At 36.2% G+C, this 112,707-nt stretch overlaps 1 protein-coding gene across 14 annotated transcripts; it reads right to left on the bottom strand.

The window, feature by feature from the left end:
• Positions 1-8,648: 8,648 nt before the first annotated feature.
• On the bottom strand, positions 8,649-109,577 carry PIAS2 (protein inhibitor of activated STAT 2). 14 transcript variants are annotated; one of them, XR_014018283.1, is made up of 16 exons: positions 109,374-109,577; positions 93,370-93,477; positions 82,403-82,877; positions 72,764-72,848; positions 64,065-64,115; positions 63,837-63,927; positions 56,593-56,727; positions 54,870-54,975; positions 52,262-52,335; positions 45,596-45,756; positions 39,324-39,457; positions 37,854-38,025; positions 28,997-29,136; positions 24,020-24,057; positions 16,623-16,704; positions 12,729-13,923 (listed from the first exon to the last, which is right to left on the bottom strand). XR_014018283.1 is itself a non-coding variant. In XM_081263084.1 (15 exons), the coding sequence occupies exons 1-15, from the start codon at positions 109,395-109,397 to the stop codon at positions 8,905-8,907; spliced, it is 1,884 nt and encodes a 627-aa protein (XP_081119210.1). In that variant the 5' UTR covers positions 109,398-109,577; the 3' UTR covers positions 8,649-8,904. The 14 variants fall into 14 exon arrangements, 11 of the variants coding, with proteins under 11 accessions (XP_081119210.1, XP_081119214.1, XP_081119206.1 ...); XR_014018284.1 differs by lacking the exon at positions 12,729-13,923 and adding an exon at positions 26,910-27,083 and having other exon boundaries at positions 15,227-16,704; XR_014018285.1 differs by lacking the exons at positions 12,729-13,923; positions 16,623-16,704 and adding exons at positions 21,458-21,558; positions 26,910-27,083.
• Between the last annotated feature and the right edge of the window lie 3,130 nt (positions 109,578-112,707).

The raw sequence follows: 112,707 nt of genomic DNA on the forward strand, positions 1-112,707 counted from the left end.
TTTTTTAATATTTATTTTTTAGTTCTGGGCGGACACAACATCTTTGTTGGTATGTGGTGCTGAGGATCGAACCCGGGCCGCACGCATGCCAGGCGAGCGCGCTACCGCTTGAGCCACATCCCCAGCCCTGTTGTTCTAAATTATGAAATGATTGTTTACAGGGAGACAAATGAGAAATCTCCCAAAATCTTGGAAGACGGAGGATCTGAATGGGGTCTTTACTTTCTCTCCTTCTACCTATGGTTTTGGTTTTCCCTGAGATGGAATAAGATGTACTTGTATTCAGGTAATTTGGGGCTGCTGGAGAGCAGTCAGAGTTCCTGCTTCTTTTGGCCTCTGTTCCCCACAAAGCTCCAGGACATGCCCCTAGCCTGGTTCTCAGGCCTCAGGCTCTGCATCCCTTTCCCTGTGGCCAGCTGTTCCTGGGCAGAAAGGCAGATGCTCTCCAGAGACCAAAGGCCCTTTCCACCTTCCCCCAGGTCAAGACTCAGCTGCATATTAAAGCAGAAGCAATGGCAGGAAGTATCCCTGCAGCGCAGCCTGAGCCCGAGGGTTCCTCCAGTCTCCTCCTCCCCCCAGCAAATCAGGGAAGTGCTGTTTTTGAACAGCCGTCCACTCCATTCCTGTCTCTTTATGTTAAAAATGCCATTTAGCTGTTCACATTGCCTTGTAAATCATCTGTTATAATTATTTTTTGTAGCCAACTTTGTGACATATCATATTTTTCTACACATTGTATATAGCTTTTTAAATACTAAACATGATTTATTTAAAATTATAAGAACTTTACACTTATTTTTCTTCATAAGGTCACTTTTTTTTAGTTAGCTTTATCATAATAGTTGTCTTAAGTACCCATAATTTGTTTCACTACCCATTATAAAAATAGAATAGACCTCCACTGTTCAATTGCATACTTTATAAATCTCAATCTTGCTTAGTAAATAATTTCTGTTAAAAAGTATCACATGTGGAGAAGTAGGAATTTATATTTGAATTTCACAAAATTCAGTCTACTAATAGTAAGGTTCCTGATTTGTTCTTTCTTCAGTTATCTGCCAATGTACCCTCTGTTTTAGTTGGCTTTTTCGTCGTTGTGACCAAAAGATCTTATAAGAACAACGTAGAGGAGGAAAAGTTTATTTTGGCTCACGGTTTCAGAGGCTCAGTCCACATCGGCCAACTCCATATCTCTGGGCCCAAAGTGAGACAGAACATCATGGCAGACGGGTGTAGTAAGAAAGCTGTTCAGAACATGGCAACCAGGAAGCAGAGGGAGAGAGAGAGCTCCGCTCACCAGGGACAAAATATAACCCCCTCAAATCCCACTCCAGTGACCCAACTCCTCCAGTCATGCCTTACCTGCCCACAATTACCATCCACTTAATCCATTTGTGGACTAATCCATTGATCAGGTCACAAATTTTATAATCTAATCGCTTCACTCCTGAATAATCTTGCATTATCTCAGCTTTGGGGAGATTCCTCATTTCTAAACCAGAACACCCTCTGATTCTAAGTGACCCTTAAAGGGTAATAGCTAAATCTGAAGAGTTAGTCTCGGGTTAATGGGAAAGGCTTACAGACCTTCTAAATTCTCCCAGAGCCTGGAAGTCCATTTTAAGATTGTGCATAAGTGCCAAATTTGTGTAGCTTTAAGTTTTCTTTCTCTCTGATGGGATAATGTATGCTTAGGGACTCCCACGAAAACTCAGACCAGTAATGGTACAAAAGATTAAGCCAGTAAGTCTTGACTCAGGAGCCATTACCAGAAGTTGAATATATTTAAGTTCCTGGGCCCCTGCAGAAGTCCTAGGAGGACTCCAGGAATGTGTTCTCATGGGCATATGTATACAAACACAGACATTTGTGGACAATGAAGTATATTCAATTTTAAATGCACCAGTATCTTTTTTTAAAAAAATAATGGGAATTGTGAAAAAACAGAATTTATCAGAATTCCTATTTTTAGCGACAAATCTTAGCAATACTAAAAATTACATGTTAATGAAGTTGCATAATTTTTGCATCTCTACTACTAGCAATAAACAAATCCATTCACTTTTCTAGAACACTGACTTATCTTTCTGTTCTTTCTGTAGAAAACACAATCAACAATAAAAAAGCAATCAGGTCATAAGCAGTTATGTAGGGAAATGTTTAATAGAGGTTTGCCAAGCAGTCCATTGAACAAATTTTTCTCTGTGCCTTGTGGAGTATTTGTCAGGGTGCTTTGAAGGGTTAACTGAACAGGCTCAGGCTGTTCAAGCCCAGCACATTTCAAAGGGAGAAGTGGCCCTTGTCAACTCCTGGGAGATGGCTTCTGAGCCTTAGAATCTCCTAGCATGTTTTTGCAGGCCTGAGTCCCTGTATCAGTTTGATCCCTGGCAGGACTGAGACTGGTGGCCAAGGTCAGTCACTGAGATGCCACTTACCTTGATAACTGGTCCTCAACTGTGTGAAATCCTGGACACCGAGGCTCAGGTGAGCTTCCCAGATGGGCTACACTTCACGTGTTGCCACACATCAGAGCTGAGAGAATTCAGTGTTGTCCACGCAATCTGCTGGGAGCCCGGGGAGCCCCACTCACCCTTCCCCCTCGCTGATCTTTGCTTTCGTTGCACTCAAACATAATCACAAGCATAACAGCATTTCTGAGCCTGAGGGTGGTCTTGGAGACCCCTGAAATAGCTTTAAAGTTTGTGAATTGCCATGATCTATCCTTCTTTCTTTTCTCCTCCCCCTCCCTCCCTCCCTCCCTTCCTTCCTTCCTTCCTTCCTTTCTTCTTTCTCTCTTTTCTTAGGGGTACCACATCCCCAGCCCTTTATTTTCTCTCCTCCTCCTCCTCCCCCTCCTTCCCCCCTCCTCCCCTCCTCCCCTCCTCTCCTCCTTTCCTCCTCTTCCTACTCCTCCTCCTCCGCCTCCCCCCCTCCTCCCAGTTTTGACCTTATGATCCTCCCGCCTCAGCCTCCTGAGCTGCTGGGATTACAGGCACACACCACCACACCTAGCATCTTTCTCATATTTAATACATTTACTATCATACCTAATCTTGTATTCTTGATATTGGATTTCTTAAAAAGAGGCCCCCAAATTACACAATTTCCAAGTTCCTCCCTGTCTTGCACATGTTCTCACGTCTTGAGCCTTCACACATGGTAACACACCTCCACCTGGAATGAGTCTGCAGAGCTGACCCCAGAGGCAGTTCTTTTCTTCCCTTGATTCTCTGCCAGGACTCTGCCCTCTCTCCTCCAAGGCAGAGCAGCTCTGTGTTCCCCGCTGCCCATAACACTTGATACAGAACCGTTTTGGCAATTATCTCAGTATAATGCAATTATCTTACCCTACAGATGCATGGCTCTGTCATCCGGATTCCCTCAGGAAGGGAGGGAGGTAGATGAAGGCAACATGGAAGATTAGGAAGAATTTGCTTAGCTGGGTGCAGTGGCACACGCCCATAATCCCAGCAGCTTGGGAGGCTGAGGTAGGAGGATCAAGAGTTCAAAGCCAGCCTCAGCAACTTAGTGAGACCCTAAGCAATTCAATGACACTATGTCTCCCAATACAATACAAAAAAGGGCTGGGGATGTGGCTGGGTGGTTAAGCACCCATTGGGTTTAATCCCTGGCACACACAAAAGGAAGAATTTGCTTATCAGAAGACAGAACTGATGAGTCCACCATTCACTAGCTGAGATGTTGGGGCAAGGGTGTTCAGTTTTTTTGTTGCAAAGTGGCTAACCACTTGCCTTACAGGATGAGAAAATGTCAGTGGAAAGATCTAGTCACCAGTTTGGGCAGAAGCTGAGAGGCACCCTGAATTTGAATCTCGTTTTCCTCAGCTGCTCCTATGTGACCATGGGAAAGTTATTTCAGCTATCTTCTTTAATTTCTCTACTGTGTAATGGAGATGACAGCACCAACTTCACAGGGCCATTGTCAGGATTAAATGAACCAACCAGTGCTTGGCCCGCAGTCAATAAATACTAGCTGGCATTAGACATTCAGTGGAGGTTAATTGCTTTGCGGCACATGTAGCCAGCAAGAATCTGTTCATAGACTCAGCCTTCTGTGTTTATTTCCTGGTAAATATCTTTAAATAAATATCTTCCTGCCTGTACCTTTACCCTAGACCCAAAGCCAAAGCAAGCAGAATATTCAGTCTGGCATGGGGAGAGTATCCTTCCCCAACCACCGCACCGAGGAGGAACTGGGGCAGGTCCCAGGTATTGGTCAACAGCTTCAGTGGTCACTCGGGGTGGAAGTGGGGTTCTGGGTGGCTGTTTAAAATCTACTGCCCTCCTAGGCTTGGAAGACTGTCTTGTTCTGGGTGGGGACAACCATCCCTCTCTCTCAGACTGTACAGGAGCTCCAGCAATAGTCCCTCAAAGGGGACAAAGGTAGGCCTGGGGCACCTGGGAGTGCCAGGGACCTTTCTAACAGTAAGAATTCCTGGGCCTGGCACCCACTCCATGCATGGAGCCAGACCGGGGTGGGAGAGGATGATAGAGGAGTGGGGAGGATAGGAAAAGGCAAGGGAGCATCAACGTATATTTCTCCTGCTACCCCTATTTTTAACTCAAAGGCTTTCCACTGTGGCTGGGATTCTCTCCCATAGAAGGGAGCCTCTGGAATCAGCGACCCTTTGGGGGCAGCAGTAACAAAGCTGAGACTTCCTCCTGTCATACAGATTCATTCCTCTACCTGTTCATTCCAGATTATTTATCAAAAGCAAGCATATGGTTCTTAGCCCTGACTGGACCTTGGAACCCCTAGAGGAGCTTTTTAAAAGTGCCCAGGCCTGCGACCTCCTCCTGCAGAAGTAGATTCATTAGCCTGAAGTGTGGCCCAGCCACATATTAATTTCAAAAGCTCCTTGGATGACTGGTATGCAGTCTGCGATGGAAACCACAGGTTACTTAAATGGGTATGGATGACATGGGTGAATGATAGAGGGATCTCCCACTGTCCTGGGAGCCCACCAACTGCCTGTGGGGTCAGCTCTGCAGACTCATTCCAGGTGGAAGTGTGTTACCATGTGTGAAGGCTCAAGACGTGAGAACATGTGCAAGATAGGGTGGAACTTGGAAATTATGTAATTTGGGGGTCTCTCTTTAAGAAATCCAATATCAAGAATACAGGATTAGGTATGAAAGTAAATGTGTATTAAATATGAGAAAGATGCTAAGTGTGGTGGTGTGTGCCTCTAATCCCAGCAGCTCAGGAGGCTGAGGCAGGAGGATCATAAAGTCAAAGCCAGCCTCAGCAATACAGCAAGGCCACCTCCCAAGCCTTACATGGTTTGGTTACTGCTCCTCCTGGACATGGCAAGGCCTGATGAGAGACATCTTGGATGGGAAGTTAGTTGGCAATTGTCTGACTTGGTGAACAGTATGTGACTTGTTTTCTCTTTAGAAGGGGGAAGGATCTCTGTCCTATGTTCCTCGTGGGATAATGGGAAATAGCTTTGGGGAAAGAAAAAGTTAGCTAAAAGATTTCTTCCTTTCTTTTTTTGGAGGGGGATATGAGGGATTGAACTCAGAGGCAAAGGTTTTTTCTTAATATCTCTAGTATTCAGCACCCTATTACAAGCAATTTGTGTGTGTGTGTGTGTGTGTGTGTGTGTGTGTGTGTGGGTGGTACTGGGATCAAACCCAGGGCCTCGTGTGTTAGGTGAGCTCTCTACCACTGAGCCATGTCCCTGGCAGCAATGTGCTCTAACATCTTTCTTTCAGAGCTTATAGCACTTTCCCTCTAAGGTCTGAAGGGTAGAAATTCAAGAAAAAGAAACAGGTAGGGGTATTGTCAAATTATTAAGATTAATTAAAATGTGACCTGGTACTAGTTACAAAATTAGTAAAATATAATAAGTTTATTAAATGCAAAATATATCCAATTAGAAAGTATACTAATGAGCAGTTTAAAATCAGATTGATTGGAGTCAAACTGAGCGAAATCTGTGAACTCATACCAGTAAACACCTTGACGCCCTTGGTCGAATCATCTTAACATCATCTTGCGATGTTTCGCTACTTAATTTTTTGGGTCTGTGGCATTCACAGTCCTTGTGTAAGGGGGAAAATCGTATTTGGGTTTAATTGGTGGCTTAGCAAATGTGAGCCAGGAGACTTAACCATCAGTTAACTTCTGACCATTTCCATAAATTGAAAGAGAGGGGAATAATAGCACTTAATAAATGCTGGTTACTGTTCTGATAGCTTTACATGTATTTTAATCCTAAAAAAAAAAAAGAAAAGAAAGAAAAGAAAAAGAAAAACCTCAAAGGAAAGTAATCTTATTAACCTCATTTTACACAAGAAGAAACTGGATCATGGCATAATTAAGTAACTTTGCCAAGATCACAGGTGGTGGAGGAGGCAGAATTTTAATCCAGACAGTGTGGCCACCAAATCCACACCTTGACCATGGCCATTCTCTCCTGCCACTCTCTTGCTCAGGGCAACTTAATCTCAATCCAAGTGAAGGGAACATCTGATTCAGCTTCGACTATGTGTGTAGACAGCTGTCTGTTCTGGGCAGCAGGATATTTGCTACAGAGGAGAGAAGCACAGGGTGTTAGAAGAGACCCTGGGGGACGGCGACGGATAGATGAGACAGTGTTCCTGGTAGGTGCTCTTACCCCTGACTACATATTAGAAACACTTGGAGAGATTTTTTTTTGGGGGGGGTACCCGGGATTGAACTCAAGGGGACTTGACCACTGAGCCACATCCCCAGCCCTATTTTGTATTTTATTTAGAGACAGGGCCTCCCTGAGTTGCTTAATGCCTGGTTTTGGCTGACGCTGGCTTTGAACTTGCGATCCTCCTGCCTCAGCCCCCTGAGCTGCTGGGATTACAGGCATGCACCATCACACCTGGCAACTTGGAGAGATTTTAAAAGAACACCAAGCCCAGGCCAAACATCAGACTAATTAAATTAGAATCTCTTGGACATTTCCTTCAAGCCCCTACAGCAGTGGTCACTACTAGAGCAGTGGGCCCTGAGAAACTTGTGAGAAGGCCCTCCCAGCTATACTAAGTCAGCCACCTAAGAGATTCTGATCAAACTCAAGTTTGCACAGTGACTCTCAAATAGGCATTAGAATACTCTGAGGGCTGCAGAAAATACAGCCAGACTGGAATCTGAACGGCAGGAGTTAGCAAGCAGAAGGGTGTGAGGAATGGGTACAAGCCCTTACACAGTAGATGACACTTGAGTGCCAGCTATGTGCCAGGTGCCATTTCAAGTACTAGGGATTTGGGAGGAAGCACAGTGAAGTCCCTCTCGTGGGGGCTGGCCTTCTGTGTGAGGCAGGACGGCACCTCAAGACAGTAAACAAGCAGGCACTGTCTGAGAGTGACATAGACAATGAAGAAAAATGAAGCTATGTGAGACGGAGAGGGGTGTGTGGGGGTGGCCTTTCAGACAGGGTCCTAGCCAGGGAAGGGCTCTCTGAGAAGACAGCCATGGGCAAGATGGATGCTTGTCCCACAGTATCCCTTCTTCCCATCTTACAAGCAGAATGTTAGCAGGGTATACACAATTCAGAATAAAGACTGCATTCCCCAGCCTCACTTGCAGCTATTGAAGTCATTCAGAACAACACCAGGACAAAGGGACATGCCCTGGGAATGGCAGAGCTACAGCCAAAAGGAACTTGGGTCCCATGAAACCATGGTGCAGAGATCGTATACCAGTCCTGGGTAGCAAAGGTCTGGAGAAATACATGAAATCTTGATATTTGGTTAAGGTGGTTAGCTGAATCTAATACTAATTCAATGAGGCTTTTTTGGGGGGGAGGAAGGGGGCATTGTTTGGTACTGAGGATTGAATACCAGGCGTTTTACCACTGAGCTACATCCCCAGCCCTTTTTGAGACAGGGTCTAAGTTGCTGCTGAGGCTGACCTTGAACTTGCAAACCTCCTGTATCAGCCTCCAGAACTGCTAGGATTACAGGTATGGGCCACCATGCTTAACTAATTCAGTGACTTTTAATTAAAGCTTTAAAAGGAGGAAGCAAATCACGTAGGAATCTGGAGGCAAAAGCACCCCAACAGGAAAAAATAGCAACGGTGAATGCCCCAGAAGTGGGGTCATGCTCAGAGCATCCGAGGAACAGCAAGGAAGCTGGGGTGACTGGAGTGGGAGGAGAATTTGAAAAAAGGGTGGTACTGTTGGGGAGGGGGCGTATTCAGAACATAAAAGTTTCTGTTTGAAATTGTGGTAAAAAAAAAATTGTATGTACAGAAATGTGTATAAACACATCCATTTTAAAGAATAAGGCAAACATCTGTGTACCCGCAGTATACCTTCTTCCCATTTTACAAGCTCCCTAGGCCTGTGGGCATCCTTTCCCGCCCCACAGCTACTGTTGATTTTTTGATAACCTCTCCCTAGTGTTGTTTTAGGGATGTGTCATGTACATATGCTTCCCTGAGTAAGACTGGCTGCTAATTAATTCTCCTATAGTCAAAGTTCCCTTTGCTTCACATTCTCAGCACTTTGAATGGACTGTGTCCTTCAAAATGGTTAAGGTGGTAAATTCTGTGTATTTTATAATCTATACAAAAAGGCAAGTAATGGCATCCAATTATTCCTTTATTCTGTATTGCCCTGAACACCAAGAATAAATACCTTTCCTTTATGGGACTTTTAGATACCTCTTTTGTGAGTTACCATTCAGTCTTTCACCCATTTAATATTTTGGTTCTTTTGTTTTTGTTGTTCTGGGGATTGAACCCAGGGGTACTATGCCACACAGAGTTACATTCCCAGTCCTTTTTGAGATTGTCTTATTAAGTTGACAAGGTTGGCCTTGAACTTGCGATCTTCTTGCCTTAGCCGCCCCAGTAACTGGTATTACAGACATGTGTCACCACACCTGGATGGTCCGTTTCTTAACTTACAGGAAAGATTTGTATTTTCTTATGTAGTCCTTTGAGTTGCATGAAGTATCTCCTTGGTGTCTTTTCACTCTCTGGGATCATCTGTGGATGGACACTTTTAACTTCAATGTAGACAATTTATCTTTATTGGGCCAGAGACCCAATAAAGTCCATTTCTAGTTAAACAGATGGTGAGTTTTAAATTTTATCATCTATTGAGATAATGGTAGTGTTACCCTCCTTTACCCTGACAATGGAATGTGAATTCACTCTTTTTCTACTATTAAAACTTTCACTGAATTCCAACTAACTCATGATTTTTTCCTTTTTAAACATTCCAATTTACCAACTTTTCATTTAAAATTCTTACTTCTGTGACTGCATGCTATCCTTGTTGAGTTTGGCATGAAGATTACAAGAACATCTTAAAATGAGCTGGGGGGGGGTGGTGTTTTCTTCCCCCTGTATTCAGGAATGGTGTATGTAAAATTGAGGGTTTTTTTTTTTTTAATTTTTAGTAAAAGCTCACTGAATTCAACTGAGCCTGGAGGTTTCTTGTAGGAAGAAATAGCTACTCAATTTGACTATTTAAATTTAGGTTTTCAATCCCTTCTTGAGTAAATTTAGGGCTATTTATACCTATTTTCACTGCAACTACAATTTCAAGTTTATTAGGATAAAACTACACATATCTTTGGTAGATGTCTATCTCATACTGATTTTAATATTTGTTCCTTTTTAATCAGTTCAACTGTACTAGTCTTTTCAGAGCCATTTCCAAACACTGGCTTCTTTATTGTTTTTTTTTTTTTAATTTCTTTCCTTATTTTTTCCTTTAAAAAACAAATTTTGGGTTGCTTTACCACCAACCTATATCTCCAGTCCTTTTTATAATCTTATATATGTGTGTGTGCGTATATATAATTTTTTTCTTTTGAGATGGAGTCTAAGTTGCTTAGGGCCTTAGTTGCTGAGGTTGGCTTTGAACCTGCGATCCTCCTGCCTCAGCTTCCCAAGTTGCAGGCATGTGTCACTGAGCCCAGCTGATACTTAATATGGATGTTTGTCTTATTTTCTGCCTAGTTTTCTAACACCACTGAGGTTATAAACTTCCAATACCTTAACTGCTTCCCTGTGCCTTTTGCTATGTTTTTAATTTCAACGTTTCTGCACTTTCTTGTTTTAGATGTCTTTTGTACACAGCATGTTCTTTGATATCTGATAATCTCTGTCGTATGATTGGAGCATTTAGTCCATTTTCACTTGGTGTAAAAGTGAACAACATGCAACAATACATGGGTAATGAAGGCAGAGAAAGAAACCCTAAGAAAGAATAACAGAAATGAAGATGGATGGGTTCATCTGTGGAGTGGTCACAGCTGAGGCAAGAACCATGGGTTTGAATATAAACAGTAAAAACTATCAAAACTTAAATGCAAAAAGGAAAAAGCCAGGATATCATCTGAGAACAGTTATAAAAGGTTAACATACAAATAATGGAAAAACAGGGAGAAGGCAGAAAAATATTTTAAATAATGACAATCACTCAAAATTAATGACAGACACCAAACCACAGATTCAAGAAGCTCTCAGAATGCAATTAATTCCACTAACAACAAAACTTCATTAGGCATAGCATATTCAAACTACAGAAAGTCCAAAGCAGAAGAGAAAACTGTTAAAAGAATTTAGAGGAACAAAATACCTATAGAGCAGTAAATATAAGAATAATATTGTACTTCTCTTCAGAAACCATGCAAGCAATAAGCGAGAGGAATGAAACATTTACACATCATACTGGAAGCCCTAGCTAATGAAGTTAAGAAAAAGTATATATATTGGAAAGAGAAAAAAAAACAAACAAACAAACTGTCTTTGCTTGCAAATGATATGATAATGTATGATAATGGACAAAAACCTCCTGGAACTAATAAGTGATTACAGCAAGTCTGCAGGATATGGTTGATAAGAAAATAATGGGTTTTATTTATCAGCATGAACAACTGGGATCTGAAATAAACAGATAAAAAAAATAATACTTAGGCATAAGTGTAACAAAGTGTGCTACAAGACCTATATAAGAAAAATCACAAGACTCCAATGAAAACAACCAAAGAAGGCTGGGGAAGTGGCTCAAGCGGTAGCATGTTCGCCTGGCATGCGTGTGGCCCAGGTTTGATCCTCAGCACCACATACAAACAAAGATGTTGCATCCGCCGAAAACTAAAAAATAAATATTAAAATTCTCTCTCTTTGTCTTAAAAAAAGAAAAGAAAACAATCAAAGAAGAAGAATATGAACGAAGAGATACTCCATGTTCATGGACTGCAAAAGACCATTTTTGCCAACTTGATCTGTAAAATCAACACAACTCTAACCAAAATTCAGGAAGTTATTTTGTGGCTATCAACAAACTAACTTTGTGTAAAGGCAGAGACTCAGAATAGTCAATACAAAAATGAAGAAAAAAAAGTCTAAATTCAACATTTACTATAAAATGACAGTAATCAAAAGAGTATGGTATTGGTAAAAGAACAGACCAAGAGGTCAACCAAATAGAATAGGGGGTCCAGAAATAGACCAATATAAATGCAATCAACTGATCTTTGACTGTGGAACAAAGGCAATATAGCAGAAAATAGACCTTTCAACAAATAGTACTGTTACAAGTGGACAGGCACATGCCAAAAGAAAGAAAAAAGAATCTAGGTATAGATCTTACAACTTTCATAAAAGTTAACTAGAAGTGGATTATATATCAAAATGTAAAATGCTATAAAACTCCTAGAAGACAGGTGAAAATTCAAAGGACTTTCAGTATAGCAATGAATGTTTAGGCCACTGAGGATACAACCCATGAAAGAAATAACTGATGAATTGGACATCATTAAAATTAAAAACTTCTGATAAAAATAATAATAATTAAAAAAAATTAAAAACTTCTGCTCTGCAAAGGAGACCATCATGAGTATAAGATGAGCCATAGACCGGGAAAAAAGTATTTGCTAAACACATACCTGATAAAGGACTATGAACAAACATTACAAAGAACTACCGAAACTCAGTAAGAAAACAAACTGAAAACAGCAAAAAGATCTGAATAGACACCACAGAGAAGATATACAATTGGAAAATAAGCATATGAACAGATGTTCAACATCATGTCATCACAGAATTGTGAATCAAAACAATAATACCACATGATTCAAGACAGCCAAAACCCAAAACATGAACACCATAAAATAGTGGAGAGGATGTAGAATAGAGAGAGCTCTCTTTACCAGTGGTAGAAATGCAAAATGATATATCCACTTTGGAAGATGGTTTAGCACTATTACCATATGATAGAGGAAACTTAAATGCATACTACTAATTGGAAGAAGCCAATCTGAAAATGCTACATACTGTATGAATCAATACCCTGACATTCTAGAAAAGGCAGAACTATGAAGATAACCAAAAGAACAGAGGTTTCCAGGGGTTCAGGAAGGGGAAGGATGAAAAAGTAGAACACAGGAGTCTTAGGGCAGTGACTCATCTTTGTTGTAATACGGTAATGGGTATATAAGTCTGTGAAATCCACAGAATGTACACAAGAGTGAACCCCAATGTTAAACTACAGACTTTAGTAGATAATGTGTCAATGTTGACTCATCAATTATAACAAATATGCTATATTGATACAGTATACTGTCGGTGGGAGAGGATGGCAGGGTGAAATGGGAACATGTGAAAACTCTCTGTGTTCTGTTTAATGTTGCCATGAATTTAAAAGTACTCTAAAAAAATAAAGTCTGCTACTTTTTTTAAAAAAATCAATTGTATTTTTACAAATCCAAAATGAAAGATACAATTCCATTTACAACAGCATCAAAAATAATAAAATATGTATAAATATATTTCAACAAAAGAAGCATAAACTTACACGGTAAAAACTACAAAATGTCATTAAAAGAAATTAAAGATGTAAATAACTGGGAAAACATCTTATGTTCATAAGAAGAACTATATTGCCAAAGTGAAAGTAGTTCCCAAACTGATCTACACTTGCAAAGCAATCTTCATCAGAATACCTACCAGCTTCCTCCTAGACATTTATGATTCTAAAACTCATGTGGAATTATCAGGATCTCTGAATAGCCAAAACAACCTTGAAAAGGAATAAACTTGATTTACACCTTCCAATTTCAAAACATATTACAAAGCAATGGTAATCAAGGCAGTGTGGTGCTAGCATAGGATAAATGCACAAATCAATAGAACAGAAAGGAAAGTTATGTGTTTACAGACAACTGATTTTTAACCGGGGTACAGCCAAAGCCATTTGATAGGGAAAGAACAGACTTTTCAACAATTAATACTGAGACAACTGGATAGCCACATAGAAAGGATTGAAAATGAATCATTATGCCATTTAAAGAATTTGGATCCAACTCCTAAATGTGAATTAAAACTATTAATATTCTTGGAAGAAGAAATATGGGTAAATCTTCATGATCTTAGACTTGACAATGGATTCTTAGGTAAAAACAAAATCATAAGCAACACAGGAAAGAAATGAGGCTGCATCAAAATTTAAAATGTTTGTGCTTTAAGGGACATATCAAGAAAGTGAAAAGATAATCCAGAGAAAATATTTGCCAAGCATATATCTTCAAAAGGACTTGTATCTTATTATAAAAATATTTACAATTCAATAATAAAAAGACAAATAACCTCAAAACATAAGGAAAGAATATAAATAACAGTTATTTCTTCAAAGAAAATATGCAAGTGACCAATAAGCACATAAAAAAGATGGTTAGGATCTATTAATCATCAGATATGCAAATCAAAACCTTTATCAGTTCACATTTCCAACCTATTAAAATGGTTATAGTAAATAACAGTAACAAATATTGATGAGTATTTGAAGAAATTGGAACCCTGACACATTGATGGTACAGCAACCTTGGAAAAGTCTGGAAGTTCCTCAAAATGTTAAATATGGAGTTAGCATATGACCCAGCAGTTCCCATCCTAGGTATATACCTAAAAGAAACCAAAAAATCATGTCCACACAAACACACGCACATGAATGACCACAGCAGCATCATTCAAAACAGCCAAAAGACGGGAACCACCCAAATATTTGTGCACTGCTGAATGGATGAACAAAGAATGACATATCCATACCATATCATTATTTGGCCATAAAAAGGAATAAAGGAGGCTCAGCATGGATTAACTTTGAAGCCCCAGGTCAAATGAAAGTAAATGGTGACAAAAACCATATAGGACATGATTCAATGTAATGAAATGCTCAGAAAGGCACAAGTGTAAAATATATCATGGTTACCTAGAACTGGGAGGTGCAGATGGGGGAATGGGAAGTGATTGCTTATGGGAGGGGGGTTCTTTTTATGGCGTTATAGTACTTGTTTGTAGTTCATACAACAGCATGTGGGAATGGATTCCAGTGACATCAGGTTAACCAATTCTTGTTTCAGTTACAATGCATCAAATCCAATATTTGGGTCAGGTTACTAGCATCAAGAGATTGAGATAAATACAATTTTTTTTTTGGCGTGGGGAGGGGGCAAACACTGGGGATTAAACAGAGGTGCTTGACCACTGAATGACATCCCTACTCCTTTTTTTTACTCAAGATAGGATCTTCCTAAGATCCTGAGGCAAGTCTTCAATTTGCAATCCTCCTGCCTCATCCTTTGGAGTCACTAGGATTATAAGCATGTGCCACCACATTCTGCTTCTGGCTTCAACAATTATACTCTGTAACTGAGCATGGTGTACCTGATGCAGATGAGGTGGTTCTCAATACATAATCTAGACTACATGCAGAATTTCTCCAGCCTTATATACATAGTAGGTTGGGTCCACTTAAGACTCTCAGGTTTACTAAAACATCTACTTGTACATGATCTGCACTGTGTACCCTGCACTTACTAACTGCTCTTTGCCCCTGTAAGCTGCAACAGCCTAGAAAGTGAAGGTGCTGCTTTCTTTGACTCTTCAGCACCTCTACTATCTACCCCAAATATGCACCTTCTCTCAAGCTTTCCTGTCTTGGTGAATATCTGCTGCTTGGGTATTCTGTTTTCAACATATATCAAATTTCCACAGGGAACATAAGTCAAATGCAAATGGGTATCCATTATTTCTTCATTCACAAATATTTATTGAGCATCTACTACGCACCATTTACCACATTAGAATCTGGGGTGCAATGAAATATCACCTCTGCCCTCATGGAGCTTACAATCTAACAGAGACAATATTGGTGAACCAATACATAAAATCGCAGGTGTGATAAATCCCATACAGTATATAAACAGGGTGATATGATAGAAAATATCTAAGAAACACCTACTTTTAAAATAAAATAATTAAAAGCTGGGGGTATGGCCCAGTGGTAGATTACATGCTTAGCATGTGCAATGCACCAGGTTCAATCCCCATCACTAAAACAACCAACAATAAAATAAAAATAAAATCATTAGGAAGGGCCTGGGAAGGTGGTTAAAACTGGGTCTGAAACTTGATTCCCCACTTAGCAGTTGGCCTTAGACAAATCCTTTACCCTCTTAGAATCTGTTTCCACATTTGTAAACTGGAAATAATTCCAACAAATTCTCATTACTTCTCATTTCCACAGGGTAATGAGAGCAAATCTGTCATGGCAAGGCAGTGAAGAGAATGAAAGGAAAGGCTGAGACAGAGCTAAGCAGGGAGGAAGGAGCCAACAGGCAACCGAAAGGGACAAGAGCATGCACAGCCCAGAGGAGAGCGAAGGTGAGATGGAGGACAAGGAAGGGCTGAACTTCTGGAAAGTCTGTACAAAACCCAGGGATGAGCTCCACAGGTGATCTAAGAAACTCATCACTGTCTCCTCTAAAGGACTAACCACAACTGCCTCCCAGCTGGTAAACAGCACTATTATCCTTCAACCTGTAACAGGATAAAAGCATAACAGCCCCCTTATCTCCAGGGGACGCAGCACTTATTCCTGCAGGTATTCAGTGAATTCTGGAACTTGAGTCCACTTGTTCCTAACTACTTTGGCCAGGATCTGAAAACCAGTTTCGTCTAGATTTCCATGAGTTTCCTAAAAACCATAGCTAATTAATGTCACTTCAGCTTAGTCAAAGGGCTTCTGAGGTAGGTTTGGGCCAGAATCTCAAGCCCACTACTCACTCACTATGATGTTGGTGAACTTAGTAAATCTGTTTGTCCATTTGTAAAGTGAAAAGCTATTATAAGGAATGAGACACCCTGTAGTAAAGTTAGCACACAAAACCTAATACTAGGTAAGAATTCTTGTTTTTTAAAAACTAGATAAGCCCTTTGAAGGCTTCAATTAGATCTTTTATAATTACTTTATCCCAGACATAAGAAAAACATTAAACATCTGTTGAATAGTTTGATGAAGGCCAAAATAAGAAACATATTCCATTTTGAAACAACATGCTCCTTAATTTAGGATAGTTAAGCTTCTAGAACACAGAATAAAGGAAGCTTTATAAACCATTCAGAAATGAAAAGCATTTGGGGAAATAATGAACGTACTATGCCAGTTGAGAAAATGCTACTTACACCTCTAACATGAACATAGCAATCTATTTTCTTTCTCCATAGCCACCCTTAAACACCAAGAATAAGAACTGATTGGCAACATAAAAGAATGCAAAGTGAAACGGGCAGAGCTTGGCCCTGTTTAGTTTTAGCCTTACCACTTTTCCAGTTTGGGTTGGACTGCCTTTGTCTCAGCAGATCCTACTGGCTTTAGGGAGATCAGAAAGGCCACAATGGAGCCTACAAGAGGAAAAAGAAAGCTGCTACTAAGGGCTGGCCCTAGGCACAAATTGTTTAAAAAAAAAAACAAAAAAAAACAAAGTGTAGTCTGACCAATATTTTTGCTACTGCACAGTGCAAGTAAAACTATGTGAAAAATCAGTTGGATATACATATGGAGATGTTTCTAGAACTTGTCAGATAAATTCAGTTAACCTTCCATACCCATAGGACCTGCATCAGTGGATTCAACTACACATTTGGGGGAAGCAGGACTGCATCTGTACTGAGCACATACAGGCTTTTTCTTATTATTATTTTAAAAGAAAGCATAGCTATTTATACAGCTTTTATATTACATTAGGTATTATAAATAATCTAGAGATGATTTAAAGTGTATGGGTGGATGTACACAGATTATATTAGTACAATGTCCTCTTATATAAGAGGTAACATCTGTGCTTGTTAGTACTGGGTGGGGCAGCTCTGGAAGCAGTCTTCCCAGATAATTGGGACAACTGTATATTTAAAACTGAGAAATCCTGGGAAAGTATCTTCCAATTATCCTTAGCCCAGTTCACCAGGCTCAGAAAAGCTGAGGATCTGAGTGCAGATGGCTGCATAAAGATAAATGTGTTCTTGGAAAATACACTATGCAGCCCTTCTCACACCTCCTGGTGGAGTATAAATGACAACAACTGTCTGGAAAGGTGGCATGAATCAAGAACCACAAAAATGTTCATATCCTTGACCCAGAAATCACACCTCTAGGAATTTATCCTAAGAAATAATTTATGCACAAATCTAAAATGTCCCATGGGGAAAGATTTTATGAATTGTGATAGAGCCACACAATGGAATATCATGGACTTAATAATGGTTGACAGAGTTTTTAATGACAAGGAAGAATGCCTATAGATTGAGGGAAAAAACAAGGTACAAATTATATATAAAAATGCAGAAGCAGCAAAGAGTCTGGCAAGAAATATGCAAAAATATTTAATGTGAATCTCTTCTCTCTGGTGATGGACTTAGGGGCAACTTTTGTTGTTCTTTTCTGTACCGTCTACATTTCTACAATGAGCATATACCACTGACATAAACAAGAATAAAAAATCAGTGAACCAGACAATCATTAAAGAAGAATGGGCAAATATTTTAATAAAACTTTATTTGTTTTTTCTAGAAATTGCAGTGTGGTTCCTAACAAAAAAAGGGGGGGGGAGGGAAAGTGGGAGTCATACAAACCAGTCATTTATTTGATAGGAGGCATGAGACTCTTAAAAAGCAGAATTCTTAAATTCTTTTCTATAAGTTTCATTGTACCCATGTAGAACTGTAGCAGAACAGATGGGAATTAGGTGGAACCATCAATCACCCATTAAAATGACACTACCAAGCTCTCACATCACATGAACCCAGTGCCACTAAGTCCAATGTCACCCTTAAGTTATAATGGGGTACTACTTTACATTTTCTAAGGTGAAAACAACTAGGAAAAAAATTCATTATTATATTCCAAAGAACTAGAAATAATTGGAAACAATTACTTTTTACCCAATGAAGGCTGGGGAGAAAAGAATACCTGACAACTAAACCAATGCTCTGTAAAAACCTTAATAGTTAAAAGCACAAATGTAACTTTTCTGGCAAAAGAAGAAAGGAGGTTATTAGACGGTGAGTGTCTAGGATTGGTTTGAAGGTATATCAAAGTCAAAATAGTTTCTGTTCAACTTTATTTAAAATTCAAAATCTTACCTTTCTTATTTCTTAATACTATCCTAAAGAACCTTGCTTTAAACCAGGAGTTATGGATCAACTGAATTACACTTGCTATCTGCTATCTCTTACCTACATATTGTATTTTTATCCTGGAACATGTTATCAGATAGATGCCACATAACCTGAATTCATCACAACTGTTTCATTTGGCCTTTACATTTATTGTAGAACAGATGCCAAGTATTTATAACTTCAGGGCAGAAATGGAATAAGATCCTAAAATGGATCCCCTAGGGGTGAGAAAGTGGGTGAGTGTAAGTGGCTCTAGGCGAGCAGCTACAGTCAGCACCAGATATTCTGCAGGACGTACCAAAGCAAGAGAAGCCTTTCCTATTTCTAAGTGAAGAAAGGTAAAAATACAAGTTGGTTAAAAGACTATAAAAGTAGTAATTACAGCTCCTTTCCTTAAACAAGATACTCCAAATAATGACTGACTGGCTGACTTCTAAGTAACAGCTTTTTATTCCATTATACTTTGTTAAGAAGAATCTGGGTTAGCAAAATACACTGCTATCAGGATCTTTGTAAAAATAATTAAAGTGACCATATTAAATCAAGGGTAATAGCTTAGAAACCATGTTGTTGTCATAGTGCCAAAAGCACACCGAAAAGTATCTTCAAAGACATCTACAAAAGGTAAGCCCAACATTAAAAACTTAAAAGTATATTTTTAAAAGTGTTAGTTGCCTGAGGTAAAATAAAAATTTATACATAAGTTCAGTGTAAAGCACCAAAAATGAACACTAAAACTGTTCACATAAAACAGTAACAAGGAAACATCACGACTACAAAAGGAGAGGTTATCAGTTACAAGAACCAAGTAAAGTAACTAATTTCTATTAATATTTTCATTACTTTATAAAACTTTGCTGATTCAACTGGGAGAAAAGGAGTCTCCGAGAATCTAAAGGGTCACAAAATGATAACAAATATGCATTATTTCTTTGTTAACAAATTATACCACACAAATCAAGTTACTTTTTCTGATTACAGAGTTAACAGAAATTGCATCTGTACTTACAGCAGCAACACGAAATCCTACCAAGAAGTAGTTCTCTGTATATGGACCAAAAATAAGACTGTAGTCTGGACTGAAATCTAACAGTTAAAAGATCAAACTGGCAACTATGGTGCAACTAGTGCTCCAAGAGTCAGGGCTGACTTTGCTTTTCCATGTCTTTAACATGCAGCCCACACAAAAGGGATACTACATTAAATAAGTGGATGACGGAGCCAAAGAAGGTATAATGTGGAAAATCACACATTACAGAACACGAAAAGGGGCAACAAATGCCATGAAAACTTGAGAGAGCATCAAAACCCAAGCAGGGAGCTCCCTGGAGTCGCACCAATTCTGAAGCAAGGTGTCCTCGTTAAACTGCAAGTGGACAGCCCTCCTCTGGGCACCTCTGCTTGAGAAGGAGACTCGTCAGACTAGCTATGAAAAGTGAACACAGCCTAGGAGAGAAAACTCAACGTAAGAAAATGCTAGCTTCTAGATAATTTAAGAAGCCAAATGAAATAAAGTATAAAACTTGGATAAAAATGTTTCTCTACAAGGAAAACCCAGTTTATGAGTGGTTTAAAATCAAACAAATGATAGGGGAGTGGTTTGCAAAGTGGACCCAGTAAAGCTAGAGGGGTGGAGTGTTTCTGGGTACCATGGAGTGAGACATGAAGTGGGCTTCATGCCCCTCTCCCAAACCCTTCCTCACTGTTCAGTTCAAACATTTCTCATTTTGTTTCATCTTTGTGGTTTAAAGAAAGACTGAAAAAAAGGAAAAAGAAATTAATAATGTCCCCTTTCCTTGCTATTGTCTTTTCCTTTTGAAAATCATTCCATGAGACAGAAATTACACTGGCAAAAAATATGACTGAAGACCTAAAACAACTTCTATGTCACTGCCCCTAAAATGTGAACAGTTTCAACAGTGATTTGTATATTTTACTATAAAATCAATGAGCAAATTAAATTCTTAGAGAGAGACTAAATTTTGTTCTTTCCACCTTCCCTAAATCTGTCCTTCCACTCCTATCAACATTTCTAGACATTGGAAAGAAAATTTGAACAAACTTCCTAGCCACACCTTACCTCAAAAATACTTCATTCAAAGGCTGCATAGAATTTTTTAAGAAGGCAAGCCTTAAATTTATAGAAAACTCTAGAATGAGAATGTACAGTTACCAAAAACAACACATCATGTCAGGGCAGAATCTGCATAGTGTTCTTAGACATAATCACTAATAAAGAGCAGCCAAATCCTAGAACTTCCTCTGCATTCATGAGCAAACAGTATCAAAATATAAATGACAACCAGGGAAAAAAGAACACCACAAAGGCCATTTTTCTTTGATGGAATCATGAAGAGTGAAAGAATAGAGAAACTCAAGCTTTGGCCACTTATCAAAATTTCATTACTGCAACAAAAAAATAAATCTCCATGGAAAAGACTCATTTAGCAAACATGACTTCTTTCCATATATTTTTTCTTTCACATTGGATTAAACAGAAGTTGCTGTGATTTTAGAATCAGTGATTACATCTTTTTTAATTAGAAAGGTTTAAATATTTACATAATTTTTATTGCTGTTTATTATACTCGCCCCCCCCCCCAAAAAAAACACCTTAAAACTGCCTTGTAGAATCCATCCAGTAATGTATGAATTTGAAATCCACTGCTCAAGAAGACACTGTTATGGCTGAAATGTATCTGATGCTCAACATGAATACGAAAAGTCCTTGTGTGTCATTTGGTTCTTGCTTCAGTCATCTGGGTTCATCTCTCAGAAAGCAAAAGAATCCATTTGACGTTTCAATAAATATCAAATTGCCAAAAAAATAGCATCCATGGACCAGAGATCCAAGAAAGAGCAGTTTTGATGAATGATTCCCAGAATCAAATGAGTCCGCCTTTAGTCCAATGAGATGATGTCAGGAATGTTACTTCCACTGCTGGTTATGACCCCTGTCTCACTTCTGCTGCTGGATGAACTAACATGAGTACTGCTTTCATGGGGGCTGGTGGTGGTGACGGACGTACTGCTTGCTGTTAAGGGTGAGGTGAGACTATCCAAAAACATAGGAGGACAGTACTGCTTGAAACAAACAATGATGCCGATGAGGAAGAGGCTACATTGGTTTTAAATAAAGAGACTAGAAACTGTTAGATATGCACAAGTGATAGTCACATATTTAAATTGCCCTTGAATTTAAAGATACCTTTAAACTTCACATCTTTGGGTGGAAGATGGCCTGAATTTAGCTAGCTAGTTTACATTCTTCAGTGAATGCATCATATTCCTGATTCTCTCAAATCAAGAACATGTGAAACGTGTTTGTTGACCGAATACAGAGGTAAAAGAACAAGTAATGTCAACAATAACTGAAATCACTTAGTATTAAATATTGGCCCCACAATTATGATTCATTCTTAATTGGTCACTAAGTATATTTAGACAAGGTTTAAACCACAATATAAAAGGCTGATAAGCACTTATTTTTCAAGCAAAAGTGCTAATAAAAAGCTCAACCATTTTCCAAAATTCAGTATCAAACAGACCCTTTATGAGTAAGAGTGAATATTAAGAGTGAGCAGCAGAATGATGGGGCTGGACTCCTCTGTACATACACATAGAACACTACTTGTGTAATAAAAATGCCAACATTCATTCTAAAATGGAGACTACAAGGAATGCTCAGGCAGGAAATCATATAATCACAAAACTTTGGAATGCATCTTAATGAAGATCTAATCTAATCTTAAAATGCTTGCTTGACATTCCTCACCAGTGTTCATATTTCAAGTCACCTTACCATACAGGCTGCTAATTACCCCCAAAGACAAATCTAAAGTGTGAAAGTCTATAATACTGACCAAGAGGAATGGAGAGAAACAAGGGATAAACATTTAAATGATCATAGTAGAATATGTTATAAGAGAAACAACCATAGTGACTTTAACAAAATAATTAGCAACTCACTGTCCTAAGTGGGTCTGGATACAGACTGAAAAGTTAGTAAGGATATCTGATTGGTATTATATATTCTATATATCATTCAATTCATTCTTAGAACCACTAACTTATGAAATGGTCATTTAAAACTGAAATTGTTTAGACTCCATGACCTTCAAAGCCCATAAATAAAATGGGAATAACAGCACCAAGTTTAGGCTGTCTTTCAACAGAGAAAGTTATTTAATGTTTTGGATGGAAAATTCTTGATATATTAATAAAGTGAATGCCACACACAAAGAGATTCAAGGGACGTTATAAGGGGGAGAAAGTAATTGTACTCCCTCGCCTTGAATTTTTATACTCCAATTGTAACCATTTTACTTCTAACCCTTATCTATATATCTACATAAAGACAATAGATAGTAAGGGGCAATATGGAACTAAAGCAGGAAAACCTAAGGATTCTATAGTAAATGGAAGGCACAATCTCATTCATCTACCAACTTATGTAATCAGCCTGACACTCACCAAGGCAAACAGAACTATGAAATAATAATCTCAGGCTCTAATATAATTTTTTCTAAAGGACTTCACAAAAATTGGTAACCTTTAAGTCTGAAAAATCCATATCCTAGAAAAATAGATATCCTTGCTATAGAATCTATTAAATCAACTAAAGATGATAAGAAATTCCTCAGTCTGTTCATTATTTGGGGTCCAAGTTTCCAGTGCTGTTTGTGTTTAGATTAATAAATGATAGGAGGCTCGTAACAGACCTGCAGTTAGTTGATGCTGAGCAACCCATGAAGTAGGGGTCTATGGTTCATCCTTTGCCCCACTACTCATTATACCTGCTCTCAAAGTCTCTTTCTGGCTGTTTTCTTTCCCTATTTTTCCTCTGCTAGAGCTCTAAGCATGTGAATGGAATCCATGCTCACTGCACAGTCTGACAGAAATGCTTATCTTTAAGAGAAAATAGGCAATCACACCTTTTCACTGAGGTATTCCTAATGTCTGATGGTTTTCCTTCAAACAATGGAGAATTAAGTTGGCAAGTCAAGTCTATTTAACAAGCTTTAGCTGTTATTTATGTATATAGTAAGTTTCTGTTTTGGGGAACTGGAGACTGAACCCTGGGGCACTTTTACCATTTAGCCACATCCTAGCCTGTTTTCTTATTTAAGGACAGGGTCTAAGTTGCTGAGGCTGACTTTCGTCCTGCCTCAGCCTCCCAAGCCGCTGGGATTACAGGTGTGTGCCACCGCACCAAGCAAGATTAAGTTTTTATTGATAAAATTTTACCTTTAAAACCTTAATACCCAGCCACCTGGCACTGCTTCCACTCAATCTAATCAAATACTGATTAATCTCAATAAAGTATGATTAAAAGCTTAGGTATTAAAGACAAAAAATTATAAATTGAAAAATAGTAACTTTATTTCTCCAAATAAAACCGTGAAATATTTATACAGTACTTTCTTCCCTTTAATGTAAATAACTGATAGTTGACTGTCCTGATTTTATGCAACTGGTCATTTTTAGTTAGTATGGCATAACAATCAAATACAAATTAGTTGCTTAAATTCAGGATACATACCTGGGGATCAACTGGAATAAGGGAAAGAAAATCCAAACCTAAAACAAAAATGCTTTGTTAATAGTTGACTCATATTTTGGAGACTAGAATTATTTTCCAAAATGATTTTGTATTTATCATAAATCACAAAACTACTGGGTTAAATGCTTACCATTTTGCCATAGGAAGTTCTGTACCATATCACTTATCAGTGACACATCAGTGATATTTGATGCATATAAAAACCTGACAAAGTAACTGGAAAAACCACCTCCCAGCATCTCAAAGGAAGCAGTCCAAAAATTTTCAGAAGTAGGACTAATCATACATTTTTCCTTTGTCATTTAACAGAATGAGAGGCAATCAAAACAATGAGATAATGATCTTCAGATTAAAAAGAAAAACATACTTAGGTTCTTAAAGATAATTCACATTTATTTTTCAGAAATACACATTGAGGTTCATCTAAAATATTACTTCTTAAACAGATGTCTCTTTCATTGATACCTCTCTGACCCTTGCTGCCAATGAAGAGTAGTACACAGTCCCACACTCCGAACAAAGCAAGCAGTTGGTAACTGTTGCTCACTAACAAGCAAAAGTTAATACAAGTTTCCTAAGCTCTAAACCAATGACCTGGGATTCTCCACTTATGTTTTAGAAATAGGAATGTAGAAAAGGTTGCCCAGGAATATCATTTAAGAGGGTTAAAGTAACAGAATAATAAAACTTCAGATCTGAAAAACCAAGCAATGAACTTCGAAGTCAGTTCCCCGAGACCTCCTTGGGTAACTGAATTCTTTTCAATTATTTCAAAATAAAAAAGGAATCATAGTAGGCCTAGCCATTAAGACAGGTCAGGGTCTATCAATAACATGGCTTTTTATATGCAGGCATTCAATGTCACCCCAAATGCAACTACAGAGTCAAAGTATGATGTTATATACACTATTACTTGAAACAGAGACTATCAGTGAGGATTGTTCTTAAAATATTTAATATCCCCTATGAATAATTTGAGTCAAAAATTTTAAAGTGTATTTACTCCCTTATAATCTCAAAATCTGTTGTAAGCATATCAAGTGATATAAACTATAGCACCAGTTATCTAAAATAAAACAATTCCTAAAGCATTTTTAAAATGTTGCTATAGTTTTTCATTTTATACACTGGTTACCAGCTATATAATACAGCAGTTTGAGACTATGATGGACAAAGGAAATTACAATGAATCTTTCCAATGACTTCCTCCATTAAACTGAAATCATATTTCTAAGCAGAGAGTTTCTTTTCACATTAATGATATTGTTCAGTAAATCCTGCTTCTGTACAGTAATTCAAATTTAGCCTAAAGTTACATACCTTCTCAGAGCTTTATATAGTAAAATTTCTATTGCTGTCACAAAAAGTTTATTGGAATATAATTGGCCTCATTTTATTAAATTTTTGTTTTGCTTCAAATGGTATAACATTTTCCAAATTTTTTAAAAGTTTCTACGTTTTAATAGTTTTTTAGTTTACATGTTTAAGTGATTTATTTGTAAATTGTGTCTATGCTATTGCTAAATAACTTGAGCCACTTCAATAAACTGAAAAGTTCACTATCTTTTCAGGATTAGTTTTTAATTCACTTAATGTTTATTACTCAATCCATTTTAACTTTTTTAAAAATAAAGCTAAAGAAAGTATTGACATCTCTGATGGAATACTGTGTACTGAAACCAAATCACTCAGAAATATTCATTTTCTAAATGTTCAACTTCTTCCATTTCATAATTTCAACTTACATAAATTCACAGTCTTGATATAATATTCCGCTTCTGCAGCTCTATTGCCACTAAAGGATGCAGAGACCCAAAGATTCTACCTATTTTCATTATTTCAATACCCAGCTTATCTCTTCGGGGATTTTTTTGTGTGCCAATAAATATCAAGTCAATTAGAAAATAGTTAAAAAGATTTACTTGATCTGTATCTTTTGATACTCCATCCAAACATAACTGAAATATGGTGACTTATACAATGCCATATTAAAATATCTAGACTTTTTTTAAAAAATTGGGGTGAAACCCTAGATTGTCTTCTAAGCATTATATAGGTGCTATTAATACAAAATCCAATAGGGTTTTAAAGTAAATATTTCTTAATGAAACTCAGTCTTAAGCACTTAACAGTGAAATGTGATAAAATGTGATGTTTTATGTTACTCCTTCTAATAAGAAGCTAAACATCCATCAAAATCTTGCATTTTTTCCAGGTATAGCTGCACACACCTGTAATCCCAGCAACTTAGGAGGTTGAGGCAGAAAGCTCCCAAGTTCGAGGGCAGCTTGGGCAACACAATGACATAATCTCCAAAAAGAAAAAAGACTGGGGAATGTAGGTCTGAGGTAGAGCACTTAGCACACGCCTAGCATGCACAAGGCCCTGGGTTCAATCCACCACATACCAAGAGTCTTGTATTTTTACATTTTAAGTAGATTAAAACTCATGAATTAATAGTTTTATCAATAGTGATGAAAATTTTACTACCTTGTTGTATAAATTTAGCAAAATGTTATTCCTTATTTCATGTCAATTGTAACATATAATACTGATATATTTTTTGCCCTTCTAAGTATTTCATAGTTGAAAATGATCTATTATTTTAACTAAAAAGTATTATGAAAAATTCTGATGATACATTCTAAATGTTTCTGCTTTATTAACACTGATAAAATTCTCATTTTTGAACTTTAAATGCTTCACTAAGTGAAACTGACTCATTAGTTTTTTTCCCTCATTGATGACAACACACTTTTCCTTAACTTGCGCCATAAACTTTCACAAAACATGATTGCTACAAGATTAAAAATGTAAAGGTTTAGCACTTTCAAATTTTAATGATACAACTGTTGAGCACCATTCGCACCTGACAATATGGCACTAGCAATAATAAGGCAGTCATTATTTTTTTCTTGTAATAATCAAGCTGTTTTCCATTCCATAAATACAAATTATGTTTAATTTTGTATTCACTGTTGCACAGTATCAGAAGATGTTCCAAGCTGCAGTTCATTATTAATATCATTTCTTCTTTGTATTCCTGCAGATTCAGAAGATTCATATTTATGATGTTTAAAAAGAATGTTAAGAAATGTATTAAAATTTTCTTATCCTTTCATTCTTGGTGTTCTATTTAATATTTTATTATAAAATTATTAAATTTATCAATACCCAAATTCTACATTATGACTAATGACATAAAAATCATGCACAAGAATAAAACAAAAGTGACTACTGGTTATAAAGAGCAAGTTAACATAAAAACAAAATTTAAACTATTTGGACGTAATAACTGCTTCATAACTCACACTCGACAATAAACTAGTCATTCTTCTAAAGGATAATTGAAACTATTCTATTTAGTTTATCAACTGCTAAGAAAGTTTCTCAACCTTTTAGCAACCAGATATTGGTTTTTACTGGTTAAACATCAGTCCCATATATTAGTATTGTATCCTCAATACCAGCTTGGAATGCATTTTCCCAAATACACAGATTAGACTAATTTTACACAACATTTTTCTCATAACCACACATTTTTTTAAAGATGTAAAATATCACTTTATAATATCACATTCTGAAATAATGTAAATTCTCCCAACTTAAAAAAATTCATCCAGACCCAAATCATTTGAAAACTACCAGGGCAAGTGATTTATTTGTAAATTGTGTCTATGCTATTGCTAAATAACCTGAGCCACTTCAATAAACTGAAAAGTTCACTATCTTTTCAGGATTAGTTTTTAATTCAAGATCTTAAGGAAATAAATTCTTCGGGGATGCTTATTTATAACATATACTAAGACAATACATGGAAGACTCTTCAACACAGCAAAGGTAAAGCAACATAGACCATTAGGAATTAGAAATATTTGAGTTTCCATCTTTGTCATGGTCCATAAACCCTCAACATATCTCAGCATCAGCCTTTATATACAACAAATACTTTTTAACTGGTACAAATATATACCTGGTACAAATTAAATATCCGGTAAACATATTTTAGAAGCAAAAAGTAGTTTTTTTCTTTAAAGCTCCTTTTGATGGGTACTATTTTAATTTATTCTTTACCACTAAATTTTATTCAAATAATCTAATTTCAAGTGGCAAAATTATATTGGGCTAGATAACACAGCTATCAACTGTTTCAATAGCACAAATTTTGACCAACAAAATAAGCATTGTGCCTAAAACAAAGGGTAAAAAGAAAAATAAACCACATCAAAATCAATTTTACAATTCCATAAAAGAAAACTGATAACAGAAGAAGGAAGTATATAGGGCCTTCAGAGAAAAGTGAAGCCATGAATAGAAGAGGCACTGATTCTATCTTGCTTTTAACTGACAAAAATTTAAGCAAAAACAATGGCTATGGAGAGAAGGAAGAAGAGTAAAGGGAGAAGACTTTAAATTTTATAATATGCCCTTGATTGCATATTCTAATACTATGGTAATCTCCAAATATTAAGATCTAGAGAAACACATGATAGATCCTATCCTTTTGGGAGGAAATCCACCGGGTACAGCTAGCAGGCAAAACTGGCCCCCCAAAACATCAGTATACTGGGGAGTTCTGATAGTCTACTGAGAAAGAACAGACTACCAAGAAGAGTATGAGAAAATACTCTCCCTAAACTGTGAAGCTTCTATGATAAATAAACCAAGAAGTCTAAGCACAAATTCTCTATAAGGGAGAATACAGTCTATAAAATTTTCCTTCTATTATCCTATATTCCCTACCATCAGAAATCTATAGATTTCTTAGTAGTTACAATAACAACAACTGAATATGATGCAAAATAGATATTACTTTTACATGAGGACTTCAAATTTCTTTACCACTTTTATTTAAAATTTTGAAATTTATTTGCTCCACTGATTAAGATTTTTAAAAACATGATAAAATTTGATTAAAAAAAAATAAAAGAAAACCAACAAAAACTCTCCACATACCTGGCAAGTCTGATGACATGCTTGATATTGGCGTGTGGTGGAATGGTACTGAGTAGTCTGTTAATGAAGGCGGAATAGCAGCAGGATCAACCGAAGTCACACTGGGCACCCTTACAGAAGATGGCTGATACATGAGAACCCTGTTTTAAATAGCATGGGAAATTACAAACAATCTGGCTGTTAGTTCACAGGAGAGAAGAGCTGAACCACTGGGCATTCTCAGATGTACGTTCACTAAGTCTTAGCACAATTATATGGCAACTACTCACTACACAGTACTCCACACTCTTACTCTCCTCTTTCATAACAGTCTTCATTTTAGCATGAATGTATCCTGGCTCTTAACAGCAGCTATGATGTAAGAGCAAGCTGGCATTAAAAACATGATGCACTGCTGGGGTAAGATATATAACACTTTCATTCCACAAAAAGAAATGTGTTTGACATATGCTTTTATTAATGTAAATGTAACATGCATGTGGCTATTAGTAATTTATCTCTAAAAAATTTAAAAATAAAACAGAGAACTCATAAGATTTGACTTTAATCAGGACACTTTTATGAGCAAAGCAACTCACAGTAGCTCAACCAGAATTTCTTCAATTCTAACTTGTATTAATGTATTCAAATATTATCTGGGAATGCTCCGAGCAAAGCTGATCAACCAGATAGCAGTAGGGCAAAATCCAACATCAGGATAAGAGGAGCAGTATTCAGGATTTAGGATATGATATTCAGAAATAAAAAAGCCGACTATCATGATGTTACCTATTTTTCTATAAGAATTTTTGACTTTTAAAGTAGCTGTTCATGCTACTAAAAAACATAAAAATATTTTATAACTTAGAATTATAAATATACACTATATAATTAAAGCTTTGTAATTTCAAGAAACAATATAATTAAAAATTAAACATATTTCTGAAAAAGTTCAGACTTGAAGAAAGATGACTGTACTTTTCTATTTAACCTGCATTTTCTCTTTCTCTTAACCCAGGGTAAACAACTAGAACTGCCTAAGAAAAACATTTTGAATGTTTATGAGAAGCTAAGCAACATTACTGACCCTGTTGGCCATCTCGCCAACAAATAATAAGATACAAGAATGGTGCAAAACATTTAAGGTGAGCATCCCAAAGCATTGCTGGTTAACTTCATGAGTGAGGCTGAAAGAAACCATTATAAAGATGAATAAAGCGCAATTTTCTTAGAAACTAAAAGTAGGACCATGGTGACAAAGCTGGCAGGGATGAAAACTTGGGACCTCTAGATGTCCATTCTCTAGATTAAAATATTTTCTGTTATCATTCAGATTATTAAGTGCTGGTAATGAGAACCACCTATTTGCATGATATTTTTCATACTCTGGTAAATAAATCATGTTAGGAAATAGTTTAACCACTTCAATAATCAGAATCTACTTAGAGTCCTTCTAAGACTGGTTTGTGTTATACCATAAGGACCTTGTCTAGCTCTTACTCCATATTACTTGTTGAAAACACAAACTGAAAATGTGGAAAACAAAGTCATTTTGAGAGTACATATATATAGTTGTGTTGGCAACTACATTATTCTCAGAAAAATCAACAAACAAAAGTCGTAGTTCAGAAACTTTAGATTATAAATTGATCGATTCAAGGGGCATATGGAATATAATATGCTTGACATGAAAACATAAGCCTGGTACTTCAAAACACATTTTCCAAAGATAATCTGCCTTAGGAAAGAATCAAGAAGTTCCTTAGTCTCCAACAGAACCTGAAGCTCTAGAGCCACACAGGATATGAATGATATTATAAAAGAATCTAGAGGAATAAATGAAAAACTTGGTAATAAATAAGAGAAAATAACCAAAAGTGTTTTCATACACGAGCCTACCCACTCCACCACCAGGAGTGCAAATTAGAAGGAAGAACAGAGAAGGTTAAGAAAGAGGAAGAGACCAGATATGCCTTAGTGATGAGGAGGAATCTTTAAAAAAAAAACAAACAAAAAAGGTTCTGATTATTATGGTTGCCTCTCAGTATTAATATCTCGATCCTACTTTTTCTCAAAATATAAGAGAAAACTTTCAATGACAAAAAAAAAAACCAACCAAAAAACTTCCCACTTAAAGGAACATTGAACCTATTATCTTTTCTCTGCCCCTGAAGGAAACTAAAAGGAGAATTTCAAGGGCTACTACAGTTCTATGGTAAAGCTCCAGCTTAGAATATGCAAGGTTCCAGGTTAAATCCTCAGTAGCACACACACACACACAAAAAGAATTTTAGGTTGATAAGAAAAAGATAATGCCTTTCTTCCTACCACTTACCCTTTTCTTCCATTGAGATTTTCTTTTGTCTTGATCCTATATTACAGATATCAGCAACCCAACTCTTTCCTTCCCCAACCACTGATTTTATATCTAAAGAGCAGACAAGTAAGCATCCCTGTGCTCTATCATCACAGGAACACTAATTATTGCACATATCCCATTTACATAACAAGAAACCTTAAATAATTAAATAACTATTCATGCTTCTGCCATAACAAAATATTGACTGTCAAACATGAAAATGCAAAATCTAATGGAAGTAAAAACTATTAAATCAACTTCTAAAACCATATAAAAAGTTAAAACATTTTAGTGTTGACTAATTCCTATTACATGAACTTTGTAAGCATTAACACAAATTCAACTTTATATAAAATGGGTGTAAATAGACATTAGGGTATCAAATTAGAGACTGGTAGTACATCTTGCTTTCATCAAATCTTCACCATGACTATAATCAGAAACATAAAATGATTCTAAAACCTATGTGAAAAATACATGTATTTATAGATATAAATAACAGGTTCCATAGAGATATGTAAATGGCTGTTTTTATGAAATTATGGGTATACAAATGTGACACCATGAAGTAACAGACTTTTAAACAGTCTTTAAAATTTGCTATGGTCCAGTATGGGGATTCTTTGGAAAACTTGGAATGGAATCACCAATTGACCCAGCTATCCCACTCCTCAGTTTACACCCAAAGGACTTAAAACAGCATACTACAGGGACACAGCCATATCAATGTTTATAAAGCAGCACAATTCATAATAGCTAAATTGTGGAACCAACCCAGATGCCCTTCAGTAGATGAATGAAGAGGGAAACTTTAGAATATATATACAATGGAACATTACTCAGCATTAAGAGAGAATAAAACATGGCATTTGCAGGTAAATGGATGGAACTGGAGAATATAATGCCAAGTGAAGTAAGCCAATACCCCAAAACCAAAGGCAGAATGATTTCTTTGATATGAGGATGCTGACTCATAATGGCAATGGGGGGGGGGGGGGACGGTGGGAGAGCATGGGAAGATTGGAGGAACTCAGAATAGGGCAAAGGGTAAGGAGGGGAAGGGAGGGAACAAGGGGGTAGGAATGATGGTGAATTTTGAGTTAGACATCATTACCCTAAGTACATGTAATGTAGTTATTTGTGTACAATCAGTGACTTGAGAAATTGTGCTCTATATATGTAAAATGAAATAAACTGCATTCTGCCATTGTGTGTAATAAATTAGAATAAATAAGTTTTAAAAAATTTGCTATGGACACTTTTTGGGTAGGCAATGACACATTAGGCACAGTATGTATTATGCAAGTGTACATATTCATTTAAAATTTTTTAAACTTTATCCACAATACCAAAACACAAAAGTAAACTGCTAGGCTGCTGTTAGATAGTAAATCCTAGCATTCTGGATCATGCATTACATACATGAAATTCATACCTGTCTCAGACACAGATATCTGAAAATGAGTTTTCTGGGTTTTTTTTTCCTTTTTTTTGTGCGGGGGTGGTGGTGGTACAGGGTTGAACCCAGGGGTGCTTACCTATGAGCAACATCCCCAGCCCTTTTTACTTATTTTCAGACAGGGTCTCACTAAGTTGCAAAGCTTGGCATCAAACTTGGGATACTCCTGCCTATCCTCCCAAGGGCTGGAATTACAGGTATGCACCACCATGCCTGGCTGAGTTGATTTTTATTCATATACCTGAAGCTCACCATGCACTCCCACTTTATGATCATAAAGGAATAAAGATTTAAATTTGCTACCAATTCTTAATACTTCTTAATACACATTTTATTCCTATTATTACATACACATTTGATTCCTATTATTTCCTGTCTCCTTATTAAAACCAAGCCAACTATTCAATTTCGGAGGGACAGGAGCATCAAATGCAAAATATCTCAATATAGAAGAACTTAAGTTTTCTAAATGTTTTATATGGTACCAGTTTCTTCCAACAAGAATTATAAAACTACATTTAAAACTCTGTGGTGGGGTATGCCTGTAATCCCAGCAGCTCGGGAGGCTGAAGCAGGAGGATTGCAAGTTCAAAGCCAGCCTCAGCAACTTAGCAAGGCCCTAAGCAATAAGGTCCTGTCTCAAAAACAAAACAAAACAGCCTGTGGATGAACTTGGTGATTAAATGTCCCTGGGTTCAATCCCTGATAAAAATCAATCAATCAATCAATCTCCATTAGGTAAGCAAAGAAAAAGGATGTCAGCAAAATGATAACAGAGGTTCTTTCTACATGACAGACCTTTTACTTTCTTCTCAGTGCTCTATAAAATTGTTTATAAGAATTAATTTTTCTGTATATGGGGTAAAAATGGGAGTTCATAACCCACTTGAATCAAAGTGTAAAATATGGTATGTCAAGAACTATGTAATGTTTTGAACAACCAACAATAAAAAAAAAAGAATTAATTTTACTAAAACAATATGCTTTTTAAAAAACAGTTCATATAATTTCTGGACTATAAGTCAAAATTAAGTTTTCTGCATCTCTCATCTACTCTTTCATTTGCTTACTGTCATTGGTTATGAGGTTCATTCATTCAAGGATAAACTTTCACAACTGAGGAAAACCACCAAAATTCTCAATGGAGACATAAGGAAAGATATGAAAAGAATGATGAGAAACAAAACCCCCAAAGCCCAAGAGTAGGAAAGGATTACAGAGAGGATATAACCATAGTATTAAGCCTACACTCTGATATTTTGATAGATGGTGTGCACTATGTCTTAACACAGGAAAATGTGATAGCACAAAACATCAACTATTTGTGTTCAGAAAGTTCCAATACAAAGTTTTTCCATGCATCTCTCATTTGACCTAAATCCACTGAATGTTATAACAAAGAGTAAAAATTAAGTTAGTGAATAGTTCCCTTTTAAGAACTAGGAGGTGGCTGTAACATAGACTCTTCTCCTGGCTTAATACCTTCATCTACTGTGTTCCAGGTTCCATCACCCACACCTTCCTTCCTATTCATCCTGCCTGGCTGCCTTCATTTCTTAATACACTTCTTGATGATCATCTCTAAAATTGTCTTAAATAGAGCTGCATAACCTAAAATGGAACAAAACTGCTATAGTACATATTCTGGACACTATTTTTATTAGTGCCATCTAAAAACAAAGAACAAATCAGCTTAAGCAGTAAGTTCTTTAAACCATTAAGTGAATTCTGACATTAAAAAAAAATAGCGGGGCTGGGAATGTGGCTCAAGCGGTAGCGCGCTCGCCTGGCATGCGTGCGGCCTGGGTTCGATCCTCAGCACCACATACCAACAAAGATGTTGTGTCCGCCGAGAACTAAAAAATAAATAGTAAAAATTCTCTCTCTCTCTCTCCTCTCTCACTCTCTCTTAAAAAAAAAAAAAAAAAAAAAAAAGACTATATAGCTGTCCTAATGACAAAATTCACTTTATTATTTCCTAATATTAAAGCACTCCTAGAATAAGCTCTACTTGGTCATAATGGATGTCATTTTAATACATAATTATAAGACTTCCTAAAATTAAGTTCAGAATTTTCACTTATCTTTCCATGTGAACCTATTCTTCTATATGGTGATAACCTAATTTGGGTATTGAGGGTTATGCTGATTTCATGGAAGGAGCTGGGTAGCTGAAATACACACAAAATTCTTAAAACTAAACTGCCATATGTTGATTTAATCATATACTTTCACCTTACACTAACCAGAGTTAGTTATGACCTTCTTTTCAACTTAGATGAGGGGGTCTTAATATTTATCTCTATAGTAGCTGACCACAGGTACAAACTACCTTTATTCCTTTGCATTTTGTGGTCACTTCAGATTTTGCTACCCAATGTATATGTCATTCCTCCAGTGTCATGTCCCTATCAAGTACTGATAAAATGTGGTACAGAATACTCAAAGGATTAGACCCTTGTGGCATGCCACCAGCAACTCTCTACAATCATATTACCTCATGAGCCAGCATCAATGCATATCTTTTAAAATATGCATTTATGCATTCATTCAAGGAATAAATCCAACTTAAACTGCATTTGCAACTCATCTTTCCAGCATATTCTAAATGATATCATGAGAAAGTAATATGTAGAAATACCATACCTAAGCATTCATTTTTTCTGATTCTACACCCCAGTAAACACTTCAAAATTATATTTTCACTTTTTGTCATTCAAATTATAGAAATGCCAAACAAAATCCCTCAAGGGAGCAATAAGTGATCAGCATGGCAGAAGAAGTCCAGATCAATTACTTTCATCTTTTTCTATTCCACTAAAAAAAAGCATTCTAAAAATACAAGCCCTTAGATATATAAATCATATCTGAAAATTTAAGTATTTTACAAGGAAGAACAAAAGTTTAGTTCTTAAAAGTAACTTTAAAAAGTAGTCAGAATGTAAGTTTTTAAAAAGTTACAAAAAAGAATGCTGTTAAAGTGTACTGAGTGTAATTCCATTTATAAAAAAATATGTATAAAACAGGTAAATTAGGAGATAAAAATGGTTACCTAATTCTGGAGTGTGTATAGGAATAACGTGCAAAGGAATATGATGTTTTTTGGGTGTTGGAAATATTCTGCAACTGACTTGTGATGATGGTTATAGAACTGTATGAATTTAATAAAAAGGAATGAATTGTGCTATTCTATACTTAGGATGAGTGGACTTTATGGCATGTAAAAAAAAATCAGAAAAAAATAAACAGACTGAGAAGCCAGCAATAATGAGATTAGCACTTCCAAGTTTGAAAAAAATGTGTGATGGAATGGTGAAGAGAATCCATTACACCTTCCAAAATCTCTGAGAAGCATCTATCATTAAACACTCAGACCCATTTTTCCTTCAAATTGGAATGGTTTCTGCCAGATGAGTCACAGAAAGTGCATGAAAAATGCACTATTTGCCCTCATTTTACCCTGGAGTGGGAGAAAAGGTAAGGGAATAAATTCTCATTGAGTAACTATTATGTGCCTGACAACAAAAGCAAGTACCAGAATTGATATTTGTTTTTAGAAGATTTCCAATTCCACACTCTATTACACCAGGCTTCCTCACAATGGCCTGAGACATGAAAAAACGGTTCCTCACAAAAAAGATTTAAGAAATGACTTTCTCAATAGAACCCCTAAAGCTCAGGAAGTAATGTCATGAGTTAACAAGTGGAATGGCATCAAGTTAAAAAGCTTATGCACAGTTAAAGAAATAATTAGGAATGTGAAGACAGAACCAACAGAAAGGCAGATAATCTTGCTATTCTTCTGACAGAGCATTATTATCTAGAATATATAAAAAACTCAAAAAAATTTATACACACAAAAAAATCAAATAACCCAATTAATAAATAGGCAAATGAACTAAACAGACACTTCTCAAAAAAAAAAAAAGAAAAAAAAAGAAAGAAACACAAATGGCCAACAAATATAGGAGGAAATGTTCAACATCATTAGCAATTGGGAAAATGCAAATCAAAACTACAGTAGAGATTTCATTTCACACCAGTCAGAATGACAGGTCATCAAGAATACAAATGAATAATGAATAATGAATACCGGAGAGGATGTGGACAAAAGGGAACACTTTTAAACTGTTGCTGGGGCTGTATATTGGTACAATAGCTATGGAGGACCAATATGGAGGTTCCTCAAAAGGCAAAAAATGGAACCATCACAGGACCCAGCTACACCACTCCTCAGCCCTTATCCTAGAGAATTAAAGTCATCATACTATGGTAATACATGCTTACCCATGTTTATAGCTGCACAAGTCACAACAGCCAAACTATGGTATCAGTCTAGGTGCCCATCAACGAATGGCCAGATTAAAAAAAAAAAAATGTGGTATATACACATAATGGAGTTTTATTTCTTATTTCATAAATTAAAACGAAATAAGTTTCTGTAGAAAAATGGATGGAACTCACAACCATTATGTTAAGTGAAAAAAGCCAAAGTGGGAAGGTCATGGGTTGTACGTTTTATCATATGTGGAAGGTCAAGAGGAAAAAGAAAAAGATGAGCATGAGGTGGGGGGCAGTGAACTTATGAAAATCAAAGAGAGATGAATAGAAGAAAGGGGAAAAAAGGGACCACTGGGTAGGAGGGAGGGAAAGGAGGAGGAAGTGCTTGGGAGTGATACTGTATAAATTATATTGTTATACCAAGTGTGCATGTACGAATATGTAACAATAAAAGCCACCATTACATATAACTATAATGCACCAATTTAAAAAAATGAGAGAAAAAAATTTGTAGTAAAAAAAACTTCAATAAAATAACAAAGGGTATCATATATGAAATAAATACCTCAGTCTCACTTCTCAGATATGTGAATATTTTCTTCAACAAAATTTGCTTTCCTATAAACAATATGTTTTCTTGAAAATAATTCAACCAAACAAAAGCAAATTAAAATTGCCTTCTACGGTTATGCAACTTCCCAAAGAGATATTTACAAAACTATCCTAAGAACAATTAGTGGCAAGGGTAATGAACAATAGTGAACTATAAATTAACAAACCCTTTGGTTGGGCTGCTTTGTGTTTCTGACATAAAGATGCATTTCCTTTTGGCAGGAGGTTCTTCATCTTCATCAGAAGAGCTTTCTATTGTTAGGTCAATAACATCCACTTTCTTCTTGCTTGCCTCACTGGCTACAGTCACTGAACAAGGCTTACTGAGTACACTTGAAGCTGAATGCAGAAAAAGAGAAGGAAAATAAAAACATCAATGGTATAACACAAACTCTATCCGTGACAGTCTTAACTATATAGTAAAGGATGATAACACACAGCCAGGGAAGCTACATACTCTATCCAACTGACGGAGTTCAGTTCCCTAACTCCAGATATCTGTGAAATAACTGTTAACCTGGAGAGGCAACATGAGCATTACTCTTTGACAGAGCTCAAAGAGGTAACTGGACTCCTGCTACTGCTCATGTGGTATTCCCAGGTAAGCAGTCATAGTACAGAGAGACTCAGAGGTTAGGAAACTGTTCAAAGGATAAGAGTATATGTTTCACCAGTTGCATATTCACAGATTTCGTGGCCCAGTTAAGTCAGAATCGGGTATTTCCATTCAAGCAATCATGTTCATACTAAACAATTTATAGACTCATCATGAGCCAAAAACTTGATAAAAATTGTCAACTTGATAAACAGAAAAAAAAATCCCAAACTTGTCCGAGTGATTTAGACATTTAAAATTTTCTTATGAATCCTTTATTAATCATCAAGGTTCTTTTGGCCCATTAGTATAGTCTAATACATTATATATCAACTCATTCTAATATAAAAGTATTATTCTTAAACTCTGTTTAGTAAAAAATGAATGTTAGTTTATAAAGGGAAAAGCAGCAGTAACTATCAATTAAATCACTCCCATTCTTCTCAAAGATAAGGGAAACCTTGGCCATTGCACTCTTCCAACTGCAGGGAAATAACTAATATTAGTAAAACTCCTTTAGTTTTTCTTCTCTTTTTACTCTGATGCAATCCCTTAATTCCACCTGAGGTTTTACCTACAGAAACTCTCAAAAGAATTCTAAAAAATTGTATGTCATTTTCTAACTTTTCATTCTATAGCTAACATTTTATAATTTATTAAAATTATTAGTGACCTTATTTATTTTGCATATGAAAACTACACAATGAAAAGATGGTATTAAACCTTCTGCATATTTCATAAGAAATTACATGTGATAGATGATCAAAAGATAAAACTTAGGGCTGGGTTGTAGTTCAGTAGTAGAACGCTTGCCTGGTATGTATGAGGCACTGGGTTCAATTCTCAGCACTGCATATAAATAAATTAACAAAATAAAGGTATTGTGTCCAACTACAACTAAAAAAAATAAAATAAAATAAAAAATAAAAGATAAAACTTAGTGAACTGAAATCCAAAAATAGGTCTAGCAGTCAAGGTTCATTAAAAAGATAATGTTGTACAAATCTCCTGGCTTTGCTCTCTGATGGCATTGTGCACATACTTTCTATTTTTGTACATGGCTGGCTGGAAACTTTCATAGCTTCTTTCTTCGGTCTCATTGGACACCAAGAACCATCTTCTTGGAATTTTATTTCATCCACATCAGAACAGTCATTGAGAATTTCCATAAAAAGCCTGAAAACCAATTAAGAAGTACATATATGTCAATGGCTCTGTTCAAATATTAAGTAAATAGTGTACAAAAGAAGCTCTGCCTATTAAAGATTTTGGATTTATAGTTAAATATTTCAATACTTAACACTTCATAGCAACTATATGCCCTCTTCCTCCAAGGACTGATTATTTACTTATTTTTTAAGTATTTGTTTATTAATTCATTTATTTTTATGTTACTGGGGATTCAACCTAGAACCTCATACTTGCTGGGCAAGTGTTCTACCACTGAGCTAATCATGAGCCAAGTTTTAGGTGTGTAATAGGCAATGAGTATTGCCTAATGATCTAAAATATCAATGATCTAAAATATCAGTGACTAAAACAGAAATAGACATCTAGAGTCTCCTAGCTATAAGTGGCCTTAAAGAACAACCTCAAATATAGCATATAAAACAAACATGAGTAGACAAAGGCTATTATACAATAAAATAATTTATAAGCTTTAATATCAAGAAAAAAAGAAAACAGGTGAGAAGAGGAAGAAAGGCAATAAAGTCTTAATAAATATCAAATAATTCAAAGCATACATTATTTTATGTGACTAAAATGGAAATAAAATTGAAGTCAGAATTAGAAAAATATCTGGAAAATTCTCAATATTTATAAACTAAATGCTCTGTAAGATATGAAAAATAAAAATAAAAATTGTAAAGTATTATGAACAGAATGAAAATACAATAAAATTTGTGAATTATAGCTACAGCAGTAATAAACAGAAAATAGCACTTATACCCCCCTTTTTAGAAATGGTTTCAGTCCAAAAACTTTATTTGATAAACAGAAAATTATAGTTAAGCAAAAATAAATATTTCAAAAGGGAAATAAAAAACAGAGATGAAATAAATAAAATAGAAAAAACAATCAATGAAACCAAAGGCTGATTTTCTGAACAGATCAGTAAAACTCACAAACTTCTATCAGATTTATTTAAATTCACTCAACAAGAAATAGTAATCTCAGAAGCTCTGCCTATTAAGGATTTTAGATTTGTAGTTAAAAATCTTATCACAAAGAAGATTCTAGACACAAAAGTAAGAAGCACAACTGTCTTGTAGAAAATCCAATGTAGGGGCTGGGCTTGTGCCTCAGTGGTAGAGTGCTTGTCTAGCATGCACGAGGCACAGGGTTCCATCCTCAGCATCACATAAATGCAAAATAAAGATATTGTATATCCACCTAAAACTTAAGAATAAATATAGAAAAAAGAAAGAAAGAAAATCCAATGTAAACTTCAATAAAGTTCTTGGAACTATTGAGTTCAAGATATGAAAGCAATATAAAGAAATCAATTATGTTTCTAATATTAGGAATAAATAGAATTAAAAAAAAACAGAAGCCTGTGTCAACAATATAAAATATTTAGGGATAAATTTGATAAAAGATGTAGAAGATAGACTGAAAACTACATTACTGAAAAATAGATCTATCACGTTCATGTATCAGAAGCCTCAATATTGTTGATCAGGACAATACAAATCAAAATCCCAGGTTTTTTCCAGGAAAAAAAAAAAAGTTGGAAAATTCATACTACCTAATTTCCAGAGTGTAGTACTAATACAAATATAGAAAAATAAATCAACAGAACAGAGTCCAAGATAGATTCACACACATATGATCAACTGATTTTTGAGGAAGACATTTAAATTAAAAAAAAAAAAAAAAAAAAACTATGACGGGAGAACAATCATATGGCTATACACCAAAAAGTAGTAATAATAAATCTCGATCTTTTTCTTAAATTCATGTAGATAGATCTAAATATAAAAGTAAGTTTAAAAATTCTTGAGAAAGCATTAGACAAAATTTTTGTGGCCTTCAGTTAGAGGGAAATGTGATATCAAAAGTATAATCCATAAAAGAAAAACTTGTTAAATTGGCCTTCCTAGAAGTTAAGAACTTCTGCTAGTTAAAAAGATGAAAAAATGGTAGAAAATAGTTGCGAACAGATTTGCATCCAGAATTTATAAAGAATCATCAAAACTTAGTAATATGAAAACAATCAATTCAAAAAATAGGCAAAATTAAAACAGTCACTTCAAGGAAAGTGTCAGATGGAGAATTAATACACAAATAGATCTAGCAATAGAAAATGCAAATTAAATTCACAATGGGATACCACTATATATGGCTACAGGCTACAGCAAAAATCAAAGATTAGTCATACCAATGTTGGTGAGAATGTGAATCAACTACAATTCTCACATAGTGCTAATCAGAATATAAAATATGACAATCATTTTAGAAAACAGTTCAGCAGTTTCTTAGACATATGCCTAGAATGCAACCAGGTATTTCATTCCTAAGCATTTATCCAAGATAAATGAAAATATTCATCTACACAAAGACTTGGGAATGAATATTCACAGACGCTGTATTTGCCATAACTCAAAACCAGAAACAACTCCAAAACATGTGAAAAGTTAAACTATGATATCCCTATACTACAAATGGAATGCAATTCAGTGAACTATGTACTAAAGGTGAACTGCTGTCAGGCGTGGTAGTGCATGCTTGTAATCCCAAAGGCTCGGGAGGCTGAGGTAAGAGGATTGAGTTCAAGGCCAGTCTTAGCAACTTGGTGAGGCCCTAAGCAAAACCTTCCCTGTAAATAAGATATAAAAAGGGACTGGGGATGTGGATCAGTGGTTAAGTGCCTCTGGGTTCAATTCCTGGTACCCACCCTCCCCAAATATCAACTGTTGGTACACACAGAAAAGTAGATGAATTTCAAATAAGTATGCTGAGTAAAAGAAGCGGAACAAAGGAAACTACTGTACAGAAACAGAAACAGCATATCATGTCTGCCTGAGGACTGAATAAAAGGGAAAGATCACAAAGATATATAGTGTGATGGATATATTCATTATCTTAATTGGAGTGAAGAGTTTACATACATATAGGTCAAAATTTAGCAAACTGTATATGTTATATATATGTAGTTCTTATACCTCAATACAGCTGATATAAATGGGGGAGAAAAGAATGCCTCCTTCATGAGCCATTTATTTGCCTTAATCATACTGAACTATAAGAATGGAGTGACGATGCTGATAGTAACTACCACAAAAGTACAAGGAAGAGCTAACTGCTGTTCAATAAATGTCGAAACTATTAACAATGAGTGGCAGGATGGTAGGATACTTAACCCTAATAGCATCACCTACTCTCTACCATAAACTGCACTCTACCATAAAAGTTTCTTCCCGGCTGGGCACGGTGGCACAAGCCTGTAATCCCAGTGGCTCAGGAGGCTGAAGCAAGAGTATTGCAAGTGCAAAGCCAGCCTCAGCAATGGCAAGGCACTAAGCAATTCAGTGAGACCCTGTTTTTAAATAAAAATACAATAATAGGACCGGGGATGTGACTCACTAGTTGAGTGTCCCTGAGTTCAATCCCTACTACCCCCCAAAAAAAGAAAAAAAATATATCATCTTCCCCATTCCAATATTCCTGACACAGTACAGTTCTTTGTCTCCATAGCATTTAATATGCAACATCTACAGATAATAGGTATTTGGTAAATATGCTTAATAAATTCTTGAAGGAATACACAACAAAATGAAGAACTGCAAGACTGAAAAACAATCATAAATGTATCTGATGAAAAACAAGTGAATGATTAATTTAAAATCTCTAGGACTTCTTAAATGCATGAAGGACAGAAATTCAAAAGGAACATCCTTGATGAAACAAAAATGTGAAACTTCTAAATGAAAAATAATTATAATAAGTACAATTAAAAGGTAAACAGACTAGGAAAACACATTTGGCACATATAAACAATGAAATACTCTTACTATATAATGACCACTTACAAATCAGTAAGAAAAAAGATGAACAGTCCTAGAAAAGAAAGGAAACCCTAGCAGGTTATTCACAAAAGATATTATAATGATCAACATACGGAATAAAAAAAGAAAGGAAACCCTAGCAGGTTATTCACAAAAGATATTATAATGATCAACATACGGAATAAAAATAGGTATCTAATAATTCTAATAATACAAGATGTAGAAATCAAAACAATGAGACATGATTTTCAATCAGGAAATTGGTAGGCATTTTAAAAATAAGATTTAATATGTAAGACTGATAAGAGGGACTAAGAAGTAGGCGATATACCTGCTGGCAAGAGACTAAAATGATTTTACTACTAGTGTAAACAGCTTACTATGAGAGGCATCATAATAATGCTGTCTTAAAGCCATTCACTTTTTGAATCAAGATTTCTGTTTTAGAAATCTTAAGAACTCCATAAACATACACAAAATGTCACCTTCCAAAATGATTATATCACAAGGCAATTTAAAACAGAAAAGTAGAAACAAATAATATCCTAAAATATTAAAGTGCAAAAAGACAGGAACATGAAACTCTCAGATGGTTCAAAACAAATCTACAAATAGTAATAATTCTTAGTGTGTGTATCCATTCATGCAACACACCAAAAATGTATATACATACATATATATGAACGGAATGTGAAGAAACAATTGCGGCAGAAGGTTAACAACTGATGCATCTGGGTCAAATCTGATACTGGAGGTTGCACTACTGTTTCCACTTCTTTACTATTATCTTAAATTCTTTCAAAATAAGCTGAAATTACCGCAAAAATATCCAGCAAAAAGGAAGTTTAGAGGGAAGGGTGAAAATCATTTTCTCTCACAAGTGCCCCATTATTCTCGAAAGTAAAACATTCTGAAAAGTTTTCACTATATACTGAGTGAAAACCATGTAAGTAAAGTAGGATTTAACTATTTCAATATAAATTACAAAGTCAACACCACAGGATGAGATTACTGGTTATTTTAATAACTTCATTAATTGTATTTTCTAAATCTTACAGTGGTACATAGATGATGTATTAATTTTTTAAAAAGGTCATTCAAAAATAAAAAGAATACCTCACTTATTCAAATTATTTCCTATAATTTTCCATATTCTGACATGCAATATAAGAAATAATGTTTAGAATTTGGGCTCCAGAATCAGAATAACCTGAGTGTGAATTCCAGTATGAATCTACCACCTCTGTGACTATCTATCCTGCCACTCTATGGTTTATTTCAAAGACCCTAATTGCTATTATAAGAGATTTTAGGTAAACAAAATGATTTCACTAAGCAGATTTCCCTCTTACCTACAGGCTTTTATAAAAAGATCTTGGGAGGCAAAGACAAAAGGAAACTGTATACCTACTTTCCCCAATACAAATTATATTACAGGTTTGGCATCCCTGATCAAAACTCTGAAACTATTCTGAGGACTAAAAGGACAATGAAAAACTTTCAGTTTTTGGAGCATTTTCGATTTGGGATATTTAGATTAGGAGTGCTCAACTGGAAAAATCCATCCAAGTATTCCCAAGTCTGAAATACTCTAAACTGTAAAACGCTTTGGTCTCAGGCATTTCAGTTAGTGGATACTCAACCTGTAAAAGGAAAACATAAAGAGAGGGGGCTTAGGGGTAGGAAAGATGGTGGAATGAGAGGGACATCATTACCCTAAGAACATGTATGAAGACACAAATGGTGTGAGTCTACTTTGTGTACAACCAGAGACATGAAAAATTGTGCTGTATATATGTACTATGATTGAAATGCATTTTGCTGTCATGTATAACAAACTAGAACAAATAAATTAATCAAAAAAAAACCTATAAAGCACCAATAACCTGCTTAAAAAGAAGCTATGTGTAATTAAATGTAAAATAGAAAATGCACAAACATCTGAATTTTATGCTAGAGTAGAATTTATAAGGCCATACTAAAGGAAGCCACAGCCAATAGCTATTAAAAGAGATACAGTGAGCTGGGGGATATAGATCAGTGGTAGAGCTTGTGCATAGCATTCAAGAGGCCATAGGTTGGATCCCTAAGCACCAAAAAAGGGAGTACCAGCCAGGCCACAATGGCTTACACCTATAATCCCAGCAGCTTGGGAGGCTGAAGCAGGATTGTGAGGTCCTAAGCAACTTGGTGAGACTCTGACTCTAAATAAAAATACAAAATAGGGCTGGAGATATGGCTCAGTGGCTGAGTGCCCCTGAATTCAATCGCCAGTACCCTCTAAAATGGGAGGGCATATACTTACCCATCTAGAATTAGACTTTCATAGGCAGCTTTTTTGTCACACACAGGACAAATCCAGGTGGGCTTCTTCTCATTCATTTGTAGATAAAGGGCAGCATCAAAGCACTGTAGATGTGTACAAGTCACTGCACGGCATGGGATTGTCAGCCTCATTTTTCCTAACTATAGGACAGGGGATACAACATGGAAAGTAGTTCAAAAAAGAGGACAAAACCTCAAAGGGAACAGAGAAAAAAGTCTCAAGAAGCATCAAAATGAAATACAAACCTAAATTTATTACTATTTTTTTTTAATTCTCTTTTTTTTTTTTTAAGAGAGAGAGAGAGAGAGAGAGAGAGAATCTTAATATTTATTTTTTAGTTACCGGCAGACACAACATCTTTGTTTGTATGTGGTGCTGAGGATCGAACCTGGGCCGCACGCATGCCAGGCAAGCGCGCTACCACTTGAGCCACATCCCCAGCCCAATTTATTACTATTAAATTACTATTTTTTTTTATTCACAAACTGCTTTGTGGTTTTTGAAAAACCATTTCACTTTTTCAAAATAAGCAATGTATAAATGCACTGGTAGAAAAAGATACAATGAAAACAGTACTTCTCAACTGGTCCTCAGTTTTCCTATTTAAGGAAACCACTGTATCCATTTCTTACATGTTTTTTCATAGATGTCCTATGCATAAAATAAGTGGATATTTAAGGAAAGTATTTTTCCACAAATGGTGGCATATTTTACACCCACTTCTGCAACTTACCCTGTCACATAATTTGGTGACTATTATACACAAGTCAGTATATATAAAACTACCATTACACAAAGGCATAATTTATTTAATAAGTACACTTGTGATGGACACTTAAATTGTTTCCAATCTTTGTAGTGAGAAAAGCTAAGTATCTAGGAATTAAATTTTGAGGTCAAAGGGAAAGAAAAGGACAGGGAATACAGTTCAGTTGATAGAGTGCTTGCCTCACATGCACAAAGGCCCTGGGTTCAATCCTCTGCACAACCAAAAAAAAAAAAAGGGAGGGGGAGAACATGTATGATCTCAGTCCCAATAACAAACCACCTTCCACAGAGATACCTACTCACTTATGCACACGTTAAATGTTGTTGGTTCCACGTAACCTTGCCAATACAGTGTTTTGTAATTCTTTGATTTTTATGAAATAAGAAATATTCCAAAAGAGTTGTGAACTGCATTTCTGTTAATTATAAGACGTTGTAGAGCCTCCTCTTCTACTTCTAAGAGTCACCTGTGTTTCTAATAACTATTTATTCATATAAAACCTTTCCTCATTTTTCATTTGGTCATTAATGTTGATCATATATTTGTAGGATTTATTTACATGAGACAGATCAGCCTTGTATGTTTGATATAAGCTAAGCATACTTTTTATGAAAGTTTAACTATTATATAATCATGTCAATTTTCAATGTACTTTTCTATAATTACATTTTGTTCAACTGCTATTGCAATTGGTTTAGCTCTACTGCACCAACATATACATAATACTCAGATGAGATCAGATTATATTTTTCTATGTAACTCTTAATCTCCCCATATATTTTCTTTACCAAAAGTATCTCCATTTTTAGTCAGCTCTGGTAATTTGATTCAAAGTGTTTCTCCCACTACAGAGCTCCCACAAGGCCAAGGCCTACATCTATTGCCCACTGTAATTTCACTGTCCAAGCACAATACTACCTCATAGTAAGTGCTCAGTATTTGCTTATCAGGCAGTAGAATGAATAATTGGAAAGTGGCAAAGAGATATTAAAAAAAAGAAAAAACTTCTTTATACGCACTACAAAGTTTGAAAAAATTCAGAAACAAAATCAGAACATTCTTAATATTGCTTGGGTGGTAGAATTTTTAGAATATTCCCTCCTTTCTACTTCATCTATAATTGTCTAAGTGTTCATAAATTTTGTAATTTAAAAATGAAACAATTAGCTAAATCAACATGGCAATAACTAATGCTTACAGAACTTGCCTATGTGCAAGTTACTTTTCACTAATTCCAATAACACTTTTACTTACTATCATTTATTTATGTACTGGGGATTGAATCCAGGGCTTCACACATGCTAGGGAACTCTACCACAGAGCTACATCCCCAATGCTTCTTTCTTCCCTTGAGTTTTATTTTGAGACAGGATCTAAGTTGCTTAGGTTGGCCTTGAATGTGCAATCCCCCTGCTTCTGTGTAGTTGTTTACAAGTGTGCGCCACTGCATCCAGCCACACTTTTACATTTAAACAATCATACCTTTTACATCTTTAAATATAAAACATTCCCCATTTTATTAATGAGAAAAAACAAAGGCACAAGGAATCAATTTAATATTACATGAAGTTAGAAATAAGGCAGAGCTAAGGTCTGGGCTTGTTACAAGCCATCCTTGTTACTGTGCTATACTGCCTCTAGCTATGCATCTAACTAGAATTCTAAAAGGAATCTTAGAAGTTAAATGTTTAAGCAAGCATGCAGTACACTATAACTAATCATTGAGAAAAGAAAACAGAATAAAACCTGAGGAAACTTCTCCTCTTACTCTACATACTTCCATATTTTTTTTCTTTTAAAACAGATTATTCCTTAAGTTACCTAGAATCTTCCAATATGCTAAGAGTTTTTATAGAAACCTCCTATAATCCTCATAATCCTATGACCCAGAGAATTGGCATCTCTATTTTTAATTTGTGTCGAAGATGCAGATGCTCAAGAAGCTAAAATAACTTACCCGCTGAGACACAGCTGATATTACAACACAAATCCTAATGCTCCTCACTGCCTTGAGATGTCCCTAGCTTTATAACATTACACATGTTTGGGGGTTTAACCATCAATTTTTCCTATTTTGCTAAGCTTTTGATGTATTAGCAATAGATGCTAACTATCTGACATTCTATGAGATGATCATGGGCTTTTAAAAAAAATTCCTTTCAATTATAAGATGAATAGTTTTAACAGATTTTTCTAAACCCAAACTATCTCTGCATTCCTAGTAGACATCCTTTTGTTATCTCCTATTATTTAAATAGTGTTCGCATAAATATTTTATTTAGGAATTTTCAATCAATTCTTAAATAAAATATTTAGGAATCAATATAAGCAAATAGTCACCAGAACAGGTTGAATAAGTTACACTACCCCATTCAACAAAATGCCTATAATGATCTATACATACTAACGTATTTAGGATATACTATTAATTTTAAAATAGCTCAATTGGTAGAGTACTTATTTTCCATGCACAAGGCCCTGGGTTCAATCCCTAGCAACACCACCACCAAAAAAAAAAAAGACAAGCTGCACAGTATATATAAAACATTTTTTTTCTAACATGCATATGATTATGAACACAATAGCTAAATCTAGAAAAAAAATCACATTCCATCAGTAATATTACTTCAAATAGTAGACCTTGACCATTTAAATTTTTCATTTCTTTACTCTTCCTGTCCCAATTAAATAATTCTATGATTTAAAAATCTCAAGAGGTAAAAAAATCAAATCCATCTTTCTTATCCCCCAGCGACCCAGCACACCTACTCTGCAGGACACACTGAAAATCACTAACTGATATCACAAGGTAAAACTCCTATATAAAAGTCACATATTATTTCCACAAATAAAATTATACATGCTCAATCAGATCCCTCTTCAATAATACTGTGAACCTACCTCCTGCAGGTCCCTAGGACAGAGGTCTTGAGACTTGTTCCCATTTCCCAGACTCACATCTACTCTAAATAACTTCACAAGCTTCTTATGAAAGAAACATTTCTTCCATCACTCTGAGCTATCATTTTCTCTTGTTTTCCCAAATAAACCCAGGGTTCATTCTTTATCCTTCTGAGTAACTAGGACCTTTTTTTTCCTTCTTTATTTCCCATTACTGTACCAAATCCCATGTTATTTCCATAGTTTGCTGGCTGGGTCTCCATTCTGCTTTCTCTAACTGATGCTAGAACTGCTTCTTCTTCCAAAACTACTTTAATCTGCTAACATCTGTCAGTTAACTACCCATTAAATCTTACCAAGACATCTGCATTTGATTTTGATTTATACCATATATTACAGTTAAACTACCCAATCTATTTTAATATCACTATGGTCTAAAGAGTACTATCTACTCTTATAAAGCTCTTGAGAACATCAAGAAAGATAAATTCTGAGGAAATGTAGCTCAGAAATAGACCTGTTGTCACTTATAAACAGAGAAAAGGAAACATTTTATTTTTATTTATTTTTTTTTAAGAGAGAGAAAGAATTTTTAATATTTATTGTTTAGTTTTCAGCGGGCACAACATCTTTGTTTGTATGTGGTGCTGAGGATCGAACCCGGGCCGCACGCATGCCAGGCGAGCACGCTACCGCTTGAGCCACATCCCCAGCCCAAAAGGAAACATTTAATGAACACACAGGATGGGGCCATGGGTGTAGGTCAGAGTACATGCTTACCATGAGTGAAGGCTTGTGTTCAATCTCCAGCACCACAAAAATAAATAAAATGCTATATGATTTGACTTCTTCAAATAATTGAAAAGTTAATTTTCTTAAAATTGCCAACTTTATTAAAGTTGACATATTTAAAATGAACTGCTCCCTATTTTTATATAAAAAGAATACTAACAACTCTTATATACTACTTCTGCTATTATTAAAAGTCTGAGAATCCTTCAGTATGTTTGCCATTGTGTTTTGGTTGTTCTTATGTAGAATTGGCAGTCTGTTTAAAGGAGGGTTAAGGTTCTAAGAAAATAAGACTTATTAGAGAAAATAGCATTGTAACACTCTAGAACTCCTTAGGGAAACTGTATAGCAGTACTTACTTTCTGGTAAAACAGCTTGATACACTAAAACATATAGGTTATATATGAGTTCCCTCTCCATACCATGACTGAACTCCTAGAGAGTCTGCAATTAATGCCTGCTAAATATAGTGGGGTCATTAAAAACCATTTTAAAAACTGTCAAAATGCAACTATTTTTAACCAAAAAATAGTAATTTCATTTGTTTTAATCTGGTATCAATTTTAATATTAGAAGGAACAAAAAGGTAATGTGGAGATTCTCAAACCCATGTCAGAAGCTTGTGTCAAGCTTATAAAAAGAGGAAGTTAGGGTCCAAGCCACTGTCCACTAGAACCTCTGCCACTACCTCAGGTATCATCCTGCTTTGCTGGGAGTGCACAACTTCTGAGTTTGATAGCCACAGAGGGTACCAATTTCTCATCAATCCCCATTTCACTAAATTCTACATTTTTTCAATAAAAGGAAATTATTTTAAATTAATGATGATAATAAAATTTCAGGAAAGAAGACAACTGCAAATATCATTTTCCAGGTTAACAGAAGGTACATTTATAATTAGGACATGTATATTTTAGCCTAATTTGGCAGCAGTTATTGGAAAAAAAACTAGAATAACATTCAAAATTTTTATTTTTGTTCTACTACTAAATGTGTGATTTGGGTTGACCAGCCTGTATCTGTCTTGGTTTTCTCATCTACAAAAATCACTGAAACTGAGTTGGGGATGTACCTCAGTGGCAGAGTGCTTGCTTAGCATGTGTGAGGCCTTGGGTTCAATTTCCCCACCACCACATACACACACACACACAAAGTCAGGACAACTATTCAATATAGGCTTGCTAAAACAGTTAAATAAGAAGCACCAAGTAGGATCTCACTTCTGACACAACTTAATGTCCATTAAAAAAAAAAAAAACACATACTTTTCTCACAATGGTGGGGAGTCATCAAATGTCCCCAAAACTACATTATAGATTCCTTATTCTATAAATTTTATCCTAAAATCTTATTGAAAGGTTTTTCTTCCACTAACTTTATAGAGAAACCTTCATCCACCATCCCTGTCCTTTCCTATCTCTTCATATCTGATAAATACAATCTGATGTTTTATCACGGGAGTTGGTTTTCTCTCTCAAACTAGTATTAACTTTCCAACAACTCATGGCAAGTCCTCAGCACTTTCATGCTGAATTAGTTCAGTTGGAAACTCATGGGAGGATCTTGGGATCATTGAGTGATTTCTCACCTAAATTTCTACATGAGGATACACAAAATTATGTAATTCAAAGTACCTTATAAAGATATGCTAACTTAATAATCCAAGATCATCAATTAGCATTTATTAGGCCCTTGTTATTTTATTAGTATTTTTTCAATACCACGTGTATTCTCACAAAAGGAGCCACCTTTTATGACATGTTTTTTTGTTGTTTGTTGTAGTTTTAGATAGATACCATCCCTTTATTTTATTTTGCTTATTTTGTTAGGCGGTGCTAAGGATCAAGCATAGTACCTCACATGTAAATGCTCTGCCACTGAGTCCCAGCCCTACTATAAGTTTTTTAGCAGCTATGGATTGTCTACAGTATTAACCATGACAGATTATTCTGAGTCTAATGTTATCTTTCTTCTTTGATATAATGGCCTTTAAATTTCTCCTCTATCACTACCTGAAGACTACAAAGAATTATAATGCTTAATCATGTAGATTTCCAAATGGTAAAAAAACGGAAGTTCAGACTTCTGTCAAATTACATCATTCATTCCCACAATTATTTTATAAGGAAATTAATCATTTCTACAAAGTAAAATTACCTAGAATGTTTTGCCAGTTTACTTACAGGGCACATTAAGGATACCCGAAGACTAGTTGTAGCAATTTCACTATCTGGATCTGCAGTAAGTTTTTCTTTAACTAAAAAAAAAAGAAAAAGAAGAGTGAAATACAATGAAAAGTTTCTAAATAATAGTGAAAATGAGCTGAAATATAAAAATATTTTACTTTAATAATTTCCCAAACACTTCAAATAGGTCAAGAAACACAAAATGTTAAATATTAATGTATTAAATATATAGCCAGACTTCTGGTATTAGGTTAAAGAATTATAAACATGCAAACTTAAGATCAAATGTTTAAGTGAGGTTTTAAGATTTCTTTTTAAAACTAAGACTGATGGTAAAGAAGAGTTACAAAATAGAAAGTTGTTTTTTAAGACTTAAGAACAAAACAACAACTAGCAGAGGAACCTCAAATGCAGCAGTACCCTGAGCGTCAATGCTTTTCTAACAAATTTGTTTTATTTCTTTCTAATAAATTTGTATTAAGCTACGCTGATTATTTCTAACAATTACTAAATTTGTAAAGACATAAACAGTCTTATATCTTCTTGTTGAAAAACCTCTACAATGAAAACTAAAGAACACTGAAGAAAGAAACTGAAATAGACCTCAGAAGATGAAAAGACCTCCCATGTTCATTGATAGGCAGAGTTAATAGTTGGCCCTACTACCAAAAGCAGTGTAGAGATCTAATGCAATCCCCATCAAACTACCAATAAAATGCTTCACAGTACTAGAAAACACAGTTCTAAAATTTGGAATAAAACCCAGAATAACAAAGCAACTCTAAGCCAAAAAAGCAATGCTGGAATCATCCCAATACCTATTTCAAATTATTCTACAGAGCTATAATAACAAAAACTGCATGGGACTGGCATAAAAACAGACACAGACTCCCAATTGTACAGAATAAAAGACAGAGACAAACACACCCATTTACAGTCAACTGATCCTTGACAAAAGTGCCAAAAATATACAGTGGGGGTTGGGAGAAACAAATGATGCTCAGAAAACTAGTTATATCCACATGCAGAAGAATAAAGATAGACCCTTATCTCTCACCCCACACAAAAGTCAACTCAAAAGGAAACAAAGACCTAAGAAACCAGAAATTATGCAGCTTCTAGAAGAAAATGTAGGGTCAACATGCCAGCTTTTAGACATAAGCAAGGACTTTCTCAATAGGATCTGTAAAGCTCAGGAAATAATGCTAAGAGTTAATAAACGGGATGGCATCAAATTAAAAAGCTTCTGCACAGCCACACATGGCGGTGCACGCCTATAATCCCTGCAGCTTAGAAGGCTGAGGGAGGAGGATTTCAAGTTCAAAGCCAGCCTCAGCAAAAGCTGAGGTGCTAAGCAACTCAGAGAGACCCCGTCTCCAAATAAAATACAAAGTAGGTCTGGGGATGTGGTTCAGTGGTTGAGTGCCCCCCGAGTTCAACAACCCCTAGCACATAAAATACCCCAAAGAAAAAGCTTCTGCATAGCAAAGGAAACAATTAGGAAGAGAGAACCTACAGAATGAGAGAAAATCTTGCCACTCTTCTGAGAGAGCATTAACAGCTAGAAAATATAAAGAATAACCTCAAAATCAAATAACCCAGTTAATTAATGGGCTAATGAGTAGACACTTATCAAAAGAAATACAAATGGCCAACAAATGTATGAAATGTTCAACATCATGAGTAATTAGGGAAATGCAAATAAAAACTACAGAGGTTCAATCTCACACCAGTCAGAATGGCAGTCATCAAGAATACAAATAATAATAAATGCTGGAGAAGATGTGGAGAAAAAGAAAGACTTTATACTGTTGGTGGGACTGTAAATTGGTACAACCACTATAAAGCACCAGTTCCTCAAAAGGCTAAGAATGGAACCACCATAGGACCCAGCTATACCATTTCTCAGCGTTTATCCTGAAGAATTAAAGTCATCACACTATAGTGATACATGATTACCCATGTTTATAGCTGCACAAGTCACAACAGTCAAACTATGGAACCAGCCTAGGTGGCCATCAATGAATGGACACATAAAGAAAATGTGATATTACACATAACAAAGTTTTATTCAGCCATAAAGAAAAATGAAATGTCATTTACAGGAAAAAGGATAGAACTTGAGACCATTATACTATGCAAAACAAGTCAAAATCAGAAGGTCAAGGGTCATTATGTTTTCTCCTATGTGGAAGCTAGAGGAAAAAGGAAAAGGTGGCAGGGATTCTCATAAAAATCCGAGGGAGATGAGTAGAGAAAAAGGACTAGAGTGTGGGAGAATGGGTGGGAAGAGGGAAGTGCTAGGGAGTGATACTGGCCAAATTGTTATACTGTGTGCATATATGAATATGTAACAACAAATCCCATTATTATATACAACTATTATGTTCCAATAATAAATACGAAAAAAACTATCTCATCTGACAACTGAAAATTATTATCTGAGGTAACATGTTTGATTTCTTCCATGAGGTAATATATACAATTTACCATATATAAGCTAATAAATACACAAATATTATAAATATAGATGCATATGTAAGTTTATTGTTTTTAATCACATTACAGTATCTCATATGCTTGGTCTTTCACAAGCATTACTTACTTAGTGCTCTGGAATGATCAGGGTTTCTAATACCTTTCATTTTTAATCTCTGTAGTAACATGGCTGACGTAAGCTGTCGTACAAGATACACAGACATGGAGTAATTCTACAAAGAAAGATAATCTGTATTACGGACTAGAGATGATATTCTCTTTATTTACATAAAATGCTTATCTAAGAAACTGGTTTCTAAAAATAACATTCAAAATAACTTCTAAAAAAAAGTCAGTTACTGGGAAGAGGGCAAAATCAACAAGGCTACTCGAGGGAAAATAATGGCTCACTCATTCTAAATATATTTCTCTTATCACTTTATAATATCCATGGGTTGGTATGGTATGGTAAATAGCTTCAATTTAGTGGTTTCAAACTGTTTACAGAGACCACTATGCAAATGTACCTTCCCATAATTACTTACAATTAGAATCCTTTTGTTTTCATCTACTTATATAATGAGGCTCTCATATTTTCATTTAAAAATGCAGAAGCAAAGTTCGAATAGTGGTATGAATTAACACTTCACACCCAGAGTTCCAAAGTTTTATTTCTAACAAGAGAAACCACTGGTCAAATGGCCTTGAGCACAGCCCTCAGATAAAGTTAGTATTGGCTTTCTTCTGAGAAAAGCAGTCATTTACAAAAGACACATGAAAAAATAATGAAATTCAAAAGGTGAGGCCAGAAAATAATAGTATAAATCTGTCACAAAGCAACTTTCTCAATTATCTATACAGCTTTGAAAGATGACATATAATTTTACCAAATGTTCAGAAATTCTACGTTAATATTTTAACACATATACACATGTTCATTCATTCCACAATAAACAAAATACTTTTGATAGTTGCCAAACCAAATATTTTAAATACATTTAGTGTTCTTTTAAATATCTAATACTATGCAAATTTTAGGTCCTTGTATCATTTTAACTACAAAGAATGAATATCAATCCCATTATATGGCAAATCTATAGTCTTCAATGTCAATAATAATTTATTCAAAATCCTAAAGTTATTTCCAGTTCTGCAACTACTCTAGTGGTGAAATAAAATTCCTGCTATAAACATATGCCTCAACTTTTTCATCCACAACAAAATATTACACTTTATTTCCATGAAACAGGAACTAAAGTTGATACTCAGATATTAAATCTTTCTCCATATTTGTTAACAAGTGCTTCTAAAATGTATATTCCCTGTTGTATTAGTCAGTATCTTATTGATATAATTCATTTTGAGACAAAATCAGCAGAAAGCCAGGTTCATCAACCTGAAGGTGTAGAGAAAATAATTTTATGGTTGTGTTATCTGAACAATTAGCTGTTTATGTAAAGGCAGGAACAGATTATTTCTGATCACATGAGTACATTCAACTGTTTCCTCCAAAGACTGATAACATTCTGTCCTTTGCTCCTCTTCATAGATACTAATCATCCAAAACTTCCAGGTTTTTAAGATACACTACAAACACAAACACACACACACACACACACACACACACACACACACACTCACACACAGTGTTTAAATCATTACCTTAAGGAATATAAACATATACATTTCTTACCCAGAAAACAGACATGATACTTAAGAAACCTCAGAGTTAAAGGTATTAACCTTCAAAATATCTATACTTACAACCCTTGAATTGAAAAGGGGTGGAGCCAGTTTAGCCTAAGAAAAAACAAAAAACACCAACTTCCAGTGGACAAGAGAATATTTACCTTTCCAATTTCAGATGCCCAAGAAATAGAAATCTGGTTTGGCACAGCTGAAGACAACCTAACTAAAGATGTAATATTCAAGGGGCGCCCAGGGCGCTTCTGCTCAATCCCATTTTTCGGTGGTGGTGCGTACCCCTGTAACCATAAGAAATTTATCTTAAATTCTCTGTAAGACATTAAACATTTTACCCAAAATAGATGCAGGATACTGTCTAATTTCAGTTACAGTCACATGATCCAGAAAAATACAAGAAATAATAAAAATCAATGTTTCCTCATTAACATTAAACAGGCTAACTAACATCTTGCCATTTTGGCTATGAATCTTCTTCCCCTTCACAAGAAACCAAATTTTACAGATGAAATCCCATCTCTTCAAAATGAGTCACTTAGGAGACCCCATTCAAAATATTTTAACATACTGGGGTGGAAAACAGGGAGAACAAACTTTGGAAACTTAAATCAGGTCAAGTGCACACCTGTGATCCCAGCTACTTGAGAGGCTGAGGCAGGAAGATCATCAAGTTGTTGCCCTGTGAGAGCGACTTTAACCCATCTCAAAAATAAAAAGGGCTGGACATGTAAATCAGTAGTATGGAAAACATAAGGCCCTGGGTTGAATCCCCAGCACCACAAAATCAAAAACGGAGGAAAAAAGGAAGAAGAAAAAAAAACAAAACATCAAGCCAATGAAAAAAATTCATCACTATTTCAGTTGGCATTAGATTTTCTTTTAAATAGTAAACATACTCATCTTTCTTGTGTTTTAATGGCAATAGAAGCTGAACCTAGGGGTGCTCTATCACTAAGTTATATCCCCTGAGGTGTTAGCAACATGAAAAACAGTATTAAGAGATTGCTTTATCTCTAAAGCTCTTGTTCACATATAAGAATATCATTTGGAAAAACTTTTAATTTTGGAATAGGGTCTAAGTTTTGGAGGCTGGCCTCAAACTTGTGATCCTCCTGCCTCAGCCTCCTGAGTAGCTAGATATAGAGGCATGCACCACCATGTCTGGTAACATAATCACCTTTTTAAACCTTTATTTGTTTGTTTGTTTATTTCTATGTGGTGCTGAGGATCGAACTCACTGCCTCACATTTGCTAGGCAAGTGCTCTACCACTGATCCATAACCTTAGCCCCACATAATCACTTTTGATTAACAGTATACTCAATTTTTAATTACCAAAATAATTCAAAGGTTATGATTTTCAGGTTATATACTTTCAAATACATATTAAAGAAAATCAAAATTTCTTAGCTTCAGTAACATCTGTGTATTGAAAAGCAGGCATTATATTTCACTAATGGTCTGATATCTTTCATGTAATTTAATTATCTACTATTGAGAAGGAAAAACCACTAAGTGTATCACTTATTTTTGTACACATAGAAGAAAATAAAAGCAAAATTAATTGACTAATATTATTTTAGGATACAGGTGAATCTTCTGATTCATATTTCTTTTTAATATTTTTTAGTTGCAGATGGACACAATACCTTTCTTTTTTTGGTACTGGGGATTGAACTCGGGTACTCAACCACTGAGCCACATCCCCAGGGATTTTAATTTGTATTTGTTTAGAGACAGGGTCTCACTGAGTTGCTTAGCACCTCCCTGTTGCTGAGGCTGGCTTTGAACTTGCGAGCCTCCTGCCTCAGCCTCTTGAGCCTCTGGGATAATAGGCATACGCCACTACATCCGGCTATTTATTTTGTATGTGATGCTGAGGATTGAACCCAGTGCCTCATCCATGTTACGCAAGTGCTCTATCACTTAGCCACAAGCCCAGCCCCGCTGCTCAATTTTCAAAGTCATCAATGCATGTTTTTCCAAATGATATTCTTATATGTGAACAAGAGCTGTAGAGATAAAGCAATCTCTTAATACTGTTTTTCATGTTGCTAACACCTCAGATTTCCTTGCAAGTCAATCATATCATTAACTACATGAGTCAATGCTAATGCAATATGGATCTTATGAGAATGGTGATGAAAGGTTTTCAGACAACAGCCAGAATTCACTCTCCTTCATTAAATGTCCTTAAAGTACCTGTTGATTGAAAAGCTAAGGGCATGCAGCTAATCAATCATACTAGAGAAATATTATCAAAGTTGTAAAAGTAAAGGCAGCGACAAAAACGTCACAGCTGCCACATCAGCAACCACAAAACATTTGTTATTTCAGCAACATTGAATTGTATACCTTACAAGGAATTCTATACTGGTGGTATTATACAGCAGAACTAAGGAACACATCCAAGTTGTCTACTACAACTTAGGAACATCCTTCCTCATTGTCTCATAAGAGGAAGAATAGTAATTATTAAGTGGGAAGGAATCTACATGCTAAGTCTTACTCTTCAACTTGCAACCAAATTCTGAAAATCATTAAAACTGATTGAGTAGTTGGGCACAGTTGGCTCACAACTGTGATCACAGTGACTCAAGAGGCTAAGGTAGGAGGATTATAAGTTCAAGGCCAGATTCAGCAACTTTCCAAAGTCCTACCTCAAAATTAAAAAATGAAAAGGGCTGGAGATGTTGCTCTGTGGGTAAGAGCCCCAAAGTTCAATCCCCAGTGCTTAAAGAAAAACAAAAACTGAGGAACAGAGTAAAAAGGCAAAGAAAAAAACTTAAGTGTGAGTGTGCAAGTATAGGAGGGGTGCACACATCTAAATTTGCTCATGTGAAATACAACAGAAAAAAGCTTATTAAAAAGTCCTCTTACAAGCCAGGCACAGTGGTGCATGCCTGTAATCCCAGAGGCTCAGGAGACTGAGACAGGAGGATGGAGAGTTTAAAGCCAGTCTTAGCATCAGGGAGGCGCTAAGCAACTCAGTGAGACCCTGTCTCTAAATAATACAAAATAGGGCTGGGGATGTGGCTCAGTGGTTGAGTGCCCCCGAGTTCAATCCCCAGTACCAAAAAAAAAAAAAAAAAAGAAAGTCCTCTTACAATATGTCAAAATACATCTACTGTCAAGTGTAATAATCAGAATTTTAAAAAATAAATTTTAAAAAGTCCTCTTGTAAAAATTCTAAGAATAGACAAACACAAGGAATATCAATATCAGTATTTAGGCAATTATAAATGCAAACTTTTGTCTTGCCTATTTTGGGCCTAGAAGATAATTCTGTCTACTGGTATTTCAGCCAAATAAAAACAATGGCATAGGGTCTGCCAAAATGATAAGAATAACTCATGACCTAGCTATATGTGAAGTCTGTAAAATGGAATTTTGAGTCATATCTTGACAGCACAGAATGGAACAGTAACAGTGGGTCAAACAACAGTGAATTTAAGAATGAGTGCTAAGCAAATTCAAAATTATGTATAGAACTAGTCTTAATTGCCTAAAGTATATTCAGTCTATTCTCTACCTATTTGAGAAGTTTGATTTCAATAGTAATTATGGGTCATCAATCTGTATTCCCCTTCTAGCCCATAGCAACCTCCTACCTATCCAAGCATCCAAGACCCCATTATAGTTGAAACTTTGTAAAATATTAATGTTCAGCCTTCTCAAATTTTTAACAACTTTCCATGTTTAAAGCAAAAATAAAATCAAGTTCATTTCACAGGTGATCTGAAGAGCAAATCCACAAGTTTTCTCAATAAAGGCTGTTAGAGAACATTGGTAGAAGACTATGTGGATCTCAGCCTCACACTTTAGGAAAAGAAACTCAAAAGAACTTTTCATGTTACATGCTATGACAACATCCTGCCCTATATACAATTGTGACAAACTCCACAATGCTGCTCCTTTATCATCACCTCCTAAATTCTAATCACCACTATTATTTTAATACTATCAACATCTATTTGCTTATTTAGTTTATATTTTGGAAATTTTCAAACATACACAAAAGCAGAGTACCCACTAACCAGCTCCAATAATTACTAACATTTTTCAATCTTGTTACTTTTGTCTCCAGCCTCATTCCAGCTTGCCCCCAAACACACCCACCATATACATGCACAATAATTTTTGTCCTTGAGTAAACACAAATTCTAGACATACCAGTTAATTTTCATATTCTTAATCAGTGTGTCTAAGAAGACCTTTAAAAAACACAGTATTGCAACCTTACAAAATTCACAAGTTTCCAAAAAATCATCTAATATCTGGTTTCTATTCCAATTTCCCAGCTGCCTCAAAGACATTTTTTTTATTTTAAAAAATTTCATTTTTCAATTGGTATGTGGTGCTAAGGATCGAACCCAGTGCCTCACACATGCTAGGCAAGTGTTCTGCCATTGAGCCACGACCCTCAAAGACATTTTTTCTTACTGAAAATTTCATACACAAAAACAAAGAAAGAACCGGACATGGTGGTGCACACCTGTAATCCCACTAGCTCAGGAGGCTGAGGCAGGAGGATTGGGAATTCAAAGCCAGCCTCAGCAACTTAGCAAGGCACTAAGCAATTCAGTGAGACCCTGTCTCTAAATAAAATATAAAAATGGGCTGGGGATGTCACTCAGTAGTTAAGTGTTCCTGGGTTCAATCCCAGATACAAAACAACAACAACAACAACAACAAAAAAAAAAAACAGAAAGAGGGAAATCCATAAACTCAGAATTTATTAGGAAAAGGAGGTCAGTACTACACTAAGAGGAACTGGAGATTTTTACCAACTGAGTTAAAGCACGTATCTTCTCCATTCTTTGGAATCTCTCCAAGAAATACTCCTCCCTGTCAGTCTTTCCCCATTCAACCTTCCAGTTCCACAGGTTTCATAGAAATTTCTTATAATTTCTTTAAAACTAATAATAAGTCAACTACTCAAAATAACTCCCTAAGCCTTTTTCTGCCCGACCCCACCCTGCAAAAAAACAAAACAAAACAAAAAATAGACTTTTGATCTAGCTCTCAGTCTGCACACCGGCAGTCCTAGGAGTCAAAGATGGGGGCAGTGTCTAAGGCAACTTTTTATCTTTGCAAGCTGCAGGCCATAACCGTGCAAGCCTCACTATGAGCTGCATACTTCTTCCCTGCATCAAGAGAATCTTCTCCTTCGGATTATCCAAATTATATTTCCCATTCCATTTACTGTGCATATGCAATATAGTGGCAAAATGCCATGGGTTTATAATAACCAGACATTATAATAAGGTGATTCAGCATACGACAAATATGTTTGGCGCTTTTGTGGGAAATTCCATGACCATGTCAACCTTATCCCTCTGGGATCTGTTATTAAACAAACCAGGGTCAGGGGCAAGGACTACATACATGTTAAGCTTCTTTGTGGCTTGCTCATGGTTCTTTCAATTGGAACAGGGTCCCTGAGAGTCAAAAGTTCAATGTCACTCCTATACATTCCCTGTAGCTTTCTTCTTTTGAGGCTGCAGCATATTCACATAATTCTCATAAACCTCACAATCTTGTTTTGTGTTCTTAATGAATTTCATTACCTTAATGAATAGCATGTGTGGATTAAGAAATAATTTTAAGACGTTTTCCATCAATTGCATGTGAATTTATGTCAGTTGTTCCATGGGTCTGTAGCAAAAAGCCTTTTCAGGGAAAGGCTGGAATAGGATTTTCTTTGGCATGGCCCTAGCTGGGTCAAGCAGGGCTTCCCCACTCCCTTTAAATTTTAAAAATGTCTCTGCCGTTCTCCCATTGCTCTATTTCTTCTTCTTCACAAGTACCCCTAACTCCCAGGATAAGTACCAAATTCATCAGACAAAGGATGCTTTAAATAGTAGTCAATGTATTCACAAATAGCCTAGGATAAGCACTCAAGGGTTAATTGGTGCTTTGGGGCAGAAGTCAGCAATAACTAACAATGTAAAGAGGAAATAATCAGCTGCCTAATTTTCTCTCTCTCAAAAGGACTGTAAGAGTGACAAATTCAGAGCTACAGTGGTGAAGATCTCAGCCATGAGGATTATCATCCTCATATATGTTACTGACTAGTCCATCTGGAAATTTTATGGGCTTGTGTGTATACACATATGCAGCCTCCATATTTTCTAAAGCAATGCCAAAGAGTTTAAACAAAACATCACATATTTCAGACACAGCATCACTGGCACGTCCAACCTGGCTTTGAACATATATGGGACCATGTAAGCAATTGTTCCTGAGCATATCTATTCATCCTCTTTCCCCCCTTTTTACCCCCATAGGACTATCCCAACTGATTTCAGTCTTACAGGCATCTTCACAAAGAGTTTGTGATGCAGTGGTCTTCAAGCTCTGTAAAACTCCTGGAACAAGTATTTCTCAAGTTTTCTAAATCCACTCTCTATGAATGAGACACATTCCTAACAAGAAAAGTCAGATTCCTTTAGCTACTGGGTCAACCTGAGCCATGGACTATCTTAAGTTGGGAGCTCAATTTTAAGGGCTTAGCTGCTCATAGGTATTATTCATATACTTACTCCAGACCCAAGTCTCATGCTCAGCAGGAATGCTAAACAGCTTCCCATTCATTCCTCAAGAGCTGCAATGGTGTCTGATCTGTTGAAATGGCACCTCAGCAAAATGGGGCGGGGGGAGGGGGTCTGTTCTCAGAATACTTCAGTTAGAGCAAACACTTGGTAGGGCTTAACAAAGAGATCATACTTTTTTTTTTTTAATGCTTTTGTTGGCCTTCTGTACAACTGACAAATTTAATAATATACTTCAGGCCTCAGTGCAAAACACAAAACAGTTCACCAATTTAAATATTATTTTTAAGACTTGATTAAGGATTTGTAGATTCCAAAACTATCTATTAGGTCAGGAACAGGATGCATACATTTACAATGTATATATTCCAGCTAAGTCCATATGCTGCGTTGTCAAATATCATTGCATTCCTCTAACCCTCTGGTGTGTACATCAAGTTCCAGGCTTGGAACTCTATACCTCTTGGGCTAGCCACTCTCAAAAAGACCCTGCATCCCACCACACGTCCACTGGCTAGTCTCAGCTAATCCATATAGCCACCATAACATGCTGTCCTATATATTTAAGTGCCCAAGTCCTGTTGTTTAATATGATCCCAAGAGTCTTTCAGAGCTTCCTAAAATTCTAAAATAACAAGTTCCAGGCTCATTTTTTTTTCCATCTCTCCAAGAGTCATTTATTTCTCTAAGGAGCTATGGATCCCTCAAAGACAAAACAATATTTAATCTAGATGCTAGAACTAACTATTAATTGGTACGTAGCTATCACTGTTTCTAGACCTTGTCAGTGTTTACATTAAATTTACATGAAAATCTTATGAATAAAAAGCAACTTACAGGCAAAGGAAACAGCTTCCCATTTACTTTTATACAAAGACTATTGGGATAGTTGTCTTCTTGAGGACAACTTGTCTCTGCCAGGCAAAGTCTGCATTTAAAAAAAAAAGAAGAAGAAGAAACCTCTCATAAATAATGAATCCAAACATGTTCATATGTTTTAAAATTTAGGGTCAAATACACAAAGGTATCAAGTGTAAACTTATAGTTAGAAAATTTCAAACTCACCTCAGCTGAACTTGGACTGTATAATCTCTCCTACCACCTGGCAAAAAATCCCTGTTGGAAAGAGAAATAGAATAGGTTAAGAATATAGAATAAGATTCCACAGGAACACTATCACCGGGGGGAAAAAAGTATTATTCATTTTTATTCTTACTTGTTAAAACATGAAATCTAGCCTGCCAACCGTATAAACCTTAATTAAAACACTCTGATGATAACGCTCATTGACTTTTAGTCATGTCTTTTCAGCAATTTTAAGGTATTTTCAATTCATAGGAACTCTGACAATACAGTATTTACTTCAGTAGACAACAAATTTGTTAACATGAAAAGAAATATGCTAGGTTCTAAAAAAATTAACAAATTAATCTGTACTTAGCAGTTCTCCACTCTAAGACTCTAATCACTTGAAGATCTTGCTTGTTTAACATAAAAGTCCATTCACTAGATATTCTTACGATTTGAGTATAGTCTCTCATTACATTTTACAGCTACCCAAGTTATTCTAATATAGAACTAATGCTTGCAGTATCAACTTCTCTATACAACAGCAACTTCATAATTAGTATTCAAATTAATACACATAACCTCTTGCACTTTCTAGATGAGAAACAGAGTTCTATATAAAACACCTCTGGCACCGAACCCTCTAAACCCTTGCCATTCAAAATGGAGTCCACAGCAAAGTAGCACTAGTATCTTTAGGAGTTGTTAGAAATGCAGACTCTCTGTCCCCATCCCAGATGTATGGAATTTGAATCTGCATTTTAACAAGATCACCTGGGGATACACCTTGTAGTTAACAAGGTATCCTTAGCCATTATCCTAAATCTTGCACTTTGTCAGAGAAAAGATCATTAACAGTAGTACCTAAAGTAGTATATTTTACCCTCACTTTATTCTAACTGAGATAGTCTGTTCATTGTTTCCAACTCTCTACCTTGATGGAAGGCAGTAAAGCACAGCATGAGCTTTATGGTCCTGAGCTAAAGGACCTTGGGCAATTACTTAACCTTTCTGTGTTTTGGTTTCTGTATTTGTTAAAGACAGAAAACTACTGCTTCTACCACATTAAGTTGTTGTGATGATTAAACATGTTAACACAAGAGCTGTGCTCAGTAAGTGTGAGCAGCTGGGTACCAGTGTTTCCTCTCCTCCCACTGTCTTCCTTGCCACTAAAAGGCTCCACTGTTCTCAAGTGTCTCTTCAAAACATTCACATATCCTAGACAATATTGACCTCTTCTGAGCAACTCATATTATTCCACTCATTCAAATCAAGAAACATTTCAGTCTGGGCACTGGGGGCATCAGAGATAAATAAAACACAGTATTTGCTTCAAAGGACTCATGACAGTAGGTTATATATATACACACATAACAAAACAAAAGTGTGATAAGTGCTATAGCAATGTGGAAACTTAATTTTTGTCTTGAAAGTTCAAGGCAGTTATCAGAAGACCAATCAAAAAGAGTTTGTACAACAGTGGTTCTGCCTATTTCTATTTAGTGACCCCACTTGTGTTGTGATTCTCAATAGAAAAGTGAGGATCAATTAGAAATGCCTTAAGTATCTTGTCAGGTTGGGGAACATAATCTGAAAAAAAGAGAAATGACAGGAGATGAGCCTAGAAAAATAGAAAGCCTATTCAGAATATAAGTTGCTAGAGAAAACTAATGGGAGATAAGATGATTAAAAAATAAAAAAAAGTTGGGCAGAGCAAAATGTAAAGAGCTGCCAGGCAATGAAGCGTGTACTTGATGAAGCAGCACTACCAGGTTTTTGAGTACCAAAGAGAAAAAAACAGAACAGGCTTTAGAAAGATCACATGATCAGCTAGGAACCAAAGTTAGGAGACCATTTCAATTGTATAGGCAAAAGAAGAGAACCTGAAAGCTATTTAAACACAAATACTGCTGAGAGATACTTCAGCATAAAGTATTCAGTAGACCTCAAAGCCTGACTAAACACAGGAAGTAAATGAGAGAAGAGGCATTTTTTGGGTGGGTGCTCAGGTTTTGGAATAGTGCAATGGGATAGTTGTTGATGCTACTCATTGGGATAAGGAGAAGTAGAGCAAGTTATAGCACCCCTCTTCAAAAGACCCATTGAGGTGGTGACATTACTCCAGTTTTACACATTGGATAGATAAGAATGAATGAGGTTTAGTCACTAGTCCAGCAGCACATAGACCTAGGTGGTTAAGCCAAAATTCACTTTCTTTTTTTTTTTTTGTTACTGGAGACTGAACCCAATGATACTTTACCACCGAGCTTTATCCCCAGACAGGTGTGTGTGAGAGAGAGAGAGAAAGAGAGAGAGAGAGAGAGAGAGAGAGAGAGAGAGAGAGAGAGAGAGAGACTGACTCTCATTAAGTTGCCCAGGGCCGTGCTAAATTGCTGAGGCTGGCTTTGAACTTGTGATCCTCCTGACTCAGGCTCCCAAATCAGGGATTACAGGCATGCACCAGTGCATTGGGCCAAGATTCACTTTCTAGTTTGTATTACTCTAAAAATTCTACTAGCTTCTTCAAAAGTAGAGTTCCATGGTTAAATTATAACTCTGGAAAGTGATGGAGAAGAATCAATACAGTGTTATCAAAGTAATGGGAGATGGTCTATGAACAGTGGGATAATACCAAGAGGCCTTGTGTCCTGACAGATCCCAATGCTATCAATGAATGGGGACTACAGCAGGAAATACATCAAACAAAAATGTCCCTGAAGCCAATTTATTTTTCAAGTTTGTGTCACTGATATATGGAGTACGATCTGGACTACAGCAGAAAGTCAATAAATATGTGCTGCATTAAAGGAACAAAAGACAAGCCAGTCTGAAAAGTAGGCAAGTTTAATTTTAGATGTGCTGTGTTTGATGTGCTTGTGGGTCATTAAAGTAGGCTCAATGAGAAAGGACACTGGAGAGAGATAGTGGTGATTTTCAACTTCCAATATAAAAATAACAAAAGCACATACAAAGAAACTGACAGAGTATCAAGAAGAGAATCACAAATTGATTTCTGAGAATGAGCAGGAAAAGTCAATGGGAAGACCTAAGGAAGAATGATTAGAAATGTGGTAGTACCAAATGGAAGTCCTGAAGTCAAGAAGAGAGCTGAAGCCACTCACTGATGGATCTTTAAATGATATAATACAAAGGGAGGAGGGGAAGAGGGAAAAAAGGGAGGGAGGCAAGAAGGGAGGGAGACAAGGAAGGAGGCAGGCAAGGAGGGAGGGAAAGAAGGAAGGAAGGAAGCAAGCAAGCTAGCTGAACCTGAATATATTCACATCTTTATACTAGACCTTATTATCTCTACAGGCAAATGGGAAGAGTCAGACACACAGCAGTGGTTTTCAAATTTGCTCACAGGAAACGCCCAGAGAGCTTTAACGATCCCTGTTTTGGGGATATAGGTATAATTCAATAATAAAGCACATATACAGTATGCATGTGTATGGGTTTGATCTCCAGCACCACAAAAACCACTGTCTATCCTAGGAGATTCTAATTTAACTGATATGGGATGAATCCTGGGTATCTGGCATGGATTGGATTTTCTTAAAGCTCCCCAACTGACTCTAATATGCAGCAAGTTTGAGAACCATAGGGATAGGCATGGTTAAATGTTACCACAAGAAGCAAGCATGCAAATGAAACTTTTTTGTTGTTGTTGTTTGAAAAGCAGAAACTGTGATAATTATAATTATAATTATGAGGGGAACCATGGCTGTGAAGAAGTGATCAATTCCCAATTCCAGGAGGAACACAAAACCAGAAGATATGGGCTGGGGATGTGGCTCAAGCGGTAGCGCGCTTGCCTGGCATGCGTGCAGCCCGGGTTCGATCCTCAGCACCACATACAAACAAAGATGTTTTGTCTGCCGAAAACTAAAAAATAAAAAAAAAATTAAAAAAAAAAAAAAAAAACCAGAAGATAAGCCTGGAGTATCAGAAAGTATAAAGGTGCTTAAAAGTGGATCTGGGAGGGAGAGAAACATTAAAAGGGCATTAAAGCCAATTTGAAAGAACTACCAACAGCCAAAGGTAGAACAATTGAACCACAATATAAATCCCTATGGCACTGAGTTAAATCCATGGAACACCTATGAAACCACACTGATATGAATTCCTACATACATAAATAAGGGAGAAGGGACAGTTCCAATGTAGAAAAGAATAAGGATAATAGAAAATCATCACTGAAACACACGACTGTTTTGCTGAAGACAAGATTCACAAATGAATAATGAACTAGAGCAAAAGTCTGAGGAGCAACAGTATATGCCTACTCTCAAAGTATCTCCCCCAAGGTAGTTATTAATAAGAAACTCAATAACTACAGTGCAAAAATCTGGTACACAGTACCTTAACCAAACAACCAAAGTTAGTATCACCAAAAATAAAACAGATCAATATTACGTAGTCCCTGGTATGATACACCAAGAAGGGAATATAACTTGAGATATTATCAAAAATGCAAAAATTTCAGCAGTAACAAAATAAAAGACATACCGAAACTGAGGGCAGTCAACAAAATGCCTGACCAGTACTCTTCAAAAGTATCAGAAGTCAAAAAGACAAGGAAAAACTAAGAAACCTACTAAGTAAAAAAAAGAAATTAAGGGCTGGGGATGTGGCTAAAGCGGTAGCGCGCTTGCCTGGCATGCGTGTGGCCCGGGTTCGATCCTCAGCACCACATACAAACAAAGATGTTGTGTCCGCCGAAAACAAAAAAAAACATAAACATTAAAAAAATTCTCTCTCTCTAAAAAAAAAAAAAGAAATTAAGATGATATCACAATTAAATGTAATTTCAAATGAGATCTAGAAACAGAGTTCATTAGTTGAAAAATTAGCAAAATCTGCAGTCTACAGTTTAGTTAATATTATTGTATCAACAATAAAGTCAAAAGTAATATATGAACCTTGTTTGAAAACTAAAACAATTGAGCAAATATGAATATGGACTGGGTATTATCTGTATTAAGGAATTATTAATTTCAGTGATTATGTTCAAAACTAGAGCTGAATCTTGAAATATTTTTGGATTAAATTATATAATGCCTGTGATCTGCTTTAAATGCTTCAGGAAAAAAAGGAAAGAGGGAGTCAGATATAGACAGCCAAAACATTGATAATTATTAAAGCTTGGTAATAGGCAGCAAACTTTCACTTCCATTTATTATACGGATTTTTTTTTTGCAGTGGGGGTTGGAAACTGGAGATTTATCCCAGGGGGCAATTTAACACTGAGCTACATCCCAAAGCCTTTATTTTTTCTATTTTGAGACAGTTTCACTGAGTTACTGAGGCTGGCCTTGAACTTGCAATCCTCCTGCCTCAGCCTTCAGAATCCTGAAATTATAAGCACTAAGGGGATTTTTACCAATTTACTATGTAGCTCTGAAAAGGTTAGGCTTTGTAATTTACATGTGATGCATGTGGTCTTTATCTTTTGAGGGGGGATTGTAAACAGCCACTACTTTAAAAAATTTTTTATATTAGGGTTAAATATACAATAAAAAAATAATTTTTCCATTATAATCATTCTTAAGAGTGCAGGTCTGGTGGGCTGGGGTTGTGGCTCAGCCGCAGAGTGTTCGCCTAGCACACGCAAGGCCCTGGGTTCAAACCTCAGCATCACATACAAATAAATAAATAAAAGGTGTTGTGTCCAACTACAACTAAAAATTAAAAAAAAAAAAAAAAAGTGCAGGTCTGTGGCAGTAAGTACATCCATGTCGGGCAACTATCACCACCATCTATCTACAGAACATGATTAATACTTTCAGTTTAAAATTAGTCATTCATGGGTTGAGGTTGTGGCTCGGTGGTAGGGTGCTCACCTAGCATGTGCAAGGCCCTGGGTTCGATCCTCAGCCACCACATAAGAATAAATAAATAAAATAAAGGTATTGTGTCCAACTACAACTAAAAAATAAGTATTAAAAAAAAAATTAGTCATCCATTTCTTATTAGTTAACATATTCACATAATCCAAACACCAAATGTATACAAGAAAGATATAAAGAGTCCCCATAATTCTGCTCCCAGCTATCTAGTTCCCTTCTCCAGAAGCAGCTAGAGTTTTAAGTGATATGTTTACTTACATATTTATGTACTTAAAGCAAATTCTCCCACACGTTTAGAATAGCACAGTTTGCAAGTGTTCCTCACTTCATTTGCTTAAAAAATTTACCTTGAAGTATGAACCTCTAAATCTCTTACTCTAATCTCCTTTATTCAAAGCCAACCAACATCTCAAGTCAAGTTTTCCCAGACTGTTACCACAGGTAACAGTTATCTTCTCCCTCCTATAGATCAGCTCATCTGTCATTACTAAACAGGTTCTTTTCATATGATACCTTGCATCAAACACTTTATGAAAATGAGCTGATTTCCTCTTACAATTTGCACTAAACTTGGTAGAAAAGGATCATGTCATATAAAACATCTTATACCTAATGAACACTTAACAAACACTGCTCCTAAGAGCTTATCAAAAGAAAACAAAATGGGCTGGGGATGTGGCTCAAGCGGTAGCGCGCTCGCCTGGTTCGATCCTCAGCACCACATACAAACAAAGATGTTGTGTCCGCCGATAAAATAAAAAAAATAAATAAATATTAAAATTCTCTCTCTCTCCTCTCTCTCTCCCTCTCTCTTTAAACAAAAAAAAAAGAAAACAAAACTAAGAACTAATGATATAAAATATGATTTTTGTCTATTTTGTTAGCTGATTTATTAAATGTCCCCTAAGATCCCTACAAGTTACCCTTTCTATGTGTGCACTACTCTTTGGGACCTCAAACTTTCCAGGGACAGATTATAAAATCATTGAGAATTTTGTTGAGACACATAATTTTAATAAAAATGATATAATTAGTCAAAGAATCTAAAGTTGTGTTCCAGAGTCTTCTACATAACAACAGTCCATTTTCAAGATACTTCATATTTAAGAGTTTAAGGTCCATAAATCTGAATCCACCACCTAGGGAGACTTAATATGCAGCTTACAGATTAAAGATGGCAACATTCGGCTATAAAAAACTTATAAAATTATGTTAAATATAGACTTTCCCCCCAAAGTTAGTAAACTATAGCACCTTATATAAAGAAGTTATTATTAACACCAAAAAATTATATATATATTTTTTCATTTTAGCAGCTTGAAAATTGTAAAAGATAACTTTAGACTTCTCTCCTGTATCTTCTCAACTGTTTTTTCCTTATATTTGCCCTTTTCCTTTCCTATTTAGCAAGATTTGACCTTCCATTTCAGGATCTTTTTGCGGTCTTTGTCCAGTTTTAGTCTGGTGATAATGACCATGCTGGGGTGAATGCCCACATGGACAGCTCTTGTGCCATTAGCCTTTTCCCATCGCCACATTCAATGCACATGACAAGTTTGTTCCTATAAATCCAAACTACTTTGCCAATCTGCTAGCCTTTACAGTGTCCTCACACAATCTGAACTTCATTATCCCTTTGATTGCACATAGATCAAAAGTTGTGCTTGTGCTTCTGCCTCTGCTCTCAGGAAGGAGGGAAGAACATAATCATCTGATGAACATGGGAAAAGGCATTAAGACACCTTTGAACAAAGGGTTGAACTTCATTTTGGCCACTTCTGCTTCAGCAATGGCTACAAATAAGAATGGCTACACATGGCTTCCAGTTTTCAAGATGATTATGTTTAATTTGAAAAGTTTACCCTACAAATTACCTTCTCTTTCCTTTTACATCTCTTAGTTCATTTACTCTTTACAAATGTGTACTTTTAAGATTCTGTTTTCCGAAATAGGCAAGGGTTAACAGTACTTTTCTAATTGCTTTTAGATTTCAAGTAATTTTTTGGTCAGTATTTTTTTTAGCTTACTTTGCTCTAAACTTTAAGGTTTTTGTTCTTATTGAAAAATAAATATTAATTATGCTCACTTTACTTTAAAAAATGCTTGTTTGATATTATGAAGTTGATGGTCATCCTACCTTTGGGCTTTTATCACAAATTTTTATGTTTAATATTTGGAAAATATTTTTCATGTAAAAAATTGCTGTGCGGTTAGGGGTGTAGTTCAGTGGTGAGATGCTTGCCTATATGTAAAAGGCACTGTGTCTGATTCCCAGCACTGACAAAACAGGAAAAACATGTGTTGCCAAATGTGACTTAAACAATTTAAAAGATAGTGAGGTTTCAATTCAAAAGTTAAAATTGTTTCTAATATAGAGTATTTATTAAATATTTGACTAATTTTCAAAGTATACTCCCCTTGCTTAAAAGAGAAATAGTCCAACAGTTATGAACTGGACAGTATACCCACAAAATTGTCATGCTGAAGCCCTACCAATGTGAGCATTTGAAGACAAGATTTTTCAAAAGAGGCAATTAAGGTTAAATGAAGTCTTAAGGGTGGGTCCCTAAACCAACAGGGCTGGTGTTAAAAGGAAAAGACTCCAGGCATATACCTGGTACAAAGAAAAGGTCATGTAAAGAGATACAGCAAAATGGGTAAGCTAAAATGAAAGGCCTTATAAGAAACCAAACCTGTCAACACCTTGTTCTTGAACAGAAGCCTCCAGAATTTTGAGAAACAAATTTCTACTTTTTAAGCCAACCTCTCTGTGCAGCCCTTTGTTATGGCAGCCCTAAAAGACCAATATACAACATTCAAGGAGAAACATACTCCAAGCATTCCTCTTACCTTGATATGCATATCTCTCTAACTTGTTGAGGTGTCAAAGCAAAAATAAAAAACTTCTCTTGAAATCGCTGAATACTGCTTTGAACTGGGGAAAAAGAAAGAATATTTCAATAACAAATCAAAGGATGTCAGCACCTGTAATAACCTGCAAAATTCTGAAATGTTTGAAATGAAAATTATAAGTAATCAAGAATTTAGTGACCAAGAAATTACTAAACTGTACTGATCTTAGAATTTTGAGTGAAGTCACTTCAACTTGGTTTTAATTATTTTAAGCAATCAATCTTTATTCTAAAACACAAATTGTAATATACTATAAAAAATAACAAAATCCTTTAAGATTACATTTCATCCTTCCAATAGTACCATCTAATAAAAGTCTCAGGAAGTAAACTGTCCCCTGGGGGAACTCTATCTAAGTGTATTTTGTATTTCTTTGTTGTGCTTTATATTTAGTATCTATGGAAAATTTAAATCTCACAACTTCAAAGTTATGTAATAATTATGTATTAATTATTTGCTTACAAATTACCTACTGAATTCATTCTTCTTAATTCTAATATGAAAAGCTGAAGTGTATTTATGACTTCACAAAGTTCTGCAACAGATTTTTTAAATGTTTTACTGGTACATTATAATTATACATACTAGTTGGATTCATGACATATTTGTGTAACAGATTAATAGTGATGAATTATCCATTGATATTCTAGTACCCATTAAAACAAAACAAATTTAAAAAGCTATTACAGAAATTTTAAGTCTTCTGCTTCCCAACAAGTATTGATTACAGTACAACCTAAAAATGGGCAAACAGCCCCTTGTGTATATCTGACCAAAATTTTCCTAGAACATGAGAATAAATAAGATGCCAATTGAATATTCAACTATAAGTCATATTAACCTAAGAAAAATATAAACTGAGAAAAAGCATAAGCAATATGCTATAGCAATTATGCTCCCTAGATATCATAAAGTGATTGGTATTTTCTCAGATTACTCTTTTAAAAAGTGGGAAAAAAAGGATGCTATTTATGTTGAAGGCCTAAAAATGAAACAATTTTAGGCTATCTCACAATTATGGGGCATAAAACACAAAGACACAAGCACAATCTTCATTTCTTAAATTCTTACTTCATCCTTTCTTTCTTGTATGAATCCCAATTTTTCACTCTTACTCTTGGCTAAGATGACCAATGACCTCTTTTAGTTGTGAAATTCAATAACTTATTTTGAGACTACAAGTGAGCATACACTGCATTTCCTATCTTAGTTAATGGCCTGAGCACCCAGTCTCTCCAGCCAGAAACCTCAAAAGATCTACATACAAATAAAACATTTAGAAAGCAAAAATGGAAGACGGAAAAACAAACAAACAAAACACTTGGAGAATTAAAGAATAATTCATAATTTTGAACGAGGAAAATGACTTTATTTCAAATCAAACCCCAAGCAAAATAATACAAACAAAACTACCTAGTCACATCACAAAAATCAAACTACTAAAAATCAATGACCATAAAATCTTAAAAACAGGCAAAGAACAAGAACATTCTATAAATAACAGCTATTTTTCATCAGAAGGAATGCAAGACACAAGACATCTCTAAAGTGGTGAAAAGAGCCTGTCGTGGTGGAACACGTCTGTAATCCCAACAGCTCAGGAGGCTGAGGCAGGAGGATCCCCAAGTTCAAGGCCAGTCTGAGCAACTGAGCGAGGCCCTAAATAATTTAGCAAGACCTTATCTTAAAGTAAAAATAAAAAGAGCTTGGGATGTAGCTCTATGATCCCTCTGGGTTTAATCCCCAGTTCCCCAAAAAACTAAAACAAAGTGGTAAAAGGAAACAACAAAAATTCAGTATCTTTCCAAAACAGAGTGAAATAACTTTTAAGGTAAACAAAAGCTATAAGAATTTGTTGTTAGCTGGGTGCGTTGGCGCACCCCTGCAATCCCAACGGCTTGGTAGGCTGAGAAAGGAGAATAAGGAGGCACTAGGCAACTCAGTGAGACCCTGTCTTCTAAATAAAACACAAAATAGGGCTGGGGATGTGGCTCAGCAGTTGAGTGCTCTGGAGTTCAATTCCTGGTACAACCCCTCTAAAAATTAAAAAAGATATTGTAACTATTTAAAGCAAAAGTAATGACATTATAGACATAAAGATATAACAATAGCAAAAAAAAAAAAAAAAAAAAAAAGTACGTATCTACACCTGCAAAGCTGGGCACAACATCCTCAGTGAATTCCCCATGATATATGCCAGTAGTTGAGGCCCCATCTGGATAACTACAGTTAACCTACCCAGAAAAATTCCCACAAATCAAGAAAATTAACATTTGAAATCATAAAATGTTTTCAGTCAGCATGACACATACATATACAACTTGTTAACCTTCAACTTAATGTGAATAGTTTATATCAGAACAGACATTATCTTTATTGTGCTTTTCAATAAAATATGCATTTTATCTATCATTTTTATCTTATTTTTTATCTATCATTTCTTTGCTACCAAATTTTCAATCCAGATTATTACCTCATGGTCTATGAAAAAAATGGATCTATTTCTTCACTATACATCTATCATAACTGGACTCCAGGAATTTACAACAACAAAAAATAGTGCATGTGAATAAAATCTGATTTGTATTGATGCTGACAATTTTTAGATTTCAGCATACTAAACTTACCATAAGGTAAATCTGTGAACTGAATTGTAATTGTAATACAAATCATGAGAAAGAAAAGCAGAACATAAAGTAGAGCATGCATGATATACAATTCTATTTATTTTCTATTTTCTAAACTTTGAGATCAGGAAAATCAATTCTGTAAGATCCCATGATTGGTTTTATTTTTTTCTCACATTTTTAATTTGTTCTTTTTAGATATACATGACAGTACAGTTATAACAGTACAGTTATTTTGACATATTGTACATACATGGAGTATAACTTCCCATTCTTGTGGTTGTACGTGATGTGGCGTGTTATACTGATTGTATATTTATATACGAACATAGGAAAATTATGTCCAATTCATTCTACTGTCTTTCCTATTCTCATTCCCCGTCCCTTCCCTTCATTCCTCTTTGTTTAATCCAATGAACTTCTTGAATGCTTTTAATTAAAAACAGAGGGATCCCAGCAGCTTCTGAGGCTGAGGCTCAGGAGGATTGCAAGTTCAAAGCTAGCCTCAGCAATTTACAGAGGCCCTAAGGAACCCAGAGAGACCCTGTTAATAAATAAAATACAAAAAAGGGCTGGAGATGAAGCTCAGTGGTTAAGCACCACTGGGTTCAATCCCTAGTACCAAAACCAAAACAAAACAAAAAAAAAACCCCACAGAGGGAAAAACCATCATAACTCAAGGATGCAAATTAAATATAGCTTATTCAAATCCTTTCCTTTTTCAATAACCTGTCATAATGTAGATTTTATTTTCCTAATATAGCCACAACAATATTTCCCGTCACGCAGCCCTTAAACCTTTTCTTCCAATTTAACAGGTTTTAAATCTGTTCTTCTGTCTAGATAATATATACCTAAACTTTTAAAAAGGATTCATATTAAATTATCTTTAAAAATTAAAATTGAAGAGAAAAAGACTGCCTCTGAGAGCAAATGAGAAATAGCTACTTAATGGAGAAAAACAGAGAAAAGATTTTTGTTAGTTTGCTTTTTGATTAGAAAATTAAACATTTCTCTTTTTTAAATATATTTTTTAGTTGTAGTTGGACACAATACCTTCATTTTATTTATTTATTTTTATGTAGTGCTGAGGATCAAACCCAGCACCTTGCATGTGCTAAGCGAGCGCTCTGCCAATGAGCCACAACCCCAGCCCCTTAAACATTTATTAATAGCAAAACTGGCTACAAAAAACTTTAATATACTAGACACCCATGTTTTCTAGATACCACAATTCATCATTTTAAATGCCAGGTTATTTAATTTTACTATTTTGAACATATATCACTCCAAACTGCAAAACTATATAATAATGCATATTCTTAAAGAGAATATACTCGTATTTTGTTGTTGTTGCCATTTTATTTTTTTAAGACAGGGTCTTGCTAAGTTGGCTAAGTTGGCCACTGATAAGCACAGCACCTTAATTGATATACAAAAACAATAACAAAAACAAAGATGGTACAGTAGTGCACGTCTGTAATTCCAGCAACTTGAGAGCCTAAAGCAGGAGGATTGTAAGTTTGAGGCCAGTCTGGGAAGCTTAGTTTACCCCACCTCAAAAAAAATAAAAAATAAAAAGGGTTGGGGATATGGCTCAATGTAGAGCACCTGTGTAGCATGCATGAGCCCTGCGCTCAACTCCTGGTACCACAAAACAACAAAATCCGAGTAAGGAACTAATTCTCTGTGTATAAATCAAGTCTGTACAGCCTGGCCTGAGAATGTCAGGAATACAAGCTTTCTGCAGGAGGCCCTGGGATCTACAACCAGCACTGCAAAAGAAGGAGTATGTGATTTGAAACGTGCACCTGAGAATCTTTCTTGACTTGATTCTCATTCCCAAATGTCAACAAGTCATTTCATACCAATGTTTAAATATTTTCATAAGTATTTTCAAAACTACAAAACCAAACTATTAAAAATTAAGGAAACTTCTGAATTTACGTTAACTGCTGCAGAAATTATAACACCACTAAAAATATTCAATTAAATGTTATTAGAAACATTAGAAAAATTTTCAATTTTTCTTTGGCAAATTATGAATCCGTTTCATGTTATTATAATGAAATACCTGAAATTAACTTACAAAGAAAAAAGATTTATCCTGGCTCAGTTTTGAAGACTCTAGTCCACAAATCATAGGCCCTGTTGTTTTGGGCCCGGGGGGGTTGGGGTGAGACTGGAAGTGAGAGTAAAAGTACTCACCTCATGGCCAGAAAAGAAAACAGGAAGAGGATGGCATGAGTCTTGGAATCCCCTTCTGGGGCATGACCCACTATGACCTAAGGACCCAGCTCCCAAAGGTCCATAATACCATCTTGAGGAACAATCCTTCAGCACATAAACACTACCAAGGAGAGGGGGTGGGGGTGGTGTTTGCTGCCCATATTCAAACCATGACACAAACCACATGGTATTTTACTGACATTTTAACTGTCTACCTCAAAGTCTAAATAATAATTTTTTTAAACCCTTGAGACAGGGTCTCACCATATTGCCCATGCTGGTCTGGAACTCATGTTCAGGTGATCCTCCCACGTACCTGGGATCATAGGTGTGCACCACAAAACCCAACTTAAGAGAAAATTGCTCATTTTTTTTTATCAATCTGACATAGATATACTATAATTAAGAGAATCCCTTCAATGTCTCTTTAGGGAAGATAAGGTAAGAAAATAATGCTGGGTAGGAATTATAAAAAAACATACAGGTTTTGGTTTTGGGGGGGCAGGAGGTTGTGTGTGTGCATTTCTTGCATCCTAAGTTTAATTATAAGCAAAATGTAGAGTATTCTTAGCCACTCTTCATCACAAAATATCCCCAGCCATTGTTTTACATAAGCCAAACAAAAAAGTTATCTATATGCCCCAAATGCATGTTTTATTAAATGTATACAGTCTACTACTTTCCTTTAACCTTACTGAGGTTAATTAAAGAGAAATTCTATAATAAATATAAGAAATTATTTTAAATTCCTATTTCTATTTCTGAACAATGCCAAAAAATAAAGAAAGAAAAGCATGAGGTCTTTCCAGAGTTCACCTCTTAGAACACCATTACTGCTATTAGAGAAAAGACACTGCTGCATCTTCTTTTATCCCCCAGTCTTCTTTCCAGACAATCATATATGTTTCTAAAATACCTTCTATTGTAACCATTACCAAGAAACCCTGTATACTACTACTAAAAGGGGAAAAAGCACATTGACAGATTTAAGTTTTCAAATGATTTAAAACTAAAAAGTTATCCCAGGATAGAAAACAATCTTCCAAATTAATCATAAAATGCTTTTTCCCAGTTTATGTCATCAATAAGTCCAATGACTACATAAATAATTTCATTATGCACTAAAATTATGCTCTGGAAACATAGAAGTCAATAAGATGGAAAAATTGTTAGTCATGTGTAACAACTTTCAGAACTATGATAAAATTCCTCAAATTTTCTGAGCAGTTATTGACATTAGACTTGTGTCAAACTCTGTGTGTTACTTTGGGAAAAAATTAATTATGAAAAAGGTATTTTTTTTTTTTTTAGGAAAGCAGCTTAAAACTAAACAGAAACTTGGTTTTTTGTAAACATATCAAAACATAAAATCACAGACATGAGATCTACATCTGTTCTCATTTACACAGAACAATGACTCCTAAGCTATAAGAAGAATGTATGAGGAAATTCTAGCCAGAGAAATTAGGCAAGAAAAAGAAATGAAAGGCATACAATTTGGAAAGAAGCAAAATGATCTCTGTTCACTGATATTATCTTTTATTTAGTAAACCCACACACATTTTTAAAAAGCTACAAGAATAAATAAATACAGAAAAGTAGCAATATACAAAGTCGACACACAAATCAGTTACATTGCTATATTCTAACAATGAGCAATATGAAAGGAAAGTTATGAAAAAAATCCATTTATATTTGCATTAGAAAAAATACTTCATAATACTACAGAGGTGAAAGACTTACATGACAAAAACCACAAACCATGCTGAAACTAAAGGTAATATACACAAATGAAAACACACTCCACATTCATGGACTGGAACACAATATCATAAAGATTCCAATACCACCCAACACAATTCAAATGCAATCTATCTCAAAATCCCAGTGAGATTTTTCCATAAAAAGAAAAACCTGTTCTAAAATGCTTTCAGCATATCAAGGAACCCTGAATACTCAAAGCAATCTTGAAAGAGCACAAAGTTAGAGAACTCACACTCCATGATTTCAAAACTTACTGTAAAGCTATAGTAATACAAACAATTTAGTATTGACATGAAGACAGACACTTGGACCAACAGAATACAAAACCCAGAAATAAAACATCTGATGCCAAGCCTGGTGGCACACGCCTCTAATCCCAGCAACTTGGGAGGCTGAGTGAGAAAGATTACAAGTTCAAAGCCAGACTGAGCAATTTAGTGAGAGCCCATTTAAAAAAAAAACAAAACCATAAAAAGGGTTGGGGATGTAGCTCAGTGATGAAGCCTCTCTGGGTTTAACACCTGGTACAACTAAAAAATAAATAAATAAAAATAAAGCTTTTTTGCATTATGTCAAAAATTTTGACAAGTCTGTCAAGTTCACTGAGAGGGAAGAAGGTAGTCTCTTAAACAAATTATTTTGGGAAAACTGAATATACACACACAGAAGAAAGTAAGTGGGCCTTACCTAATATTACATATAAAAATTAACTCAAGGGGCTGGGGATGTGGCTCAAGTAGCTGGTATACAAGCATGTGCCACTGTACTAGGCTAATCTATCTAAATAAAAGAAGTGCTGTTTAAAAAAAAAAAAAATTAACTCAAAATGAATCAGCCCAGTAAAACCTAAAGGTATAAAACTTCAGAAAAAGGGCTGGGGATGTGGCTCAAGCGGTAGCGCGCTCGCCTGGCATGCGTGCGGCCTGGGTTCGTTCCTCAGCACCACATACCAACAAAGATGTTGTGTCCACCGAAAACTAAAAAATAAATGTTAAAAATTCTCTCTCTCTCTCTCTCTCTCTCTCTCCTCTCTCTTAAAAAAAAAAACTTCAGAGAAAAACATAAGGCAAAATCTTCAAGACATGAGATTTGGCAATGATTTCTTGGATCTGACATCAAAGGCATAGGCAACAAAATAAAAAGTAGATGAATTGAACATCATGAAAATGTTCTAAATTTTGCATCAAAGACAAAAAACAGTAATCCATAGAATGTGATAAAATATTTGTAAATCATTTATCTGATATCTGTATATATCCAGAATACAAACAGAACTCCTAAAACTCAAAAACAAACAACAATCTAGTTCAAAATGAGCAAAGGACCTGAAAAGATATTTCTCCAAAAAACTACAAATGGTAGATAAGCATATGAAGAAGCTTGACATCATAATCATTACAAAAATGCAAATAAATGTAAGATGCCAGCTTAGGATGGCAACTATTAAAAAGGAAAAAGAAATGTTAACAAGGATGTAGACTAAACCCCTGTGCATTGGTGGTAGAAATATAAAATGGTGCAGCTGCTGTGGAAAATAGCATGGCAATTTCCTCAAAAAATTAAAGAATTATCATGTGATACAGCAATTCTATTTTTGTGTATATAGCCAGACAATTCAAAGGAATGTCTCAAAGAGATTTTTATTTTTGTAAATTCACATTCATAGAAGCATTATTCTCAATAGTTCAAATTTACAAGCAACTGAAGTATCCATTAGTGGATAAGCAAAATGTGGTAATGGAAGTGAACACTACAACATCAATTAAAGTAGTCGTCTCAAAGCAGTAAGACTGAGTGGCAGGTAATGAAGTGGGGCATTTAAAAAGTTATAGTACTGTAGCCAGGTGTGGTAGTATACACCTATAATCCCTATAATCTAGAGGCTGAAGCAGGAGGATACCAAGTTTGAGATCAACCTCTCAGCAATTTAGTGAAGTCCTAGGCCACTAAGACCTGTCTCAAAATGAAAAATAAATAGGAGCCAGACACCGTAGTTTCCAGTAGCTTGGGAAACTGAGACAGGAGGATCGCAAGTTCAAAGCCAGCCTCAGCAATGGCAAAAGTGACGCAACTCAGTGAGATGCCATCTCTAAATAAAATACAAAATAGGGCTGGGGATTTGGCTCGGTGGTTGAGTGCCCCCGTGTTCAATCCCTGGTACCCACCACCCGCCAAAAAAAGGACTGGGGACTAGGAATGTGGCTCAGTGGTTAAGTGCCCCTGGGTTCAATTCTCTGTATCAAAAAAATACATAATAAAAGTTATAGTATTAGCCTTAAAAAGGAAGAAAATTCTGACATACACTACAACATGGAAGAATCCAGAGGACACATTAAATGAAATAAGTTAGTTACAGGAAGACAAATACTGCAGGATCCATTTATATAAAGTGACTAGTCAAAATCAGAGATAAAGCAGAATGGCTGGGGTTCAGGGTATAGCTTATTGGTAAAGCATGTACTTAGCCAGCATAAGGCTCTGGTTCAATCCCCCCCACCCCACCCCCACCCCACCCAATAAAACAGAAAAAAGCAGAATGGTGGCTGCCAAGAGCTGGGGAAAAGAGGAATGGTGAGTTATTATTTAATGAGTACAGTTTTATGTTTTACAAGCTGAAGTGTACTGAATATGGTTGCTGGTGATAGCTGCACAAGATTACTATTGTACTTAATACAACTAAACTGTACATTTACAAATGGTCAAGACTGTAGATTTTATATGTAGTTTATCACAATAAAAAAAATTGGGAAACAAGAACACTAAAATAATAGTTATATCAGATTTCAGTTATAGTTACCATATTTTTTTTAATCATATGATGTTACCATATTTTTTTTACCCATACATTTAAACGTTTGACATTAATGTCTCAATTTTGTAATATTAACAACAAACCACTAATTAATAGTTGAAGGCCTCTTGTTTTGTTTACTTTCTTGTCCAGAAAGACACTTACCTAAACTTGTGGGCTTGATGAGAACATCAAGGACATCATAAAAGGGCAGGTTTTTTAACTGCACATCAGGATGGACAGGAGGAATCGGAGGAGATGGTTGCTGCATCTCAAATGTGGGCTTAGTATCTTGAAGCAGCACAGAACCAACAGGAGAGGACGGTGAGTGAGGTGTAACTGAAGTGGAAGGCAATGAGTGGATTCCAGCCACAGCCAAGTCAGGTTCTACAGGTGATGAGCTACCATCCAAATTAAAAACTGATGATTTGATAGTGGATAAATCAGAAAGTCCTTCAAGAGTCCGAGGATATCGACGTCTATACAATTCTCGGATTTTAATCTGAACCGCAGGGCTGCAGCCACTCTTCAATAAATGCAGCGCCCTCATTAGGAGGTCATGTTTGCGTCCACTTTTATTCCGTCCAGCAAAGCCTAGTAACACTTGTAGTTCAGAAACCCTAAAACTAGAAACCATATTCTAAAAAGAAAGAGAAAAAAGATAAGCCAATAGTCATCTCCAAACATAAAAATCCCACCTAAAATAGACTATAAAATCTTTTTTCCTCTATCAATTGACACATGCTAGTAATCAGCATTTTTCACATACCAACTTAGAATCACTAATATTCATAAAACCATCTCCCATAAAAATGATTCAAATTACATCATTAAATTATACCTTGTTAAACTCTTAATTCTGGTAATCTAATCTACTAGTGTCTATTAACCTCTCTGTTATTTGATTATGCACTAATTAAATCCACATTTGCTTTATTATGAATTCTATAACCAATGGAAATGTTCTTTTACAAAAGTAAGCCTAATATTTGTGTTGTTACAAAGTTATCACTAATTAACCTAGCAAAAAATTAGATGTGGTTACTTAGTAAATTTATAAAATCAAGTCATATAATTGTGATCCAAAACCCAATGAATTTTTATTTTACCCCAACTCAAATATTAGGGAACAGACAATATAATAAGGAACTGATATTTTAAAATATTAAAGCTAAAAATCATTTCCATTTTATTTAGCAATCAAACTTTCAAATTTTTTTTTAAAGAGAGTGAGAGAGAGAGAGGGAGAGAGAGAGAATTTTAATATTTATTTTTTAGTTATCGGCGGACACAACATCTTTGTTTGTATGTGGTGCTGAGGATCGAACCCAGGCCGCACGCATGCCAGGTGAGCGCGCTACCACTTGAGCCACATCCCCAGCCCCAAACTTTCAAAATTATTAAAAATCCTAGCTGGATATTAAAATGAGAAAAATACTTTTGAAAATGGAGAGTCAACTAAAGGACAAGATTACCCTCCACCTCACTCTACTGACTTATTTTGGGGTATAAAATAAAGGCAGTTCCTGTTTTACATCTCACCTTCTATTTATTCAACAAAATCTAATGAATACTTTTAACCACCTGCTGCCTCATGAATTCTGCTATTGTGATTTTTGAGTTGATTCTGAATTTAAAGGTAAACCAAATGGGTCAGATTTACCAAAATCACACATCCACCATCTAGCAAGAGAGAGGAAGACCTGGAGCTGACCAAAATCCTTTCAGAAACCTACTCACAGAAGACCCTTTTCTTACTGTGACTTGAGGTTTCTCCACGCATCCTAATCAGTGAGGCTCAAACCTAAGCAGCCTGGTATTCGTTTTCTGGACAACTTGGGGTCTTATCCCCTCAAATAATTGGAGATTACGTACACAAAGGATAAGATTTATAATGTCACATGATTCTGAACAGCAGATGAAAAGTCTCTGCATTTACAAAATGCTGCAAAGATAAAGTAATGCTAAAAACACAATCAAAGATAATGGTTTTGAGAGTCAATGAACCGCTATAGAAAACTTAAGTCCAGCAAGTCAGTAGCTGTAGGGCAAACCCTGGCACCAAGACTTAGGACCTTGGGAAAGACATTTCATTTCTCTGGTCTTCAATTTCCATTTAATTACAACAGCATATACCTGTAATCCTCGCTACTTGGGAGGCTAAAGCAGAAGGAACTCAAGTCAAGGCCATTTAGCTATTTAACAAGACCATGTCTCAAAAATAAAAAGGTCTGGGGATGTAGCTGAGTGGTAGAATACTTGCCTGTTGTGCAAGATCTTGGGTTCAATCCCTATTGCAACCAAATTAACTAAAGCAACAATAAAAACCTCCTCTCCTTTATTTAGCACTTACATAATCTCTGAATCAAGCTTCAAATTCTTCCTCCAGTGAATGGGTATGCTTAGTAGGAAGGATCATTAAAAACCATAGAGGGGCGAAATTAACCTGCTATGAATACTACCAAGAACTGATTTCAGCTACTATTCTCTACTAATCTCTGATGTCTATTAACTTTAATCTATTTTTTAAGTGAATTTTTTCTACTCCACTCTGCCATCTCTCAAATGTTCTCAAAGTATGATTTCCAATACTTCAGTAACAACTTCTATGTACTCTACAGAGGAATATGGCATGAGACACAGGGCTAGGGTGTAGTTCAATGGCATTGTGCTTGGGGCTGGGGATGTGGCTCAAGCGGTAGCGCGCTGGCCTGGTTTGCGTGCGGCCCGGGTTCGATCTTCAACACCACATACAAACAAAGACGTTGTGTCCACCGAAAAACTAAAAAATATTTTAAAAATTAAAAAAAAAATGGCATTGTGCCTGCTTAGCACGCAAGAAGCTGTGTTCAATCACCAGAATGTGTGTACACACACACGATACATTATCTGAATTCTAAATAAAAAACTAATGTAAATTAAGACTAAAACTTATAATAATCAACCCTGTTTCTTTACCATATTTTATAAACACAAAATTATAAAAATTTTAAAACTGGAACATTATGTAATTGAAACATTACATTCATGAAGGCATATTCACACACAAAATAACCCACATTAAGCAGGAAAATAGAATAATTACATGTCATCAATGAATAAAAATATTTCCCTGACACTACTCTTCAACTTTAAACATGAGATAGAAAAGACAAAAAAACAGTCTGAAATAAGTTAGAAACAGTGGTAAAACCAATACAACTATTTTGCAAATATCCCATCTGCAGTGATGTATAATATGGGCGCCGGAGAGGCTACCAAGGGAAACTGAAAAAAATCATATTATTATTACATATTTTAGCTATGCTAAAATAGTACATTTTTATATATAAGAAAAAATAAAGACAAGACTAACATAGTCAACATGTCAAATGAGTGACCACGCAAAAGTCATCAAATGATATGGCAATTTTTAATCACTAGCCATTTCAGAGAATGTGGGAGGTCCAATTCTTGGTTTTTATTACTGGTAAAAATCATATTTTCCGTATAATCAAGTTCCCTTTTACTTGAGGGTCCTTAAATCAGTCTCTACGTTACAATGATTACAGTAGCTTCCAGTGTAACAAAATCAAAACCAAAATTCAGCTATTAAAAGAAACAATAAAGAACATACTACTTTTCAAAAATCTATAAACCTTAGAGAACATCTCCTAAATGCTTCTTTTACTATACAATAAAGATTTAACACATGTACTTCTGGCGGCTCCGGAGGTGGAGGCAGGAGGATTACAAGTTCAAAGCCAGTCTCAGCAACTTAGCAAGGCCCTAAGCAACTCAATGAGATCCTTTCTCTAAATAACATATTTTAAAAGGGCTGGGGATGTGGCTCAGTGTTAGTTAAGCGCCCCAGGTTCAATCCCAGGTACCAAAAAGACAAAAAAATAACAGTCAAGAAAACAAATAACCAACAAGAAAACAAACCACAAAAGTAAAGAATTAAATAAAGCAAAAAATATGAATGAGAAAACAAAATGCAGTCTAAAAAAAAAAAAAAATCAGGCCCCCAAAAGGGAAAGCTAACAAATGCAGACTTCAAAATAAGAAAAGGCTCATAAAGATCACAAATACTACGAAAATTTATTTAAGAGAACTTTATACAACTATGTCCTAACAACTTAAAGCCATAGGCAAAAGCAATTTCCTAGAGAACTATAAAAACTATAAATTACTCCAAACAAGTCAAAAAGATGTAGTAGTATCTGCCCCCCCACGATACACATTCAAACACATCTACCAAACAAGGCAGTTTAGTGAATGAATTCTATCAGTTTCCAAGAAAATTATGAAATTGTTTCCTAAACTGCCCAACAGAATTCAAGTCTAAGAGTCAAAATACAAAATACTTGTTAGAAGACAAAGAGAAAAACATTGAACACCAAATTTTAAAAATATGCAAACTGATGACATTAAAATTTCAGCAGTGGTGTTTACCTCATCCAACCAACATTTCAGGCAAAGCCTGATGAAATAATGGACCTAATGCACTATTCTTTCTCATTTCCCAAAATAGACCATAAAGTATCCACTTATTAGGTTTGGATTTTTTTTTTTTTTTTTTTTTTGGAGAGAGAGAGAGAGAGAGAGAGAGAGAGAGAACCTTTAATTTTTTTTTTTTTTTTAGTTCTCGGCGGATACAACATCTTTGTTTGTATGTGGTGCTGAGGATCGAACCCGGGCCGCACGCATGCCAGGAGAGCGCGCTACCGATTGAGCCACATCCCCAGCCCGGGTTTGGATCTTAAATGTCGCCCACAGGCCATGTATTGAGGCTGGTCACTAGCATGTGAGAGATGATGAAACCTTTAAGAGGTGGTACTTAGTTGAAAGAAATTAGGTCACTGGGAGCAGGCCCCCAAAGGGGATAAAGGAACCCTGGCCCCTTCCTCTCTTAGCTCCCAGTCTGCCATATATAAAACAACTCTGTTCCACAATGTGCCCTCCCCCTACAATGTTCCGCCTAACCAAGGGCCCAAAGTAATAGGGCCAAGTGAATATGGACTGAAACCTCAGAAACTGTGAACCAAAATAAATATTTTCTCCTTATAAACTGATTATCCCACGTATTTTATCACAGCAAGGGAAAGTTAACTAACACACTGCTATAATATGGGGGGAGGGGGAACTATTGAGGGAAGGTGATAAATCATACAACTACTGCTTATTCTATTACAGTAGTAAAACAATAAACACCTTCATTTATGAATATGGTATAATTTATAAACCAATATTAACACATCAACAATGTTTTCTGAAGTATACCAATACAGTATATCTGAAAAATATATGAACAATTTAACATAAATTGAGTAAAGTACTTGGTTTAGATGATCTCTACCCAGAGCAGCGGGTTTAGGTCAGTGGCAGAGAACTTGCCTTGCAAGAGCAAGCTGGACAGGGTAAAATTCCTATAGTTAAAGTCAAGTAGTACAAAATATCAGATTTTCTTTTGACTAATTTGTAGAAAGTAAGTAGGTAAACACCTACATGAAAAAAAGAGGAATTGATCACTATTGAAGTTCAGTGTTGAGTACATGAGGAATTCTCTCTGGAAATGTAAGAATGTAACCATAATTAAAAGTTTGCTTAAACAGGGGAAACTAGGTACCTGTCATATAGTGACTCTCTCTGTACTACATTCCAGGCTTTTCTATAAATCTCAAAGTAGTCTAGACTTAAATTTAAAAAATGACAGTTTGTTTAAAGGTGGTGAGTGGTGTGGGAAGATTGTGGTTTAAGTAGCATTTCCCATTAAAGGAACCCAGGCTCCTTAGGGGAAATGCTGGATTAGAGATGTGGGGTAGGAAATGCATACAAGATCAACCTAAATCATTTTATCACACCAGAAAAAAGAAATTTATCCAAGACTACCGGGATCTCATCAGAACAACAAAGAAAACATCTAAAATGAGATCCCACTAGCCCAAGATTTGAAAAAAGCATCAAAAACAAACAAGTATAACAACAAAAAACAATAACTACATTGGATTCAAACATTAAATATATAATAAACTTTGCTCATAACAGTACTTTTAAAAGCTCACTGATCATCCTTAGACAATGTTAGGGAAACAAAAAGATGCATTGATTCAATAAAGAGTCAGAATTATTTAGATAAATGTTAGAAGGGGATTTTATAAAATTTTATTCATTCCTAATAAACCTCTCAAACAGCTATAGTAGGAAACTGTTAACATGATAAATGGTATCAATCAATAGCAAATATCCAATTAAAAATGAAACGTTAAGATGGGTGTGATGACGGGGCTGGGGATGTGGCTCAAGCGGTAGCGCGCTCGCCTGGCATGCGTGCGGCCCGGGTTCGATCCTCAGCACCACATACCAACAAAGATGTTGTGTCCGCCGAGAACTAAAAAATAAATATATATATAAAAAAAAAAGATGGGTGTGATGGCACATGCCTGTAATCCCTGCAGCTTGGGAGGCTGAGGCAGGAGGATCACAAATTCAAAGCCAACCTCAGCAATTTAGCAAGGCTCTAAGAAACTTGGTGAGACCCTGTCTCTAAATAAAATACAAAAAGGACTGGGGAAGTGTCTTAGTGGTTAAGTGTCCCAGGGTTCAATCCCAGGTACAAAAAAAAAAAAAAAAAAAGATACATTTAGCTGGGCATGGTGGCAAATGCCTATAATCCCAGAGACTCTAGGCTCAGGCAGGAGGATTATGAGTTCAAGGCCAGTCTCAGTAATATAGCAAGGTCTTGTCTCAAAATAAAAAATTAAAAAGGGCTGGGGGGATGTGGCTCGGTGGTTAAGTGCCCCTGGTTCAATCCCTCCCTGCCAAAGAAACACTGTCATAAAGTCAAGGCCTTTAAAATGTACATTGTTTTGTCACTCAACATTATTCCAAAAATCCTAAATAATACAAAAATCAATAAAAAGTTTATAAACTCACATTTACAAACATAGGACTCTTTACATTGGAAATACAAAGAATCCACTGAGAATTAGAATCACTAGCATTAAACCAACAAAATTCTTCTGTTAAATACTGTCTGAGGTTTCATATTATTTTAAAATCAATTTTATTGCCAGGCATGGTGGTGTATGCCTATAATCCCAGAGACTTGGGAGGCTAAGGCAGGAGGATTGCAAATTCGAGTCCAGCCTCAGCAATTTAGCAGGCCCTAAACAATTTATCGACACCCTATCTCAAAGTAGAATATAAAATGGACTGCAGATGTAGCTCAATGGCAAAACACCTCTGGATTCATCCCCAGTACAAAAACAAAATCAGTAAAATTTCAATGAATGACTTAGTAGTTGGAGAGCATAACAGACCAAACTTAGAATAATTACATATATATATATATATATATATATATATAATTATTTATATATACATATTTATAAAATAGAGCAAGTGGTGATGAGTGAATAAAGCAGGGGAAGCAAAAGAGAAAGAATTTGCAATTTAACAGGAAAAAGATCACAGTGAAAAGGTAATTGAGTAAACAGAGAGTTAACAAAATGCCCATGGAATACCTGAGGGAAAACATTCCAAAGCACAGGACAGAGCTGATGTAAAAGTTCCCAGGAGAAAAGCACACCTAACACACAGCAGGTAAAACAAAAAGCCCACCATTGCTGAACCAGAATAAGCAAGAAAAATGCATACGAAGATAACAGAATGATGGGGAAGCAAATATAGCTCAGCAGGAAAGCATCTACCAAACATGTCTAAGGCCCTGGGAAGTGAAGATTAGGGCAGGTACAGAAGGGGAAAGGTCAATGAAGAGCAAAGAAAATGACAACCTGGGAGAGCGTTTAGCCTAAACAAGTATTGTATAAAATAGAATACAATGAGGTTGCAGAAAGAACGAAAATTCTGGGAAACAATGTAAACTGGTAGGGTGGTAAACAGTTTCTATAGGTGAGAAAAGAAAATTTTAGACTGACATACATCAAAATTTTAAGAGAAGTGAGGTGTGGTGGTACATGCCTGAAATCTCAGAGGCTGGGGATGCTGGGGCAGGAGGATCAGAAGTTCAGAGCCAGCCTCAGCAACTTAAGAGCCCTAAGCACTTAGCAAGACCCACATTCTAAATAAAATATAAAAAGGGCTGGGAATGTGGCTAAGTGCCCCCTGAGTTCATTTCCCGGTATCTCCCCCTACTAAAAAAAAAAAAAAAAAAATTAAGAGAAATTTCAAGACAACATCAAGAAGCTGTGGGAAAGCAAAAACATAATTTCACCACTAGTAAAGCAGGAAAAGCAAGGAAATGAGGAAAGAAAAGAAAAACAACAATACATGTGAAAACAAAGACAAAACACAAAGTAAGATAGCACAAAATAAAATGAATGAGTAAAAGTAAATGCATATAAGTTAATAACCCCAACAAATCAAAAGAAATAGACTGTCTAATAAAAGAACAAGATTAGGAATATCTACAGAAAAGAAAACATCAAAAAGATAATACAGGGGGCTGGGGTCATGGCTTAGAGGTAGAGCGCTCACCTAGCACATGTGAGGTGCTGGGTTCAATCCTCAGCACCACATAAAAATAAATAAGCAATTGTGGATGTGTAACCGACGTGATTCTGCAATCTGCATTTGGGGTAAAATTGGGGGTTCATAACCCACTTCAATCTAATGTATGAAATATGATATGTCAAGAGCTTTGTAATGTTGTGAACAACCAATAAAAAAAAGAAAAAAGAAAAAAAAATAAATAAGTAAAATAAAGGTATTGTGTCCAACTACAACTAAAAATAAATAAATAAATAAAAGATAATACAGAAATATGAAGAACTCTATACCCATTTAAATGGACAATACAGATAAAATGAACCAATTCCCTGAAAAACACAAACTACCAAAACACTCAGTTTTTAAAACAGATCTTTTAAATACACTTCTAACTTGTAATTAAGGAAATTTAATTCACAATTTTAAAACCCCTATGAGAAATTCCCACCCAAGTGATTGTATGAATTCTATCAAAGAAAGAATGAACCCTAGTTCTACATAATATCTATAAATAATACAAAAAAAGAGCTGAAGAACACTTCCAAATTCATTTTGTGGATCTAGTATTACCCTAAGACCAAAGCAAGAAAACAGTACAAAAAAATAAAACTATACATCAATATCCCTCATAAATACAGATGTTAAACCCTTAACAAAATATTAGTAAATAAAATTCAGCAATGTTTAAAAAGAATTATTCATGTGACCTAGAAGGGTTTATGCCAGGGATGAAAAGGCTTGCTCACTGTTTGAAATCAACAAAGTACATGATATTAACAGCTAAAAAAGAGAAGTTCTATGATCAAATCAATCAATGCAAATAAAGCAGTTGACAAATTCAGCAACTACTCATTATCAAAAACTCTCAGAAAAATAGAAGTGGAAGGGAACTTCCTCAACTTCATCAACAGTATTAACCCCAAAACAAAACAATACAAAAAACCCCAAACCTAGCTCTCCTACCAGTTAATGGTGAAATTAACTGCTTTCCCCCCATAATTAATGTTGGGAATGAGGCACTTATTCAATATAGTGCTAAAAGTTCTAGTAAAATAAGAAAAGGAAATAAAAGGTCCAACAAGTTGGAAAGGAAAAAAGTAAAACTATTTACAGATGGCATGACTGCCTATGTAGAAAATCCCATCAAATCTACAAAATGACTCCTAGAACTAATAAGTGAGTTCAGCAAGGTGACAGAACACAAAACAAACACCAACCACATCATTACATCTTTATAAACAGTGAATATGAGTAAAAAACAAGTTAAAAACATAACCCCATTTACAATCACTCCAAAGAAAATAAAATACATAATGTAAAAATCTAACAAATATGTATCGAACTTGTATGCTAAAAACTACAAAACACTGGTAAAAGAAATCTAAGAACCAAAAACATGGATTCTTCATCTTGGACTGGTTAAGTGGCCCTCAGTTCATTCCCCAGTACCTCCCCCTAAACCCCCCAAAAAATTTATTTAAGAAAAATTTCAAGACAATATCAAGAGGCTGTAGGAAAGCAAAAACATAATTTCATGATTAGTTAACACAGCTAAGATATCAGTCCTCCCCAAATTGATACACAAGTTTAACATAGTACCTATCCAAACCCCAGTAAGAATTGGGTATGGTGGTGAACACTGGCAATCCCAGTGACTTAGGAGACTGAGGCAGAAGGACCACGAGTTTGAGACCAACCTCAGCAACTTAGTGAGGCCCCCAAAGACTTGACAAGACCCTGTCTCAAAATTTAAAAAAGTACTGGTGAGGGGCTAGGGTTATGGTTCGGTGGTAGCGCACTTGCTTAGCATGTGAGGCACTAGGTTCAATTCTCAGCACCACATACAAATAAAAGTCCATTAACAACTAATATTTTTTTTAAAAAAAGTGCTAGTGATTGGCTCAGTGGTAGGGGGCACAAGGCGCTGGGCTTAAACCCCAAGACCCAGTGGGGAGACCAGTCCATGTATTATTTTGTAACTTAACTACAGTAATCAGGCTGTGTAATATTAAGGAAAAGACAGATACATAGCTCAGTGGAACAAAATAGAAAGTCCAGAAATAGAACTACTCAGATATGCCTAAATAATTTTGACAAAGGTATCAAATGTATAAAGATGGCTTTCAACAAATGATACTAAAAACAACATCTATAGATTTAAAACAAACTACCATCTAAGTCTCCTAACTTCTACAAAAATTAAGTGGATTGCAGACAAAAGTAAAAATAAAACTACAAAAAAAATTTTAATGGGAAATCTTTAAGATGTAGGTCTATGCAAAGAGTTATTTGAATTGACACTATGATTAATAACAGGGAAAAAAGATATATTGGGCTGTATAAAAAAAAAACTTGTATTCTGCAAAAGACCCCTTTAAAAGAATGAAAAGGCAGTCAAGAGGCTCAGAAGACATTTGCAAGCTACATACTTGACAAAGACTAGTATCTACAATATATTGATATTCTCAGAATACAACAGAAAAAAAATTTAAAAATATTTTAAAAGGACAAAAGACATGCAGAGACATTTCATCAATGGGGATATAGAGATGGCAAACATGCACAATAAAAAATGTTTAACATCATTAGCCTTTAGGGAAATGCAAATTAAAACCTCACTAAGTTATCACTTAGATACCTACCAGAATGGCTAAAATGAAAAACAGTGATAACACCAAATGCTGGCAAGGATGTAGAGAAACTGGATCACTCCATATATTGCTGGTAGGGATGAAAATAGTACAGCAACTCTGGAAAACATTTAGCAAGTTCTTTAAAATCTACACATAAAACAATCAGAAGATGCAGTAATTGCACTCATAGGCATTTATCCCAGAGAAATTAAAGTTTAAAAGAAAATTAGAAAACCCTATGAACAAAACTTTTATTGATAACTAAGCAAAAAACTATAAATTCAGATGTCTTTCAACAACAGTTGGATAGTAGTAAATTCATACCACTGAATACAACTCAGCAATAAAAAGGGACAACCTTTTACACATAACAGCCCAGAAGAATTTCCAGAGAATTCTGCTGAATGAAAAGAGTGAAATCAAAAAGGCTACATACTATATGATTCAATTTATGAAACATTCTTTTTATTTGTTTTGGTCCAGGTATTGAACTCAACAGCGCTTAACCAGTAAGCCACATCCCCAGCTCTTTTTTGGATTTTTATTTAGAGACAGGATCTCAGGGAGTTGCTTAACACCTCAGCTTTTGCTGAGGCTGGCTTTGAACTCGTGATCCTCCTGCCTCAGCCTCTCAAGTCACTGGGGTTACAAGCATGGGCCACCATACCCAGCCTATGTAACATTCTTGAAAAGACAAAAATCACCGAAGTGAACAGATTGATTCATGTTTCCCAGAAAGTAGGGGTTGAGGGGTAGTATGTTGAAGGCAAACACATGTGGATAAAACATACTATGAGGGATTCTTAAGCAGATAAAAAATAGTATCTTCATCCTGTCAGTGCCAATATCCTGATTTTAACACTGAACTGCAGTTTTGCAAGATGTCACCAACCAGGGACACTGGATAAAGAGTACATGGGATGCCTCTACTATTTCTTGAAACTGTAAGTGAACTGACAATTATCTTCATAAAATAATTTAAAATTACAAAGACCAAGAGTATCTGGACAGTTAATTTTTTTTAATTCAATAGCATGATATTCACAAGACATATGATCAAAATAAAAGAACACAAATGTACAGAGAGAGAATTTTCAAAATCAGACAAAATTAACTGCCCAAAAGACATATAATCTAGATATATTAATTAATAACACCAGTATTTAAATCAAAACCATTCCTAGGTACACATTTAGTATATAGAGTAAAGTTTCAGGCTGGGCATAGGGACACATACACTCATAATTCCAGCAGCTTGGGAGGCTGAGGCAGTAAGATCCTGAATTCAAAGCCAGCCTCATCAACTCAGTAAGGCCCTAAGAAACTCAGACCCTGTCTCTAAATAAAATACTAAAAAGAGCTGGGGATGTGGCTCAGCAGTTAAGCACCCTGGGTCCAATCTCAAGTAACAACAACAACAAAAATGTTTCAATTCAGCAGGAAATAGAATAGATTTAAACTTTCATGTTCTAATAACAAAACATTTTTATCTGTTGCTAGAACTATAAGACAAAACTGAGTAAAACAATTAATAGAAAATGAACATAACTCTAAAAAACAATGACATAAGGTTTTAGCGACATAATTAAAATACTAACAAAAATTATATAAATTAGCCAGGCGCATGCCTATAATCCCAGCAACTAAGGAGGCTGAGGCAGGAAGATCATGCCTGAGTTCAAAGCCAGCCTCAGCAACTTAGCAAGGCACTAAAAGCAACTCAGGGAGACCGTGTCTTTAAATAAAATACAAAAATGGGCTGGGGATGTAACTCAGTGGTTGAGTGTCTGAGTTCAATCCAGGTATCAAACAAACAAACAAACAAAAAAATTGTAAAAATTAACCACATCGTCTCAACAGATTTCAAAGAAATGGTATCATATAGACCATGCTACCTGGCCACAATGCTGTGTGCATAAATCAATAACAATTCACTAGAGGAACTCCCTATGCTTGGAAATTAAATTTTTAAAAAAGAATTCATAGGGAAAAAATAGAAAAGTGCAAGGGAAAGTACTACACATCAAAACTTGGGTGATGCAGAGAAAGCAATATTAAAACATCTTTGGTCTTAAAAGTCTATACCAAGGGGATATAGCTCAGTTGGTAGAGTGCTTCACTCCCACACACAAGGCCATGGGTTCAATCCTCAGCACCATTAAAAAAAAAAAAAAAAAGTCAGTCTATACTAAAATGTTGAAGCTAATAAAAGGCATTCAACTTATTAGAAAATAAGAATCATAAAAAAATAAAGAGAAACCAATGAAATGGGAAAAGGATATACTAAAGGGTATAATCAAAGCAAATTATTCTTCAAAGTCTTCAAAATTTGCAAAGTTTTAGCTTAAAATAAGAAGGCATTAAAAAAAAGATAAAAGGGGATATTACTTACACAGTACTACAAAATTAGAGATTAACAACTTAATACCATAAATTCAAGAATGTATATGAAGGGGCTAGGGTTGTGGCTCAGTAACAGAGTGCTTGCCTACCATGTGTGAGGCACTGTGTTCGACCCTCAGCACCACATAAAAATAAATAAATAAACATTAAAAAAAGAATGTGTATGAAATGAACAAATTCTTATAACCTACCAAAACAGGTTTGAAAATTGAAAATATAAACAATATAATCAAAATGACTATATCAGTAGTTAAGAAGCATCTCTCAAAGAAACCACTAGAGGCTAGGAACATAGCTCAGTGGTAGAGTGCTTACATGGCACACAGGAGGCCTAGTAACAATTAGGGGGTGGAGGGGGCATGGTACTGGGGCCCAGGGTTGCTTTATCACTGAGCTAATCCCCAACCCATTTTATTTTGAGACAGGGTCTTACTAAATTGCTTAAGGCCTCATTAAATTGCTGAGACGGGCCTTGAACTTGCAATCTTCCTGCCTTAGCCTCCCAAGTCATGGATTACAGGCACGTGCACCACAAAGCCCAGCATTACTAACAATTTTATAAGAAAGTTATATCAGACATTTCAGAAATACATCATTCTAATGTCATATAAACATTTCCAGAAGAGAAAAGATATGTTTTAAAAATTATAGGCAAGTGTTACTTATTATTTGAAATAAAAATCCTAATCCTAAATTAAGCATCTTCAAATTTAATTCAATAATGAAAAAAGAAACAGATCAGCATTTAATTTATATTTGAAACAGAAGGTTTGTTTAAGTAAGTTAAAAAATTAACCAATGTTGGGCTGGGGATATAGCTCAGTTGGTAGAGTGCTTGCCTTGCACTCACAAGGCCCTAGGTTCAATCCCTATGACCACAAAAAATAAATAAATAAATAATGAATGTACTTCACTCTATTAACAGATTATAGAAGAAAATAGTCTCAAAAGATGAAGAAAAAGCTTTTGTGATTGAAAAAAAAGTTAGCAAACCAAGGGAGCAAAATCTTCACCTACAAAGATTCTCTACAATAAACCTACAGTAAGCATCATACTTAACTGTGAAACTTTTAAAGTATTCCCTTTAAAATCAAGACCAAGATCAGGATGCCCGCATCACAGCTTCTATTCAACACTGTACTGAGGATCCTAGCCAGAACATTAAGACAAGAAGAAAAAGAATTTACACAAAAAAAAAAAAAAAGCACAAGAATCAGAAAAAACAAAGATGTCATTATTCACAAATAGGACTATCTCTAGAAAAATACAAAGAAAATCTATAGATAATTTACCACAACTAGAAATGCAGCAAGGTTGTTATACAAAGTCCAGTTGTACTTCTAAACACCAGTAGTGTAGAAAATATAATTATAAAAAGACAATATGTATGATTTGCTCTAAAGTATCTAGAAATAAAATCTAAAAAAATATTTGCAACAGCTTAATTGAAAATTATAGAACTTTACAAAAAGCTATAATAGATGTAAATAAATGGAGAGTATAATACTCATGGTTTAAAAATAACTAATTTACAGATTCAATGCATTTCTCGAACACAAAAACCCAAATGAGATGGGGTGGGGGGAACAGACAGATAAACAGACACAGAGATAGATAAAGAAACTCGAAAATATGATTCTCAAATTGTAGAACGGACCAATAAGCCAAAAAGTTCCTTAAAGAACAACTGTAAGACCCACTGCTTCTGTCTCTTCTCAGTGACTCACTAGACTATTTCAGAACAACTATCCCTGTGAGAATTTAACAGAGCATAATATTAAAAAAAGCATGTTTGAAGGCATAAAGTATTACAAGGGAGTCAAGGACTCACCCTCCACCGGGCCCTGGAACTCTCAGGGAACTCCTCAAGAACTCAACGGGTTAAATTGAAGGTGGTTAAGATGCCTTCACTGTGGAGGAAAGATTCCGGAGGAAAGATTTTGGTGGAGGAAAGATTGCATCATCCGAAGCCTAGTTAATCTTAACTTGTTAAAAACAACAACAACAACAACAAAAAAAAAAAACCATGAAAATGGGAAGATAATAGGATAAAAGCAATTTGGAGAAAGAAGATTAGAAATTTGAAGTGGGAAACTTTGAAGACAGAAGTACAGGAAGGTGAAGAAAAGATAGAGAAGATGTAGAAAGACAAGAATTTTAAACCCACAAAATAGGAAGCAAAAGAAAACTAGGAGGAAAAAAAGCAACTAAGGGTGAATGTACAAACCTTAGAAGAAAATGAGAAGATAGAAACAAGATAGAAAATGGTTGAAAATGTCAAGTAAAGGTATTTCAGGGGGCTGGGGATGTGGCTCAAGCGGTAGCACGCTCACCTGGCATGCGTGCAGGCCGGGTTCGATCCTCAGCACCACATACCAACAAAGATGTTGTGTCCGCCGAGAACTAAAAAATAAATATTAAAAATTCTCTCTCTCTATCTCTCTCTCTCTCTCTCTCTCTCCTATCTCACTCTCTCAAAAAAATAAAAAATAAAAAAAAGAAGGTATTTCAGATAGAAAATGCAAGAAGCTAAGACAACTATTGGATACAGACATTCAAAATAGAAAAAGGTAGAAGAGAGAAGTTTGAAGTCAGTCTAATCTGGGACAGAAAAGATCCATTCTTTATAGGACATATCAGGGCACATACTGGATTGCCTGGAGCCCTTAGTTTGGGCAACGTTTTAGCAGATAAAACTACATATGACATACATATTTTTTCTACCTAGAAGAAGCTACAAGTTTTCATAAATCCTTCCATGTCAATGCAAATACTTTAAAAAAGCGTTCTAAATTAACTAAGGAACAAGCTAGACAAATAATAAAACAATGTCAAAACTGTGTGACCTTTTTACCACAAGTTAGTCTTGGAGTCAATCCTAGAGGACTGATACCTAACCATATTTGGCAGATGGATGTCACACACTTGCCAGAATTTGGAAAATTAAAATATTTGCATGTTACAGTTGATACTTCTTCCGGATTTTTGATGGGCTCCCTTCATGCCGGAGAAAAAACTAAAGATTTTATAGCTCATTGCTTACAAAATTTTGCCACTGTCGACGTTCCAAAACAGTTAAAAACAGATAATGGTCCTGGCTATACTTCTACCTCTTTTAAGCAATTTTGTTCATCATTTGGCATTACTCATATAACAGGAATCCCATGCAATCCACAGGGACAAGACATAGTTGAAAGAGCTCATCAAACTATTAAAATGTACTTATTAAAGCAAAAAGAGGGAATTGGGAAGGGGTATATATCCCCCAAAGATAAACTTAAAATATACCCTTTTTACTCTAAACTTTTTAAATTTGGATTCATCAGGGCTTAGTGCTGCGGAAAGGCACATGTGTCCAAAAAATGTACATAAGCCCAAGGTACTTTGGAAGGATATTCTAACTGGACAATGGAAAGGTCCTGACCCAGTGATTGTCTGGAGGCGGGAGTCTGTTTGTGTGTTTCCACAGGGCGAACAGCAGCCAATTTGGATTCCAGAGAGACTAAAGTGATTTCTATAGACCAAAAAGATGATTTGGCTCAAATCCATAACAGCTGATATCCAGAACTCCAGTTTGGCTATCCTTACATCTGTGACAGTGGTTCTCCCACACCTGAAGGCTAATGAAACCAGGATGTTTTTTTCAATATCTATTTTATTTTTTTTTTTTTTTAAGAGAGAGTGAGAGGGGAGAGAGAGAGAATTTTTAATATTTATTTCTTAGTTCTCGGCGGACACAACATCTTTGTTGGTATGTGGTGCTGAGGATCGAACCCGGGCCGCATGCATGCCAGGCGAGCGCGCTACCGCTTGAGCCACTTCCCCAGCCCCAATATCTATTTTATTATTGGGAAACCACATCATGAAGTTCTATTTTATTTTTTGAGCTCATACAGACCTAGGTTAATGTTTTTCTGATCAGTTCTATTTTTTGACTGTGGAGTTTTTAAACATTGCAATGGAGATTTCACCTGTGAAACGCTACAAGGCCTTTACTATTATGTTATGTGTTGTATGTATTGCATTATGTGTGCACACTTGTGTTTTGTGTTGTATGTCTGTATGTGCGTATGTCCATGTATCATATATGAGGAGTGCTCATGAAAAAATGAATCTAATTTTTTTTTTATTATTCACATGACTTAAATGGTCTAATTTAAATTGGGTAAACAGCTGTTGAGTATTGTTTTAAAATGTTAACAAAAAAGGAGGTTAACAGATCTGTTTGTTTACTTTTACCTTTCCTTTTCATTATATTTAATAATTCTGTTCAGGATAATGTAAATTGTTCAGAAAATTGTTTTCTTAGTGCCTGCTGGTATGCTACATAATTTTTCTTTTTTTTGGCCATCATTGCCAGAATTCCTATCTTCATCCCAGTGCCAGTGAAGACAAAGATAAAACCAAACTACAGCTTCTTCGATAGCTATCACCACAAACTGTATAAACTGATGCATCAATGAATAATGTAACTCAACAAGTGATGCTCAATCAAGAAGTCGATTTGCTTTGGGAGGAAATGGACATATTGATGGATTCCTCTGCTTTGAACTACTTGTAGAACTTGCCTGGACTATGTATCACTTGTATGATTGTGAACTATCTGTTGGTGCAGCAACTTGTGGTAGTGCCGGGGTATTTTTTGCTGATAGTGTCATCGGTGGTATCCTCCTCCCTCTGCTTGTGATGGTCATTCAGCTAAAATTTGGGGGCCAACAGAGGTGAGGCAAAGAACCTCACACCCCCCCACTGGTGCAAAGGCCTATCCACAAGTATGGCTGTATGCTGGGCCAGTAGTCAATGACGGGTAAGATCCAATTGCAATGGTACCAACCTAAGACAGGAGGCTGACGCCTTGAGGTCAGCTCATTTGATGACGGGTAAGGACCATATGTAGTATTGGACAACCTAAGACAGGCACGGTCCCTAAGCCACATGCTTGTTATTTAGTTAAACAGAAGGGGGGAGATGTTGAGAGCCACAGTCTGGAGGACGCTTGGCATTTTTGCCAGAAGGAGTGGTTAAGAGGTGATGCCAGTGAGCCATTAAGATGATGATAATTAAGTTAAGCTGTGTATAATTGCTGTGACTGGATGATGCTGGATTGAAATAGGCTGTGTATTCAGTTGTATATTAGACCCCTGCTGTCCAGCAATAGGGCTGGTGATGTGGCTCAGTGGTTAAGCACCTTTGTGTTGAATCCCTGGTATGAAAAAAACATAAAGCCAGACAAGAATGATGAATCTGAAATTCAGCATAGTGGCTACCCTCAAATTAGTGAAGGCAGGCATGGTTATGGTGGATGTGATCAGAGAAGGACACCCTACTATAACTTCTGTAATAACTGTTAAGGGGTGATGAACACACATATGTACTTTTACTTACATCTTACTTGTTATAATCTTTGGCACCTACCAACTATTTGATTATTAAAGTGTCATACTTAAATACATAAACCACTATTACAATTAAAATTAAGAACTTTGAAGAAATTAGCATCCTCAGACAAATTCAAAGTATTTTCCCCATAAATCCAAAATGAGTTGCCATTTCTTAAAACAAAACACACACACACACACACACACACACACACACACACACACACACAAAAAAAAGGTAGAGCTCTTATAAAGAAAAAATATAATTATCGAAATAAATTCCATAGAAAACTTCAAAGTCAAGGAAATCTCCCAGGATATAAACAAAATGTCAACATTCCAATATTGAGTTATCCAATATTCACCTATCAGGAGTCTCACAGAAGGACTGAGAGTGTAGCTCAGTGGTAGAGTGCCAGTTTAGCATATGTCACAGCCCTGGGTTCAATCCTCAGAACACACTCACATGTACACATCTCCCAAAAACACAAAAAAAGAGGGGAAATATTATCAAATTATAAGGTAATTCTCTAGTACTGATGATTCTTAGAACTGAAAAACATTCCTGGAGGAGTGAAAACAGGCCCACCACTAGACACTGTGTTAACACCAAAAAAAGGAAGTCATCATAAAGATTGTAAATGAGGTCACCACAGAGTAATAACCATCAGATCTGCAAAAGATCTCTCATTAACAACACTGAATGTTTTAAATTCCTGAAGCAAAGTTTTTCAATGTCTGAAGAGAGAGAAACTGTTATTATACAATTCTACAGATATGCTCCACATAAGAACACTACAATCAACAATGAACTGCATATACAACAATGGTCCCATAAGATTACAAAGGGGATGAAAAATCCCCATTGTCTGGTGACTTCAAAACATCATAACAAATCAGCACAATGTATTATTATGTTTGCGTTGATGCTGGTATAAACAAACCTACTGCACTACCAGGCCATCAGCTGTATAAAAGTATATAGCACATACAACTGTATGCACTACATACTACTGTTTATGTACTTAACTATTCATCATGATGAGAAGTTCTTAATCTTACTGTAGTTGAGTTTATCAGTCTTTAAAGTGTTTCTGAATCTTGAAATTTTTCAGAATACCTGAAGATATTTCCATTATTTTATAAAAGTCGCAGGGTCTTTTTTACCTTTTTCATCTGATGTTTTAATCCACCTAGAACCGATTTTGTACAGTGTAAGGATCCAAATGCGTGTTTTTGTAAAAAATAATAAACCCATCATCTTTTATACAAATACTTCTTAATCACTACTTTAGATACACTTCTACTTATTAAAAAAAAAAAAAAGTACCACAAACAATATACTGTATTATGCCAGCAGCAGCTCTCCATACACATCCCTTGCTTCTCCCTCTCTTGACTGCACTTTCTACTGTGCTTGATTTAACAACATGTTCTGTTCATCCTGGACCTAAAAGTAACCAGGTATTCCATATATATGTATAAACACAATATAGCCTAGGTATATAGTAAACTGTTAAAGCACATTCTACAATGTTTACACAAAGATGAACCACCTATGGATGCATTTCTCAAAATGTATCCCAAAGACTAATCCTGTATCTAAGACTTAAATGAGGAACCAAGGCAAGCCATTTTCAAACATTCAAGAACTCAGGAAATTTATCACTTAGCCTATCTTCCTGAAACGACTACTCAAGACTACATTTTGGTAAAATAAAGAAGATGTGTAATAAAAAGACATAAGATCCAAAAGAGAACACTCTTTATCCAGAAGTACAATATAAAGTAATCCCAGGATGACGGCTCATAAGAGGTTTGGAAAGCAATCTTCCCAATTAAAAAATAAAGGCCAGAAAGTCTACAAAGAAAGGTGGAGTGATTGCAAGATGATATCACATTATAATAATAATTTTTAAAATTTAAACTTAATTTCAGTGAGCTCTCTCACTCAAGCTTGTTGAGACCACAAGCATAGATGTAAAGTTCCTTTATGAATCCACAGTACTTGGTTCTATAGGGACTATTACTTAATGTCAACATACATACTTAAAAGACAATTATTAGTACCCAAGTTCTAGAATCTTCCTGTAGACACAAGAAAGCAGAGTGGGAAGATGCATACAGGGAGAAGAAATGATAGGAAATGGATGGGTGTTATATCTTTCCCAGAAAGACTGAAAACTGAAGAGCTATCAAATTCATAGGTTAAAAAACAGATAATTAAACTATTATAAAAAGTTAGAAATAACTAGTAAAAAGATTAAAAACAAAAATATAACTAATAAAAATCAAAGTGGTAGGACAGGTGGAAAATGACCTAAATTTCTTATTCAAAAGTGCTTAGAATTTAAAAAAAAAAATCAGAATATGAAAAGATACTACTTTTTTTAACTTTTTAAATTTATCAGGGAAAAAAAATTAAAAGCAGTTACAGAGGAAGTACAGTTAATGGGAAAGGAATTTCTTTCCATACTATCTGCACAGACACAGATACACAGATGAGGAAAAGAATTAAAAATAAAATCTTTTTTTCCAGATTAGAGTCAACTGATTTGTCCATGTTCACACAACTGATAATCATCAATTCTTTTTTTTTTTTTTTTGGTGGTGGTACTAGGGATTGAACTCGGGGCCTTATGCATGTGAGGCAAGCACTCTATCAACTGATCTATATTGCCAGCTCTCATAATCATCAATTCTTGATGCTGATAACAAAAAAGGTATCTGATGTAATCAAGATCAGTAATCTGATCTATATAAAGCCAAATGGAGTGCTCTGAATGTTTATGGTAGGTTTATATTACTTTCTTCAAAGTCATAAAGATCTTATTTGTAAAAATATGTATTTAAACATTTTTTCAGAAAGTCTAGGAAAAAGCTATGTTACTAGTGGATTCAAAATGAACATTAATACAGAAGAGTTTGGATTATGATACAAATTGATTTCACTCATTATTTTTACTCAATTGTTCGATTTCATAAAATACAGTACCAAGCTAGGCATGGTACACGTATAATACCAGAGACCCTGTCTCAAAATAAAAAATAAAATAAAAAACAACTGGGGATGTTGCTCAGTGATAAAAGTTGCTCCTGGGTTCACTCCCCAATACCAAAAAGACCCAACTCTGATATTGAAATTATGGCACAACAGCAAACTTACCTACTTTGGTAAACTGGTTTGCCCACAGCTATGAAGAAAGTCATAATCATTTGCTCTTTCATCAACCCAAATACACACTCAGACTCTGGCATGTATCTTTATACTCATTTTCCAAAGCACACATACAGAATAAGCTCTCAATCTGTGAAAGGAACAAGATAAATAATAAGGAGATCCTTTCAGGGGGAAAAAAAAAGTCACTAATAGATCCCCCTCCCCAATGTTGAGTAGAAAGAGGCAGGGAGAGTGAACTGACCAGGTTAAATACAAGGACCTTTGTAAGAATGACTGCTACCAGTAACCCACAGTATTGAAATTATGCCAATAGGAGGAGAAAAATAAGTATAGAAAAAAGTTGCTCTCTCTGGGGGTTGGGGTTATGGCTCAGCAGTAGAGCACTCGCCTAGCACATGTGAGGCCCTGTTTCGATCCTCAGCACCACATAAAAACAAACAAAGATTTGTGTCCAACTACAACTAAAAAAAAAAAAAGAAAAAGAAAGAAAAAAGTTGCTCTGGCTGAAGAGGTATATGGTTCCAAAAACCCAACTGTTCTGCCTCTTCACCACTTCAGGGCTTGGCTTCTCTATACTATTTTGAGGGGAGGAAGCAAGGCAGCAATGACAGAAATGCAGACTATTAAATCTTGTGCCACATTAATGCAGAACTAGATAATTCACAAACTTATCAATTCACAAACTAGCTAACCTTCACTTCAAGACCTAACAACATAAGAGCTATAAACAAGTAGCTGGCGAACTGAAGAATTTTTTCCTCTGGCACTTTTTTTTTCTTTCTTTCTCCCCCCCCCCCCCCAGTACTGGGGATTGGATCCAGTGCTTTACACTTGCTGGAATGTGTTCTACCACTGAGTTACACTCACAGCCCTTTTTAAAATTTTTAGACAGGGTCTCACTACATTGCCCAAGTTAGCCTCGAACTGAAATCTTCCTGCCTCAGTCTCCTGCATAGCAAGAGTATCCCACTGCAATCCAGCTCCTCTGGCACCTTGAAAATCTCTAACACATGACACAGTATTATTGATTTCACATGCCAGAACTTTTTTTCTCAGAGAACTGCCTCCTTCTTTCCCTTAACCCATCAGGATCATTTCCTAAGTCAGGTTTGTATGCTATGACTATTAACCCCCTAGCTATAGATTAGAACAGAAGTGGATCATCATCCAAACTCTGCAGTTCAGATTCTCTCTCCCAGAATAGGAAGAGAGGTGGACTGGTACTCTACTGAACACTGAGCCTTAATGGCAGTGTAGGGTTGCCATATTCTACTGTTACCAGACAATATCTCTAATACTGGCTCACACAGGAATCTCAAAAACAGGGAATGTCTCATCAAATAAACCTCCCAAGCCTAAAAAGTAAAGCTACTAAAACACACTGAATAAACCCAAATTCCCAACCTCCACTACAGATTCAGCACGAGTTCCAATTATTCCAGTCCTTTACTGATTTGTAGGGAGTGACCCTGAAGGATAACAAAAATACTCCCAGCAGCAATATCAGCAGCATCCAGATATGAGGCATCCAGATCAGCTGACCATTTCCTGCCAACAAAATAACTAAACAATTATTGCTCATAAGTCTTCGGGTTCTATAAATTACTGTCTACACTCTGACCATCAGACTATATTCTGAACCTGAGACCATCATTTTGAGAGTCCTAGATACTTCTTCCCCTTCTCTTCCTAAGTATTTTAGTCAGCTTTCCTTCTGTCCTATAAGAAGTGTGTGATTATCATTTAATTTAATCCATAAATTTCAAGAAGATGGCTAGGATTTCTAGCTAGACCTAAAGGAACCTAAACAAACAACATAGCAGGGGCTTTAAAGAGCAATGGACACTAAAGCTAAATGACTAAGGTTAAAAATCCCAGTATTTCCAGGCCAACCTGTGAGCTTGTAAGATTATTTACTCTCTCTGTGCCTAATTTCTTTATAGAATTGTGAGAATAGAATGTACACATGAAGTACCTAAACCAAAGCCAAGCATTATATCATAATGGATATAAGCCATCATCATCACTGTTTACAGTGGGGAAAGATGGGATACAGTTAATCTTTAAGTACAGTTACATCAGTCTAGCCTGAGAAGCTATCACAAAGAGGAGTAGATAATACTTTCTGCCTCTTCTCAGCCAGTACCCTCCCCTCTCTCTGAAAACTCTCCCAAATCTGTTGTCTTGATGCTGAACTTGGTGAACTCTGACTCATAACAGAAACAAAATTCAGTCACAGAAGTTTAAATATATAAGCACAGCCCTCACTGGGGCCACCACTTTGAAAAGAAGTGATATGGGGCTGGGGATGTGGCTCAAGCGGTAGCACGCTCGCCTGGCGTGCGTGCGACCCGGGTTCGAGCCTCAGCACCACATACAAACGAAGATGTTGTGTCCGCCGAGAACTAAAAAATAAATATTAAAAATTCTCTCTCGGGCTGGGGATGTGGCTCAAGCGGTAGCGCGCTCGCCTGGCATGCGTGCGGCCCGGGTTCGATCCTCAGCACCACATACCAACAAAGATGTTGTGTCCGCCGAGAACTAAAAAATAAATATTAAAAAATTCTCTCTCTCTCTCTCTCTCCTCTCTCACTCTTTCTTAAAAAAAAAAAAAAAAAGAAAAGAAAGAAAGAAAAGAAGTGATAGCTCACAAGAGAAAGTGACAGATTGGCTACCTGAAACAAGAGAAAGGAGCTAGCTTTATAGCCTGCTTGCAATGGTGGAGTTTAGATATTGTTCATGGGCTTTAGGTGTGCTTCAACCTGTGCGGGCAACCTATGAGTTAATTCAGGACCTGATTATTGATATGCCTGGCACTGTTTCAGGATTGATAAATGAAGCACATTTGGTATAGGCAGTTAGAGGGACTTCAGATTAGAGGGCTGTCAGGCTGTGAACCATGGCCCAGGAGTGCATTTGCCCTTTGTCCTTAACTAGCTCACCCTGATGTGAACTGAAAAAGGGACCATCTTGGATCAAATACAGCTGATGTACAGGAAAAGAATCTGAAGTTAATCCACAGAGCAAATGAGAAAAAGACAGTAAGGGAGGCACAAAGAGGAAAAAAAAAAAAAAATTGTCTTTGGTTTCCACCACTTGATAGTTCCTGGATTTACTATGATCTAAGCACTGACTGCCCTTTCTGCCATAAACAGATTAAGTTAATTCTCTGCTTCATATTAAGTTTTGACCAAAAACATCTATAAGTTAATTCTCTGCTTCATATTAAGTTTTGACCAAAAACATCTATAAAAGTCAAATACAAGCTAGGCCTGGTGGCAAACACCTGTAATCCCAGTGGCTTCAGAGACTGAGGCAGGAAGATCACAAGTTCAGCAACTTAGTGAGACCCTGTCTTAAAGTAAAAAGGGGTGGGGACATGGCTCAGTGGTTAAGCACCCCTGGATTCAATTCTGGGGACAAAAAAAAATTAAATACAAATCCTGAAAAGTGTTCACCATCCCTCCTGCCCCCCACTTAAAAAAAAAAGGGGGGGGGGCTGGGGATGTGGCTCAAGCGGTAGCACGCTCGCCTGGCATGCGTGCAGCCTGGGTTCGACCCTCCAGCACCACATACAAACAAAGATGTTGTGTCCGCCAATAACTAATAAATAAATATTAAAAAAAAAAGTTGGAGGAAAAGTTACATCCATCGGTTACTATTACTACACAAAAGTTAAGACAACAATGCAGATAAAAATAAATTTAACTTCAAAGTTCAGTCTTCTCAACCCATCCAAAGCCTAGCATGTTTACAGAGGTGAGGTGACACCTGCCACAGGTGTTTAAAGTGCCACAGCTGAAGCACTGAGCAACTAAAACCCTTAGACTTATGAACTAGGAACATCCTTTATCATGTTGAAATTATATCGGTCATAACATACACTAACATACTTTTCTCTTCAATGGAAAACAATTCTTTTTGAAACAGGAGGGAAAATGATATTGTACTTTGCTGATGTTCCACTAAACTACCAGGTAACCAGACCACATCTTTCCCTGACTCCATCCCCAAAATAATAAACATACAAAAGTGAATCTTGTCCGGATTAGTAACCAGACTACATCTTTTCCCCACGCCATCCCCCAAACAATAATAAACATACAAGTGAATCTTGCCTAATTCGATAAAGTAATTCTGATATCACACGTATGTTTCATGCAAACTGGGTGGCAGTTCATCTTAGTTCACACTCATCTTTACTTAGAAATCTTGATTTTTAATAAATGTAGTTCAATCTGCAAACATCCCATATATTGCCAATAATTCAGGGATCCATTCAGTTTTGTTTCAGTTACAGATTCTCTAAAGGTTATCAATCTGGTGGGGAAAAAAAAATCAACTTTTTCCATTTAACCCCAAACAACTCCATTTACAAACCCTTACTATACAGAGGTATCAACAATAAATTTATAACTTTATTCTAGGGCTAACAAAAATTATTTCTTTTCAAGAGCAGAAGGAGTGCATAGACCAAACAAATGGACTTTGCAGATTTCTTAACCACCGCACTAATATCAAGGTTTAAGGTCGATCGCGAATGCAGTGTTCCCAAAAGACCACGCTTCTCTCCAATACATGGGAGCCTTTTCTCATGACAGATCTGACTAATCGGTAGCTTCAATCATAAAAGCAGGAGAGAAAAATTCCTAAACGCCAACTTCACGTCGCAGAAAACGGTCCTCCAAAAACTGAGTATCAAGTATGAGGGCTTCTGAATCGCCACGGACACCTTCAGCTCTTGCCAAGGCGGTGACCAAAAGCTGCGGCCCTACAGGCTCAGGGGTCAGTCCACGTGCCTCCCGAGGGTACCCGGCCCCCGCGCCAGGTGTGCGGTCCTCCGCCCTCGGCCCAGGCCAGCCGCCCGCGTCCTCCGCCCGCTCGCTCCCCTCCCCCGCGCGCTCGGGCCCGTTTGATCGCCGGTCGCAGGGCTCCGCCAACCGGCCCCCCAGCGAAACAAGTAGGCGGCGGCCGTCGACGCTGCGGCTTCCCCGCTTCCCTCCCCACCTTCTGCCGCGGCCTCCGGTCCCCGCTCCCGCGCCCCCGCTCACCCTCAACTCTTCGAAATCCGCCATTTTATACCACCCGTGGGCGCCGCTGCCGCCACCGCTCCCCCTCCCGCTGCCGCCAACAACGCCGCCGCCGCCACCACGGCCGCCGCCGCCTCCAGCACCATCCTGCACTGGGCGCCACTGAAGACGCCGCGGCCGCCGCCGCCGCCGCCGCTGCCGCCGCCGGGCCGTCACGTGACCAGCGCGGGAGCCCCGCCCCCTGTGCGCCGGCTGCGCCCTCCCGCTCGCGCCCAGTACGCTTCCGGCGTCGGGGCTGCGGCCTGGTCCCGCTCGGCGGCGCATCGCCGGAGTACCATGGAGACGCCAGCGGGCTCTCAAGGCTCTGTCGCGTTTGCGGTGTTACCTGCGGGCCCAGAGGAGGGCCTGGTTTGGAGACGTGGCCGGGACGTGTGATAATAACATTCGGGAAGATTGTAACGGTCCCCTTCCCTCGGTGGCTGTGCGTTGAGGAGACAGTTGTAAATAAAACCATCCACAGAGTAGTCGGGGCGGAACAGTTGAAGTGGGGGGTTGGGAAAGCCACTGTTCCGACTAAAGGTGCAGGATGGGTGAGACCTCTTTAAATTGCTAATGTCCTTCAAGTATTCACTTGGCTGGTTTTTCCTGGCCTTGAAGGGCACCTGAATGTCAGGGACTCCAAAGTTGAGAGTCGAGGGGTGGGACTGGGCGAAGTGAAATAAGAGCAGCCACAAGGGCTCTGATAAAAAGTCAAGGAATCAGGGAAATCTGAGAGCCAGGAAAGAAGGAATTGACCAGTGGGTGGAAGGAAGCTTGATACGGGGCCGCCCCCCACCCCCAGCTGCTAATGAAGGGTGAGAGAAGATGCTGAGTCAAACTGGACAGTCAAGTTCAAATTTCCTGGATGAGGTGCGTGGGAATGGGAAACACCCACCACCACCACCGAAGGACTACATAACAATATGGTTTAGAAGGCCCTGTTTAATCTGGCTTCTACCTACTGCCTTCCTCACTCACATTACCGATTCTAATTAAAATCCCCCTTGTTATAGTAAGTGTAGGCCCTAGAGTGCCTCCTTGAGTCTTTACCACTAAACTACCAATACATAAGCTAACCATAAACCCTGACCTGAGCCTACATTTGCAATAAATAGCTGAGTTTTGAGCTTCAGTCCTTCCAAGGGCCTGCTGACTCCAGTAAGAGAAAAAAAAAAATGCTATAACCAAATAAGATGCCAGCAGTTCACTTTTGTTTTCTACACTTGAATGTCTGATTGCACTGCAGCCCTAGAGAATCATGGAGAAAAGCTAATTAAGATCTTCAAACTAAATTTTTTGTAATTTTAACTTTTCATAGACTATCCTGTTGGGTGCAGAGCAGGGTGAACAGATGTTGGCTGCAAGATAGCCCACACACTCAAACCCCCCTCTATCTGGCCCTTTATCACCTGTTTGTGTCAAGTCCCGCTCAAGGCTGAGCACTCAACCCCACTTGGGCCAACAAGGCAGCTTGCAGACCCAGAGGCCCCATTAGATTTGGGCTATAAAAACTCCCTCCTGCCAGTCCCCTCTCTCTCTTGCTCGCTCGCTCTCTCTCTCTCTCTCTATCTTTCTTGCGCCCGCTCTCTGTCTCTCTCTTGCTCTTGCTCTCTCTCTCTCCCTGTTCACCTCTTCTCTTCTCTCTCTCTCTCTCTCCTTCTTTCTTTTCTCTTTGTTGTACTGCTGCAATAAAGATCTTTTGGTTGCTACGAGTGTTGTGGTCACTTTCCTTTCATATCCTATATCATCCGAGACCACCATAGGGACAAAGAGCAAATACACTCCTGAGCCTTGGCTTATAGCATAACAGTAATTAAAATGTCTCACTTAATTCACAATTTGTCACATAACCAAATGTTATCCATTTATCCATCCTCAAACAGTACCAGGTACATCGTTAAAGCCAGGTTGCTTTCACTTAATTCTTTTTTTTTTTTTTTTTGATACTGAGAACTGAACCCAGGGATGCTCAACCACTGAGTCATCCCTAGCCCTGTTGTAGAGACAGGGTCTTGCTGAGTTGCTTAGTGCCTCCCCAAGTTAATTTATTCTTATAGGGCAAAAGTTAATTTATTCAAATAAGTTGAAAGCGCACCTTAAGGCCAATCAACATATATAAACCCCACCTCTGCAAGCCACCAATAAATTAACTCTCTTATTCCATGAAGCTGCCCTGACACTTTCTTGTGGAAGCTCTTTCCCTACCCAAGTCAAAGTTCCAATACAGGTTTTGTCTGTATATTTGTACTCCTATGACTTGACTTCATTTCTGTTGTTACCAAGTCAAATTTCCTAGTATCCAGCATCATTATGACCTTCCATAAAGAACTTTTTATGTTTCCATATTTACTATGTAGGTATTTGTGTAATTGTTTATTACATATAATAAAACCACTTAAAATGCTTATCAAAAGTTAGACCCAGCCATGCATTGTGGCACACACCTGTAATCCCAGCGGCTCGGGAGGCTGAGACAGGAGGATCTCAAATTCAAAGTCAGCCTCAGCAATGCTGAGACACTAAGAAACTCAGGTCGAGTGTCCCTGAGTTCAATCTCTGGTTCCAAAAAAAAAAAAAAAAAGTTAAACCCACTAGATTGTGATGACTGATAAATGTCTAAGGAATAATAGTTAAAGGAATAAATGAATAATGTCTAGGTTCTAATACAGACTCTTCACCATTAACTTTGTGATCTCAGTTTGGCTTATTCTTGTTTATTTTCTTTAGGCCTTAATTTATACTTCAGTAGAGTTAAACATGTTTAACAGACTTTGAAAGTTTCTGGAGGCAGTGGCTCAGGCCTGTAAATCTGACCTGTAATGCTTCAGGAGCCTAAAGTAGGAGGATTGCAAGTTGAAAGCCAGTCTCAGCAACTTAGTGAGACCCTACTTCAAATTATATATATATATATATATATATATATATAGAGAGAGAGAGAGAGAGAGAGAGAGAGCTGGGTGTGTAGCTCAGTGGTAGAGCTCTTGCCTAGCATGCCTGAGGCCTAGGTTAATCCTCCGGTACCACACACACACACAATATATATATATATATATATATATATATATATATATATAGTCTGCTACAGGGTGCTAGTTTATGTCCCAAAACCAGATTATTAATTTGGTGCCTTTTCTGAACTATATTCCCTAACAGTTGTTTTTAAAGGAAAGCCTGAATGGAAAGAGTAAAAAAAAAAAAACCGTCTTCTCTATTGTGAGCAATTCAATTCAATCCAGATTTTATATCCTATTCATCAAAAAAAAAAAAAAAATAGCTGACCTGGTATTGTGCTGTGTGCCTGCAATGCCGACAAGTT

The sequence above is a fragment of the Spermophilus citellus genome (assembly GCF_964194105.1).
Source record: "Spermophilus citellus genome assembly, chromosome: 12".
NCBI lineage: Eukaryota > Metazoa > Chordata > Mammalia > Rodentia > Sciuridae > Spermophilus > Spermophilus citellus.

What these genes read in the sequence shown, in the direction of transcription:
- PIAS2 (XM_081263078.1), bottom strand. Translation starts at nt 109,397, where the DNA reads ATGGCGGATTTCGAAGAGTTGAGG. An exon ending in GAAAGTCTAATTCTAGATGG is followed by an intron (nt 39,458 to 45,595) that starts GTAAGTATATGC and finishes ATTGGTTTTCAG; the next exon opens with GCTTTTTATGGAAATTCTCA. An exon ending in TTATTCCAGTTGATCCCCAG is followed by an intron (nt 21,562 to 24,019) that starts GTATGTATCCTG and finishes GTTTGTTTCAAG; the next exon opens with CAGTACTGTCCTCCTATGTT.